A 144,179-nucleotide genomic window follows, 5' to 3' on the forward strand; every position below is an offset into this window, starting at 1 on the left:
GGCTCCAGACGTGCAGGCTCAGCGGCCATGGCTCACGGGCCTAGCCGCTCCGTGACATGTGGGATCTTCCCGGACCGGGGCATGAACCTGTGTCCCCTGCATCGGCAGGCGGACTCTCAACCACTGTGCCATCAGGGAAGCCCCAAAATACCTCTTTTTAGATTAAAAGATCATTCTTAGGCCTTTCTACAGCCATCACCCATACCAACCATTGGCAGTATTTGAGGGCTGATTCTCACAAGGAAACAAAATGTGCTGTTGTTGAGGTGTTGATGGGCTTCACTGCTTCAGGAGAGTCACTGCATTGCTAAGGAGCAGGGCTGCCTGGGACCTTGGGCAATCACCCAGGTTCCCTCACCAATCACCTCAGCTTCACACTGCTTTCAGGGTACTCATGATTCAAACCCAGGAATCCACAACATTACACATGGCCTCCTGGCATGGACCTTTGAGGTCACTGCAAATGTTGTATTTCTTTGATTCAGACACAGTTCACTGTATTATGTAACATTGATTTGTGAACATCTTTTCATGAAAAAAAAATGTCGATTGTAAGAAGCATCTCAGTTTCAGGAGCATCGTGTTGTGAGGGAAGGGGGAGTTCATATTAGAATGGAAGGAACAGGAGTTAAAACTGTGAATGAAAAATAAGTTTTAAGAGCTATTTATTTTGCAGATTGATTACTAAGCTAATCATCATTAAACTAAGTGTCGGCAATCATAATTCCAGCTTGTTCCACCTCGCCTATGACTAGCTGTCAATTAAGTCAGAGTTTTGAAATGTGGGGTGCATCAGAATCACCTGGGAGCTCGCTAAAGATGAGATTCCCCATTCTCACCCGAGAGCTCTGGATTCAGAATTTGTAGGGGGTGGAGCCTAACTGGGTATATTTAACAACTGCCTCCCAACCCCCGACCCCAGGTGATACTAATTCTCTTCAAGGTTTGAGAATCAATGTCTGAAACCCAGTGTTGAGGGAAATGTGAATCTTTCTTTGGTCCACATTCCTTTTCTTATTTTATTTTATTTTGTTTTTAGTTTATTCTTTTCAAGCTGATAGTCTTCTTCCTTTGTCACTTGAATCCTCGTTTGTGGCTAGGGTCCACATGCTAGATACACGTTTCACCACGTGTATTTAAATGTGAAAAATATTTTCATACTTTTTGACTCAATAATCACACACTTCCAAGAATGTCTCCTAAGGAAATATTTGTTGACATGTATATAATATCTATTTAAAACTCCCTTCTCTCTGACTTACAGTCTTAGGAAGCCTTGCTCAGAAGTCACCCTCAGCTTAAGCTTTTTTCTGAGTTTCCTCAGACTAGTCAATGTAGCCTACATCAGAACAGCCCAAGTTCTGTTCTGTGGAAGCATTTGGTTCAGATTATGGCTCCTTGCCAACAACATCTTGTTACAATTCCATTTTTCTAAAGAAGACTCTTTACTTACTATTTGTGACCTGATTTACATATCAAACATTGACTCATCACAAATTCAGTATCACAAACCCGCTGTTACATACCACATCAGTAGTCTGAGTCAAACATTTAAGGGAGAATGCATGATGAAACATGTATATATCCGTCCATTTTGGAGTGGGATATGTCACCAGGGAGGATGCACCAATGCTAACTGCACTGTGGTAGCAACAGCATCATAAAACTGAGTGAGAGAATCTCACGGGGCATAGGGGGGCATTGTTGCTCTGCCTCAATCTAGCATTAATCCAGGATTTCCCAAAGTGTACCGTTAGATGGGACACTGACTGTTTTCTTTTTCCCCGTAGCAATGTATTTATTGTAGCGTGTACTAGAAAATGTTACTAGCATACCACAACTTTGGTTTTACTTGGATGGAGGCTAAAGTTGATAGACTTTAAGGGAAAATAATGAATTGATTTAAAGAAAAAATAAAGAAATAATATTGTAGTTGGTGTGTAGATATAGTGAAAATCGTGAGGGAAGAATGAAAATGCCTGACGTTTGGGAAGCGCTGCATTTAACAATACTGATTATACATGGAACATGGGCAGCCAGTATCACTGAGAGCACATGTCCATTTCTGGCCTTTCTGGCCTTTCTAATGCTGGACTGTACTTGCCAGGGACGTAGCACCGTGCATGGGACATAGGATTAATATGAATTAAATCACAATGCCTTGTATAAACTGTTTAACTTCCTGTATGAAAAATATACAGTTGCCCTCAAAGAAGGCCTAGGAGTACAACGCACAGGTAAACACTGTTAAGCTTTCATAGCAGAAAGAATGAAGCACTAACTTCAACCCCTCACTAGCTGTCATTCTCTGAGTAAATTATTAAACCACTTGGAGGCTAAGTTTTCTCATCTGACAAATGGAGATAATATTTAGGTAGATCATAGTTTTTTTTTTGGTTTTTTTTTTTAATTAATTTATTTTTGGCTGTGTTGGGTCTTCATTTCTGTGCGAGGGCTTTCTCTAGTTGCGGCGAGCAGGGGCCACTCTTCATCGCGGTGCGCGGGCCGGTGCGCAGCCTCTCTTGTTGCAGAGCACAGGCTCCAGACGCGCAGGCTCAGTAGTTGTGGCTCACGGGCCTAGTTGCTCCGTGGCATGTGGGATCTTCCCAGACCAGGGCTCGAACCCGTGTCCCCTGCATTGGCAGGCAGATTCTCAACCACTGGTCCACCAGGGAAGCCCCAGATCATAGTTTTTTGGATAAATGGCAAGATCTATATAAATTTCTAGACATACTGTGTGGCACATTGTAGGTACTCAATATTGTAATTGTTATGTTTTTTTAAGAGGTGTTCATTTTATCAGGTGACTATAATGTGTTAAGAAAAAGTTTGTATTTCTTTTTTTATTTTTTAATTATTTTTTTTAATTAATTAATTAATATATTTTTGGCTGCTTTGGGTCTTCGTTGCTGCATGCGGGCTTTCTCTAGTTGAGGAGAGTGGGGGGCTACTCTTCATTGCCGTGCATGGGCTTCTCATTGAGGTGGCTTCTCTTGTTGCGGAGCACGAGCTCTAGGCGCACAGGTTTCAGTAGTTGTGGCACACGGGCTCAGTAGTTGTGGCATGCGGGCTCAATAGTTGTGGCTTGCAGGCTCTAGAGCACTGGCTCAGTAGTTGTGGTGCATGGGCTTAGATGCTCTGAGACATGTGGGATCTTCCTGGACCAGGGCTTGAACCCATGTCCCCTGCATTGGCGGGCGGATTCTTAACTACCACACCACCAGGGAAGTCCCGAGTTTGTGAGTATTTCTGATAGAAAATAGTAACACACAAGCATCATTGGTAAGAGACCAACTGTAAGAAGAGGAATAAGGCAAGGGAAGATACCATGAATGGATACCTCAGCCAAAGTCCCAAGATCCCATCCTTGCCAGTGCTGACTGAAAAGAGTTGCTGGTCAGTTCTTTATTGGAATGTATTTGCTGGCCTTAGACACCATTCTGGATACTCAAGTCTTAAGGAAGATAAAAAAGAGCTAGCATCACTTTTGAGCTTTTCTTTAAATCAGTTAGCCAAGGTAATTCACTTTTGCAAGTCTTTCCTTATTAACGTATTTTAAGATTTTTCGGCCAGGGCTACCTTTTATTTGTAAAAGCTGCATGATATTTCACGGTAGAATTTTTCTCATTGATATTTAGGTTGTTGCTAGTGTTTTGCTTCTATTACAAACAATGCTATAATGACTATCCTTATACAAAGGTAATTTCACACGTGTAAGTATATGTATAGCATAAATTCCTAGAAATAGAATATCTAAATCAAATGGTGTATGCACTTTCAGTTATTAAATATGTTGTCATATTGTTCTGCAGAAAGGTGCTGGTTTACACTCCGACTGCAATATAAAAGTGTTTCCCCACATTCATGCCCAAACAGTGCATTTAAAAAATGTTTTCTTCTGATAGGTAAAAAGTGGAATTTTAAATTGCAAGTCCTTCATCACACATAGGGTTGAACTTTTGCTCTCTTTCGATGTTTTGTGTCAAACTGAATGACCAACCTCCCAACCACACACTTTATCCTGAGGTTAGAGTCAGAGCATTTCTGCCCTGGAATTGACTGTAGGTTTCCCTTAGTCCAGCACCCTCACTTTGCAGACCTGAGAGTTGAGGCCCAAAGTGAAGAGGGTTTTGCCAATGTCACGCAGTTCCTCAAACATATTCTTTACTTGCCAAGTGACCATTTACTGTCTCTGAGTTAAGTAGTCTTTGAATTCCCTTCTAGCTCCAGTAATCCGCTGCTTAAGGTGCAGAAAAGATGTCACATAAAGTGACATCTTTTAGTGAACTCACATAAAGAACTCTGAGGTTCAAACACAGCTTGAGCAAGACACGTTTTTCTGTACATTCACAATGGGCTTAACTGATGCAAAAGAAATTCCAAATAATCAAGAAATCAGAGGACAATTATCCTTTAGGGAAAAGCATATTCTCTCTTACAGCACCAATGAGCAGATTTCAAAGAGATTTCCATTCACGCGTCTTGGGTGTAGCAGATGATGAGATAAAATTATCCCAGCTGATTTGCGTGTGTTGGGTTGTTGGCCTGTACCTTGCTATTCGCACTCTGCTGTGTTGTTAGTGCTGTTTTCTCTCTCTGGTTCTATCCAATAAATGCTGCATTTTTCGGAGAAGTGAACAAACACAGCTCCAGCAGGCCTCCGACTGCCTGCACACACTGTCACACTGCAGGGCTGTTTCTTCAGAGGAGCTTCTTAACTCCACCCCAGAGCCTTTCTTCAAAGTCAGGATTGTCAGCAGTATCAAGTATTAATACAAATGGTTATTGACAGCCAAAGATGTTTAGAAGTTAAGGAAGGAAAATCTCAGCCAGGCTTCTCTATTGAGAAATGACCATGTTAGTTATCACAGAGAATCCAGTTGATTTTCCATGGAGAAGCTGATTGATTATTAATGGATAATTTAGTCCCCAGAAAGAGTAAATCCCTCCTCCCTGCTTGCCTTTCCTCTTACTTTGTTCCACCTCTAATGTTGGAGACTCTTCCTCTTGTCCTCTCTAGCACCAAGAGCCCAAGTAGGGGGAGGCAAGGAGAGAAAGGGTAAGTACAACCCCATCTCTTCTTAAGAGAAGAAAGTATGGGAGACCTGGATTTTAGTAGTAGGTCTATCGTGAACTGACTACAGAACTTAGAGCAAGTCAAAACATTTCCCTGGGTATCATCTTTATCTCTGGGGTTTTATACTACTTTGAAATTCTAGGATTGGCTTTTTTATGCCTCGTGAAGCTTCTATTTTATTGCAAATAAATTCTATCCATTTCAAATTTTGCCAAGTGCATTTGTCAGAAGTTATTCTTTTGCAAGCGACAGAAACACAAAGTGATGTAAGCAGTAAAGATGATTTATTATGTCATGTAAATGGAGAGTCTGGAGGGAGAGATATACTCAGACATGTTAGTGCTGTTTTCTCTCTCAGTGTTCTGTCTTGCTGACTCTCAGTCTTCCTCCCTCTTGACTTCTACTGCACTCTCTGTGTTAACTCTTGTGTTGGCAAGGTAGCCACTACCTGATCCAGACAAACATTCCATCAATTCAAGCAAAATAATTCCATCGAAAGTCCTGGAATTGAGTTTCACTACACAAAATTGTGTTCATCCTAGAATCACAAAATTGTGTTCATCCTAGAATCAGTTGCTGTGGTCAGTTCTGGATCATGTACCAACCTTTTGCCAGGCGAGTAGGAGAGAGGAAGAGGGGGAAAGCAGTTGACTCTACTGAAATCATATGAACTGGGAATGGAAGAGGGATATTTCCCTGAGGGAGTTTCCCTGAAGGAGTTACCAGAAGAATGCAGAGATGATGAGCAAGCAAAATGAGTGAGCAGTAGGTTTTAGAATCATTGAAGCCTAAGTTTTGCTAACAAGAAGATTCTCTCCTTACTTTTCCAGTAGACTGCTTATAATCTTTCTTGCACTAATTATGAGCATGAGGATAAAGAATTAGCATTCTCTTTATCTGTAAAATACTCTGCCTTTACCACTCAACCACAAACCAGTGTCTGATGGCAAAATGAATTAACTTATTCCTCTGTCTTTGGATCCAAGCTTTTTTCTTCAATCTAATCCCAGGATACCCTCTCCCTCCACCCAGAATCATATTCCTTCTTTATATCTTGTCCCTATCCTTAGAGATTTTTTCATTCATTACATTGGTCCTTACCACATTTTGTTCCTTCCATATTTTGTTCTTGTAAAACTGAATCCTTACTATAGCCTACAAGGTTCTACATATTCTCACTCCCAGCTATCAACTTTTTCCTCTATCACTTTAGCCACAATGGGCCCTTCATAAATGCTCTAACCAGTTGAATATGCTTAAATATCAAAGAAGCCTCCCTAAATTTTCCTTTCTGCTAGAATGAAGTAATTCATGACAGGTTCATTCTCCCACTGAAAATAACAAGAAAAGCCAAACATGTTACACAAGTAACACTTTAAAGGCATTAGAGAGCTGCAGAAGCAAGGAAGACCAGAGGGACTAAAATTCCACAGAGGTGAGAAACTTTCGGAGGTGATCTGAAGATCTGCAGTTGCTGTCTTCCCTTGGAGAGTTGCTAATTCTTGGTTCTGGCTACAGGCTAAGACCCTGCGCTTGGTCCTGATCAGAGCTTTTAGCAGTGACACAATGAGGAAACACAAACACATGGCTGAATTTCCCTCACAAGACACTTGCTAAATTCTAAAGCTGCCATTACCTCTTCAAATGTTACTTCTCCCCAGGTTTGCCTACTTTCTCCTCCTGGAGATATCATGAGATACATATTAGACTTTCTTATTCTGGTTTCCATTTGTCTTAACCTCTTGTATGTGTTTTTTGTTAATCTCTGTCTTTTTGTTCACGCTATTGAAAACTTTCTTCAGCTCTGTCTTCCAATTCACTCAATATTTCTTCATCTGTATTTAACCTGATGTTCACCACCAATTTAATTTTTAACTATATTGTTTTCTACCTACAGGTTTGAGTTATTTTTATTTATAAAAATTCAATTTTGGTTATTTTATAAATCATATTTATATGGTTATTTTCATTATCTTATAAAAATTTTTCTATTTTTATAACTAGCACTTATATTTTCAATCCCTTATTTTATTTTAAAGTATTTTTAACATACATAATTTATGTAGTATGCCTGATAATTTCAGTATTTGAATCTTTGTTAGTCTGATTTTGTTGTCTGCTCCTCCTCAGTAAACTTTCTACCTTGGAACATTATTTGGGGTAATTCTTTGAGGTCTGTGTTAAAGGTATGTTTCACAAAGTGGTTTCGAGTTTGCTTCTCTCTGCTCACTTAGAGCACTGGTTTTTCAACCAACGTGTTTTTACCTAACACAAGTAGTTAAAAACAGGTAGTATACGTTCAGCCCACACATCCCCATAAAGGATGACTTGTGGTTCCATCTCAGGAAATTGTTTTCTCCCTTCTTCACACATCATCGAGTTTGAAACAGGCATTTTGTCTTAGTGTTCTTCTGGTAGAGCAGGTTGATTTTTAGTTCTCTTTGGAAATCTTACACAGTCTCCTTCATAAAAAGTAAGGCCTTACTCGTGGCAAACGCTAGGGTTTATTTCCTGTCCCCAGTGCTCAAGAGTCATCACATTTTGGCAGATGTTCCTATCATAAAGCCATCTGTGGTATTTGTTTACATTTCTGGCATCCTATTTTTATTATGTTACTGGATGCTGCTATTGTTGTTAATCTATAAATTTTAGGTAATTTTTAAGTGAGTAAAATGTTCAAGAAAACTAGTTCACTGTATGGATGGAAATGAAATTCTCCTTAATTCCTCTTCATTACCCAAGCCCCTCAGCCCTATTCCCACCTCACTTGTCTTTCTACCCACTCTCTTTAGTCATGGTTTTATTCTTAAAAGACTCCTTCTCTAATTGTTTTTTTTTACCACTGTAGACAACTTCCCAGAATGTGTCTGTCAATTATCTTTTCGTACCCTGGAAATCTCATTACATCTATCCTTATCCATATCCAATGTGGCTAGATCCTGATTCTGTCTTGTTTAACAATTGCAATACTTTTCTTACCAAATCCATTTGTCTTACTAATACACAACTCTGCTCCTGTCATGCACCTGTTCAAACCATTAGCAAACCCTGTGACCTACTAAATAAGGCCTTTAACTGGCCCTGAATTACCTTTCCAGCTCTATTTTCTTTCAGTTTCCTTCGCCAAGAGCACAAACTTGGTGTGCCTTAGTGTTTTTCATACCCTATGTAATACTTGGGTGTGTATATACTCTCTGCTCTATTAGATGGGGGTCATAGCATGAGCAAAGGAAGGAGGGGTAAAAGAGTATAGGTTAATTACAGCAAAAGGTGGGTAGCGAATAGATCCTTTACAGCCAAATCTTAGATTACACAGATTGTGATAAATGAAGTTCGGGCCAGATAGCAAAGAGCTTTTAATGCTGAAATGTCATTATTCTGCGGACCACAGTGCACCAATGAAAGACCATATTATATATATTTTTATATCACCACTTTGCACAGCACTAGGGAGCATACATGAGTGACGTGCCCTGAAGCTGTGTAACGTGTCAGTCTCAATAACCCTCATTTCATATAGAAAAAAGTCTTAAGCATGGCTGGCATTCATTATCTGCTTACTAAATTTTGTCCATCCTCCATAGGGATTTGTCTTAACATCCATTTTGTAATTACCTAACCTTTGTTGGGACAAGAAAAGTTAAGACAGGTAACAGTCTGTATATTGGGAAGATCTCCATAGAATCTTGTTTTGTTTTTGTCTCTCCTTTAAAATGGAAGCAAATTAGCATAATATTATATTCAGATTTTAGATACTGGATCCATTGTGGCTTTAAAATATATAATATAATAGAACTATGTATTATTCTGCATAACTTTTTCAGAAAAAATGTTTTGATTTTATATAATTTATGTCTAAGTCAAGTAAGTCCTCAATTCCTATAAATCAGTATGCATTAAATGAGTATAAATGAAGAAAAAGTCCCTGAGCTTTCTCTCTCTCTCACTCTCTCTCTCTCTCCCCTTCCCCTTCCACTCCCCCTGCCCCCACAAAGATAGACCCTCCACTTCTGTAACATAAGAGAAGAAAGAAACAAGCCTTGCTTTGCAGGTCAGAAGCTAGGGAGGCGCATACATGTCTGGACACAGGCTAGGGCTGCTGCAGTTGGAAAGTGCTGTTTCCATTAGATAATGCCATAGGAAGGAATCCAGTGCATCTAGCTCTCTCTAAAGAAATACGGGAACCTGTGTAGCCAAACTGCAGACTAAGAGAAGCCATCATAAATTTCACCTGCCTCAAATCTAAGGGAAAAAAGCCTGCATCCTTGAGAGTCTTCTACCCTGTGGAGTGTTATCGAATGGGGGTCCCACTGCTCGCCACTTTCAAAATCAACTACATACTTACAAATGTCGGTAGAAAGGAAAGGTGCCTTTAATCAGAATGCCGGTAGTCTGGGGAGATGGTGGAATCAGTGTCCCCCAAAAACCCCCTCTGAAGATTCTGCTCAGCCATGAAACTTTTAAAAGGAAACAGAGAAGTAATCTCAGTTAATCACTGAGATAGGGGGTCAGAGTTGTTGCCATCCCCCGCTGAGTGCAGGCTTGTGTGCAGGCTTGTCCTCTCCTCATGATCTTCCTGTAGATGTTATCTTGTTCACACAGTTTATTCACACAGTTTGTTCAGGAGATTACTGAAGGGGAAGCTAAGGAAGAGATCTGGTCATCTGTTAATTACTTATTCTTCATTTCTAGTTCTTCAATCTATGGAAAGAACCGACAAGTTAGGCAATGTATTGTGTGATTAAAAGATCTGAAAGATGGGCTTGAGCCAGAGATGAGTAGAGTACCGGGGTGCCTGGTTAAAAGTTACAATATAGCTTTGCTAAAGTGACAGGGAAAGAGGCTTCCTGCTGAAGGCGTTTTCCTGCAAAGAGCTGCTTACAAATCCCCACTTGTCAGAACATCATTCCATTTCTATGGGATTATGGCCAAACATCTGTCTTCTGTAACTTCTTCATGCTGACATAGGGTGCCATATTCTCAGAGTGGAAGATGTGGACATGGGTCTGTCACATCTCTTTGCTGACAATTTTAATTGCCCACTTACATATACGGGTAGAGCAAGCTACAATTATTTTGATGCCCACAAAGATATAGATTATTGTGAACAATAATGTTAATCCCATTCTCTTGAGGCCAGTTCTTGGTATAGTGCTAGCCATAGATTCAGTACTGCTCTGAAGACAGAGCAGCTTATGTCATAGCTATAGCCTGGTCATCATGCAGTTAGCTTCTGCCTCTGTTGGCAGTGATAGTATCTGTAAAACAACTCAGGAGTGTGCAGCAGACACTGAGTCTATGACTCGATTGTCCTAATCATTAACTGCTCTGTTTTGTACTTGGAGGGGGCCCTGCAGGGTTCTGCTCATTTCCACGGGTGTGGAAGGAAACCTGGCAGTTGGTCCCAGTTTGCTTTTCTCTTTTATCCTCTCAACCAATATAGAGGCTTTTCTTTGTTTAAGCTGGTGTTAAAGAGCAATTAATTTAACTGGATTGGTAGCTATCTATAAACTGCCAAATTTAGTACAAAAATTACTCCATAAGAGTCCTGAGTGCTGATGTGGAAAAAAGGGAACCCTCCTACGCTGTTGGTGGGAATGTAAATTGGTGCAGCCACTATGGAGAACAGTATGGAGGTTCCTTAAAAAACTAAAATTAGAGTTACCATATGATCCTGCAATCCCACTCCTGGGCATATACCCAGGCAAAACTATAATTTGAAAAGATACATGCACCCCAATGTTCATAGCAGCATTATTTACAATAGTCAAGATATGGAAGTAAACTAAGTGTCCATCAACAGATGAATGGATAAAAAAGATGTGAGATATATATACACACACACACACACACACACATACATATATGTGTATATATAAACACACACACAATGGAATACTATGCAGCTGTAAAAAGGAGTGAAACAATGCCATTTGCAGCAACATGGATGGACCTAGAGATTATCATACTAAGTGAGGTAAGCCAGAGAAAGATAACTATCATATGATATCACTTATATGTGGAATCTAAAAAATAATAGAAATGAATTTATTTACAAAATAGAAACAGAGTTACAGATAAAGAGAAAAACTAGTGGTTACTAGCAGAGAGAGGCAGGGGGGAGGGGCAAAATAGGGGTAGGGGTTTACGAGGTAAAACTACTATGTATAACATAAATAATATATTGTATATTAGCCATTATTTTATAATAACTCTAAATGAAGTATAATCTATAAAAATATTGAATCACTATATTGTACACCTGAAACTAATATAGTTTTGTAAATCAACTATAATTAAAAAAAGCTCTGGGTGTTAATATTTATGTCTTCAGTTTGGTATGATTCTAATTTGATCATGAATACTCATCCTCAGTCTAAATTTGAGAAAGGCGAGAAAATCCTTCTGGTCCTGTATCTAGGAATGGTCATACAGTAAAACAAATTGGCTTACTTGCATGTACTTCTATTTTATTCTATGCCTTCAAGTTACTCGGCCTCCATTGTAGAACCTTAAACAAACACAACATCTGTCACAATTTGATAAGCTCTGAGCCACATATATATGCATTACTTTTGTCAAAAGGCCAAGATGACATAAAACTTAACTTCTATCCCTGTCAAAACAGTTTAGTTCTCTATGTTTTATTTTCTTTCATTTTGTTTCCATCTTTACTGTATTTTTTTCAAAGTTGAACTCTGACTCTCAACAACAAAGAAGAATGAATCTGAACAATACTAAGAGATAAGAAAACTTTGAGAAAGATGCAGTCTCAAAAGAAGATGTAACATGAAGGCACATTCAGGGAGTCAGGAGAGGCCAAATTACACACCAGACTGCAAAAGCTGCAGATGGAAATCACCAGCCGCAAAGAGGGAGTGGGAGAGAATGAAAAACAGTGGCTTTGACAAGCATAGCCTATCCATTTTCCAGACAATGATAGGATCTGCAGGAATTTTGTTGGGGTGGCTCATTTTCCTGCATGGCCTCTCCATCTCTCAGGAAGTTCTGGCCTGGGGTAATGACTACTTGTGATATAGACAGCCCGCTGAGGAGTCCTGTTTCTATTTTAGCTGCCCATAATCGAAATGTGATCCCAAAATTAGCCACGAAGGCAAGACAGGAAACACCCTAAAAGATAACAAGCTGCTGGCATCCCTCTCAAATGAACTTTATCTTCTCTAGCCAAAATAGACCACTAAAGGAATTTTTTAAACCTCAGTATTTTTCCAGTATAAGTGGTAGCAACTGTCAGCAGACAACTCCATTAAATCTAAGATGGAATGAGAGTGATCTTCTTTGACACCAAGAGAAGAGCTAAGTTCCAGTGTGGCTATTCTGATCATCAGTTTAAATATATTAATTAATTTGCCATAAAATTCTTTAATAAACCAGTTAATGGAAATGTTGTTAGAAGTAAGTATTTATTTGAGAAGGAGCGAACACCACAGATATGCTTAATGGATTTGATTTTCTACTGAAATCTGATTTGTGTGATCAGAAGTTCAACCCCCAAATTAATTATAATTCCGAGTCTTTAAACCATTTAAATCATTCTGTTAACCTGAGTTTTTACAATCCTTTGAAATTTTGACTTGACAGGACTAAGACTAAAGTGCAAAAATCTGAACTTAAAAAATTACCATAAAAATAATTTAGTTGCTTCAAAAGAATGGAAATAGGGCATCTTAATTTTTAATTCCATTTTTTGACATTTTACTCCCCCTACCACCTTGCCAGAAATAAAAGATTAATTAAGCTTTCAGTACTTCTTATTACAAAGAAATGTGTTTGCAAAATCTCTTTGTCATCCCTAAACCCACGCATCATCCACCAGTCTATTTTGTTCATTGCTTTTTAATTCTGGAAGATGAACACGGAAAATGATTTGTAATTTGTAACTTATGACATAAATAGGTGAGATTATCTCACTGACTACTTACTATGGTCTCATCAACTGTCAGATGTCTAATAGTAATAATAATGCTAAAATGTATTGAGTTTTACTAAGTGCCAATTACTCTTGTATGTATTTGCATGTATTAGCTTATTTCGTCCGTACAACAACCCTATGAGACAGAAATTAAAAGCTGGGCAGAGAGGAGTTAAGTAATGTGTCCCAGGTCACACCCTAAGTGGTTAGGGCTGATCTTTAAGCCTGGGGTCTGATTCCAGAGCTCTTGCCCTTAACCATTATGCAACATCATTTGCCTGTACTTTTTAAGATATATGAGTATGTGATGATGTTTGTAAATAGCTAACATAAAGATAGGAAAAATATATATATGACTTCTGCTGTTTTCATTAAATAAAAATTATCTACCATTTTTAGTTGTATACAAAATTGATGGTACAAATAATTAGATCATTGTACTGTTTGATAAGACAGTGAAAAAAATCCACTTTCTCTAACTTACAGAAAGAAATCATTTGTTTTCATTTTCTCACAGTTTTACAGTATTTATCATCAGCATTGGTGTTGACAGCTTTCCCTGTTACCATGGACTGTTTTGTCAATCTTATCAGTCCCCACAGACTTTTGAAAAGACAAATGTTCTAATCTAACTTGACAAAAGCAAGAAATCAGAGAGACAGAGATTGAGGGAGAGATAAGAGACACAGAGTTTGAGAGAGAAAGAGAGATCTTTGTTTTGGTTTCAGATGCTTTTCCCATAGTCCCAGGCCAAAATTACAAGTGCCATTCTCTCTTCTTGCCAATCATCAATCTATTCATTCATTTACTCTTTCTTTCATTTAAAAATGTTCATTGCATACCGTGCTGTTTTTTTTTTTTTAAAGTATTTTTTATTTATATATTTATTTTTGCTGTGTTGGGTCTTTGTTTCTGTGCGAGCGGCGAGCAGGGGCCACTCTTCATCGCGGTGCGCGGGCCTCTTACTGTCGCGGCCTCTCCCGTTCCGGAGCACAGGCTCCAGACGCGCAGGCTCAGTAGCCGTGGCTCACGGGCCCAGTTGCTCCGCGGCATGTGGGATCCTCCCAGACCAGCGCTCGAACCCGTGTTGCCTGCACTGGCAGGCAGATTCCCAACCACTGCGCCACCAGGGAAGCCCCCGTGCTGTTTTTATGCTAGTCACTGTTGGGGTTTTTCTCTTTACCTCATTATAGTGATCAAAACCCAACATTATCCATTTTCATAGGGCTTCCATTTAGTGGGGGGATAAATATTGATCAAAAAAAAAAAGCAAATATATAACGACAAGAAGCTGTGATACAATGCTATTTAGAAAAAAGTAGCTGATGCTATGAAAACATGCACTAGATGAACCTGGCCTATTCTGGAAAAGCTGGATGACTTCTGTTGTAGTTTCCTAGGGCTAACGTGATGACCACAAACTCGGTGGCAAAATGACAGAAATGTATCGTCTTATAGTTCTGGAGGCCAGAAATCTGAAATCCGGTTATTAGTAGAGTTGGCTCTTTCTGGAGGCTCTGAGGAGACCTCTTCGTGCCTCCTCTCCTAGCTTGTGGTGGTTGCTGCCAATCCCTGGTGTTCCTTAGCTTGTAGATGTGTCACACCAATCTCAGCTTCCATTGTCCAGGCCTTCTCTCCTTTGTGTTTGTGCGTTTGTGTGTAAAGTTTTCCTTTTCTTAAAAGGACACCAGTCCTTGGATTAGGGACCTAATCCAGTATGACCTCGTCTTAACGTGATTATATCTGAAATGACCCTGTTTCCTAAATAATGTCACATTCATGGTACCGGGTGTTTGGACTTGACCATGTCTTTATCAGGGAGCACAATTCAACCTACAACAACTTCCCTGAGTCAGTTACATTTGAGCTGAGATCATTAGACTCTGAAGGAAAAGAAGACCCTGCAGAGAGAGTGGGATGTGTACAGGTCCTGAGGCAGGAAGGGGCATTCTATTTGATGACTTGGAAGAAGGACACAGAAACAGTTGCATGCATAGGGAAACACAGGAGTGAAGACTCAACAATGTGCAAACCCAAGGACGTGCAGACTCAAGAGGCACAGGTGCAGCACATAGGCTCCCACTCGGTGTCCCCTCACACAGCTGTGGACAGTCACAAGCCTGGCCACCTCCGCTGTAGTTCCAGTGCTCCTTCCTCTGCATCCCAATAATCAACAGCACCTCCTGTGTCCTTGAGCAGGACGAGGGAAAAACACTCCCCTCTTCCGGGTGAGGCTGTAGGACAGAAAGTCCGTTTGGCCAAGCTTGGGTTGTGTTACATGAACACAGTGCTTGGAAGAAGACAAGTTAGGTTATATCCCAGCTTTGTAACAACTTGGGTAAGTGACTTCATGCTTTTGAGGGCCAGTTTTGTCATCCGTAAAGTGGGGATCATAGTATGTCTCAGAGTCTCATTGTGAATGTTAAATAAGATAAAGCATGTTCGAGCACTTCGTAAATTTATAAACTTGTAAAAAAAAAAAAGAAAAAAAAGAGAAAGAATGCTAGGCAGTACTGGGACCAGGGAAGATTAAAAATCTTTGGCCTTTTAAGCCCAGCACAGTACATGCAAATATCTTCCCAGTGACAGAAAAAGCAGGGCTGGGGGATGGGGAGATTTATTAATATCATTTCCCAATCTGTCTACTGTGGAGGAGGTGAGAAGGTTAATAATAACAATAACATTTAATCTGTGTACAGTGGGAAAGGTGGGAGAGTTTTTTTTTTTGTTTTATAAATTTATTTATTTATTCATTTTTGTCTGTGTTGGGTGTTCATTGCTGCACGCAGGCTTCTCATTGCAGTGGCTTCCCTTGTTGCAGAGCACGGGCTCTAGGCACGCGGGCTTCAGTAGTTGTGACGCACGGGCTCAGTAGTTGTGGCTCGCAGGCTCTAGAGCGCAGGCTCAGTAGTCAGGGCAAGTGGGCTTAGTTGCTCCGCGGCATGTGAGATATTCCCAGACCAGGGATCGAACCCGTGTCCCCTGCATTGGCAGGCAGATTCTCAACCACTGTGCCACCAAGGAAGTCCGGGAGAGTTAATATTAATCATTTTCATAACTGAGTTTATGTACCGTGGTTTATGGTTAACACTAATTTTCTCATATAAAATCTCATGCAATGTGTGTGTCTCCTAAACCCCTTTCTAAAATAAAACTCACATGTCAGGGGGATGGGAGAATCTGTAAACACAAACCTTATCTGCTAGCATGTTGGCAGGAGTGGCTTATCATGTTTACTGAGCTTGGGAAGGCTGAGTGGAGTGAGGCACTGGGCCAGAAGATGGTGACAAAGGTGGGAGAGAAAGAGGCCAGAATGAGGCTCCAGTCACCTCCACACCCCCAGGAAGATCCTGGGAGAGAGGAAAGAAACAGAAGAGATTTTTTTTTTGCCCAGGACTGACCTGTCCATTCTAAAGGTCTCAGCTTTCCCAGAGACAGATCAAAGTATGTCACTGTCAGAGTTGTCATGAAGGTGGGGCTTATCACACAGAGGATGACACAGTGTATCTTGCAGTGGCCACACTGCCACACAGCTCTGGAGAATGACCTGCAGACTGACCCACAGTTGAGAAGGGAGGAGTTGGAGGCCTGGGAGCAAATGATGTGAAGCATGTGGGAAGCTTTTTTGATCCCTTCATCCGTGTCTTTCCAAAATGTATTGTGACTTCTTATACATATATGTGCACATGGTGGTATATGTGTGTGTGTATATTAAAAATTACACTTTGTGTTTTGTTCATCATATTGCTGTTTTGATTCAGTAATATATCTTGAAGTGCAGCTAGTCTCATTGGTTCACTATATCTACTTATGTATCCTATAACTATTGTATACTAGTTTATAGACTGGACATACCACTTTATTAAGCCAGTTCCTTTCACATGGATGTTACAATGTTCCTAATTTTTCCCTATTACAGTGTTGTGCAGGTATGGGTTTGACCTTTATGAAGTCCTTCATTGTTACCTTTTAACATGCTATATAATTTATATATTTCTCTTGCTCGTTTTTTGTCTCGCTCTCCTAGAATATAAACTCCATGAGAGCAGGGATTTTTGTCTCTTCTATCTACATTCTATCCATTGGTCTTCAGCACCTAAAACCGCATCTAGCAGATATTCATTGGAAGAATGCATACGGCCACATTCTGCCTCCACATATAGCTGTGGTATATTGTCCTTTTACTAGAGTTAAGCTCTCCAAGGAGCGGGGATAGTCACCCTCATCTCTTTCATCTGCAGTGCCTGGCATAATGCCTTTCTTAGAGTGGGAGCTTAATAAATTTCAGAGAGAAACACTCTAGCGTACTGTTTAATACTTCATGCAGCCCTATGTGACTTTGCATCTCAGCTTAACAACTGATTCATTGTAATTGTGACCAAACACCAACTTAGAAAGGATTAACAGCAGCTTATATCTGGTCCCTCTTACCACCTCTACAGCTCTCACCCTGACCTAAGCCACCACCATCTCTAAGCTGGATTTTTGCAGTGGCTTCCAAGCCAGTCTCCTTACTTCCACTCTTATGAAAATTCTTCTACTCTTACCATTGCAGTCAGTGAGATGCTAAAACCCAAGTCAGATCAGGGCACCCCTCCTGTCAAACCCTCTAATGGGACCTCACTCTGAGTAAAAACCCAAGTCGATGTAAAATGGCCTTAGAAGCGCAGCACGGTCTGCACATGCTGCCTTCCCATTAATGCCTGCCCTCAACTTGGCTGCTGTCCTAGCTTGCTCACTCTCTCCAGCCTGGCTGGCTTCCTTCAGCTCCTGGAACTGGGATGTCTGTGCCCACTGCTGAGCTCTTATCCTTGCCCTGCACTCCTGGAATGCTTCCGCCCGGGCATCTGCATGGCTCACCCCTTCCAGTCTTTAGCCAACTAACACCTGCTTGGTTAGGCTTTCCGTTATCTAAAATCACAACCTACCTGGACACTTCCCATCACCTTCCATGCTTTTATTTTTCCCCATAGAACTTTGTCATAATCTAGCAGAGTACTTATTTATTTATCATGCTTATTGTGTGCCCCTCCCAACTAACATGTTACCTCCATGAGCTGGGGATTATGTCTGTCTTCATTTACTCAGTGCCAAGACCAGTGATTGGCAGCTATGAAGTGTTCAAAGAGGCATTTTAAACCCTTCACCTGCCTTAGTCCATGGAATTTTCATCACCACCCTCCAAGAGAGGCACTGAGTGATAGAGTGAAGACATGGGCTCTACAGTCAAACGGCTTGGATTAAATCTTCCCCAGTCAGTACTTACCAGCTCAGGGCTGAATGAAGGTCAATCATTAATCTTCACTAAGTCTCTGTTACCCCATCTGAATGAATACACGGGAAATATTACTAATTACTGTTTACTACTATTGGTTGTATTTTGTCAGACTGTCTGAAGGAACCAGGTCGACACTATAAGAAGTTTTTCAACCACAGCCCTAGATGCAGGCTTCCAATCCCATCTTATTTAATTACCTGTCTCATGTGATCATTTAAGACTTAATAGCTATTTTGTGTGCACTGTTTTGCAGGAGTAAAGTACTCCCTTGTCTTACCCTATTTCACACAGGAAAAATGTTAACTGCTAGGTTATAAGTGCCCTGAAGAATGGGATTTATCACTGAAATGCCCTAAGTGATACTTCAATCAGGGCTCAGCGCATTGCTGCAATAATGATACGCAGCCTTGTGTTAAATCTTTGAAACACCCTGGACAAGAAATGTGTTTGCAGCCTTATGCTTTGATTTCTATAGAGCAGGACTTATTTTTGATTCATCTGAGAATTTTAAAGCTAATAATAGATAGAAAAAAAGGAAAAAAAAAGATATTCCCTTTCTGATCCTAAAGGAGAGACAAGCGCTATGGAGTGGTTAAAATGAATGTTTTCGAATCAGGCTGACCTGATTTTAAACTTTGACAGACATATCATAGGCTGTCAAGAAACAACTGAATCAATGAATGGCTCATAGACATACAAGCTGTGTAAAGTTGGGCAGATTTAGAATTTTTAATGTCTTCTCTTGCATAATGGGAAAATGATATCTACATCAAGAACCTGTTTTAGAGAGAGACTATATGTGCAACGGTAAATACTGTGTTTGACATATAGAAAGATTTCTATAGCACTATTATTAAACAATTTTTTAGTCTACAGCTCAGCATGTGGAGCCCTCCTCCCCCAAATTTAATGTTTTACATGAGGTGTAAGAATAGAGATGCGCTTAGTATCAGATATAAAAATGAGCCCTTTCCAAATTCTCTCTTCTCCCTCCTCCACCCTCCCCCTAACTCGAGTTAATCAATAGTCTTGGTATATACATAATTCTTACGAAATCTTCTCATATAACATTTATTCACTTCTTCCTCAACCACGTGACAAATCATCTCTCATCGTTCAAGACTCTGCTCAGCCATCCCTTCTGTTAGAAGCAGCCCTAGTCCCCCCCAGGGAATTGGGTCTCCTCCTCTGTGCTCCAGTAGTGCCTGGTTTGCTTCCCTGTTACAGCACTCATTACATCTTCAAACTTGCAGTTCATTATTTACATGGCAATCCCTCCCAGTGGGGATAGCTATAAAAAGTATTCGTAAGTCATACATTTGAGACTGGACCAGATGACTTGTGTTCCTACCTCAGAGCATTAAAAATATAATGCATGTAAACAGCTTAGCCCAGTGGCTGGCAGTAGTAAATGGTCAATAATAATAATGATGATGATAATTAGCAGTAGTAGTATTCAGCTGTCACAATATGAGGTGAGTAAGTAGATGAAGTATAATAATTATCTGTACAAAAGCTATGATGATCTAGAATGTTATAGACCAGCACTCCAAGGTTTTGGAATATCAAAGATTGCTTACCATACAAAGAGGAAATAATGGATCTCAGAATCTTTCTTGTGGGTCTGTGTACAGAAAAAAAAAAAATTGAGTTTTCTTTTCCTAACAAAGTTGTTTATAGAAATAGTTTAAAATCTTAAATGAGAAATTAACACTACACTGTATTTCCTCCTCAATAAATGTCTACTGAATGAATGAATGAATGATGACTATAACTCTTCCATTGATAATATATTCCTACATTAAGATTTGCTCTCAAGCAGTGGTCCTTATTTTAAAATGCAATTGCTCCTGAGAGCCTGTCTGTAAATTTTCTGGTATCTTTATCAGAGACTTGGTTGCAGAGAAATTCAGCCTCGGTGGCTATGGGAGGTATCCGATTAAGGACAGGGTAGGACCAGAGTATAAGCTAAAATTCTCACCTTTGGTACCTCACCGCATTGCCTGAGGCTAGCACTACCATCATTGCAGCTAAGAGCTGGAAACCTAGGGATCACTTAAAATTCCTTAAAGTTTTTTTAAGTTATGAAGCCGTCTCCCCCTGCCCACCCACCCCCACCAGGATTGACCCTTAGTTGAACAAGGCTTCTGTCTCTCCTCCAGATCATCTGCTACATCAGATGTTATCAGCGACAGGGGCTCAGAGGGTGGCCCAGAAACATTCCATCTGTGTGCAGTGATCCCTTCAAGCTCTCCTTTATGCTCTGGAGCACGCTCCTTTGAGGGGTGGTGTCCCTCTGCATGTGGCAGCCTTTCTTGAAGGCTGACCTCAAACTGCTTAAGGAAAGGCAGCACAAGTGCCCATCAACTGATGAAGGGATAAATAAAATTCAGTTTCAACCATACAATGGAATATTATTCCGCAATAAAAAGAAATGAAATATTGATACATGCTGTATTATGGGTGACTCTTTTGAAGTAGAAGAAGCCAGTTAATTAAAAAAAAATCCACATATTGTATGATTCCATTTATACAAAATATGCAGAATAGACAAATCTATAGAGAGAAAAAGTAAATTAGTGATTGCCTGGGTTGGGAGAGTTTGGTGGGCAATGGGAAATGACTGCTGACAGGTATGGGTTTTCTCTTTGGCATGATGAAAAGTTCTAAAATGGATTGTGGTAACGGTCATGCAACCTTGTAAATATGCTAAAAAACTGAGTTATGAATTTTATGATATGTGAATTATACCTCAATAAAGCTGTCCAAAACGGGGAGGGGGCAGCACAAAGCAACAGAAGCATTTTAGTGAAATTATATATGAGAATCATGAGATTGTCAGGCACCCGTCACAACTGGAAAAGACTTTGGAAAGTTGCTCTCCAACAGAGGGGTATGTAGGGCCATACGTATGAACAGCTGCTTACCTCAAGGTATCTATAAATTGATTCCATCCTCAAATTCCTGTGATGCTTTTTTCTCTCCTGAACATGTCTAATTTATTAATCCTATTCTTTTTCCCAGCTTTTATGGGATGAAGTTCACAATAATTCCCAGACTAAAAATATGTGAAGTCAGGCACATATTTTATATTTTTTGGAAAGGATTATAAATTAAAATGTAAAATATGGCTGTTGCTTTGCACATTGTTGCTGCAAGCAATGACAGAGAGCTGGTACTCGTTATTTACAATGGGGCAGAAGAATGTAATGTTTAAAAGTAGGACGTGATTCCATCAAAGTCTCCGTGTAACAGAGCTGCCACCTCCTTTTTCATCCCCATGGCCATGGCCTCATTCAGGGCTGCATAATTTCTCGCCTGGACCATTGAAGCAGACTCACTAATTTCCTGCCTCCAGTCTCTCCCTCCTTAGTAACTCATCCTCCATCACACTGCTGGAGCTACCTTTCTAAAACGCAAATATGAGGCAGGCTAGCCCAGGGTACACACTTTGGGTCTCAGTTTCAAACTGCCTGGATTTGAATCTGGGCCTCACCAGCTTTCCACTCAGTCCTCTTAGGCAAGTTACTTAATCTTTCTGTGAATCATTTTATTTCCCCCCCCTATATGTTTAGTGAGCATTAGATGAGAGCAGTATTTTAATTGTTAAATCCAATGACAGGCTCATGGCAATCAGTCACTGTAAGCTTTTATTATTATTACACTTATATGCAAAGGCTGCTATGTTTCTCCATTTCTCCATAATGAAATCTAATCATTATGAATTAAATTTAATCATCGATTATTCAGGAGCCTGTGAAATCTAACCCCAGTCTCTCTTCTCCCAGTTCACAACCTTCTCTACATACATCAGTTGTGTGGCTCCATGTTTTTCTCAAGTTCCTTCCTCTGCCATTTGAGTATCTCCGGTTAGAAAAGCCCATTCTTCGTTCAAGATGACGATATGGCCAGGAAGTGACTGGGAAGCTTTTCCCAAACTGTCCTTTCCTCTGTGTTGTGACAGCACCATAGGGGTTTGAGAGAAGTTGACCAAAGTGAGACATATTTTATAGGTAAAACAAACCAGACTTCCTAGTGGACCGGATAAGGGAAATAAGGGATTAAAAAAAAAAAAAAAGGATGATTTCTAAGCTTAGATCCGGAATAACTGGGCATGTGCTGGTGCCGTTTATTGATATGGGAAAACTTGGGGAGGATAAGGTTTTTGAGGAACTAGTAAAAAAGACCTCTGTGTTAGTTAGGTTAGGTTTGAGATACCAATTGGATGTCCAAGTGGATTTGGTAAGGAAGCAGTTGAATACATGAGTCTGGGGTTTGGGGAATGGTCAGGGCTATGGATATAGCACTGAGAGTCATAACCCTGTAGGTGGGGCCAGTGGAGATAACCTGGACGAAGCCCTGGGGACCAGCAACATCTAGAGAGCAACTAGAGGAAGAGAAACCTGTTAACTGTATACATGTGAGTTTACTCACCCAGAACCTGCTTGGAGTTAAGTACTGTCTTACTTATCTTTGTGCCTAGTGGTGTTTGTCATACCAATTTTCAATAAATGCTTGTTGAATTCATTTCAATTCTAAAAGCAAAGAATGGTAACCACTTAGAAGTCTCCCAGCCATACACTTTAATGATTTCGCAACATTCACAAAACAAGCATGAAGGACAACTCCAGCATCTAGCCGAGGGTGGAATATGGTGGACAGGTCCATGACGGCTGGAGACAGGCGGATCCAACTTCCTAACCTTTTCCTATCCACTTTCCCTAGGGACACTCTCCAAAGGGCATGGCCCCAGTGCTCATGGGTAGATGGCAGAAAGTCCAGGATCCCAGCATGGTCCTCAAGGCTGAATACCAGGGGTCTTGGTAGAGCAGCAGCTGCTAGAACATATGGGTCATCAGCAGGAATTCCCCTTAGTTCTGGACTGAAGCACCTAGATGTACACAATACTCAATTTTCTGAAAGGTTGCATGGGAAACTCTCTAGTATCTTCTTTATCTAGTCATGTTTTTTTTGCATGGACTCTTAACAGTTTAGTATTCATATTTTCCTTACCTCCTTGTTCCTATGACACATTTAAGAATTTGTAAATCAAGATACATCTCTCTTTTTTCTCTCCTCTTTCTACTGTTCTGACTAGGCCTTCATCATCCTTCACCTTGGCAAGTTTAATAGCCTTCTATCTGGTCTCCCTGCCTTCATTCTCTCCCCACTCTGCCACCAGAATAACCATGCCAAAGTACTGCTGTATCAGGGCATCTACCTGCCAAGAGCTCCTACAGCTTCCTTGTTACTTACTGAAAAATAAATAAATAAATAAAAGATTCCATAATTCTAAGGATGGCATACCAGGTCTTCCAGAATCTATCATTTCCAGGCAACCTTTCTAGCATTAATGCCCACCAACCATATCCTAGGATGTAACTAATCAGGCCCCTGTTTCCCCCAAAATAGTTACTGTGCTTTCTCTTTGCTGTATCTTGGCACCTGCTGTTTCCTTCACCCAAGGTTCACCTGTTTCTCTACCTGTTACAATCCTACCCGCTCCTCAAGTTCCAGGCAATGCCACCGTCTTCAGGGAGCCCTCCTTACTCCTTACTTCTCTCTTGAGAAGTCTATATTTTTGAAACAACTAGTGTTTATTTTTTTAAGGCAGTTATCAGATAGATGATGGTGATGATGATGAAGATAGATAGATAGATAGGGATAAAGGTTTGTTGTTGCCTTGGAAAGCTAACAATTTCAATTTCAACATACTGTACTTAGCACAACATATACAAGCCTATTGACTAAATGAATGAGTGACCCAATTAACTCAGCATAGTTAATCCCCACTTCTCCCAGTTTATCCACTGTATAATTCTAGATCTTTATATATCAGATTTTCTTAAAGTTGGGTCTCTCTGTAGGGCGACCATAGGTCATCATATAGGTGACTTCCTTTCACAAATACTAATTAAGTGCCTGGTATGTCCCAGGTCTTGTGATGGACCCTGAGAAGCAAGTTGTAAATACAAACAACACATTCCTGCTCTTACAAAGCTTACAGATTATGGAGGTGACCGCACTTGAATAACAAGGGCATGTATTAACCTGGGGGTAAGGTGGGAGGCTTCGAGGAGGAACTGATATGCCAGCTGAGACCTGATGGAGTCATAAAGTTAGTCAGACTAACCTGTCTGTGTGGCAGCGTGTGAGGATGAGGATATGGGGAGGACCATGGGAGCAGGCTGGGCAGAGGATGGAGAAAAATGAAAAGTCCTTATGCGAAGAGAGGAAGAATCAGAAAAAGACATTCCTTACGGCCAGGGTATAAGTGAGTGATGTGGAGGAGGTGAGGCTAGGAGAATGGGCAGGTTCAGGCATAAGGAGCACTCTGAGGTGTGAAAGATATACTCATATATGTCTTCATAGGCCTTTGAAGGGTTTTGAGCAGGGCGTTGACATGACCAAACTCGCCCTTTAGAAAGCCGGCCCTAAATTGGTGCGCCAAGTGGACAGGAGCCCTAGGGAGGAGGCTTGTGCAGGCGGCGCAGGCCGAGTGCCTGACGGGCACGTGGCCCAGGTCTTGGTCACAGCGGTAACTGCTGTCTCTGCCTCTCCCAGGGCTTCTAGGACAGCGGCTGAGGAGACCTTCCCGAGGGGCAGCACACAGTAGCTGCTGAGCCATCGCACCCGGGAGAAGCAGCAGTAACATGGCAGCCCCTGCTTGAGAGGAATTAAACACCAACAGACTCCATTCAGAGAGGAACAATGTCCAAGAAAGGGCGAAATAAGGGCGAGAAGCCCGAGGCGCTCATTGTCGCCCTTCAAGCTGCCAACGAAGACCTCAGGACCAAGCTCACAGACATCCAGATAGAGCTGCATCAAGAGAAGTCCAAGGTGAGTGGGGCTCCCCGAGGCTGCAGCCTGGGAGGCTCTGGGCCGGCTCTGCCCGCTGGCCTGCCTCAGTGGGCCTCTGTCTGCTGGTTGCCAGAAAGGGCAACAACCCCTGGACAGAGGGAGATTCCCTGTGTGTGGCAGGAGGAAGTTGACCACAGGATACACAGAACATGAGAAAAACCTGCCCATGGGGCTGAGCTCTGCCTCCCCAGGGGGCCAGATGTAAAAATGGAGACCACACCTGCCCCCACCAACACCTCTGGACACTTCCTAGGCATATGGCCTTGGGTAGGTTCCACCCTTGCCCTCTGTAGTCATTTCCCCTGTGGCATTTCTTACATGTGTCCCTGGTGTCACTCCACTGCTCAGAACCCTGCAAAGGCTTCCTGCCTCTCAGTCAGGACTTTCCCCACCACTGCAGGACTCTCCCTCCAGCTGTCTCCCAGACCCATCTCCCACTGCTGTCCCCCAGATCACTCTGTTTCAGCCTCTTCGCTGGACCAGGAGACATATGCCCATCACATTTGGGCCTTTGCCCTTGTTCTTCCCCAGTCAGCGGCATGCTCCTTCCTCACCAACTTCAAGTGTCAGCCCTAGTACAAGCATCTGACCACAGTGTCCAAAACAGAGCACTTCCTGGGCCCACATACTCCTTAAGGCCTGCCTCTTCTTGATTCATCTCAGAGCAATTTCTATGTTTATGTATTCAACTTGTTTAGTGGTTCTCTCTCCCCAGTCAAGTGTAATCTCTATGACAACAGAGTCTCATCTTATGTCTCTATTCCTAGAGCCTAAATAAATGTCCAGAACTGAAAAGCTCAACATATATTTGTTAAATGAGTAGATGAATGACATGACCAAGAGGTGATTTCTTCGCTATACCTTAGCTTCTTCATCAGTCACATACTGTTATCCTGTAGAGCTGGGATGAGGTTTAAGTTAGACAAGTACAGAAAGGAGTCATGAGGAGTACATGAGAAAATTCACGTCAGATGCTCAGAGAGCTGCCTGGCACATAGCAAACTCTGAAAAAAAAATGCATGGTAATATCCCTTCTAAAATGCTGTATGCTTGAGTCAGTTGCTATCTAGACTTAAGAAAGTCTCTTTAATTCTCTGAATCTCATCCCTTAAATGAATATGCTAACACTTATCTTACTAGAGTGGTATGGATATCAAACAGGGTCACGGACAGAAAAGCATTTTGAAATATGTGACAGGCATAAGACATTTTTGCAAACTAGAGACAGCCATGTCAGCATAAAGTTGCCTTAAAGAGATAGAGCTTTGTGTAGTAAGGAAACGTTCTTGGTCAAGCTATAGGTCACAAACCAACAGATATCCTTATTCTTTTTAATCTACCTCTTCTTCCTTGACGTTGCTATTACATTTTAATTAGTTATTTTCACCCAAATCTATTTCTCCTGGTTTGAGCAATAATAAAGCTTGGATTGGCCAAAGCTCCTGGCCTCCTGTCTCAGCTAAGCCTTGACCTTGGATAACCAGACCCCAATGTAAAGTTTGTGAAGGATATTATAGTTTCCACGAAGCTAAAAGGACTGTGATGTCCCGAAATGAAAACAAACAAACAAAACCCAAAAACTTTTGTGTAAGAGTCAGAAAACCAGAATATTGTCTTTATCTCTCCTTGGGGACAAATTTCAGTGTTTCAGTATCTCGATCTGTAATTCAGTGACTGAATCTGTTTCTCCATATCTGTGTCCCTCAAGCATCACTGGGCATTAGAATAACCTGAGGGAACTTATTAAAAATTGAGATCCCTGGGCCCACAACCCAAGGATTGTGATAAAGTAGGTGGGTTAAGGTTCAGGACCGCAATTCCAGCAAACAGTCCAGACAGTCCCCATGGAGGTGGCTGTCTGCCTTCATGTTGACAAACACTCCACTCCACGATTCCTTCCAGGTTGACAACCTATAAACATTTCATTGGTTTTAACTTTCCCTGGGGCAACATAACATTTCAAGGGAGGCAGACTCCTTTTTTTTTTTGCGGTACGTGGGCCTCTCACTGTTGTGGCCTCTCCAGTTGCGGAGCACAGGCTCCGGACGCGCAGGCTCAGCAGCCATGGCTCATGGGCCCAGCCGCTCCGCGGCATGTGGGATCCTCCCAGACCGGGGCACGAACCCGTGTCCCCTACATCGGCAGGCGGACTCTCAACCACTGCACCACCAGGGAAGCCCGGCAGAGTCCTTTAATTGTAGTAACAACAGAATGACAAACTACCTTCACAGGAAGAAACCTATCCGTCTAAAGACCGGCAACCATAGCCTGCCGCTGATTTACAGAGAGCAAACTCATGAGATTTTAAAGAGGCAGAGGCCCGACAGACCCCACCCTGCCATTTTCCACACATTCAAGCTTTTTTTTTTTTTTTCATTCAAGCCTTTTAAAAGGAGTAACTCTTGACCACGGACAGAGCTGTTTATCCTGCCTGTTTATCCAGGGCCTGGCCCTGGCGTCTAAGCCAGCAGGTCAGGGGTAATCTCCCTTGCCTCTGACAAGAGATGAGAAGCCAGACCCTGGAATAAAAGCACTGCCCTATTGTCCCCTCTGCTGCCCCCTCCCCAGTCTCCCTCTCCGCGGCCTTTAATTACAATCCCAGCACAGGGGCCACAGCAAAGCCTCACTGCCTGTCAGCAGCATTCCCCAAAGAGCAAAGGGAATTTAGAGGACAAACAAGCCATAAAGCAGTTTTATTAAAATAAATACGATTGTGTTTCCGAAGGCCCAAGCTTTAAGAGAGAGAATATGAACAATGCCAACATGTGAATTCACATTCTCAGTTTGGCTCCAAGGCTATGATGATAAAATGACAGTTTAGCCACTGGGGAATGGACTAGTTAAAGAGCAGAAACCTTTGGAGCAATGGGGCATTACTCATTTTTCCAGAAAGACAAATCATCCCATTGACATTTGCAGAACACATTGTAGTAGAGCAGAGTCACAAATGCTAGACTTTTTTGAATGTTTACTCTCTGTCACGCACCGTAAGAACTGCATTTCCTCCTGACATAATCCCAGCTCTTTCCCTTAGCGCCTGAGTGACCCTGAGCAGGTTATGAAATCCCTCTGCATCTTCCTTCCCTCATCTGTCATATAGGATAATAGTCATGTTTACTTCCTAAGTGTGTTATTTTTTGAGGAGTTAGTGTCAAACATGTTGTGTTATAATTCAGTCATCTCACTTCATCCTCACTACCATTCTCTGAGGTGGGCATTGTTGTGATCCACATTTTACAGATGAGGAAACCGAGGCTTGGTGAGGTAAAGCAATTCACCCAGAGTCACATGCTAGTCGGTGACAGAGCTGAGTCTTTAACTCCCCTTCTCTCTCCTCCCAAGCCAATGCTCCTTTTTTGAAATATGTTTTCTCCCCAGTTTTATTGAGATATAATTGACATATCACATTGTATTTGTTTTAGGTATACAACATAATGATTTGATATATGTATAAATTGTGAAATGATTACACAATAAATCTAGTCAGTATCAGTCACCTCACATAGTTACAAAGTTTTGTTTTCTTGTGATCAGAACCTCTAAGATATACTCTCCTTGCAACCTTCAAATATTGTTAACAGGATTGTTAACTATAGTTGCCATGCTGTACATTACATCCTCAGAACTTACTTATTGTATAACTGGAAGTTTGTACCTTTTGACCCCCCTCGCCCATTTCTCCCATCTCCTACATCCTGCCTCTGGCCACAACCGCCAGTCCGTTCCCTGTATCTATGAGCTCTAATTTATTTTTTTTTTAGATTCCACACAGCATCTGTCTTTCTCTGTCTGACTTATTTCACTTGGCATAATGTTGCAAATGACAGAATTTCCTTCCTTTTTATGGCTGAATAATATTTTGTGTGTGTGTATGTGTGATATATTACATTTTATGTATCCATTTTACATCAGTGGACACTTAGGTTGTTTCCATGTCTTGCAAAGCTTATGCTTAAAATATGTGAAGGTCTGGAAAATACTGAAAAGTTTAGGCAGAGGAAGAGAGGATGTAAGAACTTTTCTTTACACTATTGTGCAAAATTTCAAATGGAGAAACAAAGTGGGAGAGGGAGTGGGAATATACCCCTATCCTTCTCCCACAGATGCCTGCATTTCCACTGCAGGGAAATGAAACAAAAATACTAGATACAGTCAACTTCTGGTGAGTAGAAATTATCTAAAAGATTCGCCAATCGCTGATAGGAATAACCATGCAGATAGGTAGGTCATTTTGACTGGATTCCAGGCATAAGGGCCAAGAGGATATAACTGTGAAGAGCCTGTGGTGGATAGGAAAGAACACAAGGCGGGGTCTTTTTCTTTAGTTAATTAATTAATTTATTATTTTCTTATTTTTTTGGCTGCGTTGGGTCTTCGTTGCTCTGCATGGGCTTTCTCTAGTTGCGGCGAGTGGGGGCTACTCTGTTGCGGTGCACAGGGTTCTCATTGCAGTGGCTTCTCTTGTTGGGGAGCATGGGCTCTAGGCACATGGGCTTCAGTAGTTGTGGTTCGTGGACTCTAGAACACAGGCTCAGTAGTTGTGGCGCACAGGCTTAGTTGCTCTGCGGCATGTGGGATCTTCCCAGACCAGGGCTCAAACCCGTGTCCCATGCATTGGCAGGCGGATTCTTAACCACCTGCGCCACCAGGGAAGCCCAGGGTGAGGTCTTTATGCTGGATGATCTTGTCATTTCTGGCCTGCACTTGTGCATCTATAAAACGAGCAGATTGTAGACAACATAAAAGAGCTAAGGTCCTTGCAAAACGGTCGGGATTAGTTAGGAAAGGAAACTGCTTTAGCTCTTCGGGACCCTTCCCTGACCACCGAGTTAGATGACACTGTTCCCCTAGTTCCATGTACTCTATCACATCACCCTGTAATACTTTAATCACCGGGCTCTGTACTGTCTGAAGTTATGTTATTCGTTTATTTGCTTGTTTATTGCCTGCTGCCCCCACCCTAATGAAATATATGCTTCTATGGGTAAGAGACCATGTCTGCTTAGGGGATCCCCTAAGTAAGGTATCCCCAGAGCTTGCAGTGCTGCCGGGCATGTAGGAGACATGTCCTACTTGTTGAATGAATTTCCATGGTTCTTTTTAAAACATTCCCAACAACCCCAAGGGATAAGTACATTATAGTATTTATTTAGGTGGGCATCCCCAAGCCTGGGTGGAGAAAGTATTTCCACCCACGTCTGTTTTTCTTAGAGCAGCACTGAGCCATTAAGCCATGGTATTTCCCTGTCTGTCTGCTTGGACACCATGATCCGCTGATCAGGGTGTGTAAGCACACCAGGGATTGCTGTGAGATGTGAAATCCACCCACCCAATCCCCCAGGGTTTGGTCTTCTCCCTCAGGGCAGCCTGCAGCTAGAGTGAACCCCACAGGCACAGAGGGGATGAAGCAGGAGCAGAGGACAGGGCTCCAAGGGTAGGGGCAGGGGGGCAACAGGCCTGGGATGCAGGCTCTGGGAGGAGTCGGCTCCAGACAGCAGTTGCCACCTTGGACAGCCCTTCAGCCTACAAAGCAGTCCTCACAGAGAGCCTGGGACAAAGGCAGCATGCGATACTATTCTGATTTCACTGAGAAAGAAAATGAGTTCTAACCATGTAACTCATTTGCTCCCAGTGACACAACTAGTAGAGCAGCCAAAATGGGAATTCCCATCTTCTCCAAGGCGGTGATCAAGGTAATGCTGTCTTATTCCACCGCACTCTGTTGCCTCCACGGCACTCTCAGAAAACCAGCCACCCTTCTCTATCCTCAGGCTAGTACTCTAGAGCTTCCAGGTTCAGGGACCACACTGGGCATCCAGTATTTCTTGCTTTCTGCAAATTTAGTTTTATTTTCAGGAAGCCTAAGTAGCTAAAAGCAAGAAATGGAAAGAGAGAAGCTTTTATTACTTCCCCAGGCTGTATAAAAAATCTCCCTTATGGGTCACGTTCCTGTGGCGGCAGCCTTTCCCTTTTCACATCTCCTGTTGGAGAGTTACTCAGTGCCCATGAAAATCCCTGCCTGCCTACCATGAGTTTAGATCTCCAGCAACATCCGATGCAGATAATCCAAGCTGAACCTTTTGCTAACTTGTCTTGTCTTGATAACCTCTCAATTCTCCTTATCTTCGACAGGCTGTCCAATGTTTAATCCTAGATTTCTAAGGTCACATTAAAGCTCAAACACCACCCTCTTTATCTTGGCAGAACTTACAGTGGCATTTTTCAAAGGCCAGAACAGGATGAAGACAGAAGAAGAAATTATAATGTGAGGCCTGGGAGGGCTAGTCATGAATTTTCTTCCTTCTGTCATAGTGGAAGCTTTCCCCAGCCGGATTAAATTTTCCTAATGATCTTTATTTATTTTATTTTATTTTTTGGAAAACACCTCTGGGGTAAAAGGGATATGGGAAGTGTACCATTCAAAGCTCTGTTCAGTGCTCACCCCCTGGCCCTGTCCCACCCCACCCCCCAGTCCTTTGTACACATAATCCAGGTATCTTCCCAGTTAAGATTAGATGCCACCAGGGAACTCAAGACATCTTGAGGAAAATGTTATCTTTGAACATCTCTTTCTATTAGGAAAATCGTTGCTATGGTCTTGATAATGTAATAATAGTAACATTTGTCTTACTACCATAATATGGGTATTTAGAATTATGTTTTTGTTGGTATTAGTATATCATTGCATGATATAATGTTAATATATGCTATAATGTTCATCAAAATTAATATCTAGTATCTACCATGTATTAATAAGTATTAACCTCCCGTGTGTTCCAGCCTTTCCAAAGGACTTTTGCTACATTATGGAAGTCAGTCCTCGCAACAATCATATGAGAAGGATATCACCAATTCTATTTTACACATGAGACTGAGGCTGAGTCAGGGGCCCCAGCTTGCCCAAGGTTTCAGAGCAAACTAGGAGACCTGGGATCTGACCTGACCTGGCTCCTGGCCCACACTGGACTCTGATCAGCCTTCTTTATGTTGTGCTTATGTAGAGCCTGTTCCCCATTTTTCTCATCAGAAATTCAGGTGCAACAAATACTAGCTACATCATAGAGCTGCCTAGGAGGTCAAATGTACTGATAGGTGTAAAGCCTTTAAAAAATCGCGTCATACATAGTAAATTAAACCCTCAATAAATGCTTACTATTTACGTGATCGAGCTGAAATTTTTCTCCATAAAACATTTCCACTAACAAAATTGATTCTCTCTCCAATTAATAAATAATTTTTTCCATTTCAAAGTATTATCATCTTCACATTTTTTCACTGTTACTCAGGGGTAGTTCTTCATCTTTTCGTATACTCATTCTCATGATTTACATTAAGATATTAAGATCTATTTCCTTAGTGGTGCAATCTAAGCTGCAAATAATTTTCAGAAAATGATTTTACTACAAAATTTCTATTGGTTCTTTTTTCCTCCCAGATGTCAGTCACATTCTTTGTGTCTCCTTCACAGTGAAACTCTTCTCCCAAGCCTAAAAAAATCATACCTAGAAATCCTGCCAAAAATGACAGTTTCCATGACAACCAAAATAAGCAGACATAAAAAATGCCAAATGTAATTCAATACCTTTGAATTTTCTTTGAGTTCTGTGGATTCCTTTTATGTGATAGACAAAAAGGCCAGTGTTAGTTTTGTCTTCATGCTGGAATATATTTCCCATATACCTGTATTTTCACTTTTTTTTTTTTCTTTTTCATTCATTTCCTCTCCAGTCTACACACAAAAGATTAGTGTTTATAAATAAATTTGAGAGAAATTACAGAATCACAAAGTGGTACAATCTAATGCAGCTGCAGAGAATTTGACAAATAATTTTAGATCAAGAGTATCTCCTCTTATATCCAATAATAATATCATTACCTTACATTTTATAGTACTTTACAGTTCAAGCTACTTTCCCATTCACTATCTAATTTAATACTAAAAATAATTCTTTTACAGGTATTTTTAAAATTGTAATCAAAGATCCTCAGAATAAAGCAACCTTCTTAGAGACAGCAGATGATGAAATCAAAATACAAACCCAGAATTCATTACCCTTTATCCATTTTTACTACAACGTTTTATTGTTTTAGGAAGAGTTGCTAAAATTCCCTTGTAACTTGTTACCTATCAGCTCTTAATGGTCATGATACTGTTCCAAATGCCTAAGGAACATAAATACGTCCTGCTGAAATTGAAGATGATCCCGTTTCCTATCACTCAAGCTAAAGTTAACTTCCCCAAGGTCCTAGATGGAAGATAAATTACAGAGTTTCTAAATCAGTGAAAAATAAGGCCTCATGTCAAAAGTGCATTATCTTAAAAGAAGAATCAGCAAACATTTTCTGTGAAGGGCAAAACAGTAAATATTTTAGGCTTTGTGGGCCAGACAGTCTCTGTGAAACTACTAAACTTCATTGTAGCGTGAAAGCAGCCATAGGCAATATGGAAATGGATGGGCCTGGTTGTGTTCCAATAAAACTTTATTAACAAAGACTGGGGGTGGGGCAGGAAAGATTTGGCCTATGAGCTGTTGTTTGCCCACTCATGGTCTAGAAGATACTTCTTCAGTTCATTGTAGAAAAATGGAAAGTTAGATTTAGGTTTTCATCACTGAAGAACAGAGAGAAACATCAAACAGAGGACAGGCAAACATTATATGTTAGGGTTTTTTTTGTTTTATACAGGGAAGTGATGGATGAGGGCTGCTCTGGGTAACAGTGCAAGCCTATGTTTGTTCTCTAAATCATTGACAGGATATATTATTCCTGCCTCTGGTTACGAGGCTAGCCAGGGAAACATATTGGCTTACATTCTTTAATTCCACACGTACTCTTTGTCTTCTTATCATGTGTTGTGCTGATAACCAATGGGTAGACAAAGATGAACAAGGCTCACTGGCAGCCTTCTAGGAGTTTCCAGTCTGAGGTGAGGTAGGAGAGGAGGTGGTGAGGACAGACAAGTATGTAAAAAAAATACAGCATAAAGAAAAATGCGGAAGAGACCAGTAAGGAGGTATTAGCAAACTGCACTGAGAAGACAAATGCAGGAAAAATAAGCTTGGTCCTGGGTGATTGGGGTGTCATGATCAGAGAGGGTGACATTTAGTTGGGTCATGAGGAATGAAAGGATCCCAAAAGGAGCTGAGGGAAGGGCAGGTCAGGAAGAAGAATCTCGGGTAGGCACACAGGTACAGCGATGTAGGGCATGTGCAGAAAATAGGATAATCCCCCGTGCCTGGAGAGGTAGAGTGAGGAGTGGAAATGGGAGCTGGAAGTCCAACCAAGTCTTCTGAGAGCTGAAGGATGCAGCTGAAGTGTTGGGATTTTATTCCCCGACAGAAAGGAGTCCTGGCACATAAATCAGATCATAACAGGACTTTACTAAGAGAATGTCAGCAGCAGTGTGAAGAAAGCTCGGTTCATTAAATGAACCTCCAAGAACTCTGGAGCAATGCTGTCCAAAAGAAATATAATATGTGCCACAAACGCAAGCCACATATGTGATTTTAAAATTTCTTATAACCACAATTTTAAAAAGTAAAACTAAACAGCATTAATTTTAATAATATACTTTATTTTACCTAATTTATCCAAAGTATTATAGTTTCAACATGTAATCAACGTAAAAATTATTAATGAGATATTAATGTTTACCTCATACTAAGTCTTCAAAATCGGGTATGTATTTTACACTTAGGGCAGGGCTCAATTCAGATTTTCAATATTGCAAGTGCTCAGTGTGGCTAGTGGCCACCGCATGGGACAGCACAGCTCTAGAACATATGAACTAAAGGGCATCCGGGAGGGGACCTGAGCCTAGGCTGGAGGCAAGACCCAAGGACAGTCATTTGGGGATGCCTGGCTGCATATTTTGCCAAGTCTCCTTGTGCCCTGAGTTCTTTTAGGATAACCTACATGGGAATAATTGCTGTGCCTTTAAAATAAAATGTTCATAAAATGCCATGTGGACTTAGAAAATCCTGTTCTAGCTAAAGGTAGGTAAACTGTTAAGGTAAGTGAAATCTCAAACACTTTACATTATAATTACAATGGTTTCAATAAGGAATTTGGATCTTAACATTTTTCAGCTGGAAGGGCTCTTAATTATTTTATGAAACGTTCTAATTTTACAAATGGCAGAGACTCAGTATCACTCACCTAGATATTACTCCTGGGGCTGCCCAGTTCTTCCCTTTTTCCAGGTTACTGTGTGGGTGTATGTGTGTGTGTGGTGTATGTGCAAACAACAGAGACAGGAACAAAGGCAGGCAGCAGAGATGAGGAGAGGGAAGGAGAACAGTACAAGAGCCTGGTGAGTCTTTTTTAAGCTACAGATGCTGGGGCCCTACCCTGATCTACTGAATCAGAGATGGACTCACAGACAAATTAAGGTAGTGCCATTGCTAATCTATGAAGAGACCTATATTATCATTAGAAATAGTACAAAACACAGGAGAATTTTTTAAACCAGAATACCTGACAGATGAAAATTTGAAAAGGAATACTTTATTAAATTCCTTGGAGTGTTGGCTTAGGTGGGAGAGAGAGGGAGATAAAAGCACGGGGTAGTGAAGGATGCAGACACCCATGTAGCAGAAATAACAACAGCCACTGAACGCCTTTAGCACAGGGCCCTGCACTGCAGGGTTTTGGGCTGGTGTGTGTGTACCTGTAATAAGTTTGGGGGTGGAACCAAGTTGCCATAGTAAGAAAGGTAAGGTTGAGGACATATCAACTGTCTTCATTTCTCACCTCCCCCTTAGCAGCAATTAGCTTCTCTTCCAAAAAAAGGGGCAGAAGAATATTTTATACTATCACTTTAGGCACCAATTTATTAGCCTGATCATAATATTGAACTATGGACCAACCTGGGTGTCCCGGTACACCCACATTTATCAGTTTGGACCTTGTTAGGGATGTGTAGTCTAGAAAGCTCTCCAGGTGATCTGTTTTGAACTCCTCACCAGGGTGAAGACTATTATAGTACCGCTTCCTAATTTTAATGTGTACACCAGTCACCTGGGGATTTGTTACACTGCAGGCTCTGATTCGTAGGTCTGGGATGGAGCCCCTGCATTTCTGACAGGCCCCTGGGTGATGGCTGTGCTGCTTGTCTGCAGACCACACAGAACAGTAAGCCCCCAGAACATCAACTATTTTTCTGAACAAAGTAATGTAAGCACCCTCGGGTATTTCCTCCTTTCCCACTGCATTCCCAGCATTAAAAGGCCTGTGGTTCCCCTCGCTCCTTCCACAGGGGGCTGGAACTTGAAAAGAGACAAGGCATTAAGAGATCTCAGGGGCCTGAGCTGCCAGTCCTGCCTAGGAGCACACCTGTTTGATGAGGCTCACCTCTTTTCATCCTTTCACCTCTCTGCCTTCAGGTATCTAAACTCGAAAGAGAGAAAACTCAAGAAGCCAAGAGGATCCGTGAGCTGGAGCAGCGCAAGCACACGGTCCTGGTGACCGAACTCAAAACCAAGCTCCACGAGGAGAAGATGAAGGAGCTGCAGGCCGTGCGGGAGAATCTCATCAAGCAGCACGAGCAGGAAATGGCCCGGACGGTGAAGGTGCGGGATGGGGAGATCCAGAGGCTCAAGTCGGCGCTGTGTGCACTCCGGGACGGCAGCAGCGACAAAGTAAGGACAGCGCTCACCATCGAGGCCCGCGAGGAGGCCCGGAAACTGTTTGATGCAGAGCGCCTTAAGCTCTTACAGGAAATTGCGGACCTGAAAACGGCCAAGAAGCAGGTGGATGAGGCGCTAAGCAATATGATCCAAGCGGATAAAATCAAGGCTGGGGACCTCAGGAGTGAGCATCAGTCCCACCAAGAAGCCATCTCCAAGATCAAGTGGGAGTCGGAGCGGGATATTCGGAGGCTGGTTAGTAACCCAGGGCAGAACCATTCTCTTTCCAGGCTTCAGAGTGCTTTGGGGTTTGCTTTTTCATGAAAGGTGTCTTTTTCATGAAAGGTGTCTTTCATGAGAGGATTGTAAACAGTACCCTCCTTCTGTCTAGTGCTATGGCCAAGATACAAGATAGGTCAATAGATAAGTAGATGCGCCCAGGCCAAAATTGGCATTGTAAAAGGTAAAAGATTTTGGAGTCACCTTTCTCATGAAAACTGGATTCTTCCAGCCCCACACGTATGGAGAGTATGGGTTTAATGACTCCTGTTTTCTTGGATGTCCATGGAAATATTCTGAATTATGAACTCTTCCAAAATCAGCATGTTTTGTAGGCTTTCCATTTATAAAATGTTTTGGGGTTTTTACTGGGGAAAGGGAAGTTTCTTTGGCTTTCAAGGTGTCTGAAAATGGCAGCCACTGGGAACATCCTCTGGGATTCACCTGTCTTCTCTCCAGGAACCGTGTCTGAAAGCAAGAAATAGAGCTATAAAACCCCTAGTCATTTTACAAAGAGATCTTCTTTCCCAGAATAAACAGGGGCCACTCAAAATAGGGGCCATTATAATTCTTAAATTGGATGTCATTCCTAAATAGCTTATTTGCTATTACAAATTTCCAAGACTTCCCTCAACCCCTACTGAGTTGAGTCTTTCTTTTTAATATGTATGACCAAAAGCCACGTCAGTCTCTCACTATGCTTAAAAGTAAAACAAACAGAATTATTGTGTGAAAGCTATAATGTTGCAGATTGGCCTTCTCTTAGAAGTGTTTATATGCATCTATATTCAGAATGTTTAGCATTAGTTATATCTTGCTTATATATTAACTATCACCTGTTCGAGTGTACTTTATGCTTCTCTAAAAATATTTTCTTAGGAAAAACTACACCTTCCTTCTTGTGTGTGCCAGGTCTAAGCATTTATATTCTAAGAATTCCAATTATGTGTCTTAGACAGTATCTCTAGGATTTCAATTTTATGTAAAAAATGGTTATCGTAGAACATTTTAGAAAACTAAACATGTGATTTTCTTTGTACTGCAATACAGTGTGACTGTAAAATGTTGCCTTTGCTACACTTTCCAAATTCTTTATCTGCAATTCATACTATCGCATTGGTTGACAATAAAGACCAAACACAGTGCAGAAATATTGGTCTCTGCCCTGCCTTTGGTTTTTAAGACAACAATGGCTGATGAAGAAAGAATCAAGACTGTGAACTCTGGAGTCAGCAGGTAGGTAAGGAAGCTTACATTAAATATTTTTGCTTGTCAATGCTTTTAATGTAAAATCTTAAATGAAAAGGAAGCTTTACATTAAATATTTTTTACATTATATTTACATTAAATATTTTTGCTTGTCAATGCTTTTAATGTGAAATCTACACATATATCTACCTGTTGGTCTGCAATTTCTTCCATGATTTCCTTTCACCAGCACATTGCAGAAGCAGACATGAAATCCCTCTTAATAACAATGTAAAATCTAATCTGTGTGAAGATTGGTTCAAAAATTGGGTACAAACAGAGAAACAGGGGAAACTTTTTCATTAATACAGATGCACTTCATTTTTTCCTTCTAATCCTGTTCTTACTGCAACACCCAGTTTTATTTTTGGAACTGGAAAGGAGAGAAATGGGAGCTATTCTGTGTAGAAAATTTTCCCAGGGAATTCTGGTATGTACCCATCTAACTAGAAATTTGGAAGATTTTCAGTATTCTGAAACCAGAGTCCATATTTATAACCAGCATGCAATAGAGACTGCTTGACACTAGGTACTGGATAGTCTACAGAAAACCACTTTGGGAAAATGCTGGAAGGATAACCTTGGCATAAGTATAGCATAGGGCCAAATAGAATGGGCTGTAGGGTCATAAGACTGTATATTAAATCAGTCTTCATCATTTATTAGCCATATGACCATGAACAAGTTCTTAACCCTTTGGGTCCTCAGTCGTCACCTGTGAAATGGTGATAACAGAACCTATATAATAGGATTGTTATAAAATTAGACAAGGTATGTAAGGCCCTGAATGCCTTGAATGTAGAAAAAGATCAATAAATTTCAGTTATAATGATGAGGCTGATTATATGGGTGTAATGGGGTGATTTCCCAGCCAGTTCAGTTATGTAGGGTACTTAAGAACCAAGTAAGAGCATGCAGATCCGGAGCTACGGTAAACTGGAAATAAACCATAGATGACAGATCTAACAAAGGAACGTACTACTTAGATAAGAGTAACACTGGACTCAAGTTTCCTGCAAGGAGATAAAATGAAGACAATGCTTTTACTCCCAAATTAACAGGACAGCGTTTGATTACTTGCCAAGTTATCAGATGATGTCACAGCACCATGGCCTCCCAAAAATGATCTAAAATTTTATCCTGTGACTTGGAGGCAGTAGCTCACAGAGAGTTACATGTGGGAAGATGTGATTGTATAATACAGTTTCTGTTCCAAATATATATAAATATGTATTTTGGTCTTAGGAACACAGCAAAGAAAGATTTATACCAAGTGATTTGTTATATATAAGGAGACATTTTTATAAAGAGGAGAACAGTATGCTATTGTTTGCATTAAATGTGTCTATTCTATTTCCATTTTTAAGATTCTCATGGAATATAATGAAATGAGAAAAAGGTTTTACCTAATGGCTATGCTTTCTTCAGAGATTGTTTATAGATATTAACTTCAATAGCCCTCACCCAGGGATGGCAAAAAGTTTTCAGTCCAGTGGAACTCTGATCAACTGGTATCAAATGCTTTTGGCCTTTAGTTGAGAAGTATTTCTGAGGCCATGCCCAGGCTTAACAAAAATGAGTGTTGGGGTCAATAAATATATCCCACAGATATAGGTGGGAAAATAGTAACTAATATTACCAGGTATTTTCTATTCCAGTTCTTGTCCCAACCATGATTTTCTGACTATAATAGTAAAATGGTTGCTAAGAACTGGCTGCTCTGAAAAATGGATAGGAATGGAAAGAACCATACAACATGAACCATGGAAGGACAAATTCACCACTTGAATGCAAACATACTGGCCATAGGAAATGATAACGCTACTGGAAATACTGTAGCTTCTTCAGTTACAAATGACCTGTTCATAGTTGTTACTGCTATTTAAACTGAACTCAAAAGTCATTCCCCCAAACAGGAGGTAACATCACACATTGTCCTGGGAAACATTGTAGTAGAATATTTAGCATCTGTCCTTATTAACACTAATGCCCTGTTTTAAAGTTAACTTTTGCTTTCCATATCCAACCAAACCAGACTGTTTCAAACAATATATTGAATCACAGCACCTACATAGGATATACTAGAGAGAAAAAATTACCCTCCTTGACACCTAATTAGTCTAGGATGGCCGTTCATTACCTATTCTTGCCTTGTCTGACTCCTGAATTCAGTATACTTGTCATATTCATGATTTTTTTTCCCTATATCAATCAGCAGAACAAAAGTTAAGCTCATACCATTGTAAAAATGCATTTCTTTGCAGCATTGTTAAATAAAATGTCATGGGTGTCATTTAATTCAGATGGATGAAATCAAAGCCAAGGACAGGATCATCTTTTCCCTGGAAAAGGAACTGGAGACCCAAACAGGCTATGTACAGAAACTCCAACTGCAGAAGGAGGCTTTGGATGAACAGCTCTTTCTGGTCAAGGAGGCTGAATGTAACATGAGCAGTCCAAAACGAGAAATTCCGGGAAGGGCAGGAGATGGCTCTGAACACTGCAGCAGTCCTGTAAGTCTATTCAAGTTGAAGTTAAAAACTCAGGAGTCATCTTTTATTTAGCGCCTAAGTTTTACTTTTCACTTAAGCTCTTTTCCTGTTTACTACAGAGCAATCAATTCCACCTCCTACTATAAAACAAGCAAGTATCTTGGGAGCAGAGTTTTCTAAACTCATAGACAACAAAGTGGTCTGTACTGCATTAGCTGATCACAAGAGAATTACATATCTTTTAAAATCCTTTATAGAATTTTTCTAGCCGTGATACCTGTCCAAACATCAGCATATTATAAGAATCATAAATTAGATGAAAATACTTTGCCTCTTGCCAAGACTGGTCATTTTCCCTTGTGTGAACAATTGAGTTGAAAATTGGTAAAAATGGTTATCATGTACAGGGGTCAAAATGTATAGCTGTGTAAAAGACTAAACCATTTATAATCGTCACCTGAAAGCTTCAAGTCTGATTGTTTGACACTTATTTTCCTGGAGTTTCCTCATTTTATATGAGAAATTATTTTCAGAAGTTTAGTGATAGAAATCAGCTTGTATATAGTTTACTTTCATATCTTATACCTTGCGAATTATTTAGCGCTAAAAAAGATGACAATGTATTTTTTAGGAACAGAGGTAGGTTCCAAAGTAGTACTTAGAACTGACTAATAAATAATTTATGAATATATGTGTATATATATATATATATATATACACATATGTCCCAGTAGGTGGCGGAAAGAATACTGAACTAGGATTCAGCAGATGTAAGTTTTAGTTCTGTCACTGACACTTAGCTGCAGTGTAGTAAAATTGTCAAGAGAATGAGCTCTAGAGTCATACCCTTTAGTTTAAATCCTGGATCTGCTGTTTGCTGTGTGACCTTAGGCAGATCCTTTGACTGCTCAGAGTTTCCTCATCTGTAAAATAGAGGCAATAGTGGTACTCCACAGAGCTGGTCTAAGGTTTAGAAGAAAAGATATGTAAATATAGAACATAGTGTCTGGCACACAGCATCCAATACATATTAGTATAGACCTTGAACAACTTACGACCTCCCTGAATCTTACCGGTTCTGCTGAATCCTTTAGGATATTGTGAATCAAGGAATAGAGTGTGTGTGAAACTCCTTTGCCAACAGTGCAGCACTATCAAAATGTAAGATGATAATGGAATTGCAAATATATATGTCCTATGGACTCTAGAGCACAGACTTAATCTATGACTGCTGCGTGTAAAGTGATTCCATGACTATTATGCCAGTGGGGAAGCCAGCTGATCTGGGCAGATTCTACCAGCGAAGTTTATCCTATAATCTACTGTCTTCTATACATGAAAGTAATGCACCAGCCTTCTGAGTCTGACCTTTTTCTCCCGGGTATGCAGGAATTTGCAAATCCCATCCCTACATCCTGCTCTATCCTCTCTTTGGCTAAGAGTAATAGCAGGACATCTGTCTAGGCTTTGGGAAGCAATGTGCAGCCATGACACAAGGGATGAACCTCATGTAACCATGAACCTCATGTAATCACAGCGTGACCTTGGTCTCACAGCTCACAGATCTCATAAACTGATCCAACCATCTACCACTTCCTTTGCCAGGAGCCAGGGCTCCAGGGAGTATCTGCCACATGGAATTCATTTACAACTTCAAACAGGCTTGATCGTAAACCCAAGCAGAGAATATTGGGGATTGGAATAGGGTAAATATTTACTCTTCTCTGAATAAGAGAACATTTTACTCTCAACTCATGAGCCAAATGAAAGGAACCAAGGCTATTACTTTTATGAGCAGTATTCTAAAATTTTGTGAAAAGTATTATTGAAGAAATAATAATTTTAATTTTCATGTGTAGGATTTGCGAAGAAATCAAAAGAGAATAGCTGAGTTGAACGCCACTATAAGAAAATTAGAAGACAGGAATACCTTGCTTGGAGATGAACGAAATGAATTGGTGAGTTCTAAGCAAATTTTTTTTATTTTATTATTTTTTAAACATTTTGTTATAGTAGTATATACGATGTTATAGAAGTATAGCACAGTAAAGAAAAGTGCACAAATAATAAAGGTATGGCTCAGTAAATATGCCCCAGTGAAGCATATTATGGGCGAAGCACCCACATAACCACTACCCAGATGAATAAGTGGAAGATTACCAGCATCTCAGGACTTCCCCTTTGTGTGACCTCTTTCAATCACCATCCTTCTAAAGTTAGCCACTATACTGAATTCTCTCACTATAGATGTCTATCGCCATTTTTAAAACGTGTTGTAGGGAATTCCCTGGCGGTCCAGTGGTTAGGGCTCGGCACTTTGATTACTGGGGCCTGGGTTCAGTCTCTGGTTGGGGAACTAAGATTCCCGCAAGCCGTGCGGCCCAACCAACAACAACAACAAAATGTGTTGTAAATGGAATCATATGATAATTACTCCTTTGTGTCGGGCTTTTTTGCTCAGCATTACATTGGTGAGGGTCATCCACTGTGTTGCATGTAGAATTCATTCATTTTCACTTTCTATCATATTCAATTATATATGATATAATTATATATTTATTGTAAAAGTATAAACAATATATGATATGTATATATATACAATTGTATGATAAATATATATATATTCATCTATTGTTAATGGACATTGATGTTGTTTCATAACAATTTATAGCTGTTAATGGTGCTGCTACATGTCCTGGTGAGAAAATGCGCTCATGTCTGGGGGGAATATACTAAGGAACAGAATTACTGGATCATAGAGTATGCATGCAGTCAGCTTCAGCAGTTGCTACCAGTTTTCCACAGTTGTCTTAATAGCCACATTTCCCCCAACAATGTATGAGATTTGTAGTTTCTCCATGTCTTTGTCAACATGCAAAGTTAATTGGTCATTTTGGTCATTTTAGTCATTTTGGTGGGTGTGAGGTATATTCTTATTGTAGGATTTTCATTTTTATTTTCCTTCTCACTAATGAGGTGGAGTAACTTTTCAAATATCTATTGGCCTTTTGGGTATCCTGTGTGATTTGCCCTTTGTCTTTTGCCCATTTCCTCTTGTGCGTTCATTTTCTTATTAGTATTAGGGATTTTTTATGTCATTTTTAGATGCTTGTGTTTAAAATATCATGCTCTGTGCCTTACATTTTACATTCTTTTTGGTGGCTCTTGGTAGAATGAAGTCATTTTCAGCCTCTAAACACGAGGGACACATTGTCTTATGTCTTCCCAGTTAAAACGCGTGCGGGAAACCGAAAAACAATGTAAACCTCTTCTGGAAAGGAACAAGTGCCTCGCCAAGAGAAACGATGAACTGGTGGTGTCTTTGCAGCGCATGGAAGAGAAACTAAAAGCCGTTACCAAGGAAAATTCAGAAATGGTGTGTACCACAGACTCTGCAAAACTGCAGCTTCTTTCCTTTTATTACTCTGTTAACCTGACTTCCTGGTCTTTCCCAGTTTATTTTTAAAATACAATGCTATTTGTGAAAGCTTAGATTTTTCCCTTATGTAAGCAAGGAACACATAAGGAAGAAATCAAGAGAAGGTTGCTGGCTTTGAATTTTGTGGGGTTTCTAAATTTTGCAGAATGATGAGAGCACTTCCAGGAATCTGTACATTCTCCAAAAGCTCCAAAATAGAGAAGTAGAGTTTCAACCTAGCTCCTCAGCCACAGAAACCTCCTTCCAAGATAAACAAGGTCCTACTGTATAGCACAGGGAACTATATTCAATATCCTGTGATATTCCAGAATGGAAAAGATAATGAAAAAGAATATATATATATGTATAACTGAGTCACTTTGCTATACAGCAGAAATTAACACAACATTGTAAATCAACTAAACGTCAATAAAACTTTTTAAAAAATTAATAAAATTAAAAAAATAGAAACCTCCTTCCAAGAATTTCACTAACGTGCACTTTGTGGAACCGTACAGTGGGTACCCCACATCTCCTAAGATCTTGCATAGTAACTGAGAACAGATGCCATCATTTTCATTATATATAGAGGTGACGTGCTAACGTACTCCTTCACAGACTTCCCGTCCTGCTGTAGAGATCTTCAGACATTCCCAATGATTTCCACCTATTACAGAAGACAAAATGTATTTGAGGGTGTTAGTTGGTGTGTGTGTGTGTATTGAAGCTGGGCCATTTTCACATTTAGCTGTAGCCTCATAAAGCTTCTACAGATATTTTATGTTAACCACTAAAGTTTGGGATTTTCAAAGTCTCCACCTGCACTTTCTTTTTTTTTTCAACCCAGAGAGAAAAAATTACATCTCATCCACCCTTGAAGAAATTAAAATCTCTGAATGACCTCGATCAAGCTAATGAAGAACAAGAGACAGAGTTTCTAAAACTTCAGGTCATTGAACAGCAGAACATTATTGATGAGCTCACAAGGGTAGGTCTTGATTAATCTATAAACTCTAAGCTGTTTCCAAGGACAAGTAGCCAAGAAATCAACATACACTAGAAGCAGTTAATAATTTTGGTAACACAAATAATAGCTGCAAAGCACATTGAAATAATTCCCAAATGCATTATAATGTGAGTAGGTGGATTGTGTGATGTATCTTATAATTGCTTTCCAGTATCAAGATTCTGAGGCTCAGAGATTAAATACTTTGCCTACAATAACAGGACCATAGGTCTCTTGTCTCCCAACACCTGATTCAGTGTCTGGCGCGTAGTGGTAGTTTAATAAATATTTGTCGAATGAACACCAATATCATAATGACATAACAGCTGAAATTCCAGTCCAGATCTTCTGACTGTGACTTCAGTACCTGCTGAAGTAGGTAAAGCAGTTGTTACTCCCATCTGCCTCTGGCTGAGGCCTGTGTTACCTACAACTTTGGGCTGAGACCTGTATACGCGTTTGGGTTTTCCTGTTTGCCTCTGTCTTTGTGATGTGAATGACATCTGTGATCACTCTTGAGGACCAAGCCAAGGCTTACAGAGGTGAACTAGTGATGGGGGAGTTTCAAGCAGTAGTCTCCAGAGTAGGGTGAGCAAGATGATTTACTGCCATTGAGGGAAGAAAAGATGATAAATTCTGCTTTATAATTATTTATGGTTCACCTTTTTAAAAGTTTCCATGTTGAGTGTATGTTATAATGCATATGCTACATTTGGAGGGTCATCTAAGTATAAATTTTAAAAGTTTTGGATATATTAAGGTTGCATGATCAAATTATTTTTACTTATAAAGGTGAAAGATCAAAAAAGTTAACACCACTGGCTTAACCAGATTATTTCTTAAACATGTGCTTAAAAGCTCTATGCCCCTCACTTCACTTCCACATCCTTAATAACTCATAAATCTCACAGATTCACTAGTCCAGGAATTTGCTTGGCTTTGAGTATCCTGAGTTTAAGCTAAAAGTTTCTTACAGAATTTTGAGGCATGTCCACCAGACTTTCAAGAAGACATAAGTGTCACTTATTCCATCCACTTTTTAAAAAAATATTTATTTATTTATTTATTTGGCTGCGTCGGGTCTTAGTTGCGGCACACGGGATTGTCGTTGCAGCGTGTGGACTTCTCTCTAGTTGTGGTGCACGGGCTCCAGAGCACGCAGGGTCAGTAGTTGTGGCTCGTGGGCTCTGTAGTTGTGGCACATGGGATTGCCCTGCAGCATGTGGGATCTTAGCTCCCAGACCAGGGATCGAATCCGTGTCCCCTGCATTGGAAGGCGGATTCTTAACCATTGGACCACCAGGGAAGTCCCTCCATCCACTTTTGAATTTGTACAGTAAGTATTGGAGTATTTAGCAGGTGGACACCAAAGTCCCAGGATATCTCCTTTCACAAAAAGAATGAATTAAGAAATCGATTGTTATTTCTAGATATTCTTTGAATTTCCCAGAACATTCTAACGAGGACCACCCCCCATCCAAAAAAAGAAAACACTAGATGATTCCAACCAAGCAGATACCCTGTCCCATTTTCAGAGGCTACAGGTGAGAACAAGGATCCAAGCATAGTCAAAAGATAGCTTTCTATGCTTTTCAAGTGATTAAGTGAAAAGAATGTTTTATTCTTTAAAATAAAATAATATTTTTTCCACACCTAAATTTAAAATAATTTGGGATCTGAGAAAATTGAAGAATTGTGCTTTGGGAGAACATGAATGACTATTTTGTTCTTGATTTCAAGTATAACACACTTGAAATCCAATTAGCAACACAGTGTACACAGTGTACTTCCTGACTGTGAGGCTGTCAGATCCACATAATCAGGAAAGGTCGTAGAATATCCTTCCTTTGAAAATACTTAAGTATCAAACCCAAAGTTGCCAAAATTTACAAAACATAATCTTATTTTAAATAGAAATATGTAATGCCTCAGGGGAAAAACAACTCTGTCTTTGGGGGAAAAAAAAAAACCCAAAACCCTACGGGGAGATATGTACCAACTCAAGATCTGAAAAGTCGTTAATCTATTTTCCAGGACCGGGAAAAGCTCATTCGTAGGAGAAAGCATAGAAGAAGTTCCAAGCCAATTAAGGTAATGAGAAAACTAGGTTATCAGGCTTTTGCCACACACAGAGCCAGAGAAGTGAGGCTTGCCAAGGAATCTTCCTGCAAAGATGTGATAAATCACATGTTCCTGAATTGCAGCAAACCCTGGGGTTTATCTGCCGGAAGAAAACCTCTTCTCTTGACAGTTCTCAGAAGTCCAAAAATGATTGCGTTGTGGATCTTAACCTGAAAGGGTTTGCTTTAATATGAGTTCCTCTTAGTGAAGAAGCCACTAGGTTTGACATAGAAAGGGTTATCTGACAAGCTGGAGAGTCACACTCCAAGAACATGAAAGAGATACTTATTATTTGATGTCTCCCCTGAATAATATTAGCATCTGGTACCCATCCTATAATTGATTAATATATTTTCATTATTCACTTGGGCAATATTATTGATAATGATACTCTCAATCCATGAATATCTGTATAGCCTCTTATAATCCACAAAGTTTTGTTATTTAATTTGTCAGTGTGTTTGATTTTTGCTTTTTACAATTGCATCATTTGATTTGGATGTGGAATTAGATGATATGAGTTGATAATCCCTTCCCATAGATGCCTGGACTTTCAGAATTCCTTAATTATATTTTAAATACTGGACAGAGTAAATGACATAAAATCATCATGGTATAAAATGTAACATAAAAGAGGATACAGTGTTTTTATGAAGAGCCCAAATATTAATGAATCTTCCTCTGAAATATCAGAAGTGAAATAACGTAGGACAAACATTTATTGGAATTATTGTGTTCATGCCTGATATGTTTATTTCATCAAAGAAGCATTAAAGGATCTATGTCTTCTCTGTTCATTTGCATGTTTGCCAGTTGACAGTGCTTTAATAATATGTTGACTTTCCCCACTGTTAGTTTTATTGGTAAATATGTACTGTCCCTCCATTAGAGGCCTGTTTTGGACCCATTTATTGGCTACGATGAGGACTCCATGGATTCAGAAACATCATCCATGGCCTCATTTAGAACAGACCGAACGCCAGCTACTCCTGATGATGACTTGGATGAAGTAAGCTTTTTCACTTCTCTCTCCTTTTGTGATATTGTCACCACATCTTTCCTTGAAGGGGGAGAAAAACCATTTCACTTCTTATCTGCTTTATGAACAGCACATAATCTCATAATAGTGACCAATTTTGAGACTGTGCTTGACTTTGTTACCTCTTAGAAATAGCTTCACCTATGTTATGTAGCCCTTGTAGAAACTTCTCTGAAGTTCAGCTCTGTAACTTGAAGACTTCTTTCAAAATAAAATTATTCTTCCAGATTCTTCATCCAGAGGAGGTGTGAACCAAAGAAGAAGCTTAGAGGAACAGCTTTTAAATAAGTCTAAGACAGTGTTTAGCCAAGTTTCTTTGTTGGCCACCTTCATCTGAACTATCTAGGGGGTTCAATTACCATGAAAGTTCCTGGACCACACAACTCCTGACTCAGGATCTTGAGGGTGGAACCCCCAAATCTGCATTTTTCACAGAACGTCTTGATGATTGTATTATGCTCTGAAGTTTGGGACCTAACGCTGTAAAACTATGTTTTTATAATTTATCTGGGGAAGAAATTGTTAGATATGAATGTATTGAAAGGAACTGAAACTAAAACTCTGATTACCATCTCCTCAAATTTGGATCCAAAATCTGGGTGTACATTTTTCTCATTTGGATCCAAAATTGTCTGTAATCCAAGCCCAAATGGGTAATAATCAGAAAGGTATAAATAAGCAAATGCTTCTCTTATTAATGAATACTTAAATATTTCTGAAATGCGCATCTGGAAAGTGTCATAGTATTTGTGCCCATACACATACTTTAAAATTAAGAATAAAATCACATAGAATCCAATATCATACAAACCTTTATTTCTCTTTAAAAAATGGACAAATGCTAATATTTCACGTTGAACACAGGACCTGAACATAATTATTTTTTGACTTTTTTTTTAACCTCAAGAGTCTAGCAGCTGAAGAATCTGAGCTACGATTCCGACAATTAACAAAAGAGTACCAGGCTCTCCAAAGAGCCTATGCCCTCTTGCAGGAGCAGACTGGAGGCATCATTGATGCTGAAAGAGAAGCCAAGGTTAGTGTACATCTGGGAGAGTGCCCTGAATAGGCTTGCGACAGTCATAGCATAAAAGTATTGCAGACATAAAAGTATCAATAGGGTAGCTTTCTCTGTACCCTTCTCTCCACTGCAGTTTTGAACTGCTTTATCTTTTATGTCAACAAACCTTGGATCTAGAGACATTAGAACCAGCTTAGAGCGATGCTTTTGTTCCTTTAAAGATAGTTGAGTACATAGTTCTTATTTTTGCTATTTGAAAACTTATATTTTCAAAGCTAAACAATGTTGAATTTTGGTAATCCATGTTTTTTAGTTTCTTGCTTAATAAAAAAGAAAACTTTTATCTTTCAAAAGCAATGGTTAGCCAGTTCTTTTTCTTAGTTAATAAGTGCACAGCATTACATTGGCAGCTTACTGAGAATTGTCACTAACAATATCTCACTTAACCCTTGTGCCAGCCCCCTAAGGTGGGTATTTTATAGAAGAGGAATTTGAGGCTCAGAGAGGTTAATTGAATTGCCCCAGATCACACAGCGAATAAATGCAAAACTGGGATTCCAAGTCATATCATACTGGGTCAGTTGTTTTTTCCATTATATTGCAACTGCCTCTCATAAGTCTGTTTTTTAAAAAAGCCACATACAGTACTAATACTTGACATTTATTGAGTCATTGCTGTGTTTTAGGCATTGTACTGAGTACTTTATATGCATTATCTCATGTAATCCTAAAACAACTCTATGAGTTAGATGCTACTATTAACTCCTTTTTACAGGAGAGGAAATAGTAGCCTAGTAGAAGTTAAATGTAGCTTAGTTAGGTTAAAACCAGGATATGTAGCTTAGATGAAAGCTAGGATATGAACCTCGTCCTTCTGAGTTCAGTCATAACCACTATGCCATAACTTCCTTATAGGTTAGTTTACTTGGGGCAAGAAAGAGTGTGACCATCCAGTGATTTTATCCTACTTCCTAATTAGAAGGTCTACAATGTACTGAGGAGTGTTGTAGGAACTACTGTTAGTTGGTTAGTGGGAAAGGATAGATATTATAGCTATATTTTTAAATGGTAGCATACATACATACATGCACATACACATACATAGAGAGCAAACATTAAAGAAAACCCACTGTGATTTGGAATAGACACGTAAGCAATCATTAGGAAGGGTGTGTGTGTATGCTTTCATGTCTGTGCACTAATACTGTAAGAGTTGTGGATTCCTTTATCAGTATTTACTACCCATTCTTAGCAGCGTAGGATTGGTCAATTGAAATAATAGCATATGCCTTGTTTTTTGGAGAGGTGACGACATAGAACCCAGTTCTCTTTAGTCTCACTCTCCCATCAAAATACAGGTTTAGCATTGTTTATGGCCATTAAAGTAAGACAACTTAACTATTCTGAGCAAAATAGTCTAAAACAAATCAAGATGTTGGGAAAAGAGTAGTAGAGTAAATTCAAAGAAAGTAGAAATGCAAAAATAGTTAGTATAGATGAAAAAGTATCAGTGAAAACAGAAGACCTAATCACTTCAAGACAAGGAAAAAAAATAGGTTATACTCAACACCCATTCAAAGTTAAAATAATTCTTTTTTTTTTTTTTTTTTTTCTGGCTGCGTTGAGTCTTCGTTGTGGTTCACGGGCTTCTCATTGTGGTGGCTTCTAGTTACAGAGCACGGGCTCTAGGCACACGGGCTTCAGTAGTTGTGACACACAGGCTTAGTTGCTCCGAGGCATGTGGGATCTTCCCAGACCAGGGATCGAACTCGTGTCACCTGCATTGGCAGGTGGATTCTTAACCACTGCGCCAACAAAGTTAAATTAATTCTTAGCAAACGAAGCTTGGAATTTTTTAACCTGATAAAGAAGCTAACACTAAATATAACACTTAACAGTCCAAAGAAATATTCTCCTCACAGCGAATAATAAGAAAAGAATACTTATCATCACTGATTTTGTTCAACTTTGTTGAACCTATCCAGATCATAAGACAAGGAAAAAAAATATGTGTATGACCAGAAAACAAAAAAAGCTATTTTTCACAAAAAGTAGGATCATATTAAGAGAGAATACAAGTGAATCTAAAAAATTACTAGACTAAATGAAGTAAGGTTGTTCCGTACAAATCAGTGTCCCAAACTGCTGATGTGCACACATGTGCGTGCACACACACACAAAACACGTGATAGATACATAGATACATACCTACATACATAGGTTTGGATTTAGATTTAAATATAGGGCACAAAGTTGGCTTCAAAAGAACAGAAGGATTTTGGGGAGGCAAAATGGGAGAAGGCTTTCCAGAAGGGGAAGTCGTTCAAATAAAGAGAGAAGCGGAGAGGTACAAGGCATATTTAGGAAACAAGGAGATCACCAGCAGGTAAGGGATGGACCTGCATTGATAGTGGTGGGAAAAGATTGGAAATATAAGAGAAGTTCTCGAATCCTAAGCTAAACAGTTTGAATTTTAACCTGATGGTAAAGGGAGCCACTGAAAATTGAACACAGAGAATTTAGGTTGTAAAAATAGATAGAAAATATTCTTTGGTGATAGAAAATTCTTTTTTTTTTTTTTCTCAATTGTTGAGTTCTAATCAAGGAACACGAGGGGAAGAAAAATGTTGAGTTGCCATTTTACGTACTGAGTTCTGGAATTTTGATTTCACTAGGCTCAAGAGCAACTCCAGGCAGAGGTGCTAAGGTATAAAGCCAAAATTGAAGATCTGGAAGCGACTCTGGCTCAGAAAGGGCAGGTAGGCATTTGGTTGCTCCCACTTCTGCAGATGCAGACAATTCAAACTGACCTTCCTGTAGATCACCCTGTGCATGGGCCCATCCAGGACACGGCTTGGCTCTCCACAGTGACCTTTCTCAAACTGTGTCAGAATGTTCAACTCTCTGTTTCTGTCCCTGGTGTTTGGTTGGCCAGAGTGTGAACCCAGCTACAACAGTGAATGAGGCTGGGCAAGAGAGAGAATGCCAGAGGAAGAGGAGCCCTGTACACATAGCCTAGAGTGGTCATGAGCTGCTAAGACCAAGACCCACCCCTCAAGCTGCATTCTTTGCCTCTATGCTACATTTATGGTTCTGCATTTTAATGTTTTCCATCCATATGTATCTAGCCTGTGTGCATTCTGACCCTTTTCACTTTTTGCCTGTGTGGTCACTTCTGAGTCCCCAGAAGGCTGGTCCTGGATTATTCAGACTTAAAAAGATAGGGGTAGTGAGTGACAATAAAAAGGGGGTTCAATTTTCCCGGCAACTTTGGCCCCAGTGTCTTGGAATAAGGAGCAGGCCGGGGTGGATGTCATTTACCAGTCGTTGGCAGGCAAACAATCCGGGTGGAGAGAAGACGGCTCTGGCAAAGTGGTTTGACGACACATGCTCTTTCATGCCACTCTGAAATGCTGACTGCGCGATATTCTTTGTCAAACAGGATTCACACTGGGTAGAAGATAAACAACTTTTCATTAAGAGAAACCAGGAGCTTTTAGAAAAGGTATGTGGGGCGCAACACCCTAGTGGGGAAGAGGAGAGAATGATGAGAGATCCAGGAGCAGCAGGGGGTCCTCTCAGGAGTGGCACAGGGGCTAGGGGACGGGGAGGCTTTTCTGGCGCTGTGCTCCCCTCTGCTGAGTGCCCAACTGCATCTCTGTCACTGCCATCACCATCAGTTGAGTGGCACGTGGTGTGCATGGCTCTGCGCTGGGCGTTGTGCCGACTTGAAAGGATGTGATCCCTGAAACCTATTGATTTGTTACCCATATATATATACTGTATATGTACTGTACGTATATATATATTTACACACCCACACATGCACACATCCTATGTGGTTGTCCATCTACAAGAGCACCCTTTGAATAGGACCTGTTATTTTGTGCAAGGACATGCTGCAACCTAGCATAGAGTGTGTTCTTACTGTTAATTTTTTGCTAATGTTCGCTGCTTGTTTGTTTATTTTTTATGAAAGAACATTTCAAAAGATACATCCAGATCACAAAAGAGCATTTCCAGGAGGTTGGAACAAATCAAGATGCAAAGGCTTGGTTTCGGCCCAACAGATAAAATTAATTTGGGTTAGCTGAACATAGACTTTTGATTAGGGGCAGTGAAATACAACAGAGATCACTTTAAGTTCAAACGTGGCTTTTCCTTTGGTATTTCCCTTTGATGATGTGAAACGATTACAAAATAATCTCATATTATTCTTGACAGAAAGAGAATATGAAAGCCCATTTGAAAAAGGGAAATAATTCTGTAGGGTGATGTAGAGTTATATAGAAATTATTTTAGGATTGTTTCTGCCAATATTCACTAGCCTTGACAAGTAATAAAAGTTAACTGCAACACCCTGGTAAGCATGAAAAGGTAAAGAAGACGCTTGTCCTCCCCTCCCTCTGGTCCTGTCTCACTTTCTACATGATGAGAGACAGAGCTGATGTATAGAAGGGGGGTGGGTGTTCCAGGATTGAGGACTGGTACTCTCAGAAAGGTTGCGGGTCCCTATAAAGAAACTTTATGGACATTAGCCCTGGTCTATGAATTGTAGCCACCTGTGAACCACTAATATTATGGCTAGTGCTAACCACCAGAGCCAGGCATCTCCCCAAATATCCCATCTCTGATGTCAATCCAAGATTCTAGGAAATAGTCAACTTCTAAAAACTTTCAAAAGTTTACTAGACCACAAAAATCTAGTGGAAAAAACTTGAGTTGGCTACATAAATTAATGTTACATAGTATCTCACTTTCCCCCATCTTTATTTTCTATAATTTTTCTATATCAGGAGACTATGAGAAAAAGATTTTAGTAGTCTCCGAGATACCCAGTAATAAGTGTTATTACACTTATTTATCATCTAAAAAATAACTCCCATTATGTCTTCTTTCTGATTTTCTTTGGTCTTGATTTCTTTGGGCCAAAAGGGGAATTTTTTGAGCTCAGGCTTCTAAGAGTAAAAGAAAACCGAAGTGACAATAAAGCTAAACATTCTACTTCAAGTGTTTATCCTTGAGAAAGTAAGATTGACCCTACATTAAAAAGCCCCTGATTTTTTTTTTCTAAATTCAAGATTTTAAACAGTTACTGTACAGAAGGCCCACCCACACAGCTAATATCGAAGGCAGCCCCAAACCTATTGCAAATCATGAAAATGTTCTGATCCCTTGTGGACATGGGCACTGTGTACAGGGCAAGGCAGGTTTGTACACAACTAACTTAATTCCATGCTTCATCAGGTTACACTAGATGTCCTACAGGAAAGCTCTATGGGAAAACAGAAGGGAGAGTTGTCACCTTGGATTAAGGAGCCAGGGGAAGGCTCTTATGGTAGGAGACATCAAGGAAGTATAGGATTTCCTCATGTAGAAAAGGGAGTGGGGGAGCCCTTTTCAGGCAGAGGTGAGCACAGACAGAGCTCCTGGAGTAACCAGAACATAGGGTAGATCTGGGTTTCTAGATTCAAGTGTATGTGATCACATGTGAGTGTGTGTGTGTGTGTGTGTGTGTGTGTGTGTGTGTGTGTGTGTAGACATGACAGTGATAACACGTAAATCTGGTGAGCAGATTATTAAGGTTTTTGAATTCCATTGAAGACTTCAGCTTTATTTTGCACGTAACTGGAATTCAACAAATTTTTGTGTAGGATCAGAGCTGTTTTAAAAAAATATTTCTTCAACAACTTGTAACTCCAGAAATAAGAGGTGTCAGTCTCCATTATTTGCACCATTAAATCTAGTTCTTTGACACTGTCCCAGACAGCAAGGGACAGATTCACTATTCATAGGGTCCCTAGACTTTATCTCAATGAATGGAGGCATCCTCCAGTATTTTCTTCTATGACCCGAAAAACTCAACCAAAGGATAACTAGAGGGAAAACCAAAGATTTAGTTTATTCACATCTACTTGGGACTTTTTTTCATGGTCTAGACAATTTATTCACCCTGTAAATGAATGCTGTCCATGCTTGCTTTGCAAAGTTGTAGATGCTTTTCGCAATGTCCACCTAACTTGAGGATTTACTTTATCAGATAGAAAAACAAGAGGCAGAAAATCACCGGCTCCAACAGGAACTGCAGGATGCCAGAGACCAGAATGAGCTGCTGGAGTTTCGAAATCTAGAGCTAGAAGTAAGGAAATGATGATAATGATAATAAAAATATTAACATGCACTGAACCCATTCTTTGTGTGAGGTACTAGCTTAAGCATTTCAGATACATACTCTCATTGGACCTCACAACCACAACCAAGATTTGATAGATGAGGCAACTGAGGTTAAATAACTTGCCCAAGTCCTGTGACTAGTACGTGGTGAAGCACTGATGCAACTCAGAATTGTCTGTTCAGATACTGTACTTTACAACACTGTTGCCTTTATGAACAAGGCTAATGAATAATTTTAAAATAATTTGAATAATATATTTCAAACTTTATCAATATTTCATTGCTTTTAAATAATCATTTCCATCCTTCATTGAATTCTGACTCAGGAAATTATTACTTCAAGAATTATATTTTAAAATGTACTATATACACAAATATTTTATTGGTAGACCCTTGAATCTGTAAGTAAACTTTTTATTCTGTAATGCATTATGCAAAAGGCTAAGAAGCAAGGTAATTTGTTTTAGGAAATACTTTGTTTAACTTGACCAAGTTTCAGAGTCTTTGTTTTTAAGTAAAACATATCAATCGAATCAGATTTTGATTGTATCATGCAGAATCCGGCATAGGGTCCGGTTGAATGTGCACGATATGTAAAGGATAAGAAAATTTCCCATTTGATTTCTTTGTTATTTCACCAACAATTTCTTCTTGAGGTTATTTTACATTAGGTTTGGATAAAGTTAGTAGTTGGTATGCTTCAGTGAAGAAGAGTTAAGTCATCTTTGGTAGCCCACAAATCTTACCAATAAAGCTTGAGTGGATTGAATATGCAGAAGACCATGAGCTGCCATAAAACTTCATGGTCAGAAGAACATTCTTTGTGATACCTGAAAGCTCTAAATATTCATGTAGTTTAAAATGGAACTCCACTTCCCACATTTCCTTGATCCAAAAATTTGCAAAACTGGCCATGGAGTGGCTGGGCCCGTGAGCCATGGCTGCTGGGCCTGCGCGTCCGGAGCCTGTGCTCCGCGGTGGGAGAGGACACAGCAGTGAGAGGCCCGCATATCGCAAAAAAAAAAAAAAAAAATTTGCAAAACTGGATGACACCATGTTAAATTCTTCTCCCACATCTCTTAGTTGACTTATCAGTTCTTTTCCATTAAATTCAAGCATGAAGATCTTGAGTTCGATTTTTTTTTTTTTTTTTTGCCAAATGGCATATTGATAAGCTGCTGAAATAGCATAGAGGCCACAGACAACTGGTTTAGTGATTAATCAGTTGTTGCTTTTTTTTTTTAATTCCCACATATTCTTCACTGTATTTCAAGGAAAGAGAGAGACGATCCCCTCCATTTAATCTGCAAATTCACCCATTCTCAGATGGTGTGAGTGCTCTACAGATCTACTGTATGAAAGAAGGTGTCAAGGTAGGCAGATGTTTCCCTGTGTATGTTGTAGACAGTAGAAAAACTGGGAATTGGAAAAGGGGAGGTTGTTTGTGACTGTTTTGTCTTTCGGTCACTGGTTGTCATTTTGATACAAACTATGTAGGAACTGAAAATAGTCACATCTATGGGAAAATCGACAGAACATACACAAAATAAATGTGTGACAGATGTATGAATGGTAACAGCAAAAAAAAAAAAAAAACAAAAAACTAGGAAGCCATGATTATTTAGAACAGTAACATAAAGAGTGATACAGAATCAAAATATTAAGATAATTACCCTTGATTATCTGGAAGAAATATTAAATAAATTCAATATTTTAAGAAACATATCTCAAGGATGCCAGATAAAAAGGTATTTGTTGAGTCCCTTTGTTGTGCTGTTCTAATTGCTATGGAATTCATCATCTTGGAATTTCAGTATGAGAAGAAACCTTGAAATCATCTTGCCCACCATCTCTTTTGATATGGGTGTTTTAGGGAGGATTTCACTTTTGGAAGGCCTTGGGGATTATAACATGTTGCTCACTTAGACAAAATATAATTTCATCTTTAGTGATATTGGAATACATTTTAAATATTAAGGTCGAGTGGAGGTGGTTCCATCTCCTGGAAAATATATTGTCCCTCAATGTAACAGAGTCACAGAGTGACTGACTATTCCAGAGGTAAGGCTAGGAAGCCTCCCGCTCTTTCTGGTCTCTCCTTACCTTCTGCATGGCCCTTCCTGTTCCCACTCTGAGCCGCCAAATATACCTGCTTTAGTTGCCTTCTCTCTACCTCTGAGATTGAGCTAGACTTCTGTATTTCTGGCAGTAAGGATCTGCTAAACTGTTATCTGAACCTGAGTAAAAGGAGAACATGGTACTAATGGGGGGGAAATTAGGTCGAAAATGTGCTTCTTTGACTTCTGTCTTAAACCACTCTCATGTTGTTTAAACTTCTGGCCTTCCTGGGCTGCGTGAAAATTTGTAAACCAAAGCAATTTTTTGATTCAACTCTAATTCAATGAGAAGCACTTTACTTTGTCTTTTCCTTAGATGTTTTATTTTTAGATAAATCACAAACAACCTAATCAGTGCATGTAGTTTATATACAAGGGAATGCTTTTAAATGGAGTTCAGCTGCTTCAAATTGACTCAGGGACTATAATAAAAATCAGCTGTTTTCCATAGGATGGAATTAATGCTAAACACCTAAAAAATAGAACTGCTCTGTAGTTTTCTATGTGGCAGTCAAAATCTCAACCAGGTCAGAATTCCATTAATTAGAATGAAATTGGTTGGTTATTTAAATTTCTTTCTTGTTACTTTTCTTAATACTTGAAATCTACCACAGTTGAAACAATTTTCAACAATTATAAGAAAAAGAGTTACTGAGCAAATCCTGAGTCCTTAGTACATCCTAGATGCTTTCATGTACAATCTCTTTATCCTCAAATCAGCCTATGAAGAAAGTATTTATTTTGCAGTTGGCGAAATTGAAAATGCACTGTTAAGTAGTTTTCCCAGGTTCACACAGCTTATATGAAGCAAAGTGGAACTGTAAAACCAGCTGTGCCTGATTGAAAACGAACCAAGGAAGAGCAGGTCTCAAAATGTCCTCTCTAACTCAGGGTTCAGGCAGGCACTGATAGAATGGTAAGCCACGACTTGAATGAATCTCCTTGATTTTGCAGGATGTGAACATCCCTGATCTCATAAAGCAGCTTGATATCTTGGGTGATAACGGGGTAAGTCATGAATTGATTAAGTACAGTAAAGATATGCATTTGCCTAAAGAGAAGCAAGAAATACTTGCCAATGCATTACGTGTAAAACAGTAGCAAGTGAAGGGAACTATACTCAGTATTTTGTAATAACCTATAAGGGAAAAGAATCTGAAAATGTAGCTATACACATATATATGCATGTATATATGTAGTTATACATATATATGTGTATAACTAAAGCACTGTGCTGTACACCTGAAACTAACACAACATTGTAAATCAACTATACTTCAATTAAATAAATAAATAGAAAAAAACAAAAAAATAATAGCAAGTGAGACAGCAGGTTCACTTAAGAATGCGGCTTCTGGAAAAGAATCAGCAATCTATCAAACCACTCAGCTAAGGGATTGTAAGGATCTCTGGAAGGTAGTGGCGGAAGTGGGAACTGGTAAGGTGCTTTTCATGCGCAGGTTTCAGGTTTGAATGCCAATGGAGTGTGCGCTGATTAAAGCTAATTACCTTCTGACTGTTGCTGGGAGGCATGGGGGGTGAAATTAATCAGTCATGCAGTTGCAAATGCTGCTAAACAGTAGGGTTGGTGGCAGCCCCATAAAAATGCGCTAGGAAACTATAATCCCTTTTCTTTCTAAAAACACCTTCCAGACAGGGTCAAGGCAGATTAATTCAGTGGGAGGACCATTCATTGAGATACTAGATGAATGATGTATGTAGGTTGAAATAGTCACACTATTTTTTTTCCCTTGAAAAATTACCAAAGGAGAGAACAAAATCGATTAAATCACATCAAACTGCTGTGAAGAGATTACTCTTTATTTCATTTCTTTAATATCTTTATTGGAGTACAATTGCTTCACAATGGTGTGTTAGTTTCTGCTGTATAACAAAGTGAATCAGCTATACATATACATATATCCCCATATCTCCTCCCTCTTGCGTCTCCCTCCCACCCTCCCTATCCCACCCCTCTAGGTGGTCACAAAGCACTGAGCTGATCTCCCTGTGCCGTGTGGCTGCTTCCCACTATCTTTATTTCATTTTGGTTTCTGCTTTTCTTATGACTATTCATGCAGTATGCTTACAGTGAAACAAAATCAAGTCAGCACTAGAGATATAAAACCATCACATTTAATGTACTTTTTACAGCTTTTGAATGAACTCTTTGTTAGGAATTATTACTAAATAGAATAGGCCGTTTGTGAATGTTCTATGCATGCGTATGTGGCAGGCAAGTTAGGCAGTATCTTCTGATAGTATAAATGTCAAAAAGTGTTTTCAGCTTATTTTCTTTCTCCCCACCCCTTCAACCCCCACCACAGAATTTAAGAAATGAAGAGCAAGTGGCTATAATTCAGGCCAGCACTGTGCTGTCCCTGGCAGAAAAGGTAATAAATCATACTAACATTCAAATCATCTCAGTGTCTGACTTAACACTTGGGGTTGAAAGACAATCTCTTTGCACATGATTTTGCATTATTGAATACCTAATAAATATTTTATTCTTCAGGGTGATATAACCCAGATAGAATGAGAACACACAAAAGAAGAGTCTACACACTGATTTAGGGTGGGTGGATAATTCTTGCTTTGAAGTCTCTTAAAAATATAATTCTGTAAAAATGCAAAACCTGGATTACATTACTTAAGCCATCCTTACCAAGCTGGGAAACCAATAAAGAAGGGTTTTGTTAAGTGGTAAACTGGAGCATGGCTCTTTCTGTGGGCTTTTCCTTGGGTGTGTACCTACCAGTTATTCCAAATGATTCTGTAACTTGTGGTGGCTCCCTGCACCTTCATTTAGAAAGCCCAACCTGGGGACTGTCAGAAGAGCAACACTGCGCGTTCTCTCACCCCCTTGTGTCTAAACCTGGTAAATGCAAGAGAGAGAAGAAAGGAAAGAGCCAAGTGAAGAAACCTGGTAACTGGCTGTATTCAGGGCACCTTGAGAATCAGCACATAGTTGACAGTCATGTGTACATGGCTGGGTAAAGTAAGAACTTATGTACTATAAGTTCCTTGAGATGCTTTCTTAATTTCTAAATGCATAAAAAAGCATGTTGTAAATTAAATGAAACCATGAGCAAGCATTCACCTTGCTCCAGTCTGAAATGAGGGAATTCTACTGGTCAAATGACCCAGTTAAGTTACTCAAACAAAACAATGACATTTAAAAAAATGGCAGAGGGAGAGGGAAGAATTGCTATGAAATAAAAAGTTACTTAAGAAATATTGAGATGGTCCTTTTTTGCATCCTGATTCAAGCAAACCAAGTGTGAAACCAAGGACATTTTGCTGACAACTGGGGAAATTTTAATATGGACCAGGTATCAGATGACAAAAGGAATTAATATTAATTTTGCAAAGTGTGGAAATGGCCTTGTGGTTATGTTATTTCTTAAAAGACCTTAAGTGTTAGGGACACATACTGAAGTATTTCATGTGAAATATCTGGGATTTGCTCTTTTAAAAACTTCCACCCTTCACAATTTAATAACAGACCTTATCACTTTCCCTTTCCTCTTGTGATCAAATTAATAGCACCACATTGTCCCTAACATAGGTCTAGAATCCAGAATTTGGCAGGAGGGCCCCCTTGGAACTGGCCCTTACCTATTTCTCCAGCACCCCACTTCCTTCCTTGGTCACCAACCAAGGTCCAGCCATGCACAGATCCTTTTGGAGCTCCAGTCTCCTCTCTCCTGTCTTCTCTCTCCTCTCGCTCTCTGTCTCTCTATCACTCTATCTCTGTCTCTGTCTCTATCTGCCTCTACATATTTTCATCCCTTGGTCCTTTACACTGTTCCTTTTGTCTAGATTTTCTCTTCTTCCCTTTCTACCTTTGTCTGGCTAAATCTTAATCATTAGACCCTCCCATACATGGGGAAGCCTTCCTATTCACCCAAGCCCAGTTAGGTCTTCTCACTCTGTGTTCCCACAGTGACCTGTGCTTCTGCTACCATGGCTTTTAGCAACGGTAATACAACCACACTTCTTTTTTTTTTTTTTTTTCTGTAGTTCACTAGACTCTACGCTCCACGAGGGCAACTCTGGAATCTGTTTTTCACTCTTTGTTTTCCTAGTTTTTCACACCAGAGCATCTCATCCAGTTGGAGTCATGAAGGGCTATGATTCTTTATTGCAAGCTTTCCCTCAAGCTTCCTACTAAAAGCAGAAAGTACCCTATAGCACGTAGGAACTGTTCTAGTAAAGCTTTGACGTATTAGTTCGTGCCTCCACTTACCTCCTTTGCAAAACAGGTGTGAGGGGTTCGGATTAAACAATCAAGGGGTGATGCCTATGCGCTTAGCACTGTGATTGAAAGTGAGGAATCAGCTGAATAAGACACAAGCTTGTCCTTAAAATGCTCATGGTCTGTGCAATTGCCTTTTGTGCAAATCTTTGCAATTCATAAGCTAAAGTCACCGCCTCCCCCCATGTTTGGGATTCACAGATAAACATTTCTACCTCCAAGTAATTGTAAATATCATCTTGAACTTCCTGAGACCACACAGTTGAATTATCTCTCTACCATCTGAGAGTGTGACCTTTAGCCCGAGGTTGAGCCTAGACAAATTTCCAACAAGGAAATCCTATTGTGACTTCGTATTAAAAATAATAAGAGCAGTGACCTTATGTGAGGACATGTTATGGGCCAGGGACTATGCTAAATACTGTCTGTGCATTATCTCATTGCTCCCCACGACCACCCTATATTCATCCACTATTTTCATTTTATCTGTGAGAAAACTGTGGCCTGGGCTATTCATTCCTCATCCTGCATCATCCATGTAGTCAGAGTCGGGAGCCAACATACAAATCTACAGCTAAAGCCCATGACCGGACTACTTCACTTCACGGTTCTCTTAAAAACATAGTGTGGGATTTCCCTGGTAGCACGGTGGTTAAGACTCCGCATTCCCAATGCAGGGGGCCAGGGTTCGATCCCTGGTCAAGGAACTAGATCCCACATGCCTGCCGCAACTAAGGAGCCCACGAGCCACAAGTAAGAAGCCCGCCTGCTGCAACTAAGACCCAGTGCAACCAAATAAGTAAATATTAAAAAAAAAAAAAAATGGTACACAAGAGAATTTGTTTCTCAATGGTAAATGGGCAGCAAGCAAGAGGAAGCATTTTAAAAAAGCTTGATGGTACACAATTGCAATGTGAGGGTGTTTACAAGAAACCCATGACTTTGGACTGAAATTTGTTTCATGAGGGAAGCCATGTGTACGTACAAGAGCTGAGAGATTAGCACCTCTCCAGTCTCCATGGCCTTTTTTCTTTCCCCATGTTCCTTACAGCCAAGGGGCTGTTGGATATGGTGGCCCCTTGTGAATACCAAGGCTTTAGTATATAGAAAAATGCTCAGTACACCACATAATTTATCACAAACAAACTAAGAAGAAATAGTTGGTAGTGAGGCAAATTTCTAACAGTGTGGAAGTACAAAAATGAATGTTAACCAGAAACAAGAATGTATTGGTTACCTAGTACGTGCAGTACACTGTCAGTAGGACCTTAGGTTTATTACATCCTTTAATCTTCACATTATTATTAATCCCATTTCACAGATAAGAAAGTTGAGGCTTAGAGAAACCAGGTAACATTTCAAGGCCACATAGCCATGAAAAGCTAGGATTGGGATCAGACCCAAGGTAGTCGGCCTCTAGGACCCACACACTTAATTATTTGCCCAGTTGCCTCCCTGAGGGATAAACTTATGGTTAACTTGATGGAGACCCATTATAACAATTTATTCTCTGAAACCATATATGTGGTAGGCTCACACTATATTATTCAAAGTCTAAATTCATTCAGGGTATTGATCTGTGCTAATATCAACACCATCTAACAGAATGATATATTCTAAGTGTTAGGAAAGATAAGTTCTTTCTGTGTGATTTAAAATTTGTCTCTCCTCAACATTTAGCTGTAATCAGTGTCATATACTGAAAAAAATGCCATTTCTGCAGTCTCACCTGGCCTTCTTTCTTTCATCATGCTCCCTCCAATCATGGAGAATTAGACATACCTTCTGCTTGGAACTTGCCCCTCACCTTTGCTTAGTCATCTCTGACTCATTCCTTACACCCAGTGCAATTGTCATTTCCAAGAAAGCCTCCCATGGTGTCCTCCAATGAGGGCAAAACATGTGTTGGTCTTATTCACCATCACAGCCCTAGTACCTAGCACATTGCCTCACACATGGTAGATATCAATGAAGGCTTTCGTTGAATGAAGAATGAATGAATGAGTGGAAATTTATAAACTTGTTTCTGAGCTAAGAGTTAAAATGTACTAAGTTTTCACTCCAATTCTTAGTCTGCTTCCTGAGCTATAAGGGGAAGAGACACTAAGCAGCTCAGGAGGCAGCACCATTTACACCATGTCAAGCAATCATGTCAAACACTTGTGTCTGGTTTACCCCTTAGTGGATCCAGCAAATTGAAGGAGCAGAGGCTGCCCTGCACCAGAAAATGATGGAATTGGAAAGTGACATGGTGAGTAAAAATGAGATGTCAGAAAACAAAAGAAAAATTGACAAGACAAATGGAAAACAACTGTTTTCTAGCAGTTTTATCTGGCACGGATGGAAGTTTGTAGCCTTGCCATTATTTTGTGTATAGACTGTGAAACAGAATGCCCAGAAGTACCCCACAATTTCAAGTTATAGCCTCCAGAAATATCATGTTGTAATTTTGTAGTATTTCCAGAACTAATGCTGAAGAAAATCCAGTTAGGTGTTTTCTTTCTTAGGCTAAATAATTTTTCCACCAAATTGACAGAAATGATGGGTGTAACTTTGGTATTAAAAATCCCCAAGCCACCTCACTCCCATTAAGATGGCTACTATCAAAAAAACCCAACAAAAATCAGAAAATAACAAGTGATGATGAAGATGTGGAGAAACTGGAACCCTGTGCAGTGTTGGTGGGAATGTAAAATGGTGCAGCTGCTATGGAAAACCGTATGGTTAGTGGTTGCTCAAAAAATTCAAAATAGAATTTCCATATGATACAGCAACACCACTTCTGGGAGTACACCCAAAATAACTGAAAGCGGGCTCTTGAAGAGAGATTTGTACACCTGTGTTCAAAGCAGCATTATTCTCTATAGCTTAAACATGGAAGCAACCCAAGTGTCTGTCAATGGATAAGCAAAATGTGGTATATCCATCTATGGAATATTATTCAGCCTCTAAAGAGTAAGGACATTATGACACATGCTATGACATGGATGAACTTTGAGGACATTATGCTAAATGAAATAAGCCAGTCACGAAAAGACAAATACTGTGTGATTCTACTAATATAGGGACCTACAGTAGTCATATTCATAGAAACAGAAAGCAAAATGCTGGTTCTCAGGAGCTAAGAGGAGGAAATGGGGAGTTACTGTTTAATAGGTACAGAGTTTCAGTTTTGCAAGATGAAAAGAGTTCTGGAGATTGGTCTCATAACACTGAATATACTTAACACTACTGAAGATAAGAAAGTTTCTGTGAAACTTGTTTCTGTGAAACTTTCTTATCTGTGAATATACTTAACACTACTTAAAAGTGGTTACGATTATAAATTTTACGTTGTGTGTAGTTTGCCACTATTAGCTTTTTTTTAAAATCCCCAGGCCTGGGAATTGGTCATTTTTAACTTACAGCAATACATAGACTTTTATAACAGTACGGTCATTACTGTTATCATTATTACTAAAAATCAGGTAGTGATTCCTATCAGGTTAGGGAATCCTATCTTAAGAACAAGTTGAATTTACATAGCGTGTGGTGACAGCTTACAAATCATTAGCTCATATTTTACACGAGACTTACATTTTACCAACAGGTTAGGCTGTAAAGTCAAAACATATAACAAGAACTGTTTATATTCAAAATACCCTTGAACTCTGTAAATGCACAAACATTAATTAAGCAATCAGCTTGTTACACTGTTCTAGGCACTGGAGCTCAGAGGTAATTAGGAAAGTCACTAGCAAAATCGCATGCAGACATATCCTCTCTCAAAAGTTGATGCAATCAAGTTTACCTTGTACTTGTGCTTGGAGCTATGTTCTATACAAAGATACATTTTTTAATGCCAATGGCAAGATGCTTACAATATGAGAGCCACACAAAAACTGAGGACAAGCAAGGGAACATCAGATTTACGTTTCCCAGCTCACTCTGGCTTTGCAGCAAGAGCAGACACTCACTCATTAAGTGGCACTGTGGGTGGAATTGCTTCCACTCTCTTTTTTTTTTCTTTCTTTTTAAAATAAAATTTATTTTAAATTGTGGTAAAAAAACATACAGCATGCAATTTGCCATCCTAAATTATTTATTTAGGACACACCAGGGTCCAAGTTCCCTGACCAGGGATCAAACCCATGCCCCCTGCAGTGAGAGCACAGAGTCCTAACCAGTGGACCACCAGGGAAGTCCCCATGACTCTTCTTAAAGCAGATGCCCACCCCCAACCCCCTGCCTCCACCACCCCTTCATAAGTCTTAGCGAGACAGGCAGATGGATAAATTGGTCAGTTAGTTGGTATGTGGATGGAGCAATATGTGTGGTTAACTTTGTGCCCACTCTCTAAATTATCTTTGTGTTTGCTAATGATACACAGATGAGTTTGAATAAATTGTTTTTTATTATACAACTTTGCTCTATTACATTTCATGACATTCTTACAAAAATATACTATCCCAGTATATTTACACAGATATATTTATTAGCATCTATAGCATTTATCTTGTCAGAAGTCTACCCTTAGGGACTTACCTGGCGGTCCAGTGGTTAAGACTCCGTGCTTCCACAGCAGGGGGCATGTGTTCGATCCCTGGTCGGGGAACTAAGATCCCACATGTCGTGCAGTGAGGCCAAAAAACAAACCAACAAACAAACAAACAAAAATCTATCCTTAATGACATACTCTTAAATTGGTATAGAAATCCTTTAAGACATTCCATGTGGATTGTTTGTTATATATTTTTTCTTCTTTCCATTGATTTGTACATTCCCTGTGTGAAACTATAAAAGTTGAACTATTTCCCTAAAAGACAAAATCTGTGACCCTACAAATACTAGTGATTTGTCTTACAGTGGAATTAGAGAAAACGCTAATCAGTACAATTTATATGTCACTTTCTCATTAACTAAGCTGACTCTATCTATTAATGTCACCCTTTTTTCTAGGAACAATTCTGCAAAATCAAAGGCTATCTGGAAGAAGAACTAGACTACAGGAAACAAGCTCTCGACCAAGCATATATGGTAGGTACAACAAGCATTGGAGACACTCCAAGTGTTTACAATTACATGCTCTGGAGTAAAGCATCCTGTGTAATTTGTCATGTCATGTATTTGAATAGACCACAACGTGCAGCTCATTTATTCAGAGGTTTCCAGTTCTCATTCTAGAACAAATATATCTCTAGTTCTTTGCTGTTACAATACTCTTATAATAGTTAATAAATATTTCATTATACTTGATTTTTTAAAAAATTGAATTGTGTTGTTAAATAATATTTAAATGAACAACAGATTGGATGGCAATGTAGATTAAAGAGAAATTTTATTAAATCAAATCTGATTGTTGGGGAGCCTAGTCTAGGGATAGAATAATGATGTATTTAATGTGATACATATTTTTAATTCATTTATTTCTGACAACAACCCTAAGAGGTATAGGGAATATTATTATTTATATATTACATATGAGAAAATGAAGGCTTAGAGAGAGAAAGAACTTGGCCCAACTTGGTACACAAGTAGGTAGTGTTTAGATCTGACTCCAGACATTGTGGCCTTAACTACCATCATCCAGCCACAGTAAGAATATACAGGTATGTATAAAATGGATAACTAATAGGAACCTGCTGTATAAAAAAATAAATAAAATTTAAAAATTAAAAAAATATATATATGGGGAAATGGGCTGTGCCTTTTTCTCTCCTCCAGAAGATTGTGCTGAAGGAGGAGCACATTTGATCCACTCCCCTGAACCAAATTCATAAAGCATCATTCCTAATATTGGACTACAGCTTGCACTTCTTCTCTCCGTTTGGACACCACCCTGCCCCCCACCGTAATACACTGTAATGACTCAAGAGAAAAAGAGGAACATTTTGAGGAGTTGCTAGTAGAGGTTTTTATAATGCTTTCCTGGAAGCAGCCTGAGTCACTTTTGGGAAAAGAGTGAAGCACTTAGCCCCTGCTTATATCAAAGATGAATTAGTACTCCCCACCCAAGATGAATAAGAGATTCTGAGCACTGACGGGGAAAGGAGAGGATGAGTATTGGCCGCTGATTAGAGAATAAAGAAGGAGGTAATTTTTCCCTCCCTTCCTATCCTTTTAGCCTTGCCTTCTCTACCTACACACAGTAAGATTAAACTGCATGTGTGTGTGTTCCAGGACTGAAGACTCATTCAGATAATTATTAATATATTTAACTTTTAAGAGATGAGACCTGCTTAGTCCAGGACAGGAGCTTGGAGAACATCCCTCACCAGGGCGTGTCCTTTCACCTATGTCAGAGTCACAGGGGATAAGATGATAGATTTTGGAAACTGTATCTGAAGCATGTGAAAGAAAAGAAAACTGGGATATAAGAAGCAGTAGACTCTTCATCTAAAAAAGAAAAGCCTCAAGGAAGCATTTTATAGCTAGAGCAACTATAAATCTCAGAGTATTAAAAAACAGACCAACTCCAAAGACTCTAGGCTATATTTCTCAATTGTTATTTTTATAAGAAAAAAATGGAGACTATAAAGCCATCTTCAGAGGTGTGTCATGTGGAAGAGAGGTGGCATTGTGTGTGTGAAATACCTCCAATTTCAAGTATTTTACTCCAACTTGGACCACTTTTCAATGCTTATTCATAAAAATATGGCCACCACGATAGATGTCTTTAAATATCTGTCAAATGAAAGAGAGAACAAACTTATTTTCAGCTACATTTGAGAATAGAAGGATATACAGTTATTATAACAAAGTAAGGACTTGCTAAAAATGAAAAGTATGTGACATGGACAGGATCCCAAGAAAAAGAACAAACTCTCTATCATCGGAGTAGTTCACGTATTGGCAAGATGATCCTTATGGCATCTTATAAAGGGGATCATCAAAAGGATATTTAAGCTGGAGAAGCTTGCTTTTTTTTTTAATTATTTATTTTTGGCTGAGTTGGGTCTTCATTGCTGCACGCGGGCTTTCCCTAGTTGTGGCGAGTGGGGGGCTACTCTTCGTTGCGGTTCGCAGGCTTCTTTTTTTATATATAAATTTATTTTATTTACTTATTTTTGGCTGTGTTGGGTCTACATTGCTGCGTGCGGGCTTTCTCTAGTTGTGGCGAGCAGGGGCTATTCTTCGTTGCGGTGCGCGGGCTTCTCATTGCGGTGGCTTCTCTTGTTGTGGACCACAGGCTCTAGGCAAGCAGGCTTCAGTAGTTGTGGCACACAGGCTCAGTAGTTGTGGCTCGTGGGCTCTAGAGCACAGGCTCAGTAGATGTGGCGCATGGGCTTAATTGCTCTGTGGCATGTGGGACCTTCCCAGACCAGGGCTCGAACCCGTGTCCCCTGCACTGGCAGGCAGATTCTTAACCACTGTGCCACCAGGGAAGTCCCAGTGTGTGGGCTTCTCATGGCAGTGGCTTCTCTTGTTGCGGAGCACAGGCTCTGGGAGTGCAGGCTTCAGTAGCTGTGGTGCACAGGGTCAGTAGTTGTGGTGCGCAGGCTCCAGAGCGCAGGCTCAGTAGCTGTGGCGCACGGGCTTAGTTGCTCTTCAGCATGTGGGATCTTCCCAGACCAGGGATCAAACCCTTGTCCCCTGCACTGACAGACAGATTCTTAACCACTGCACCATCAGGATAGTCCCTAAGCTGGATAAGCTTTGAAATTTATTTTGTTGCTAAGATCCTGTGAGACTAAAATAATACATCCTTCCACATGTACACACATGTGTACATTCACACACCACACGTAAGATGCTAAATTCCAAGGTTTTCTAATTCTATTTGCCAGAGAATCCAGGAACTAGAAGCGACTTTGTACAATGCTCTGCAGCAAGAAACTGTTATCAAGTTTGGTGAATTATTAACTGAAAAACAGCAAGAGGAGCTGAGGACAGCAGTGGAAAAGTTACGGCGGCAGATGCTGAGGAAGAGCAGAGAGTACGACTGTCAGATTCTACAGGAGAGAATGGAGCTCTTACAGCAAGCCCATCAGGTGAGGATGTAGTCACTACATCTGTGTTGGGTGGTACTAAGAAAATGGGACCAAGTGCTCAGTACATAGTGTTGAGTATGAGTATGGAGAAGCCTGGGAGCTAGAAGCTATTTTCAAAGAGTAAAATAAGTAACTGTTGTTTTCCACCTACACTCAGAAACAGGACCATGGTTTTATAATGAATTAATCTGAAGAGAATTGGTACTTCAGAAGCACTGTGTCATGCTACTGTGTTTGCGACTACTTTGTCATGAAACACCCCTTGAATCTCATGGAGCCTGATTATGTCCCTTATGCTGGGAAGGGACTCTCTGGGACTCAGTCCAGGACACAGATAATGCTTCCCCGCTGTTACTCATCCCAGTCCATAACCTAGCCTGATCAAATAATCCGAAGAGGGTAAAAGGGAACAAGGACGTTTCTCTTTATTCCCAGAATAAACAGCACCAGCAACAATGCATGGAAGCTGCCTCTTACTTACTGGCATGTGCTATAGGTCAGGAACTAAACTAAGGGCTCTACTTCCATTGTTTCATTTAATCTTGGCAATAGCCCACTACTGTAAGTATCCTTATTATCCCAGCTTAAGAGATCATGATACTGAAGAAAAGAGTGCTTAGGTGATTGGCCCAAGATGATAGATAGTAAGCAACAGAGCCAGAATTACACCCCAGATCGGCCTGACTCCAAGGCCAGTGCACATAAACATTGCACTGTGCTGTCTTCTACAGCTTGAATCATCTATAATTTATATGATTTATCTAGACCGGCAAGGCTCAAAATAAACACCCAATATTAACTTATAGCCAAAATTCTTAATTCCAACTATTTGTTCATGTCACAGATTGACAGGCAAAGACTAGGGTCCTGGTCAAAAAGCAGATTCTGAAATAATTCCAGAATTGAAAGTTCCAAACTAGGGTATTCGGTACTCATAAGCTGAAATAAGCAACTGGTGCGAAATCCAGATGGGCTCTACGGGAGGTAAGAATCATGTGGTCATTAGAGATCAAGGTGAGTAGAAAAGGAACAGGGGTGATTTTTTGTGGATCTTTACAGGCTAACAAATTACCCGAGTTAACAGGGAACTCTGAAGCCATTTTGTCCCAGAGATGATAAACACATGCATGTTTGTTTCACTGGTTCTTGAGATTCCATCATAAAGGTTTGGATTTTGACTCTGAAGAGAGTTTTAAAGCTTTCAATAATAGACTGTGCGGTATCATTGCATTAATGCAGGCATTCTTCCCTTCTATAAGGGAATGAACATGTCCTCTGCATAAATTTCTCAGGCTGCAATAGCATTTAATTAATTTCAGCAAAGAAGGAAGTGTGTCATAGAAGCGCAGAAGTGTTTATTTTTAAGATGGACAAATAGTTATCTAAATTTTTTTGTGATTAAAGCCTTGTCAATGCTTTTGTGTCTCTTCAGTCAGCTAAGGTACTTCACTCCCAAAAGAGATGGTCCTGTTTGTTTTGTTTTAAGTTACCCAGTCTGAACTGTTAAGTACATTATATTTCTAAGCCTGAGAGAGTTTCATTGACATTTTCTGTCTCCCAACCAGATGTTCATTAGAATATGCCTTTCCAGTTATTTCTTACTTTCCTTTCAATCAGTAGCTTTGATTTGAGAGAATTATTCCAGAAAGCATTGGCCAGGATTTGTCATATATAAGTTTATAATGCAGTCTAAATTCTAGAGCATATCACTAACCACTTATTAGACATTTCTGTTTGAATGTTTTAGAGTGAACTCAAATGAAACATACCTAAATACACATTCTTATCCTTACTTCTCCCTTCTCTCCCCATCTGCCTGTCTTGGTTAGTAGAACTACCACATGTCAAAGCACTCAAGCTGAAAACCCTGGGGTCTCCCCTGTCCTTCTCCCCTTTTCTGATGTCATATTCTTCCTCAAAAGCCTCCATGATCCCAATTTCCAGTTGAGTCTAGTCGTGCTATCTCCAGGTCCTTCAGTAGCTGGCTACTCCTCCCCTAAAACCCAGATTTGAGACAATCTTCATAGCTTACCTTCCTCTCTGTTCATGCAGAACTCTTCCCGTACCCCTTAGGCCATGATTTCCCACCTCCAAGCCTTTGTTTTCCTGATTGCTCACCCCAAAATGTCTTTCAGAGCCTGCTGCACTTATCCAAATCTTCTCATTTTTCAGTTTAGATCCAGCTCTTCAGAACGCTCTCCCTGATGAACACAATGAACTACATACTACTGAAAAAATCGACATTCCATACCCTTTTCATACACTCATTCAGAACCATTTATTGAGGGCCTGCTTGTGCTGAGTGCTGGGAATGTGATGGTGGAGAAAGACATAAAGGTCATTGTTCTCATGTATCCTACCGATGAAGAGGGAGAAAGCAACAGCGCAAATGAGCAATAGCCAGGGCAATTTCAGAGAGCGGCAATAAGTGCTCTGAAGATGTGTGCATGTGTGTGAGAGAGAGGGGGGGAGGGGGGGGAGGGAAAGGGAGAGAGTGAGAGTGAGTTTGGGAGTAGGATTAGCCACTCTAAACTGGCTGATCAGAGCAGGCCTCTCTGAAAATGTCGAAATCCCAAGAAATCAGCCACGCAAAGATTTTGGCGAGGTGTCCCAGAAGTTAGGGTCAGCAGGGGCTAAGTCTCCATCATGGGGATGTTTGGAATATTTAAGGAGCAGAGAGAAGGCCAGTATGGCAGGGGCACATGGAGCCAAGGGAAGGTGGTTATGAGATGAATCTGGAGAGGTGAGACAGGCCAAGGTCATGCTGGGCCTTGAAGGAGTTTGCGTTTTATTCTGAGAGCAACTTGGCTAACTGTCCCTCTCCCTCTTCCTCACCCCCTTAAAACTCAAGGACTGCCGTGATCATTTCACATTCTAAGAGTTCACACTGGCTGCTCTAGGTGGATATAGGATGCACAAGATTAGAAGCAGGAAGAGCCGGCAGTAACCTCTCACACAGTCATGATGGGGGACTTGGTGTACTTAGCAGCAGTAGAGACCAAAAGTCGTAGAAAAGGGATCTATTTTGGACTCCATAGAGTTTACTGTGAGACTGGATGGCAGGCTGGCAAGCAGATGGGACGGAAAAAGACGTAAAGCCCGCAGCACACAGTGTAGCTTACCTAACTCATTGAATAAATATGTATACACAGCTTCTTTGTGCTAAACACTGTACTGGGTGTTAGAGGTTGGCGATGAAGTTGTGCATAGTTTCGCCATTGTTTACTTTTTCTGCTTAATCTGTTTTTCCCTGTGTTTTACATTTTTTCTCCCCATCTGGATGTGATAGTTCTTTGAGATCAGGAACTAATTGACGCCTTGCCTGTATTCTCCATCACATCCAGCACAGTCCTGAACGTGTGAGAAGGTGCCCAACAAGCACAGGCTTGGTGGCTGCATAGATGCCGTAGTAATCTCATGATTTTATTGGTGTAGTGCTTGCCTCTACATCCAGCAGACATAAGAAGGAAGTTCTTGCACACTCAAGGTAGAAATAGCTAGCAAATTTATCCTTTCACTGTGTAGCTTTGGAGCATAAGCCGCACTATGGAAATACAAGCACACACATCACACACATTTATCATTCACTGTCACACACATCAGCATTCATTGTCACATAATTTCATGGTCCTTCTGACAAAACACACCCTCCTCTCCTGCACAGACCTCACCCTCTTTCCTTTAAAGCAGGATTTCCCAGTCTCTGCACTACTGACATTTGGGGCCTGATGATTCTTTATGGGGGGGGGGGGGAGGTGGAGACTGATCTGTGTGCTGCAGGATGTTTAGCAGCATCTTTGGCCTCTACCCCTTAGGTGCTAGTTGCACCCCTTCCCCCAGCTGTGACCAGTGATCACATGTGATTCAAAACTGTCCAGAAATTAGATAGTGGTGATGGTTGCACAACTTTGTGAATATACTAAAACCACTGAATATTACACTTTAAAATAAATTAACTAACTTTTTTAAATGTCCAGACATTGCCAGATGTCATCTGGGGTGCAAACTCACCCCCAGTTGAGAACCACTTTAGAGAGAGGAAGATATGATTTCCAAGTTCAACTGTTCTTTGTTCTAGCTTCCCTTTTGTCTCCCCACATTGCATTGTAAAACCTCTCCTTCTATATTATCACGTTGTTTAGCTTCCACTGTTTTCTTCTTAAACTCCAGTTCTCCATTTTCTAATTATTCCCAAAAGAGGCATTAAATTACAAGCTTGCCCTGTGTAACCCTGGACCATGAACATACAAGGCCTTTAGATTGCCAGAAGGAAATTTGAAGACTCTTTTCACTTATAAATTAGTCTATGTAATGTCAATTTCAAATCTGTGCTATTTAAATTACTGGAATTTTGTTATAGTTTACAGGTAATTTCAAAGACAGTTCTGGAACTTTTTTGTCTTCAGGATTACTTGTGTTATTCTTGTTATGTTTGGGGTTTTTTTTCCCCTAGTTTATCAGTTCCTTCTTTTGAATTTTTTTGAAGTGGATTCGCTACCTTGTTTTGTGAAAATTGGTCAGTCCTGTTTCGTGAGGAAATTCCACCCTGAAACAGATTTGAAATAAGGTTGGGGAAAAAAAAAGGTAGAACAGAAACCGATGGGATAGTTGCATTTGTGTGAGCCAGTTTTAGCCATTTTTTAATGAGGTAATGAACAACCAAAAACCTTAATCAAATGGTTTACAACAAAATTTGTTTCTTGCTCTCTAGTTCTGGGACATACAGCTGTCTCTACAAGGATGAGGCTTTCCCACATCTCACTCCCACTCACGTTCCACTGGCCAAAACAGGTCTCCTGACCAAGCCCAAGGACAGTGGGGTGAGAATCATGCCTCTCTCACAGGGAAGGGGTCTTCAGGGATAGATTGACCCAGAAGAGAAAGGGATGGCAAATATTTTTAAAATATAATCAGTGAAAATGATTTTCACTGTGAGTACGGGTAATTTTTGAAAAATGCAATAACCCACTGGGTATAGAAAAACGTATATGTGACATTTCCAGATGTTATGTTTTTATAGAAAGTTCTGTGTTTTAGGTTGGTGAATGATCTTCTTGTTTAACTTAACAGACTGAAAAGCTTCTTTTTCCCATCCCTTTCTTTTTCAGAGAATTCGTGACTTAGAAGATAAAACAGACATCCAGAAAAGACAGATAAAGGACTTAGAAGAAAAGGTACATGTGAAGTTCAATATGTATTTCAATCTTTATTTTTTAGATCAGACAATAATATTGTTTTCACTCACCGTGTTTTCTTTCTTCTCAGCTATTGTGTATCTTGTGTAGGCAGGTATAGTTACAGCAAACGTAAACTCTGCCTGTAGTCAGGCACCAGGATTCTAGCAAAGCTTCTGCCTTCAGTTACATTTTTGCCTTTTGTGTTGATTCCTGTCCTTTTCTATCAGTGTTTTCTTTCCTCAGTTTTCCCTTTCCCATCTTCACTTCTTTGCCAAAAGTTTCTTCTGAGTTTTGTTACTCTACGTTCCTCTTCCTTTTTAAAATCTTTTTAGTCCCTTTTTAAAAAAGTCTTTCCCATTATTCATAAAAAGCCCTTCCTCCTTGTGCTGCAATTTCACCTCAATAATACATTCAGAAATTTAGATTGACACATGAAAACTATGCCCTCATGTCACTTCCCCAGTGGTCTGAGAGAGGAACTGCTTCTTCCAAGTCAGCCAACACTTTTGGCAGGGGTGGGGGTGAGGTAAAGAGGGCATTTGGAATTGTGTGTGTTCTGGGAGAAGGGAGAGGGCTAGCGCAGGGATGCTCCTTAGCTGCAGTGAGTTCAACAGTCTTGCATAACAAAGAATTATCCTGCCTGCGATGCCAGGGGCACCCTGCCAAGGAACACAGCAGGGATGGCAAGAGGTGTTCTATGGAGTTCCAGTCTCATTGACTGGAAGTAGCAGCCTGAATCCCTGTGTTGCGAAAAAGCATGGTTGTTTTGCAGTATCTCATGGTCACCCAAGAAGCAAATAGCAAACCACCTGCCATTTCTGAGATAGTGATTAGAATTTGGTTCATTCCAAATGGCTTTTATCGTTGCCCTTATGTGAGCTCAAAGGCCACTGGTAGGGTCCAGTAGCCAAACAATCAGCCACCTAGATTCTTATGTAGTCTGGGTCTTCATGTACTTATTTGAGCTTGGGTAAGTGACTTTACCCACTGTGTCTAAGCCATATCTATTCAATAGGGATGGTAACACTCACCCTCACCTCCTCTCATGGGTTCCATGAGGAAAAAAATGAGGTCACTTACATGAAAATTAGGAAATACTAAAAAAGTATAAGTCAAATTAAAGTATATTTTTTAAAATTTCCAAATGTAAAGTTACATATCTTATACAAAATTTTAAATTTGAATTTTCCTCTTTTCCAAACTGTGCTATTTAGTTCTTCAGGGTAAGAGTGTAGTAAACGAAAAGCTGCATCTAATTTCCCAGTGTTTGGCAGAAAGACCCATAGAAAGCAGGGGTTGTCCACAGTTTCCCTGGCTGTCAAAGGACACACCTGCTATCTTCCATTTTCCACGTATTTAAATGGCTACCCTTGGTCCTAGTCAGTCTCTCTGCTAATTTGTAAACAGTCCTGGGGTGGCTCAAGGAGGAAGCTGCCAGCTCTTCCCCAGAAACTTCGTTCAGTTCAGTCCCCACTTAACTGAGGAAAAACAAATAAAGGAATTTTCTAACATCTAGTCAGGTCACCACCCTAGCCAAATTAAATGTGAACTTTTCATTTTACAGGCCTGAACTTCCTAAATATTTATGATAATAGGTTAATGTACTTAACAGAAAATGACGATTATTTAGCTATCAAAGCAGCATATTCCATATGTAGTACTAAACTAAGCCACTTCAAAAACAATCCAGTTGGTTTTTGATTAGAGGTTAGAATGACAGATGAGGTTTATAAAGTACCTTCTATTCACTTGACCTCAATTCTACTCATCCACAAGCATAGTGAAAAGGCTAAAGATCACTTATGTCAGGGATAGTCTTCATTCTTTCCCCTGGAGTACTTGAACACCTTCTCAGGGTACATACAGTATTCCTTCTTTGTTCCTAATTCCCATGCACACAGTGAGTATAAATCAGGTGATAAAAACAAACAGAGCAAAATTGCTTCCCACGTGCCGCTCTTCACCATCCAAGGCACTTCCACATTCATCATCTCATTTGATGATGAATTAGCATCATCCATTATAATTATTATTATAATAAATAATAATTATTATAATTAATTATAATTATCCTGAGAAACGTACCACAGATATTATGTTCCCCTTTTATACAGATAATAAAACAAAGGCTCAGAGACATTAAACAACTTTCCCCAAATCATATAACCAGTCTATGGCAAATCAAGACCAGAGGTCAGGTATCCGACCCTAAGTGCCACAGCCTGCCTACCACATAGCATGGAATTTAGACTCTCATTGTAAATCAAGTGATGGGCGTCCCCTCATGCCCAGAGAGGTAGCTCTGACACCTGACCTTCTCATGGGAATAGTGGAAGCCTTCCATTCCTCTCCTCCATCCACTCCTGTTCCATGTGCCATCCTATTACTATCCATCTTCAAGGAATGGGAAAAAAAAAAGGACAGAGTTTCTGCTTTTCATAGTACTAGACCAGTCACTAATACATGGCTCTTCACACCATGTCTATAACTTGTTCATGCAATTTTGCCACAGGGAAGCAAGAGCCTTATAAGTATGGCATTAAAGGAAATATGCAAATAATATGCCCAATATGAGACTGCCATACAGGACCCTATTCAAAAATGTCATGACCAACAGAAGGCTCCTGAAGTGTGATAACAAGGCAAAAGACTTCATGACTCTGTAAATCACCGAGGAAATCAGTATTCGAAAAAACTGATCTGACCTATGACATTTTATAATTAGTATACAGTTGGTTTTCTACCAGTGCTACACAAGCATGTTTTCCATCCAAGTATCTGCTTCTCCGGTGAAGGTTCTTGGTGAAGAGAGAAATATCGGACTCCATTTAACTTCTGTGAGTCAAATAAGGAGAAATCTATCTCAGAAGCGTGACAGCCTGGAACGGCAGCGTCCATTCACTGTGTGTAGTTACCTCTGATGAATAAACATAGTTCATACCAGTAGGAGGACCACATATCCTCACTCAACCAGGACAGACCCAGGTTATACCTGTTGCCCTGACGTAATTACTAATACAATTCCATTTCCCTCTGAGGAGTGCCCCACTGTGGATAAGTGATCATATGTTTACCCTACAGATTAATACCTTAGTCCTAAAACCTAACACGTTAATCAAATAACGATAGCATTGAGTGATTGTGTACACTTTGATCATTTTTAATTTTTTAAATTACCCTCTCACACATTAAAAATAGAGACAATAACATGTAATAGAGTAGGACTTGGAAGGTCTAACCTCTAGGCTTCACTATACCATCAGATTATAGGCAATTAGACTATTGATTAACTGCTCTGTGCTTATTTTTCTTACTTATAAAATTAGGAGCTTAGGCCGATGACCTGTTAAGACCCTCTCAGAGTTCTAAAATGTATCAGTCGATGTTAGTTGAACACCAGTTATTCATTGCGTTGCTTTACCAGTGGATAAATAACAGGTATGGTTTTTTGAAATAAAAGGTGTTTGGTGTATATATGAGAAATGGTCAGATTTGAGCAAAGTGGAAAAGCTGAGGTTTTGTACGACCTGAATGGCAGTACAGAAATTCAGATTTACATAATCTTCTTCTTTTTCTTCTGCAGTTTCTGTTTCTATTCTTGTTCTTCTCTCTTGCCTTTATTCTATGGCCTTGATGTCAAGGTGCCTCTTACAGGTAAGATTCCATTTAATTCTCAAAATGTGCTTCTAAGAGGTATTTGATAAGAAGGATGCTGCATATAGTTACTATGCCCATGTTTTTTTTAAAAAAATACACTGGGTATTTAAATGCCATAAACTGAGAAATAGATCCAATCCATTTGGGTGATTATTAAAGAAATGAAGCGACCATGAAGCATGATGGAAATCAAGAACTTTTTTCTAGCTAACTGTCTTGCTTTGGGAAGTCATCATGTCTGTGGATCTGTGAATTCTCATTGTAGCCCCTCATTACACTGAAAGAGTCGTTTCTGTATCTGCAAAGTAAAAAAAAAATGAGTATGTTTTTAGTCTCTCTTCCAGGTTGAAAATTCTGCTTCTGTAAATCTAACAAGTTAAAAATGACTGATTTTTTTAACCCTTTCTCCCAGTCCCTCTTCATCAGGACTCAGGAAAAAAGACTGTTTAGGGAAATTGGATCTTGTTTTAAAATAAGATAGTTTTCAATGTCAATTTAGAAAAAAATGAAGACTCACTATTATTATATTATCAAGTCAATTTCTTATGAATACAAGTATAAATCATCTTAGACAGTGATTCCCAATGCTATTAAAAATACAGATTCCAAAGCCTTACCTCCGATTTAATGAAGCAGATTACTAGACGTGGGGATGAGACAGAGGGTGAGAGAGGTGGAGAGTAAAGATTGATCTATATTTTTAACAAGCATACCAGGTGATTCTGATGTCTGCCCAGGTACAGAAACCACAAACCTTAACACCATTATTTAAAAATAAACAAGGGCTAGCTTCTATTCTAAATCTGTTTACCATGGTGTGTGTCCACTTTGGTTATCCTATTAAGTTATATTATGCAGGGATCTTTCGTGGACCTCACGTTACTTAACATTTTCTATAACAAGTTGAAAAATGGAAGAGAGACACTTTCTCTCTCTGTGGGTATCAACTCTGTTACCTGGATGTGAAACAGAAAAGCAAAAGTACTTTAACATGACCTGATACAAGGAAAGAGTGAAGCAGATATCCCCAGAAAGTTGTATCCTCATATACCCAACTCCCTGGCTTTATTCCTTCCTCCAAAAGATTTTCTTTTCAGACTGAAAATTATCCTCTGTCTGACAAGAAGGGTGGTAACCTTGCAGCACATAAAGAAGAGGACTTAGTTTCTTAAACTGAATGAGAATATCTAAAGAGAAATAGGTGAGATTCTCTAGGAAAGGATCAAAATGGCCAGAGCATGAGAAAACAAACAGCCCTCCCATCCCCCAAATAACAGTCAATCAATCAATCAATCAATGAGGCAAATAAAGTTCATTGAGACACAAGTACTACATGGTAGCGTAGGGAAGAAAAATCAAACTTATACATAAATACTAGCTAGGAAATGAGTAGGCTTGAACATTAATATCAATAATGACTAACAATTACATGCTAGGTGCTGTTCTAAGCAATAGATACATTAATCCTCACAAAACCCCCTAGAAAGTAGGTGTTGCTTTTATTTCTTTTTTTAAAAGTTGGAGAAACTACAGCATGTGATTCTCCCAAGACCATATAGCTACAGTGGGCAGGACTAGGATTTGTACCCAGACAGGCTCACGCCAGAGTCCACTTTTAACACCATTCTGCCTCACAGATGAAAGAGGGCCTTTCTCTCACATTTTGAGCATTATTTACATTCATATATATCAGCAATCACAGGGGTCCTGTCTACAATCTGTGTACTACTACATAGCTCTTGGGTTTTGAAATTGCAATGTGCTCATCTCCATACCTTTTCCAATTGTTTGTAACTCCTCGAGGGATATACAAAATTTGATTTGCTTTTCCTCCAGAGGCGTGCGTGGTTGACACTTAGGAATGGTCAAATGAAAAAATGCAATTATAATTAATAATAATAATATAGCAAATTAATGTGGCAGTGAATCTGGGTAGTAAAAATATGTAGAGGAAAAAGGCTGAGTAGAGTGTACAGCTTTGAAGTTAACTCTAGTGTTAAGTTTGAATCCTGCCATATACTAGCTATGTCATGGTAGGTTTAGACCAAGATTAGGTTTCCTATTCCATAAAATGGTTATAATTATATTAACTCCAGCATGGCATTATGTTGAAAGAATTAAATAAGATTATACATATAAAGGATTTGCCACATTGACTGGCACATGGTTCAGTAATCAGCAACTCTTAGCTATTATAAAAAAGAAAAAAAAAGTTGGCTGTCACATTTACTGAGTTTGCAAATATACAAGTTTGAAAATAAAACCTCTAAGTACTGCCGAGTAGTTTACTACCTAAACCAAAAGGAGTAGTTACCTTTTCATCTCTTCTTTTCCGAGAATAATCTGGATTTCAATAATACAAGGGAATAAAACATTACTGGAAAGTGATTAATGCTACTTATATGTCCAAAGCAGGCAAGAGAGAGGTAGGAGGAAGTAAGGAAGAAAAGTGCTTTCTTATTGGCGGGTAGTAAGAGCATGCTGCAAATAACCACAAAAATATTTTTCCTACTAAATTAAAGATTTATATTCTGCTCTAAACCTAAGACTAACTTAAATTGTATATAAAGATAGCCTCCTTAAAATGAAATGACTTATGCTTCTTTCCTTGTAGCAATTACCTAAGTCATTCTTGTCAGTGATGAACTGGAAGCTGCTGAAGGCTCCTAACTCCTTACTGCTTTCAGTGGTTGCTGACTAAATAACTCCGTTCACGCGTCATCGTGGGACTTTTACCTTAAGTAGGGGAACCCCACGTAGTTTCAGGAGATACCATCTGCTCATGCATTCATTTTTTTCCTTCCAGTTTTATTGTGATATTATTGACATACAACACTGTATAGGTTGAAGGTACACAGCATAATGATTTGACTTACATATATCGTGAAATGATTATCACAGTAAATTTAGTGAGCATCTACAGAATTAAAGAAATAGAAAAAAATTTTTTTCTTGTGATGAGAACTCTTAGAATTTACTCTCAACAACTTTTATATATAATATACAATCACATTAATTATATTTATCATGTTGTACATAATATCCCTAGAACTTATTTATCTTATAACTGGAAGTTTGTACCTTTTGATTGTGCATCCAGTACCTCTTCCCCCTACCCCTCGCCCCTAGTAATCACAAATCTGATCCCTTTTTCTATGAGTTTCTTTGCTTGTTTTTGAAGTATAATTGACCTATAACATTATGTTAGTTCCTGTTACACAACATAGTGATTCGATATTTCTGTACATTTCAAAATGACCATCACAATAAGTCTAGTTACAAGCTGCCATACAAAGATACTACAACTTATTGACTATATTCCCCACATTGTACATTTCATACCCAAGGCTCGTTTATGTTGCAACTGGAAGTTTGTACCTCTTAATCTCCTTCATGTATTTCTTTCCTCCATGTATTCTGTATTTTTATTCTAATAAATAGTGTACCACTAATTCTTCCATGTTAGACACTTACACAGGAAGGCAAAGGAAACAAGAAAATGAGAGGACTGCAGAAATAGCTATCACCAGGTTAGTTGTTACATCCAGGTTACAATGACCATTGAAAATCCTCCTCTTCTGAGGAGGGATGGATTAGTGAAGAACAAAACAGAACCAGCTTTGTTCATTTTGAAGTTGGGAAGACCAGACAGAGAACAGGTGAGCGTGATTCTTCATCCACATATTCTAGTTCATTTTTAATGATACTTCTCTGGTGTCAACCATGAATTTTTGAACTTGATAGCTCAATATTTTCGCTTCCTGTCTAGTAACATAAACCATGTTAAAAGGCACATAATATTGCGTTGTTGTTCTGATCCCAAAAAAACTTAACAATAAATGCTGTATTACAAAAACAGCCACAGCTGATTAGTTACAAATTCTCCATTAAAATATACGAATGTTTATTTCTTATTACATTTACATTTTTTTCAATCCCTCTTCCCACTAATGCCTATAGGTAACATGTGGAAAACAAATGGCAATTGACCAATATCTACAATATACGTTGTTTAAAATCGGAGAATTTTGCTCCTTGTTCTTTTATATTGGTAAAAGAAGTCCATTTGATGCAGCATTATATGCTAGCTAATCAGCCCTTCCTTTATGTGAACATATCCATTAGCCTTTATCTAGTCGTATTAAAATTGTTTCCCTATCCGTCTCACACATTAGACTGTTAGTATAGCATAGGGTAGGGCCTATGCTGTATTCATCTTTGTATCTTCAGTGTCTACAACAGTGCCTTATATTTACTTAGGTGCTGAATAAATTTTAAATTGACAGATGGACTGAAGGGCAGATGTATGAATGAATAACTAGCTGGGTAAATGAAGGTGAAAGCAGATTTGTGACCTGTTAGATCAGGGCCCTGGATAGCATAGTAATGTAACACCAAGATAACTATCCAGTTTGTTCTTTATATGTCGTTTGGAGAATAACTTAAAGAATGAGTGAACAGAGGAAAGAATACATAAATATATTCTCCCCCAGCTCCGCAGGGGTGATATCTTACTTATTGGAGTCAGTGCTTCTCCTCAGACACTCTCATAACTCACTCTTCATACAGCAGCCCGAATGAGTTTTAGGAAACACCAATCTAATCATGCCCCCTTCCTGGGAAAACATCACCATTAGGATCAAATCACGGTTCCTTAATGTGGCCAAAAAAGCCCTGTCTGATCTAACTACAGACTAACTGAGGCCTTGTGTTGTTGCAGGATTTCCCTTGATGAACTATACTCCCTTCCACCTACCACAGAGGTCTGCCCATTCAGCCCTTGTGTGCAGAGTAGAGTCAGTTCTCTATGTCCACAGGTTCCGCATTCTTGGATTAAACCAACTGTGGATGGAAAATACTCGGAAAAAAAAATTCCAGAAAGTTCCAAAAAAGCAAAACTTGAGTTTGCTGCATGCAGGCAACTATTTACATAGCATTTCCATTGTATTAGGTATTGTAAGTAATCTCGAGGTGATTTAGAGTATATGGGAGAATGTGCATAGGTTATATGCAAATACCACACCACTTTATATAAGGGACTTGAGCATCCTTGGATTTTGGTGGGAGGTCCTGGAACCAATCCCTCATGGACACGGAGGAACAACTATACTTTCTGTGCTGCTTTATCTAGTGAACACCTTCTCACTCATCCTTCAGATCTCAGCTCACTTGTGATTCCCTCAGGGAAGTCTTCCTAGATTTCACTCCCAGTCAAACGTTATATGCATTTGGAGTTTTGGGTTTTGTTTTGTTTTGTTTTTTAATTACTGCCTCTCGCCTTCCTTGCATATAAAGTTCATGAGGGCAAAGACCATAGATGTTTTCTTTACTCTTGTATCTCAAATACCTAGACAGTGTCTAGCACATAGCTGACAATCAATAAATGCATTTTTAATGATAGTAATGATACTATAATAAGGAAGAGGACATCCTGTTTTGCAGTTGAAAAAGTACATTTCATGTCCATTATTTTATGTAATACTTACAACAGTTCTGGAAAATAGATACTATTATACCCCTCCAAACATTAATTTCCTAACTAAAAATTAGCAAGTAATAGCATCTACTATTTTTCTGAGAATTAAGTAATATTATATAAGTAAAGTAACCAATATAGTACCTAGCCCATAGAAAGGATCATTAAAAGCCAAGTTCCTAGGACACACCAAGCGTTCTGTTTTAGATCATGCATTCTGAGACGTGCTTCCCTCTACCTGGACCACATTTCCAACAGCACCATCAACTAGTTAATGTCCATTTGTCCTTCCCATCTCATTGTAAAATTACGGACTCAGGGAAGCCTTCCTTGATCCTCTAGCTTCAGTTAAGTTTCATTCAATATTTTTATCTTCTTTACTAGGATTCTCAAGGACCAATTATCTAACAATCCTCCATACCAGTTTCCTCATCTATAAAATGGAAGTAAGAATAACAGCTACCATTTATTGAATACTGTACGATAAGTTGTATATAAGGGTTGATAGATTGAAAAGTATTGGGAATGGCCCTTAGGGTCCCGGATGGTACAGTATAACTGGTTAGATGGTGGTACCCTTTACCATGAAAAGCATATGTGGAAGTCAGGAATAGGGCGTGATTGCTGTTCATGAGTTTTGGCTATTTGTCATAACCAGAGAACAGGAGTTAGCTACAGTTTGTTAATCAATGCACCTCTAAGTACGTGGTCCATAAAGGATCTGAACCAACTTCTAACAGTTAGAAGACTCTAAAGAACAGTGAACATAAGTAGCCTATCAATTGATCTCGGCACATATTTGCTAAGTTTCTCCTGTGAACCGAGCAATGCAGCAGGTACTTGGATACTGGAGTCAGAGGTCAGAAATGACATCACTGTATTCATCAACTTAGAGTCTGGTGGCATGTCATAAACTCTCAGAAGGGATGACTGCAGTCACTGTTTTACAGAGGAGGAAACTAAAGCTCAGCGCTGTAGAGCAATACATTCAAAAGAATCCCTGAGGTTTTGTAATATCCAGAAGGGCCTTCTGAATCAAAGATGGATTTGTATTTTATACAGTTTTAGTTATAGCATACTGACCTTTAGGTCATTGAAAATGGGTCATGTGTGGTGACGCATTGGATACTACTTCAGTTATTCATAATGCCAGTTTGAATAAACCTGGCTTTGCTGTAGAAATCATAGTTCCTTTTATAGATACTCAATTTGCAGAAATTTAACATTCTGGGAGACTGCCTATAAATCCATTTGTTTTTTAAAACCAACATGGTTTTACTCAAATGATGGGCTTTACTTCAGTTGTGACGGGGAGAAATGGTGCGTATGTGCTTTGAAACAGAATTTAGGATTTATCTCTGAGGTTATATATATAAATTGAAAATTTGCAAGTAGAAGACTTTTATGTTACATATTTATTTTATATATAAAAACACACTGGGTGTGTGTGTGTGTATGTATATACATATATATTTATAGAGAGAGCGTGCACACGCACACAGACACACACACACCTTAAAGCATCTTTTATACACATTCAGATTAGTTCTCTTCTTTACCAGGGATTATGGGAATCTTATAGCTGTAACGAGTTGTTTGGGGCTCTCATCTCAGTGGGATGTAAGTCTGAGTGCAACCTATTTTTTTTTAAATAAATTTATTTATTTATTTTTGGCTGCGTTGGGTCTTCGTTGCTGCGTGTGGGCTTTCTCTAGTTGCGGTGAGCGGGGGCTACTCTTCGTTGCGGTGCACGGGCTTCTCACTACGGTGGCTTCTCTTCGTTGCGAAGCACGGGCCCTAGGCTCGTGGGCTTCAGTAGTTGCAGCACATGGGCTCAGTAGTTGTGGCTCGCACCCTCTAGAGCTCAGGCTCAGTAGTTGTGGCGCACGGGCTTAGTTGCTCCGCGGCATGTGGGATCTTCCCGGACCAGGGCTCAAACCCGTGTCCCCTGCATCGGCAGGCGGATTCTTAACCACTGCGCCACCAGGGAAGCCCTGCAATCTATTTTTATCAAACCAAGGCTTTCACTTATTTCCCTCTCTCATCCTTTAATTAAATCTTAGGTTGGTTCCCCAGTTTGTTTTCCCCAGTCATTTCCAGTTCTTGAAAGTCTAGCCTAATTTAAAAATTCAGCTTCAGTCTCTGCTTCATCTCATTTCTTCCCTTATCCCCATGGTGAAGGAGGTGCACGAGCTGGCTCTAAGAGGTCTCTTCCTCTGCCCTCTGCAAGGTTCAGCTCTTCTGGAGGGCAGGGAAGAGGAAGAGGGAAAATGATCCATGCCTCTCAACCCATGGGCAGTGGTTATGGCCCCCTCCCTGGTGGTTGAAGCTGTTTTTCTGGCTATTACTGACCAGTTCTTGTTGTATTTTCTATGAGAGGTGATGGGGCCATTTGGAGGGTCATATGTGTGAATTCTTTAGAAGCCCATTGCACTATCCCCTGCCTGGCTGGGGCCCAAGCCCTTCCACTGAGACTCTGGATCTCATCATTGGTGGTACTGGCCTCAGCTTCTTGTTGGGAAGGAAGTTACTGCCCCGTCTCGCCTTGCCATTCCTCTCCAGTTCTCTGCCTAGATAGACAAAGGAGGATGAGCATTGCCCTGTGTTTGAGCAATAGAATGCAAGTCTCCTTTGTGCCAGCACCACCTTTTAGCACCCTCCCCTGCCTCCCACAGTGTACTTTCATCCCAACCACTGCAGTTCCTTCCCACTGGTTCTCTTCTGTGACTCGGTCACTCTTTCATCTCAGTCTAATCTAGTCTTTGGAAGTAGACAAAGTGGCTCTGCAAATACAAGTTCGAAATATTTCGAACTTGCACCTGTGGCACCTATGGCAGGAATTTCTTTGGCAAATCTCTAATTTGCCTCTGTATGGTGGACTGGAAGCATCCTTAAGGTACTACATGCCCCCTTTTCCACCACTTTGGATCTTGGTCACTATTTCTGGAGTGCCAGTAAAATCCTGCTACAGAATTAGTACCTTTACCTTATAGACAGGGAAATTAAGGCTTGGAGAATTTAAATGACTTTTCCATGGAAATCCCATTTTCTCCAACCATGCCATTCACATTCTAAAGGCCATGTCCTTAGGCAGCACATGGTAACATGTGCTCTGTGCCATTTTCTGGCTTTTATTGGAATAGCATATTATGTCCTAAACTTCTACCCAAGCAAAAACCCAGACACATGGACTTAAAGAGGAACAGAGCTAGGAGACTTGACTGGCATAGCCCAGGGAAATACCTTTTCAGAGATACTCTGAGACCAAACAGGAAATCTGTGTGGCAAAATTCCCAAGGAATCCTCAGGTCAGGGCCTTGGGGTAGAGACCATCTGCCATTAAATACAATTGTTGTGACATAAAAGTAAGTCACTGTAAAACATAGATAGACCGGCTTTTAAAATAGTATCTTATGCTACTGACAAGGGCTTAATTTCCAAAATATACATACAGCTCATACAACTCAACAACAACAAAAAAAGCGACCCAATCAAAAAAACGGGCAGAAGGCCTAAATAGACATTTCTCCTTTCTCCAAAGAAGACATACAGATGGCCAATAGGCACATGAAAAGATGCTCATCATCGCTAATTATTAGAGAAATGAAAATCAAAACTACAATGAGGTGTCACCTCACACCAGTAAGAATGGCCATCATTAAAATGTCTACAAATAACAAATGCTGGAAAGGGTGTGGAGAAAAAGGACTCCTCTTACACTATTAGTGGGAATTTAAATTGGTACAACCACTAGGGAAAACAGTATGAAAGTTCCTCAAAAAAATAAAAATAGAGTTGCTGTATGATCCAGCAAATTCAAAAATATAAATGCATCCCTATGTTCATAGCAGTACTATTTACAATAGCCAAGACATGGAAGCAACCTAAATGTCCATTGTCAAATGAATGGATAAAGAAGATGTGGTGTGTGTGTGTATATATATATATATATATATATATATATATATACACACACACACACACAATGGAATATTACTCAGCCATCAAAGAAGAATGAAATAATGCCATTTGCAGCAACATGGATGGACCTAGAGATTATCATACTGAGCAAAGTAAGTCAGAAAGAGAAAGACAAATACCATATGGTATCACTTATACTTGGAATCTAAACATATCTATGAAACAAAAACGGACTCACAGATATAGAGAACAGACTTGTGTTTGCCAAGGGGGAGGGGTTTAAGGGAGGAAATGAATGTGAGTTTGGGATTATCAGAGGCAAACTATTATATACAGGATGGATAAACAACAAGGTCCTACTGTATAGCACAGTGAACAGTATTTAATATCTGTGACAAACCATATGGAAAAGAATATGAAAAAGAATATATATATATGTGTGTGTATATATATATATATCTGAGTCACTTTGCTGTACAGAAGAAATTAGCACATTGTAAATCAACTATACTTCAATAAAATTTTTTAAAATACAATAAAATGAAAATAATATTTTAATTGAGCTTCTCAAGGCATTGGCTTAGAAGGTCCCAGAGAAGAAGGCAATAATGATAACAGCTAATATTTCAGGCCACTTATATGAGACAAGAACTGTTAATTGCTTTACATGCCTTACGTTGCAGTAACCCTTGAAATAGATACTTCTGTTCTCTCATTTTAAATTAAAGAAATTAAGCTTAGAGATTTTCTTTATATAACATGCACAAGATCATGCAGTTCCAAGAGGTGGTAAAAAATAAAAGATGGTTTTTTCTTTTAAAAAAAGAGTTTGTGCTTTTATTCTGTTTCAGCTATTGACAGAAGTGATGATTAAAGAATTTCTCCGTCTGTTTTACAGAGTAACCGAAAACACGGATAAGACCGCAGAAAAGCAGATACTTCTAAACCTTCAAAGATGGCAGAAATGTTTACAGCAGTGAAAGGGAGATCAAAAGCTTAGAACTATAATGTAGCCAGGACTACAACTGTGTATTTTAAAGCCATTATTCAAGGTTTCTTACTTGACAGTTCCTACATGACCCTGTTGAAAATCTACAATATATGCTGCATTTAATGAAACATGTATAGGTCAAACCAGAAGGAAAGAACTATAAACATAGATTGCGAGAAGAAAACAATTCAGCAATGGAAACAGTTTCAGCAGATCAAGCAAAGATGTGTCTTGGGCATGGAACCAAAGTTACAAAGAAACATTCTACCCCTGCTGTGCAGGGGATGTCATTTTAATGTAACACTACACCCCATGGAATCACTAGTCCTGAAATAAACATCATTTTAAAAAATCAAACAAAAAAATAAGGGTGGGTGGGGATTTAAGCACGAGGAATACCCATGAGGAGCTATTTACAATAAAATATTTCATTTGAAAAGTCTGGTTTCTTACTACAGGGATTTGCTTTTCTGTCTTTATTATTGTTTAAAACTCAGGAACTGAGACATCTGCAATTTGAGTGAGAAGAAAAGCAGTGTCTGGTTTGTTTTTCTGCAAACGGTGGAGCTTGTGGAATGCATTCCACACATGACAGATGAGAAGTGGATCACAGTGACCCCGACTAAACTGGCAACCAAAGTGAAAGACCCAGGCGAATGCAACATACGAAATAACAGCAGATGTTGATGCTTCCTTGGCCTTCTGTCACATCTGTGGTCCTCCACGAGCAACAAACTGATCTCATTCATATTGAAAATTAAGAAGATGATGCTCTAAATCACAAGCTCCCTGACTTAGTTCTGTTTAGAATGTCAGCGACTATAGGGCCAGAGGCACCTCTGAATACTTCCATTTCCAAAATACTGGTCTTCAAATGGCTGCTTAAAATTGCCTGCAAATAACATGTTATGTGATTTGATACAAATAGAGGCGATAAGTAAACTTCTACCAACAGTTGAATTTACCACAGAGATGTGACTATTAAATGAAATTATGATTATTTTTAGAAGTATCCTGATATGCTTAGAGCATTCTGACCTCTTGTCATTTAGACTGATAACGTTTTTCTTTTTCCCCAGAGATCTGACAGCAACAAGGTAGCTCTACTTTTTTATATAAAAGTAACATTGTGTTACTGATAAGGTCATTTTCTACCAGAGACGATTAGAAGACTGGTACTTTCCTAGGTTATGTAATACTGAGTCTTGGATTCAGCTCTGAGAGCAAATAAATGTTCCTGAAAAACTAATTTTAGCCTCATTTACTGTAGATAAAAAAACAGCCTCAATTTTTCAAATTGTCGGCGTTTTATTTACAGGGCTAGCATTCCCATGCATTAAGAATGTGTGTAGGGAACCAGAAACTCTTTCTGTGAAATGCTACACAAATTCTTCCATACATGGGTTCAATATCTTATTCTTCAGTTTTAGCACTGGCATTTTCAAAGCCAGAACAATAACTGAAGAATGTACAAGAAAAGCTACAATGCGGGAATCCCACTTTTTGTTCTTATATTTACTGCTGACCCAGGTATCTTTGGCCCAGTCACTTAACCTCTCTGTGCCTCAGCTTCCTCGTCTGCAAAATGAGGTTAAAATGCTTTTTCATAAAGGTTTTTTGTTTGTTTGTTTTTTCTTTTTTGAGGTTTTTTTGCAATTCTGGAACAAGAGGTGCTTAAAGTAGCACAAAGTGCTTTGTAATTATAATGACTGCTATATTTGACTTTCTTGTGTTGTTGAGAAAGAGTCCCCTGTGTAGTAAAATAGTGCTTCAGTTTGGTTCAATCTAAGCACGGTAGCACTGAAGCTTTCCCATCAATTACTAGCAATAAAGATTGAGTGATCCAGAACCAGGATCCCTAATCACCTATAGTAAATAGATCATTCTCATGCTATTGAACAAGTTAGAAGAATGTGTGATTTCAATGATAAGCATTTTCTAGCTCTCCTTACTGTATATGCATGCCATAATACAAAACTCCACTTTTATCATAGGAGAGCCAGCCAGGAAATTAAGGTTTGAAGTGAACTGAGAATATCACATAATTAGTCTAATTATCCCTTTCATTTGGAGGGGGAGGTCTTGTGAGATGTCATACTGGGAATATACAATATAACTATCCTTCTGCTGGATTCTTTGTTCAACTGGGTACGTTCAATATTAAGTATGAATAGTACATGCATTGTGCAGGCAATATGAAAAAGGGTGCTACTACAGTTTGTGACCCAACACTTTCAAATCTCAGTCAGAACATATGGAAGAGGATAAATTACTCTCCCATATCTTAGACGACTTTTCCATTGGCCATTCCAGCGTGCATCTGAGCAAATTCATACCCCATCTGCTCCACCAAACCTACTTTCTTCCTCTTCATCTTGCTTTCCCCACCAAGAAACTTGTAGGCTAAATTTTATATCCAAGCACTGACTGGGGTTTGAACAATCAGAAATATTTATTAAAATAATGTAGTTTAATCATGTACCTTATCTGCTATAAATCTGATTGTATCACATACACACAAAATCATACAAGAGCGATGCCCATGAGAATGGCCATCTAAGCAGCTTTAGATGTGTTTACGGAAAAGGCAAAAAAAAAAAAAACAAGGAGGGGGATTTAGCTTAAGATCCAAGAGAATAGCAAATTTCTCTAAGATTTTAAGGTAAAAGGTGGTATTTTTACCGTACCTTACTCATGATCCTCAAAATTAACATATCTTGGGGTAGGGCTAACTATTTTGATAGGCACATTCTCTGTTATCCATTTCCACAATTATAGAAAGCATCAGCAAAATTGTACATGTGTGTTCCAGTCACTCATGGGTCCACAGAAATGGATCATATCTAAATGAATGCTTCCCTTGCATACTATGTTCAGCAAGCGTAAAAAGTGTCTCAATAATGGAGAGGTTTATTGTGACTCCACTTCTTACAGAGATCAAATGATCCCCACTTGGGTCTTTAATATCTGCTTTAATTTCTACATCTTAACTATCCGGACATATTTGGCCAGTGGGTTAGCAGCAATCAGAACAGCATTCTTCAGAGTTCATTTTACTTAATTTTTCTTAACAAAGTCTTCATCTCTTGGAAAATAAACTTAACTGAAGATATTAAAAAGATAGTTTGAGATAAAACGGAAGTCCCAATTTAGCACGGCTATTGAGGACAGGAAAAGTTTCATGAGAAAGGAAAAAGAAATAGAAGACTGTATTTGACTATAAAACTAGAAAGCATCTATTACTAAATTGTCTAACTTTTTTTAATGACCACCCAAGTTTTGTTTTAGGTAACACTAGAATTTGCTAAAAATAACTATCAAATCCCTTTTAACTTACATCATATAAATGAAATTTTTGCCAATAGCAAGGTTTTTAGGGGTGGAAGAATAAATTTTGCTTTGATTTTTTTTTTCCATTTGTTAAAAAAACTGCTCACGTAGGTGGCATGGTTCTTCTAAAGGACAGAGATGATGTAGAAGGCTCATGGGTCATCACTGGAGTAGAATGAGGACATACGCTTTCCACTAGTAATAGAAGAAATAAAGTTTTGCCAAACAAATTTTTGCTACAGTATTTGAACTTACTGTTGTGGTTTTCCATATAAAATAAATCTCTGGCAAATTTGTTCCTTTTTGCCTATTTATTGTCAACTTTTTCTGTAAACCCATTGTATAATTCATGTGTTCAATGTCTTTGATGTAATTCATAAGTTCATTGTTTTAAAATGAAGCATGTCTTTTTAACCTGCCTAGGTTTTCATGGAAACTGTAAAAATAGTATTCATCTGTTTTGTGTTGATGCTAAGTAACTGGATCATATGTGTTATATTACATCAAAATAGATGGGCAGCATAGACATTTTATTTTTTAAATATTTAATTGCATTTTTGATCTGTCAAAGAATGGTACAGTATATATATGTATACATATACATATATACATGAATGTGTATGTATATATTTATCTGCTATATTGAAAAAGTTCGATATTACTTGAGAGATAGTCATCAAAGCAAATCTTAGATGACTGTTTATGTCATGAGTTAATGCTTCCAGGGTGGACCCAAGCCTCTCCTTAAGTAGACTTCTACTTTCTAAAGGGAAAAGAGTAGGTCAAAAGGTCTTGAGGGCCAAAGGCTTCCATTCTGTTCAACTGCCTTGTCATTTCTATATAATATATTGTCCTGAGCCTGAACCTCAGGTATTGTGGCAGGAGGATTCAGACATAACAGAAGTTGGAGTTGATCCTCTGTGATCCCATTTCAGTACCAGGCAGAGCAGATTCACGTTCCTTTGCTGCCTTTAGTTTGGCAGTTTAGTTCTTTCTAAATAAATCTTCTATCGTTAAGAGTACAAGACCAATGTTTAATCATAATCACTAAAGATATACTTCAAGGGGCAATGTGGCAAAAATAAAAGGACTATAATTTGCTATATTCAACCTAGTATATGAAACTCAGAGGTACAGGTGGTTGATTGGGTGAAGTTCCCTGTTTTTATCTTTGTGTTTGTGCATTGAGGTCTTTGAACCCATGCTTATATTTCCATCCTTGTGATATCAAAGTTCTGTAGGGTGGGAGTGCTGTAGATAAACAACTTGGAGTCCAACTTTGCCTACAGTCAAGCCTCTACAAACTTCCTATACTGTGGATGATGCAGTTTCCCAAAAGCAGCTCCCCAGCATCCCTTGATAACAGCAGTCACTTATATTTGATGGATAAGTCACAAAATGTGCCTATTTCCCCCCATTAACCACAATAACTTCCCACAATGAGGCAGATCAAAATCCAAACACTTTTCTAAATATGTGATGTAGATATATACACATATACATTCTGTATATAGTATGATGGTTGTGAGTGCTTACTAAATGTGTACTTCTGTCCTAGGACTGAGGAACTGGGAAGGGGTTTTCTGATGCTGCTGGGTAACTCATGTTTTTGTTTAGCATCTGGTATCTGTGCTCTACCCCTGCTTGCCTGTCTCTTCTCTCTTTCCTCTACCTTCTGTCCATTACTACTATTCCCTGGTTTTGACTGAGGCAAGGAACTACTCATTGGTTTTCCAATTACCCAAGCCCATAAACTAGCCTTCTGGTGACGCTAGTGGTTTTTCTGGAAAGAGCAACAGAGTCCAGCACAATCTACAGTATTAATATTAGCCCAAAGTCACATATTTTTATCATCTAAAAATCTCATTCCGTAAAGGGTTTATGCCTGCTTGAACCTCCACGATACAGTTCTGCGGGGACTCAAGTACAAAGCCCGTGCATGGGAATACGTAATTCCCCAGATGTCTACTGTTTTAATGCAGCCAGGGGGTCAATTTCTCAGAGTTCTCATTCAATCAACTGCTTCAGTTGGGGTTCTTTCTCTCCATCTCATTAGCATGACTCCATATATTGCTTCAGTGCTTGTTTATCAATGGAAGAAAAATATAAATTCACTGAGTTTCACCAGAATGATCCTCTGAAGTACACCAAACATGTACATGTACTGTATGTTATTACCGTAGAGATTGGAATCAACTTACTGTATGTAAAGTTTTATGAATGGTTATTTTATAATTTATGTATTTAATACAGGAATCAATGAGCTCTGGTGTTTTAGTTTATATAAAAATAAAACAAACTGCATTTTTAAAAACTTTATCTTGCATTGTCCATAGGTTTTTGTTTTGTTTTAACTCTTAATCTACTTTAGAAAAGCAGGGTGAGGGAAATCAGGGTTATCCGTATAATGTTGGGGAACAAACTCTACATCAAAGATGGTAAATAGGTTTCTTCTCATCTACCCACTCTGAATTTTTTATTGTACCTGCCAGGGGCACTATGGTGAGGAGTCCAAGGCACAATTTTCACTCATGAGGAGGGAACTATGGTCATTAGCACGCCTGCTCTGAATATAGTTTGGGGAAGAATCTTGCCAGCTATTTGCCATTCTTATTCTAGCTATTCCTTTATCCACCTACCTTTTTTCTCTACCTTGTAGACCCACTAGATGTAACAAGTTAACAAGCGTCTGTTACATGACCATCAATATGTGTCCATCCCAATGGCCTGGTATGAATGGGTCGACCCTCAAAGAGCTTACAGTTTATGTGGGAAACGACCCATGTATACGTGAAACAAATAAAGAACCAATATGGCACAATGTGAGGCATAATTTTATAGGTCACTATTGAGAACAATTAAAAATAATATTAGTCTTTGGGGGTGGGCTTGAAAAATCCATGCTAAGAATGGTTCTTAAGTTGCAACCTCTTACCTTTAGCAAAAAGTGTCACTCATCAAGTTAAAGTTCTGTTACCCGTTTATAGGAACCATCTCCTGTGTCACGTCAGATCCCTAAAACAGAGAATAAGACATAACCCCAGCCCTCAAGACATCATGACTACGTTATCTGATGAAGACTTACAATTGCCTGAGTCTCTATGAGAAAGGTACCAAGCATATCAGCATGCCATGAAATAGGCAGTTATTGTTATGGATTCTGTCTAATGTTATAAATGAAAAGTTTTGATGAACTCCAGTTCTGGTATATAACTCAAATATGCTAATCATGTCAACAGCTCAACTGACTTCTTCTAGCTCCAAAACAAAGTACCCTGGTGTCTTTTGGAGATATTAATGGGGGCATACTTCCTACCATAGCAAGTAATACATATGTACCAATATTAATGGAACACACTTCCTACCATAGTGCCAGTGGGACAGGTAAACATCCACTAGGTTCATACAAAGCCCACACAAAGGGACTCCTCCTATGGGCTCATGATACAGCTCTGCCTCTGACCTACAGGTGAGCAGCTTTCATAGGGGTGCAGATGTGTAGTCAAGTGCTTACCTACCCCATGGGTAAAGTATGTGTCCAGTGGCTGATAAAGAATGCTTACTTTATTTAAGCTACTTTGTATTTACATACGAAATGTCAAAGTGAATGATGAAGGCTTTTTTTGCTCACTGAAAATGCTCCAAATAAAAATGTGTTTAACAAATACATTTTTGCATGCAGCTGCACTTATAAATGTGAAAACATTGGTTTTGATCAATAGGCTCTATAACAAAGAGGCATTGGGAATCTGTGCCTGTATTCCTGTAAAAATATTGAGAACAAGGGCCACTACATCTATATCACCTTCATGAAGCTCCATATGACACTCTTTTTTAGAATTTAGAAGAAGGAGAAAACAAAACAACAGCCACTTCAAGAACTAGATTCTTCTTCCTTTATAATAAGAAATAAATAATTTATTATGTAAATTATTTTGCCCTGACTGCCTAGAAATGCATGAACAAATCTAAAATTTAATTATGGAATCTTGTCAATTATTTCTATTTTCTTTTTACTTTATTGATTTCACTCTTTTGCCTTTAATTTACTTTAGTTTCGCCTTTAATTTACATCACCTCAGATGTATTTTTGTACAGCCACAGGGTATAAATTCAATATTTTTTAAGTGCACATTAAATATTCTTAGAGCTACTATAGGAAAGTATCAATATGTAGAAAAATATTCAAAATATGGAAGTAAAGCAAAATGATGAATATTTGTCTTTCTCATTTCATTTCAGAGTGGTTTCTAATATGTCAATTGAAAAGTCTTTTGACTCTGGGGAAATGCAGCAATTGATGAGAACCCCGTTGTTTTACAGCCCTGTAAAGCTAGAAGCTAACTTGCAGAAAGTTGATAAGGTGGGACTTTTTTCTTTTTTCTGCAGGATAAAAAAAAGAAAAACTCAAAGATGAGGCGTTTGTCCTATATGCAAATTAACCACTTTGGTTTCTAGCATACTGCCTTCTTTCACCGTACTTTGCCTCATTCTTCAAATCTTTCTTGAATCAGGTCAGTTATTCTACTGGTTTCTTTATTTAATGGAGTACATAAAACTTGGACACATGCTCATTAATTTTTATGAGAATGACATTTTTAACAATTTGAAAAGAGTGCTTTTTCAAGAGGCATTCTAAGGGATATAAGACAAGATATGTTCCTTGCTCTCAATGAACTTCTGGTAAGACAAGGCACTTAAGTCCCCAAAACAATGAAATAGAAATCAATACAGGAGCGTTAAAAGCCACCATCTGCTAAGTATCCTGAGTTAATCTTTGAATCCAGACCTGTTCCCTCTCCTAGTTGCCCCAAGTCGGTGAGAGCTGTTAGACAGAATTAGGATAGATTCATGGGCTCAGTTCTCTCCTGCTTTTCCCTCACCCTCCACATCCAGTCCTTCACAAGTTCTACTGATTTTACTTCTCCCACCTGTCTTCTATTCTCCATCACTTCTATTAAGAGCTTCTCGCCTGAACCCTTGCAGCAGCTTAGTTAAATTAACTGCTTCCACTTGTGTCCTCTTTATTTTTACCCTACGTGTTGTTTCCAGCTTGATTTAATGTGCAAATCATAGCAGCTTGTTCTCATCTTTAAAATTACTCCTTGCTTTCCCATGCCTACCTGGGGTTGACTCTCAAACGCTTATGGAACTAAACATGGGATTTGGGGCTGGGGTAAGACACTGCAGCCAACACAAGCCTGTTATTTTGTCTAACCTAGCTATAGGAAATAAGGCTCAGACTCTCAGCGTGGCCATTTATGTCCTGGATACCTCTTCTAAAACTTGAATATTCAGCTTAGCCATCGTCTTCCTCAAGAGTTGGACACAATATCCTTTGTTCTCCCAAAGCATTCTGTGTGTACTCATCTTGTCATTTACCAGGTAATTAAAATTATTTGTTCTGTTCATCCCCACTTGTACCCCCAATTAAATCTGAGTTATTTGAGAGCAGAGAATATGTGTTTTTCAGTTTTCAATCTTCAGCAACTAATACATTTCCTAATACGTAGCACAGTCTCTGTGGAGGGAGTCCTTTTTCCATGTTTTTATTGAAGTAGACTTGATTTACAATGTTTCAGGTGTTCAACAGAGCTATTCAATATTTTTATAGATCATACTCCATTTAAAGTTATTAGAAAATATTGGCTATATTCCCTGTGCTGTACTTACATCCTTGTATCTTATTTATTTTATACCTAGTAATTTGTACCTCTAATCCCTTTCCCCTTTCTTGCCCCTCACCCATCCCTCTCCCCTCTTCTCACCACTAGCTCGTTCTCCATATCTGTGAGGCTGCTTCTGTTTTGTTATATTCATTTGTTTATTTTTTAGAGAAGTATCACTTCTCATTTGGATGATAAAAGAAGGCTCCATGAATGTGGAAATAGGTAAACTGGGTCATTGTTTGGAAATTTATTTTATTGTTGTTTCTGGGGTTTTGTTGGTTGGTTTTGTTATTATATAAGGGTTTTGCTATTTCTTCCTGTTGTTACCTTATTTTATATTTTGAACAATAATTTTGGTCCATAGACCAAAAGCTCTTCAGAAAACAGGCAAAAAGACTAACACGTTCCCCACTCACTTCCCTTATCCTTCCGGTTGAAGTTCTCTATTCCCCTGTATTCTACCCTCTGACCACAGGAGGGGAGCATTTGTCTAGAAGTCCAGGAAAAAGTGTCAGCTCAAAGAAAATCCGAAGTTGATTTTATGGGGCATTTTGTGTCTCTTGATTTTGTGTTTCTTTTCCGCACGTCCATATGAAAGCAATAATCTAAATATAAACACTGTCTTGTCCACTTTTCTGGCATGGTTTTTCACCATCTTGGTTTTTTCAGTCTCTCCTTACTTCAGGGAAGCTGGGTTGTTGTCTTTACCCAGGCTGCAAATTCATTTGCAAACACAAAGGCTCAGGGAAACTTAGAGACCAATTACAGCCTCAAAATATTCCAGACTCACTAAGATGCCAGACAAAAAGGGTCAAGGCAGTCCATCAGATTCACTCCCTAATTCTCCCCCTCCAAAGCAAGTCCTTCCCAGAGAACAGACAAGGGAAGGTATGTTATTGTGTCTAGAGTTTCTCTGTGTGAATGTACTTGAATTCTTTTAAATGGCAGTGTTATGTTTTAAATATCTTTGCCAAAACATATTATGTTTCCTAAAGGAATTTTTAAAGAAAAAATAGTGATTCATCCTTAAAAAATATTTACCTCCCAAGAAGCACAAGAATGAAAAAAAGCAATAATTTCTGATTGTTTGTACAAAACATTGACTAGATAAGCTTTTATTCTATTAGTCTACCATTCTTAACCGTAAATGACATTTTATATATCACTCTGTAACTGACAAAGGATCCCTGCTTCTTAGTGCTGGCATCTCCCCAGTTATATAGGGGCTGCTGTGGGAAAGATCACACAAGCCAGGTACTTCCATTTTATTTTAATTACTGATGGACATAAAGCAGAATCCCAATTATGTTGGTCTTTTCTCTTTCTGGCCTATTTTTCTTTCTACTCTGTTATGAGAGGGAATATGTGTTTGGAAGACAGACTGGGTCCCATCCCTAGCTTTGCCATAGGTGTGTGTCACTGAGTTACTGAAACATTTGAAGCCTTCCTTTCCTTTTTTGTAAAATGGGATAACTAAGATAATTTCCCTTGTTAGGCTGTTGTGAGAGTTAAATGAGATATGTAGCAGGGTTAGTACCAAAAGTTTTAATGTGTGTCTGAGATATAAGGACTCGATCAACAGTAGGCTTCATAAGTCACATTTTAATTATTTGTAAAGTCTTCAGTTCACTTATAAGTATAAAAGGATATAGTATAGAAGATCAATATAAAACCATAAACTATGAAAGAATAGTATATGCATCCTAGCCCAGACATTCCTGCCTTCACAATCCTTCCTGACTCCTGGCACTCTCTAACAAAGCCAAGCAATGTGTATTCTGCCAGAGCATTGCAATATTACGTGAATACGCAGGCATTTATGTAGAGGACTAAGCAAAAATCTTACTCCTCAGGCTAGGGTTAATAGGCAGCAGAGGAGGAGCAAACAAGGGGCGGTGCAAACAAATCCTGGGCAAAATGCCAACATCAGGCATTACCGGGAAGCCTATGCAATAACCCTTGCAGTACCCCCTTGGCACCACAGGGGTCGCTATAAGGAACCGCTGTGGTCTGGGGTACCTCTGACTCAGACTACTGACAGTGAAGTTTTCATTTGAGCATTAACTATTTAATTTTTCATTTGTGTACATCACAACGAGAGTCATTTTTTTAAGACCCAGAAGAGACAAACATTTACTCATTCGTTGATTCCTTAGTTTATTTCTTCAGTTTTCAACAAATTTTTATTGAACAGCTACCATGTCTCACTCATGCCTGTGTATGAAGGAGAATTACTGGTGTGTAAGTGACTTGACTTTTGGCAGAACTAATGAAGAGCAGAGCCAAAATGTGGGTCAGATGATCCGACTCCAAGTTTAGTCAACTTTCCACTTAATTCATGTAATTAATGCATTGTATGATACATTATATAATCCTATATATTATGATACATAATTATATTAATATAATTATCAATATAGCTAACATATAATTAATTATATATTAAGTGAATAACAACATAACAATTGCTGAGCCCCTACCAAGTGTCAGAATTTTTTAATACATTGTTTTCATAGGCTGTATGGCTTCCAGAGTGGTCTTTTGAATCCCAGTCCTGTTCCCCATTTGCTCTATGACCTTAATCAAGTTAATGAATGTCTCCGAGGCTCAATTTTCCCATCCATAAAATGGAACTAATATAACGCACCTGGCGGGGTTATGGTAAGGATTAAATTTAAATAAAGTAAAATGAAACAGTATAAAAACAGACATAAAATGCATGGTACAGGATAGGGTTCCAGTTCTTACCATTTGTGTTTTAAACAACTTTGCATTTACTAATGAGGAAACCAACACATAAAAGTTTGGTAACTTGCCCAAGTTTATTCAGCTAGTAAGTGGCCGAGCTAGGATTTGAACTCAGCTCTCACTTGAAAGCTTGTACTCTTTCCGCTCTACTGTGTTGCCAGTGTGCTTTTTTTGTCTCCAGTTAGTGGGTCATTGAGGTGAGAGAACATTTAATACTTCCCCACAGCGCCTGGGGAAGTATACATATAATAGTCGACACAAGTCTGTTAAGTGAGCAACATACTTAGACAAGGGGAGAAGACAGAATAGCAAAGTTTTGTTTTTGTTTCTACTCTTTTTCTGTCTACAAGTAATGTACTAAGGGTACCAGGAAACACAGCACACCTGTTGACTAACGATGAAAGGATACGGCCCTTCACTATATGAAAGCTTATGAATCCACTGTGATCTGCAAAGAATCCCTTTGCCTTTTGACCCCTTTTCAACTGGAAAGCAAGGTTCTCTTCCCATTTCCCATCCTCTGCCTCAACAGAAGGGACCACTGACTTCCCGCAGCCTACAGAGAAAAAGATGGGACCGGGGGAGCCAAGGCAGGGCTGACCCTGAGTGTGGATGACTCAACACTGCCTGCTTGGGGGGAATGGAGAGGGCACTCAAGACCCCATTGCTCCTTCTACTGCCTCTCTCTCTCACACACCCAAACATTCTCTTGGAGTTAAAAACGAATACATATTCCAGAAAGTCCCTGGGCAAAATGAAAGTGAGTTACCAAGAAAGGCCGTAATGAAGGTATTAGAATCCATTAACAGAAAATTCTTTTTTTTTTTTTTTTTAGACTATCTAGCTGCCTAGTCTACAGCCCTGAGGAAAAAAGCATCATGAATGATAAGGAAACATCCTGCTGGGGAATAAGGTTTTACCGAGACCGAGTTGAGGAGACGTATATGGGGAAATTGGATCAGCCGAGACAAGCTGTCAGTGGCCAGGCAAACAGCGATGTGCTGGTCAGCGGCTCAAGCAAGAGAGGGCGAGCCTTGGTTTATACGCTTGGCAGATTTCTCTGAGGTAAATGCTTCCACCATGGCTGATTTCAAGCTACCAATGACAAAATTCCTGAATATTTAACAACTGGCCTTCAGGACTGTTATAAGCTCAAGCACATCCTGACCAGTCATTTTGAAAGGATGAGGTAACTTCCTGCCAATTGGTTACCATATGAACAATAATGTGCCTTTTTAAAGTAGGTATGTGTTTATCCCTTTAAAGTGTAGTGTGCTCTACACCCCACCCTACCACTATAATAGCAGTGCTCACTGAGGGGTAAATAGAGTTAAGATGGGGTGTCACCACAAATCAGTGCCTGTCAAAACTGGTGAAATCGGAATCAAGTCTGTAGTTTGTATTGTTCCAAAGTCAATTTCCTGGCTTTGCCATTGTACTATAGTCATAAGTTGTTGCCATAGGGAGAAGCTACATGGGACTCCTATTTTCCTAACTTTGTGTTTACAATTATTTTAAAATAAAAAGTTAGGGGGAAAACCCTCTCAAAATATAGGAAAATATAAAGGTGACAGTAAAATTTCCCCCGAAATTATACCATACAGAATTAATCATCAGCATCGTTAGGTGACCATCATCTTAGACATTTTTCTTTGTAAATATTCAGGTGGAAGGAGAGGGGTTAAGGCTACTTTTAGGGAAATGGAGTTCTATAGTAGATCCTATTTTTAAATACAAAATAATTTAACTGTATTTGAATGTAACAAAAGAACCTGATATTAAATTGTAAGAATCAGTGAATTTCAAATACGTTTGCTGTGACCATGCGTGCATGCACGCACGCACGCACACACACACACACACACACATACACACACACAATGGAGTATCAGGTTTCTTAAGTGACCAGACAAAAGTCTGTGGGACCATTTCTTTGGCCCTAAAATTAAGGCTCTGAAAATTATAAGTTGAGTTCATCTATTTCCTGTTACCAAAGATCATACCACTAAGAAAGAAAGCCTTGAGAGAGCCAGCCCACTAAGGTTTCAGAAAAGAATGCAAAAACAATGAGCATTAACATTTCAAAACATCTTACAGCCTTGAACCACAACTGTGCATTCTGAATTTGACTCCCTGCTTTGTTTCATAGCTAAAGCTTTTGACCTTACTGTCCTCTTTTATATCTCTTAAGGCCACTGATACAGTAGTACAATATTAATGAAAAATAACAAAAAAAAATTAATATTGATATTTTGTCAAAGAGTTCACTGGTGTGTACTTCAATGAAATAATAAAAGCCATCTTACAGGTACAGCAAACTTTACAGTTTTTAAAGCTCTGCACAATTTTTACCTCCTTTGAATGTCATAGCAACTCTGTGCAAGAGTCCAGGCTGGTATTTTATCCCCATTTTACAAGTGGTGACAGTGAGGCTCACAGCAGGTGAGCAACTTGCCTACGTCATAGGGAGTAGGTAGAAGGGGCCATGGGGTTTTACAGATTCCTGGGCTTTTTCCCTTTCTATCACATGTTAATAGAAGCTTAGTATCATGTTAGGACCTTTAAAACCCCCAAATAGTAAATGTAATTTAATACAGCTTGTAATACACTCAGGAAATTAAAGCATACAAGAAAATTGAAATCTTCTCTACTCCCCTAAAGAAAAATATGTCAAACCTACTAAGAGGTTAGTAGGATTTTTTAAAATCATATTAGCGGATTATCCCATCTTACAAAGCAGGATCCAAGGGAATAGAACACAGGACAGATAAGGTTTTATTGTGGATAGAGAAAATAATAAGGGATAATATTTTTAATATGCCATGGCAGTGCTACATATTTATCTGTATTACCTCGTGCTCAAACAATCCACTGATGTAGACATAATTGTTATCCCAAATTTGCAAAAGAAGAAACTGAAGTTGGAAGAGATGAAACAGGTAGGAAGCAACAAAGGATCTGGGATTGGATCCCATGTTTATCTGATGCAAAATCTTGCATTTTTAGCCAGAGTGAGGCCATACTATACTGTGGAGACTAGAGGGAGGCCAAACAATCAAAACCCAAGACTAATTAAAGGTACAGCTGAAAAAACCGAAAAAGTAAAGTTGATCTTTGGGATTGTCATGTATTCTTGGCCCCCTTCTCCCCATAGTTATCCAAAGCCACTGGGTATTTCCTCTCATCCAGATCTAACGTTACTCTCTAAAAAGTATCTGGATCTCATTTAACATAAGGGACAAGTGACTCTTCACAGTTTTAAACTCCTTGCTCCTGAAGCTTTAGATCAAGCATTAATTAATTCTTTGGAAGCTAAATTGCTTAGTTCTCAGGAATTGGAGTTTGAGGATAGAAAAAAAAAAATTCTCAAAAGTGTGACATGTAGTCAGTTGATTAGTTGATTCTGATTGAAATGTCAAGACAGGGAATTCCCTGGTGGTCCAGTGGTTAGGACTCTGTGCTTTCAGTGCCAAGGGCCCTGATTTGATCCCTGGTCAGGGAACTAAGATCCCACAAGCAGCAGGGCCAAAAAAAAAAACGAAAGAAAGAAAAAAGAATGCCAAGACAATTAAATGGAGGAGAAATAGTCTTTTTAACAAATGGTGCTGGGACAACTGGTCTCTACATGTAAAAGAATGAATTTGGATTCCTACCTCACACCATATACAAAAATTAACTCAAAATGTATCATAGTCCTAAATGTAAGAGCTAAAAGTATAAAACTCTTAAAGGCGTAAATCTTCATGCTCTTGGATAAGGCAATGTTTTCTTAGATATGACACCAAAAGCATGAGCAACAAAAGAAAAAGTAGTGAAACTGGACATGATCAAAATTAAAAACTTTTGTGCTTCAAAAAACAGTCTCAAGTAAAAAGATGACCCCCAGAGTAAGAGAAAATTCAGAAAATCTTATAGCTGTTAAGGGACATGTGTCTAAAATATATAACCACATCTTCAAACTCAGTAGTAAAAAGCAAATAGCCAATTAAAAAGTGGCCAAAGTATCAAAATTGTTCACTCAAGGAAATATACAAATGGCTAATAAAGACATGAAAAAATGCTTACCATCATTAGACTTCAGGGAAATGCAAATCACAATGATATATCACAGTAGGATGACACTAATCAAAAAGAAATATAATGATCACTTTAGGCAAGGAAGAAATTGTAACCCTTATAAACTGCTGGTGGGAATGTAAAGTGGTGCAACCATTTCGGAAAACAGATTGCAGTTGCTCGAATGGTTAAATATCCAGTTACCACATGATCTAGAGATTCTACCCCTTGGTGTATACCCAAGAGAACTGATAACATGTCCACCAAAAACTTGCGTGTAAATGTTCATAGCAGCATTATTAATAATGGCCCAAAAGTCCAACAACCCAAATATCCATCTACTGATAAATTAATAAATAAAACGTGGCATAACCATACATTGGAGCATGATTTGGCAATAATGATGTACTAATATATGCTACAACATGGATGGACCTTGAAAACGTTGTGCTAAGTGAAAGATGCCGGTCACAAAGGACCACATATTATATGATTCCATTTATATAAAAAGTCCAGAATAGGCAAATCTATTGAGATGGTAAATAGATTAGTAGTGTCCTAGCGCTGGGGGGAGGTGGAAGGTTTGAAGGTAATGGCTAAGGGATAAGGAGTCTCTTTGGGGGGTGAAAAAAATATTCTAAAATTGTTGTGGGGATGGATACAGTACTCTGTGAATAAATTAACAGCCATTGAATTGTACCCTTTAAAAGTGTGAATTATATGGTATGTGAATTATATTCCAATAAGGCTGTTTAAATATAGCAATGCAACTGATGGGATTACAAATCAAGACTATGATAAGATGTCACTGCAAACCTATTAAAACAGATACAATAAAAAATAGTGACAATACCAAATCCTGGCAAGGTTGTGGAGAAACTGGATCTCTCAGCTATTGCTGGTAGGAATGTAGAGTAGTACAGTCACTTGGAAAATAATTTGCCACTTTCTTAAAAGAAATCTATACATTCACGTACCATACAACCTAGCAACCACATTCCTGGGCGTTTACTCCAGAGCAATGAAAACTTATATCCAAATGAATTCCGTACATTATTGTTCATAGCAGTTTTGTTTGTAATTTCAAAAAACTGAAATAACAAAATGTCCATTCAAAAGGACAATTTGCTTAAAAAATTTACGGTACAACCATACCATAGAATACTACTCAGCAATAAAAGGTAATGAACTACTGATACACGCAACTTGGGTGGATCTCAAGTTCATTACATTGAGTGAGAAGAACCAATCTTATGAGGTCCCCTATGTGATTCCATTTATACAACATTCTCATAATGTCAAAATTATAGAGATGGAGAACAAATTACTGGGTTGCCAGGGGTTAGGGATGGTGGAGGCAAGGGGATGGGTGTGGCTATAAAGAGGTAGCATGGGGAAGACCTTAGTGGTGATATAATAGTTCTTTATCTTGAGTCAGGGAGTGGTTACACTAACCTGTAAATGTAACAAAATGACATAGACCTATGCATACCTTGTACCAATATTAGTTTCCTGGTTTTGATATAGCACTGTTGTTAGCTAAGAGATAATCACTGAAGAAAACTGGGGAAAGTGTACACAGGAACCTCTCTATACTATCTTTGCCACTTCCTGTAGATCTATAATTATTTCAAAATAAGTTAAATGTATGTATGTTCCTATCTACCTATCTATCACAATATAAATACACTGCCATAAATATATATATTTATCTATGACAATTCAGTTGGCAGACACTCAGTAACTATTAACTGAGCTATTTCTTGAGGAGATATGTATAAATGTACAGGAAATGCAAGAAAATTTATTAAAGTTAAGCACACTACTCCTCACTCCTCTCAGACGACACCCAAGATAAAAACCAAGAGAAATGAGTCATCCTCTGGAGAAGGATGTGCCTTATCTACACTGAAAATGTGTGCAAATAAATGATAAATAAACATGCCACACTCCCTAAATTTTTCCCGTTCTAAATATACATTATAATAGTGGATTTTAGTTTCTCAAGCTGTCTAAGTCATGGCTGTGATCCCCCAGTCTGGAGGAAATGCTGTGCTTGCAAGAGCTATGACTTCATTTCCTTCCAGAGCAAGTTCCCCCCTTTCAGGTTCTTGCACATGTGAAATTCCCTCGTCTTTCACTCCATGGGGCAGCTGGTTCCCAGCCTTGGAGTAAATTCAAACATTGTGGTTCAGAACATGCCAGCAGCTGCCAGAAGGATCCTAATCTTTCAGTTCCTGGGCCATTGGGGAAAGGGTTTTTGGCCAAGGTAATCAGAGACTGACTCCACTTAATACAAACCAGACAGCCAGGGTGGAGGGCTTCCCCTCGGGAGCCTGGCTCAGCTTCTCATCCATACAGACTCCTTTCGCAAGGTCTCAGCTGCATGAACCTCATCCCTCACTGATCATGTCCCTCCCCAGCAGGAGTGGAACAAAGGTCTGTGAACTCGGTGGCCACACACAAACTTGTACTCCATCTCTTAGGCTGCCGCGGCCCACCAGGCCAGGATGGACTCAACAAGGATGCCCTCACCACACTGGAACCCACCTCCAATGATCTTTGTATCTCTAATTACAATTCCTCAAGCCTGCTACCCAACTCCCAAACTTCCTGCTATTCTTCACGTTGTTATATGTATTTTCTTACCTCCTACCACCCATATCAAAGTCCAATTACTATGGTTAGCATTATTATTGACAGTCACCATTTCAAAAAAGCTTATTATGTTCTAGGATTTTGTTTACAGTATTTAATTTAGTCATGACAACAACCATCAATGTTAGACAATTACTTTCTTAATTTTCCAAACAAGTAAAAACAATATCTGCAACAACTGAGGTCTGCATATTTCCAAGTCCTTGCTTATAATGTTGCCACCATAGGTCTGCCTGTGATACAGAAGGACCTGTCTTTCCATGGTCCATGCTGTGACCTTCGGAATGTGAGACACCTGAGCTTGAACCCTGTTAGATGACTCTTGATCAGTGGCCCTTGTACAGCACATAGGCGTCTGAGCCCATTTCCTCATCTGTGAAAATTGAAGATGAAAATAATGCCTGCCTCACTAAACTGTTGAATGAATTAAATGAGATAATAATGTATGTAAACTACTCAGCCTGATACCTGACAAAAAATGGACACCAGTGAATGTCTCTCAAGTGAATTAGGAAATGAGCCTATAGCAATTAACATGAATAGGGGAGAAAAGAGACAGAAAATGCCAGTGACTCACAGGACTCAAAGTCATATTTGGCTTTGTGACACTGGCCAGACACATTTGGATAAGGGAGTCCCATGGCTCTCTCCCAATTCTATTGCCTGTTGCTGTCTGTAGAAGTTCAGTGCTAATCAGGCCACACCATGCTCTTGGGAGCAATTCACTTTGGTTCTATAGGCACCAATGACATCTCTAAGGCAGCTGTTCAAAAACACTTTTTTAAAAAAAAATTTATTTATTTATTTTTGGCTGCATTGGGTCTTCACTGCTGCACGCGGGCTTTCTCTAGTTGTGGCGAGCAGGGTCTACTCTTCATTGCGGTACGTGGGCTTCTCATGGCAGTGGCCTGTCTTGCTGTGGAGCATGGGCTCTAGGTGTGTGGGCTTCAGTAGTTGTGGCATGTGGGCTCAGTAGTTGTCGCTCGTGGGCTCTAGAGCACAGGCTCAGTAGTTGTGGCGCACAGGCTTAGTTGCTCTGCGGCATGTGGGATCTTCCCGGACCAGGGCTTGAACCCATGTCCCCTGCATTGGCAGGCGGATTCTCTCTCTCTCTTTTTTTTTAATCATCAAAATAACCTATCAGGGTTTATTAGAAAACACACCAGATAAGGCAGGGTTCTTCAATGCAACCACGGGAGGAGTCACAATAATTTAAAAAGAAACCCTTCTATGCTAAACTGACAACACTGCCACCCGCCCGAGTGAAGACAGAGCTCAACCTGGGGGCAAGTATCCTACCCACAGGCTGGACCGGGACCGGGCCCACCCGGAGTCTCCTTGCAGAAGACCTCGGCCATCTCACTTCTTGTTCTTGTCCTGCTGGTCAGCCAGGATTTTGGCTGAGGACTTGGCATCGTAGAAGAGCTCACTGATCTTCTTGATGTGCTCCTTCTCAGTGCCGTCCTTCCCGTTGATCTTGGCCAGCAGGTTGGCCACCGTGTACCTCAGAGTGGTCTTGGTACCAATCTCCCGCAGGTGGTTCAGCGCCTTCTCACTCATGTTGATTCCCTCTGTCTGAGCTCGGGTTTTAATGATCTGTTTCAACTCCTGCAGGGTGTCCAGCATGGTCTGGATGATCATCACTCGGTCCAGAAGGTCGAGAGGGATGCCGTGAGGAGAGGGGATGTCCTCCGTGCCCCTGATGACACAGTTGCCTCGGTTGGACGCAAAGATGACAGTGGGGGCGATGGAAGACTCCAGCGCCTGGTGCAGGTAGGTGAAGCACTCGATGTCCAGCATGTGGACCTCATCAACGAACAGAACCCCCAGAACCAGCTCTGCCACGCCCTGGTTGGATGTACTTGTTCACCACCTTGTTAATCTCCCCTCAGAGTTTGTCTGTGATCTCCATCTTCTTTGGCTTCATGAGCTGGCCCATCAGGGACAGGATGTCGTGTCCCCACTGGGGCCATGCGTTGGCCACGTCCAAGTCATGCAAGGTCACGTCTTGGATGATTTCCTTCTTGTTGTGCACATCTCCCTTGGGCAAGGGGACGTACTCTTCAGCTTCAAGGTCAAATTCTGTGGCGCAGGTGTCACACCTGCCCTGCCTCTTCACGGCCCCACTGTTGGCTTCGATGTAAATCACATCTCCAGCTTTTACTCGCTCTTTCTGCAAACTTTCAGAAACGCTGGGGTCCCGTTTCAACTGCTTGGTCCCCTTGGCTGTCTTGAGCCCTATGATTATGTGGCTGTTGGTCTTGCCCTAGCCCTCCATGGGGTTCTCCGTCTCACATGGGGTGAGCTCTGTGACCTCGCCTTCATATACCTACTTGGTCTCCTTTAGCCGCAACCCAATAGCCCCGTGGAAGTTCTCCATCAGCACTTCTGTCTCCTTGATCTCCGTGGAGTAAACTTCACTCCCCACCATCCGGCAGAAGGGGACCTTACTACCCAGTTCCTGAGCAATAGCCAGAGCTAGACCTGTCTTGCCAGTTCCAGGAGGCCCTGCCAACAAGACAGCACTTCCAGCCATTTTCTTGCTTTTGATTAATTCCACTATCACACTACGTGCCTTGCGTGCGTTCTCCTGGCCCGCGAGCTCTGAGGCCACCGCCTTGACCAGGCCTCTCTCGACCAGCTCCAGCCCCTTCACGTGGCTGTGGGAGGTGATGCGCTGTGTCTTGGTGGTGCTGTTCACCTTCTCAATCTTCATCCTGTGCACCTGGAGCCTGAGCGCCCGCTGAGCCCTGGCAGCCCGCAGGTGGATTCTTAACCACTGCGCCACCAGAAAAGCCTCCAAAACACTTTTTTTTGAAACGGAAGTATATAATGATTTATAATGTGTTAGTTTCTGTTATACAGCAAAGTGATTCGTTTTATATATATATATAAACCAAATATATATATATATATATTCTTTTTCATATTCTTTTCTGTTATAGTTATCACAGGATACTGAATATAGTTCCCTGTGCTATATAGTAGGACCTTGTTGTTTATCCATTCTATGTTAAAATAATTTTCATCTGCTAATCCCAAACTCCAATCCCTCCCTCCCCCACCCCCCCTTGGCAACAACAAGTCTGTTCTCTATGTCTGAGACTGTTTCATAGATAAGTTCATTTGTGTCATATTTTAGATTCCATATATAAGTGATATCATATGGTATTTGTCTTTCTGTTTCTGATTTACCTCACTTAGTATGATAATCTTTAGGTACATCCATGTTGCTACAAATGGCATTATTTCATTCTTTCTTATGGATGAGTAGTATTCTATTGTATATATGCACCACATCTTCTTTATCCATTCATCTGTCGATGGACATTTAGGTTGTTCTCAAGTCTTGGCTATTGTGAATAGTGCTACTATGAACATAGGGGGTTTATATATCTTTTTAAATTATAGTTTTGTCCAGATATATGCCCAGCAGTGGGATTGCTGGATCATATGGCAACTCTCTTCTTAGTTTTCTGAGGAACCTCCATACTTTCTCCATAGTGGCTGCACCAACTTATATTCCCACCCACAGTATAGGAGTGTTCCTTTTTCTCCACAGCCTTTCCAGCATTTGCTATTTGTAGACTTTTTAATGCTGGACATTCTGACCAGTGTGAGGTGACACCTCACTGTAGTTTTTTTTTTCCTCACTGTAGTTTTGATTTGCATTTCTCTAATGATTAGTGATGTTGAGCATCTCTTCTTGTGACTTTTGGCCTTCTCTATGTCTTCTTTGGAGAAACATCTATTTAGGTCTTCTGCCCATGTTTTGATTGGGTTGTTTGTTTTTCTGTTGTTGAGTTGTAAGAGCTGTTTGTATATGTTGGAAATTAAGCCTTTGTCGGTCACATCATTTGCAAATATTTTCTCCCAGTCCTTAGGTTGTCTTTTTGTTTTGTTTATGGTTTCCTTTGCTGTGCAAAAACTTATGTTTTGATCAGGTCCCATTTGTTTATTTTTGCTTTTATTTCTATTGCCTTGGGAGACTGACCTAAGAAAACATTGGTATGATTTATGTCAGAGATTATGATTTATGTTTTGCCTATGTTCTCTTCTAGGAGTTTTATGGTGTTCCAGTCTTATATTTAAGCCATTTTGAATTTATTTTTTTTATGGCATGAGGGTGTGTTCTAACTTCATTGATTTACATGCAGCTGTCCAGCTTTCACAATACCACTCTTTGAAGAGACTCTCCTTTCTCTATTGTATATTCTTGCCTCCTGACTATAGGTGTGTGGGTTTATTTCTGGCTTTCTATTCTGTTCCATTGATCTATACATCTGTTTTTGTGCCAATACCATACTGGTTTTTTTGTTTGTTTGTTTGTTTGTTTTTATTTAACATTTTTATTGGAGTATAATTGCTTTACAATTGTGTGTTAGTTTCTGCTTTATAACAAAGTGAATCAGCTATACATATACATATATCCCCATATCTCCTCCCTCTTGAGTCTTCCTTCCAGCCTCCCTATCCTACCCTGCTAGGTGGTCACAAAGCACCCAGCTGATATCCCTGTGCTATGCAGGTGCTTCCCACTAGCTATCTATTTTACATTTGGTAGTGTATATATGTCCATGCCACTCTCTCACTTCATCCCAGCTTACCCTTCCCCCTCCCCGTGTCCTCAAGTCCATTCTCTACGTCTGTGTCTTTATTCCTTACCATACTGTTTTGATTACTGTAGCTTTGTAGTATTGTCTGAAGTCTGGGAGGGTTATACCTCCAGCTTTGTTCTTTTTCCTCAGGGTTGCTTTGGCAATTCTGGGTCATTTATGCTTCGATATAAATTTTATGATTATTTTTTCTAGTTCTGTGAAAACTGTCATGGGTAGCTTGATAGGGATCAAATCTGTAGATTGCTTTGGGTAATATGGCCATTTTAACAATATTAATTCTTCCAATCCAAGAGCATGTGATATCTTTCCATTTATCTGAATCATCTTCAGGGAGTTCCCTGGTGGTCCAGTGGAATCATCTTCAATTTCCTTTATCAATGTTTTATAGTTCTCAGCATATATCTTTCACCTCCTTGATCAGATTTATTCCTCAGTATTTTTTATATGATTTTAAAAGAGTTTTTTTTTTTTTACTTTCCTTTTCTGATATTTCAGAAATGCAACAGATTTCTGTATGTTCATCTTGTATCCTGCTACCTTGCTCAATTTGTTTATCAGTTCTAGTAGTTTTTGTGTGGAGTCTTTAGAGTTTTCCATATATAGTATCATGTCATCTGCATATAATGACAATTTTACCTCTTCCAAATTAGATACCTTTTATTTCTTTTTTTGTATGATGGCTGTGGCTAGGACTTCCAATACTATGTTGCATGGAAGTGGTAAGAGTGGGCATCCTTGTCTTGTTCCAGATTTTAGTGGGAAGGTTTTCAGCTTTTTGCCATTGACAAAAACACTGTTTTTGAGAAGGACTCACCCAAAAATGTTATATCTGAAGATCCCTCTCTCTCTCTCTCTCTCTACTGCTAGACAGAGGAATAACTCCATACAAAGGCAAAATTCATGGGAACACTGACTCATATCTGTGTTGAGCCCAGTGTCTCTATATCATCAGCTCATCAATTCTGAGACTTTGAGATTTTACCTACTAGTAAAATAGGAGGGAAATAGGGAGAAACCTCAAAAAGGTATTTTGTAAAATAAAGAAGATTTTAAAGCAAAAGCATAGAAAGAACTTATCTCCGTTTTTTTTATTGTTTGTTTTTTTGTTTTTGTTTTTGTTTTTGCGGTACACGGGCCTCTCACTGTTGTGGCCTCTCCCGTTGCAGAGCACAGGCTCCGGACGTGCAGGCTCAGCAGCCATGGCTCACGGGCCCAGCCGCTCCGCGGCATGTGGGATCTTCCCGGACTGGGGCACGAACCAGTGTCACCTGCATTGGCAGGCAGACTCTCAACCACTGTGCCACCAGGGAAGCCCCTATCTCCATTTTTAAAAATTGTATAAAATTTGATTAACACTCATCACAGTGATCTTTTTTTTCTTATTCTACTATATACCCATGAAAACTTTGTTATGGAACTAACCTCAATATATGGACAGGTATTTAGGAATGACTGCAGTATATTATTTGTTTCATAAAAAATCCAGAAACACGGGCTTCCCTGGTGGCACAGTGGTTGAGAGTCCGCCTGCCAATGCAGGGGACACTGGTTCGTGCCCCAGTCCGGGAAGATCCCACATGCCGCGGAGCGGCTGGGCCCATGAGCCATGGCCTCTGAGCCTGTGCGACCGGAGCCTGTGCTCCGCAACGAGAGAGGCCACAACAGTGAGAGGCCCTAGTACCACAGAAAAAAAAAAAAAAAAATCCAGAAACACTGTTACTATTCTCAGTTTACATTGGACGAAACTAAAGATACTTAGGGTAAAGAGATTTTTCAAAGACACAGTGCATTAGACTGAGTGGGTGGACTCAGACCCAAAAAGCTCAGAATTAGGAAGTTCTCATGATGCAGTGCCAGCAACCTATGAAATGCTAAGTAATTCACAAAAGCTTAGTCACAGCAAATTTTAGGCTACAGTTATGTAGCTGTAAATATATAAAAGAAAATTGAAATTTTCATCAATTATCTTTAGTTTTTCCACTCCCCAAAAAACAAATTATATATCTAGATAATCTAAAAATAGGGTTACTGATTCAATATAAGAATAATATCGTCTATATATTGCATATATATATATATTCTCAAATTAAGAGAACACAGCTTCATCATTCTCTCTTTCTCTGTCTTCCTCCCCTGCCTCTCCTCTTTTCCAACATCTAACACATAGTCCCCTACATTCTCAGTGCTACCTAATGTCTTGACCTTTCATATACTCTGTACACTACAGTAGGAAAGTGTTGGGGTGAGTAAAGTTTTTATAAGTTTGTATATGGTTTTAGAAACAATTTGATAATGATAACATCTTGGAAACTCAGCTAATTAAAAGCCACTCAAACTCTGATGCCAGGTCCCCATATCACGATAAAGTATTTCCTCCTGAGGTAAGGCTGCCTGGCTCAATCTGCTAGGACTTCTCAGCTCCTGAGTCTTTAGAATTACTGCCCTTTAGAGCCACTATTTTAGAGCAATGCCTAGTGTCACCATAACTGTTGCATTTTTTGGAGGACTAGATGCCCTGCATGCAAACACTTGAGCTGACCGCACACATCTGAGTGAGCCAGCTTATAACCAACTCCACGCTTGGGAATAATCAGCGGAGCTCCCAAACCAAGTCCCATGGACCTCCATTCTTCAGGGTGTCATTATGTGCGCCTTTCTGCTCCCTCACTCCAAACAACAGCAGGTGCAATAGAAACAACAATGCTTCATATTCATATTTATTTAGTTAATGCTGAATTATGTTATTTTCATATAGGCCTGCTCAGAAACTGTATGCTAATATTCATGATGAGTTTCCAAATACACTGAGTTTGTCAAATATATTAAACTAAAGTACCCATTTTTATAGGATTCAAGGAGGTAACTTAAAAAAAAAAATTCCTGCACTATTATTTGTGGAAATGTGTCTTGGGAAATTATGTTCAAGCATCAATGTGTTAAAACCAGAGTAGTTTACTTGAAACTTTTCAGATGTGTAAAATATTTCCCTAACTTTATACCCTAGAGTGAAAAGATAAATTGCAGATGCTTTTATTCTCCAGAATTCATGACTCCCTGGACTTGGGCCTGAAACATTCTATAATTTTTCTCCTTTCCAGGACCCAAGGCCACCTCCCTCCATAAATCTATCCTCAGCTATAATTATAAAAGCAAGAGTTTAATAAAAGCACGAAGTGTTCCAATAACCATGCTGCATGCAATATTTCACTTAAACCTCTGGTTAATGCTGTGAAATACCTATAATTATTGTTCCCATTTACATATGAGGGATCTAAGTCTTGCTAGGTTAAAGCACTTTTGAGATCACTTGTATAATTCTTGGAACTGAGGCATACTGTCTGTAGAGCCAGCATCTTTCAACACCTATTCTTTCTCTGCTGCGTTAAGTCCTAGTGCCTATACTGATTCTTTATTATATTTGACCTTGTAAAAAGCTGCACATGACTCACACACTTCTGCGGCCCCCGGTGCCTTAACAGTGTTTCATCAGCCCTTTTGTATTTAAATAGAGATAGAAAATAGCCAAAAGGATCAAGACATCTGCAGAGGGGCAAAGGGGACTGACTGGCTCTCCTTTCCCAGACAAAGGCTTTGTCCATCCTAGTCCTTTGTGAGCTGCTCCACACTTGAGGGATCCTCAGGGAACACAAAAGACTTGGGAAAAGGGAAGAGCAGTCCAGCTGACTGATAAAAAGCCTTCTCTGTGTCGTGTCCTTCTAACTTGGACCCCAGTGAATACCATTTGTTTAAATAATGATGAGCACATAATAGATATGATGAGGTTGCCAAGAGCCCATCCATTCAGCCTCTATTTGGCTAAGGGAAAAACAAAAAAAAGAAAAAGAAAGAAAAAAACCCACCCTGATATGGTTAGGACATGATTCATTGGGCTCAGATTTTGCCAAACTGAAGTTTGAACTGGAATCCCAAGATCTATCAGTTCTAAGGAATAAAGAAGTTGGCAGATGAACAGGACCTGCCTCCACCCTCAAAACAAAAGTGGCAGGAGACAACTGGTAACTACTTAGGAATAACTGTCAGAGCAGCAGACCTCAGTGGTACTCCCTGTTACTGCCTGAGTTGTGTAATGGGGGATGGGTTTTAGATGGCAGAAGTATACAGGGGAAAGATACTGACCTTTGGTGTCACTGGATTGAAGGTTGGAGGCCTAGCTCTTTCTTGCTCAGATTATGTGCTCTTGATCAAGTTAACATTACTTCTCTGAGACTTGGTTTCCTTCACTGGAAAAAGTGGAGAAAATATAGCCAACAACTTTTATGAAAATTCAATAATTTAGTATGCCTATAGTCGAAATAGAAAAATTTTGTTCCTCATTGAAAGCAGAACGCCCACCACTGAAACCATGGATGATGCATTAACCTCTTCCCATCTCTACTCTCACCCAAGAGCCCTAAACTCTCCTCCCTGTTTTAGCCACATTTCACATAAAATTTTAAAAAGGAGCATGTAGTGCTTAAAATCCAGTATAGTAGTTAAAAAAAAAAAATAGAGATGCTGGTGAAGCCATTATGTTTCGACGTATCCATGAGGCTTAGTCATCTCCAGGGAAGAAAATGGGAGATTGTTATAACTAACTCATCATGCAACAAGATTCACAGCTATCCCTTTTGTACCCTGAAGCCTGACATTCTAACTTAACAGAGGCATCAGCACACCTCCCTGGGCTCCAGCAGAGGGAATTCAGAACTGCCCATTGAGGAACGGCCGCTGAATATTGTTCTTGCAGGTGGAGACTGTTGTGATCCAGACTTCTCTGGCAGGAATGCTGCAGCCCAACTAGCATAACTTGTATCTCATGGTGTTGCCAATTTTATTTCCCTTTATCCAATTCTCTGTGTAAGCAAGGGGAGGTACCAGATGGTAGTAATACATTTGCCCATTGATTGGAATCCTACACACCAAGAAACCTTACTATCTACATAGTAAGTGTTACCAAACTCAGGTCCTCCAAGAGGCAGTTGTTTGTAGAAAGGGAAGTTGCTTTTAATCAGAATGCCAGCAATCTGGGGAGCTGGACTCAGTGTCTCCCAAAAACCACTTTCCAAGATTCTATTCGGCCATGAAGGTTTTTAAAGGGAAAAAGAAAAGTAATCTCAATTAATCATTGAGATTGGGGGTCAGAATTGTCACCATCCCCCACTGCATGCAGGCTTGTTGACTTGTGATCTTTCTTTAGATGCTATCTTGTTCACACAGTTTGTTCGCAAGATCACTGAAAGGGAAGCTAGAGAAGAGATCTGGTCAGCTGTTAATTACTTATTCTTCATTTCTACTTCTTTGATCTATGGAAAGAACCAACAGGTTAGGCAAGATATTGTGTGATCAAAAGATATGAAAGGTGTGCTAGGGTGGGAGATGAGTAGAACATGCAGGACCCTTGATTTAAAAGTTAGTTACTATGTAGCTTTGCTTAAATTGACAAGAAAAGGGGTTTCCTGCTGAGGGCAATTTCTTGCAAAGAGTTGCTTACAAACGTACTCAATAAATGGAACCGACTTTATAATTTAAGACAAGACCAGTGGGGTGAGAACGTTCTTTCCAAGATAGGAAGAATTTAAAACCAGGTACAGATCATCATCAAGGCAAGTCCCAGATATTATCCTCACAATTCCCAGAAATATCATCTAATCTCCATCAATTTTGCCCAGACTTTCATTTTCTTTAAACTCAGTCTCTTTAAGCTGGTGCCTGATTAACTTGTTATTCTTCAAAATATCTTCTTTGTCAACTTTTCCCCCATAGTTCCTGTAGGGGAGGAAAAATAATTTCCCCCCTACTCTTCTAGGCTCTTGGCTGAGAACCCCACGTAATAAGAGACAAATTAACAGGAGAAAAACAAAAGTTTAATAATATGTATACCTCCTATATATGTGGCAGATACCCAGGAAAACTGAGTACCTCCCCAAATGGCCCAAGTCACCACCTTAAATACCTTCAGCTAACGACAAAAGAAAGATGTGTTGGGCGGGGAGGAGGGCACCTATGGAAGTTTTACAGGCAAAGTGCAGTAAACAAGGATTTAAGTCCATGCCTTCTCCATTGGTAAGAGTTTCTAGAGATTTGGCCATCCTCCTCTTCCTGGTAGAGACACCCTTACAAATAGAGATTTCCCTTATAAATATAAGTATAAAGGGTAACTTCTGCTTGTTTTCAGAGATTCTCCTGTGTCTGCAGCTTTTCAAAACTAATCAACCCCAAATAACCTATATGCCAAAGAGGAGTATTTTTTTAAATAAAGATTATTTTATTTATATTTTATTTTATTTTACTTAAAATTTTTTTTTAATTTATTTACTTTTGGCTGCATTGGTCTTCATTGCTGCACACGGGCTTTCTCTAGTTGCGGCGAGCAGGGGCTACTCTTTGTTGCGGTGCGCGGGCTTCTCATTGCTGTGGCTTCTCTTGCTACGGAGCACGGGCTGTAGGCGCACTGGCTTCAGTAGTTGTGGCACCTAGGCTCAGTAGTTGTGGTGCACGGGCTTAGTTGCTCCACAGCATGTGGGATCTTCCCAGACCAGGGCTCAAACCCACGTGCCCTGAATTGGCATGCGGATTCTTAACCACTGCACCACCAAGGAAGCCCCCAAAGAGAAGTATTTTGAGGTGGTATGTTTTTTTTTCCCTTCACTCCATTCTCTTTCCACTGGTGCATTACCTCCCTTCTATATAAGTGGACTCTATTTATATCAGAAGTATACCCAAATTATTCTAAAAATGATTTGAGTAATCTCATATGTATTTATGTCAACCATAACCCCCAGCCAACTGACACACATACACATACAAAAAATTATTATGTAAAATCAAGAGTCTGAGGTTTAAAAAAATGACCAGGTCACAGCAAAGAAACCAGACATCCTCTACCCCTCCCCCACTGCTGTGGGTTTGCAGAGAAGGATTTGCAATCCTCACACTAAGAAGCTGGAGGGCATGCTAGGCTCCATGGGAATAAACAAGAAAATAGCAACCAAGTGAATTAGACATAACTACCTAAATAATTCAAGTGAAGGACAGCATTTGCTCAGTAAGTACCTGAACATTTAAGCCTTGGAAATTTTATCTTGGCCTGATTTGGTCAATTAATGAAACTATTTTAGTTTACTCTTTTTCTTTGTCTAACTGTAACTACCTATCCCCAAGCTAAACACACCCAGGGTGGTATTTCAAGATAACCTAATTCCCCAATTCTGATCTCAGTGTGAGGCCTTTCAGAACTCAATCAGTGGGGTCCACAATCAAACAGCACTTAAGAATCTGCTCTTTCAGTTTTCATACAGAGAACTTCCTGGGACACAGGCAGGTGCCCGGCTGACTCAGCCTGACATCTACACCTACCATGGCCCCCACCCCACTGGACCACCAACCCTTCAAGGGCCTCCCAGTAAAGGTGGAACAAGTCATTTTTCCCAGTATAGTCATGGCTCCCTCTGCCCCTAACCTGGTAAGGGAAGCAACAAAGAGTGATTAAGGGTTTGTCCTTGTTGAAAAAGTTATTATCAAGTATTACAAGATGATATAGCTGGCAAGTTCCTCAGCTGAAAAGAGAAACACAAAAGTCTAATTCTATACTCTGTTTTTAAATGCCAGTTTAAAAAAAAAAAATTCAAATGATAATGATTATGCAAGAAAAACACAAGGCCCCACCAGACTCCCAGAAATGCATATGAAGATACAAACTAAAGAAGCCAAGAACTTCCTAAGGAAAGATCTGTGAATGGGGTCCAGAGGGAGGGTCTTGGAGGGAAAAGAAGTTAAAGCCAGCAGACTAGGTGATGCTGAAAACTCAGCCTCTGTGCCCTGGTGCCAAATCGAATCTCAGAGACAGAGTTTTGGGTGAAGCAGAAAAGAACAGCTTTATTGCTTTGCCAGGCAAAGAGGGACACAGTGGGCTCGTGCCCCCAAAAGCTGTGTGTCCCAACCGGGAGGATTTGGCGAGGAGTTTTACAGCAAAGCTTCAAGGGCAGGGTTGCTGATAAGGATCAGGGTGTGCGCAGGGCCTGCGCTCCTTTAATCTGGTCTCAGGTGGTCTCCTGATGAGCTGCTCCGGTTATAAACTGTGATCTTTGGAATGAAGAATGCTAACCTCTTTCATCAGTTGGCGGTTTTAGTTCTGTAAAGAGCTCAAAGATATTTTTATGAGTATCCCTTGAGGTGGAATCTGTCCCCATCCCTGGCAGGACCCCCAGGGTGGGGGGGGTGCACAATGCATATACACAACTGTGTACATACTGTTTCCACAACAGAACTTTGGGTACACAAAGCATATACACAATAGTGGACATACAATGTTTCTACAAAGGAACTTTGGGTACACATTGCATACACACAACTGTGTACATCGTATGTGTCCACAAAAAAACTTTGGATACACAATGCACATACACAATAGTGGACATACTATGTGTCCACAGAGGAACTATGGGTACACAATGCATATACATAACTGTGGCTGGACCCCAGCAGGGTGCCCGGGCCCCCACTCAGGGAACTTTGTGTACATTATGTATATACACAACTGTGTATGTAATATGTGCTCCTCCCTTTTCTTTGCATTTCCTCCTTTCCCTGATTAGCAACTGTTGGAATCTGCCCTTTGGGATTCAGGGAAGGTCATGGAGGCTGGAGTCTATTCCCTACAAACAAGAAATAGGGGACAGAAAGGCTCCCATCCCCAGGAGCCCCACAATGTACAGCTCGGTTTCATAGGGAGGCCATGGAAAAGGAGATTTGGGAAAAAGAAAGAACATGGTCTGGCACCAGGACAGAAAACACAGAAAAAGAACAAAAACAGGAAAAGTGGATTTTATGAAATCTGGACATATATTTGAGATGTTAGTGTATTTGCAAAAGAAATGATTCAATCTTACAGCTGCTGATGGGTGAGCAGAGATGGCTAGGCGATCCAATCTCATTTGAGTGGTAGATCCTTTTTTCCTGAATACTTTGAAAAGGCAAAACGGGATCAATTTATCTCTCTAAATTCATTGCCATTTAATGAACATTCTTTTCTATTTTGACAGCAGATTTTTTTTTTTTTGGTGCAGTGGGAGGGGGGACTAGGGGACATGAGTGAAGAGTTCTGCTTTTCCCCTTAACTAACTGTTCTGTGATGATCTGATTCCAATTCAGCTATACTTCCATATAACCATACATATATAACTATTCCACAAACTGTAAATACATACTTTGTGTTAAGCATCTTCAGATTTTTATGATCTCTTCTTTATATAAAAGAACTAAAGTTAAGAGGTTTAGAAACTTATCCAGAATCCATGCCAAGATTTGAAGACACGTTTTTGGCTCCTAGATCGAAGTTCTTTCCACCACACCTGTGTAGATCTCAGACCAGCCATATCAGCATCACCACTGGGGAGGGCATTCATTTCTAGCTACGGCATTCATTACTCTGGATATGAAATAGCTGAGAAAATTTCTGTATGAAATTTGAAAAATCTATGCCGTTAAAACACCATATGGGATGAAAGAGTAAGCGGCAAAGCACTGTGTATAGAATAATTGCATTTTAAAATAAATTTTATATAAATAGGCATGTATATCTATGCAGAGAATAATGACTGGAAAGATTTAGATGAAAATGTTCTCTCTGGGGTTGGAATTATGGGCAATTTTTTTCTTTTTTTAAGTTTTCTTTAAGAAACACCTATTAAATTTTAAAAGTTAGTTTTTGGTAATCTTCTCTGAATCTAGATATCTAAGGGAAGAGAAAAGTAAGGCACAGAAAAACTATACGTTGGCATAAAAGAGCCCCATAGCCTGTCACTACTGAAGTTTTCTGGGGGTAAACCCACCAAGCCCAGAGGCTCTCAAGCATTCTCACCTAATTTAAGTTAAATTAAATTAAATTAAATTAATTTAATCGTACAATTTAATGCAGCCCCTCCACTCCCTGCCAAAGGGGCTCACTCTTCTGGCCCCCAGGGGGCAGCCCTGTGTAGGTTTACAAGCGCTTTCTTTCCCCTCCCCCATCCCCCCCTTACCCCCCCTCAGTGTGACTAATCAGGCGTCCTGTTAGCCGTAACTCATCTAAAACCAGGGTATGACGGATTCTGGGTGCATTAACAACAACAACAACAAATACTGCAGGCACAAAGAGATAATATTTTATAAATAGAGGCAAAATCCCCAAAGAAACAGAAAAAACAGAACACGAACCACCCGCATTGCTCAGCCCTAGCACCAAAGAATCTCTAGCTACAATGGTATCTTGTTTGTGGGGGGTCGGGGAAGGTGGGAAGCACAAATACAACAGAGACACCGGATGCAGGTCAGATTGCTTAAGGAAAGGTCGAGTTGTGCTGTCGAGCTGTTTAACCTTGGGCAAGTCCCTGAATTCCTGTTCCTCTATTTCATACCATTGTCAGTTTCCCATTCCCCAGCTTTGAGGATTGAAGGAGTGCTTTGATAACTGTCAAGTTTACAAATATGAGAGTTTCCCTGCTGTGCTGGTCTAAGGAAAACCACACTCCTGTGTGTCTCCTCTCCTCTCAATCCCCTTCTACAACGCTATTTCCCTTCTGACACCAGACCTGTGAGTTTTCCATACGTCAAGCAATTCTGCAACACCACCTGGGTGTCCTACAATTTAATTCAGTTCTGACGCTATCTACCTGGAGAGAGCTCAGATCCCACAGGTTAAGGGCTCCGTCACACAAGACAGCCCTCCCCCTCCCCCTACTGCCAATGGGAATCTCATGTCCCTGGTTTCCGCCTGTTCTGACCTAGGGGCTGTGAATCTCACATTCCTATGATGCCCTCCTTGGTTTCAATTTATTTGCTAGAGCAGCTCATGGAACTCAGGAAAGCATTCACTTACTAGACTACTAGTTTTTTATAAAAGGATATAACTCAGGATCAGCCAGATGGAAGAGATAGATGCACAAGGTAAGTTGTATGGAAAGGGCCATGGAGCTTCCATGCATTTTCTAGACACACCAACTCTCTCACCACCTCCAAGTGTTCACCAACCCAGAAGCTCATCAGATCTTGCTGTTCTAGAATTTTTATAGAGCTTTAGTCTCCAGCACCCCTCCCCTTCCCAGAGGTCAATGGGTAGGACCAAAAGTTCCAACCCTTTAATACATGGCCTTCCGTGTCTGGTCTTAAGCCTTTTTTTTTTTTTTAATATTTATTTATTTATTTGGCTGTGGCGGGTCTTAGTCGCCGCAGCTGGATCTTTACTTGTGGCATATGGGATCTAGTTCTCTGACCAGGGAATTGAACCCAGGCCCCCTGCATTGGGAGCACGGAGTCTTAACCACTGGATCACCAACCCTTTAATTACTTGATCTTTTTTGGTGACCAGCCCCATCCTGTGGTTTCGTTGGGACCTCACTCTAAAACACCTCATTAGCATAAACTCAGGTGTGATTGAAAGAGCCTGTCATGAATAACAAAAGATAATCTTATCACTTAGGAAATTATAATGGTTTTGGGAGCTTTGTGCCAGGAACCCAGGACAAAGAGTAAATATATTTCTTATTATACCACAAAATTTGCCCCACTAGATCCATTCTATGCCCTTCTCTGGGCTAGTCTGTGCCTTGAGATGCTGATGTCTTTGGACTGTATTGTCCAGACTCCCTTGGCTTCTGTTGGGTTTGACCCATCAGAAGGAACAATAAGAGATTAGAGAAAGGAGGTGATAGCGGCAGAGGTGAGGGTGTTTACTCCTTCACTCCCACTCCCTTCTTACCAGACACCTATGTTACCTTAAAGAGTCCTCAGGAGCATAGGGGCCATCATCTCTACTATGCACTGCTGAAGGCTGGAAGGCATTTTTGAGATTTTGGAGGGGTTTTGTGCTAACCATTGAGTGGTAAGTCTTCATATTCACCTTCAAAAAGTGACAGGACAGACATCATCTCATGGACCTTATGTTGTAGTGTAGAAGACACTCATTAACAAATTTTTACCCAAATAATGGTTTAAATTACATCCGTGACAAATGTTATGAATGAAAGTTGGAGGGTGAGAGTGTAGATATATCAAGGGACAGTGCCCAGTCTAAAGTGTCAGGGGAATCCTCCCTAAAGAAGGGATATTGGAGTTGAGACTTAATACTCTTGAAGGAGACTGCTTTGCCCCACTTTGCCCTTCACCAAGCCAGTGATCAGATTGGACTTCTCCACCAAGCGTATCGGACAGTTGGCACTATGCAAACTGTGCAACAACTCCCCAGTGTCTTGTTCTAGCACTTGGGCAGGAATGAACTTTAAAATGAGTACATTTTTTTTTTATTATTGAGGTATAGTTGATGAACAATATTATATAACTTTCAGGTGTACAATATATTGATTCACAATTTTTAAAGGTTCTATTTCATTTACAGTATTATAAAATATTGACTATGTTCCCTGTGTTGTACATATTATATATCATTGTAGCTTATTTATTTTATACTTAGTAGTTTACACCTCTTAATCCCCCATCGCTCTATTGCCCCTCCCCCCTTCCCACTTGACACTGGTTACCACTAGTTTGTTCTTTACATCTGTGAGTCTGTTTCTGTTTTGTTATATTCACTCATTTGTTTTACTTTTTAGATTTCACATATATGTGATATCATACAGTATTGGTCTCTCTCTGTCTGACTTATTTCACCTAGCATAATGCCCTCCAAGTCCATTCATGTTGTTGCAAATGGCAAAATTTCATTCTGTATTATGGCTGAGTATTATTCCATTGAGTGTGTGTGTGTGTGTGTGTGTGTGTGTGTGTGTGTGTGTACCACATCTTATTTGTTCATGCATCTGTTGATAAAAGAGCACTTTAAAATTATCAATACATTCCTTTGCACTCTTGTTACCTATGGGCATTCTACTTCTTGCCATGCATATACTTTAAAGATGCTCATTTTAAGGCCCCTCGTGCTAGATTGTAAAAGAGGATGGTCAGATAGAAGTCTTATTATTGTGATTTGCAGCATTTTTCTTTACTATTGGAAAATTAACCTGGAGCAGATGGCAAGGGTGAATATATTTGTTTAATTTATCTTAAAAATGGTTCTGGGTTATGCTGAATAAATATATTAGCCTTTGACTCTCAGGATAGTTTCGTCAGATTTTAAGTGTGTATACATCAGATTGATTCAGAATCTCGTTCTAGCACGTGCTGTGGCTATTGTGATTTTACAAAGTCATCACAGACTGGGAGAAAGGGAGCTTTCACTCTGTTAAATACAGGGTTGTCAAAGCTATGAGCTTGAAACTTAATTTTGCACTGGACTTTGAACCATTCTTGAAATCCTCTAATGTTTGAGCAAAAGAAAAGTTTATTCATGTAAAACTGTCCAGTCCCGGCTATTTCAGAATGGCAGCAGGCTTTCTTGTTATTGCTCAAATCACATCACACATAACGCCGTAATAATCTGTGGGCCGCCACACCAGTGAAGCCCCAGCTTCCTCATCTATGAGATTAGGATAATACTAATATTTTCTATGATTGCTAGGAGGCTTAAGTGAGATATTATTAAAAAATCTGCAATGCTCAGAGTTTAGAATTTGGAATGATGAAAGGTCCCTTTTTGTTTTTTACTGCTCTCATCAAAAACTCCAGTTAGAGAACACAACCTTACTATGACACTGAGAAAAGTGAAAAATTCAGTGGTTTTATCCTAAACAACAACAGAAAGAATGTGTTTCTAATTAAGGAAAAAAATACCTTGACCACCAGCTTCCAAACGTCAACTTCCTGAAAGAAAGTGGAAAAATCCAAATCTAAATTAAAATCTGCAGCTTCTCCAATTCCCATGCTCAGGGCCATATCAGCTAATACTCTGGGAGGAAGTCATTTCCATCCACCAATGAAACTAGCTTCCCTTTGCAAATCCCCTTTTATAGGCAGAATTCCTTTTCTATTTCCTTGTGGTTTTATTTCACTCTGTGGGCTGTTTGCAATATTCTCGTTTGAGGGAGTGAAAGGGAGAGAGGGGGCAAGATGCAGGGTGAGTTCCTCCAAATGTCAGGCTGGGTAGTGCCAAGACAGCTGGGCCTGAAACCCTGCACCCAAGGAGGGGCACTGTTGTGGCTGGAAAGGATGTGAACTCAGCCTCATCTGGTTTCTTTTAATGCTCGCAGCAAAGGGCCTGAGTTATTGCATTCTTTCTTGATGTCTTACATAAAATCAGATTATTAAGTGCAGAGACAGTCAACTGTTCTCTGTCCTCCTGGCTAGCGTTTTAGCATCACCATAGCAACATCAATAAACAGAGAAGTAAATTAACCTCTGAAGAAGAAGGTCACTGGTTTTACTGTCCAAATGGCTTTTACTTTCCTTGCTTAAATACACACACGCACACGCACACACACACACTCACACTTATGCACACTATTGTTGTGGTTGTTTTTCTGGTTAAATTTATGAGCTATTTGACCCAATGGTGACAAGACAAAGAACGCAGCTTGGTTCCTATCACCCTTTTGTTTAAAAAACCTTCAATTATTCCCCATTGCCTACAGAATTAAGTCTGATTCCTTTGCACAGTGTTCACCATCTTGATCTGTTTCAAAGCCACATCTCCATCATTTATTCATCAGTGGCCCTCTTAAAGCATTCAAGGAGGAGAAAGGCCTCATTTCCTTATAAGCCTCTTGCCTGACTTGGCACTTCTGTCCATGCCTCCAGCTATCACCTCAGTACAACCAAGGCAATCTTCAAGCCCACCTCCAACACTGAATCTTAAACTTCCCCTCCTCTCTGTTTCTACTGCCACCAGCCTGGACCAAACCATCCCCAAGTCCAACCTGGGTGACGTCTGCAGGAGCCTCAGCACTGGACTGAGCCCTTCTGCTCCTGTCCTGCGTGGTCTGTTTTTGACACAGCAGTCAGAATGAGCTTTTAACACATAAATTGTATTAGTTCATTCTCCTGCTTAAAACCCTCCCATGACGTTCCTGGCACAAAAATTAACTCCAGAGGCCTTACTGGGTGGGATCCCCACTGGGTCCTGTGTGACCTGGCCTGTGCCCATCCGTCTGACTTCATTGCATAGCCTTCTTCCATCCCTGGCACTTCCTCTCCAGAATCACTGCCTTTATTTCCATTCCTTAAATGCGCAAGCCCTTTCCCTGCATCTGGCCTTTGCATTTTCTTAGTCTAGAACAGTTTCCTGTGATAGTTATGGGGTTGACCCCTTCTTATCACTGTTCAGGTCTCCACTTAAATGTGGTCTCCTTAGAGAATTTTGTGATCACCCTATCCACAGTCATACCCCTCCAATCCCAGCTCGACGCTCTATCAAATTGTCATATTTTGTTTCCTTGATAGCGCTTACCACTATCTTATGTTATCTTGCTTATTAATTTGATAAATTAATTTATAAATCTTGTGTCTTTCTTTTAGAGTATAAGTAGGGCAGGGACTATTTTTGTTTGCTCACCACAGAATCCCTAGCTCCTAGTAAAGTCTCTGGCACACAAAAGGCCATCAATAAATATTTTTTTAATGAATCAATGTATAAACCTCATTTTTCAAGACTCAGTTTACATGTGACCTTTCTTGAAGCCTTTGTTACCCATTACTAGAAACCTCCTCTCCCTCCCATATGTATCTCCTACACGACATTGATCACTTTCTTCCTTTTTAAAAGTGTATATATATGTATTTATCTATATATTCTGTTCAATTCTCTTCCATTGTACATTGTTACAAGATATTGAACATAGTTCCCTGTGCTATACAGTTAGTCCTTGTTGTTCATCTATTTTATATATAGTATTATGTATATGTTAATCCCAAACTCCTAATTTATACTTCCCCCACCCCTTCCCCTTTGGTAAACATTCTAAAAAAATACTATTTTTTTAGATTCCACCTATAAGTGTTATCGTATTATATTTGTTATCATATTATATTTGTCTTTCTCTGTCTGACTCAGTATGATAATCTCTAGGTCTGCCTATGTTGCTGCAAATGGCAATATTTCATTCTTTTTTATGGCTGAGTAATACTCTATTGTATATATGTACCACATCTTCTTTATCTATTCATCTGTTGATAGACACTTAGGTTGCTTCCATGTCTTGACTATTGTAAACAGTGCTGCTGTGAACCAAGTCTCTGTCATTTATGGCAGTAATCTCCATAATATACCTTTATACTGGGTTTCTATCCTTCCTTGTGTCAATCTTCCTTTTCCCTCACTCCTGATTCCTGAGATCACTTGCCAAATAAACTATCTGTAAATAAGTTCTTGCCACAGGCTCTGCTTAAAAGGACCTCAAAATAAAACATTAACTTTTCCTTTAAGAACTTCCTTTGCTTTCAACATTGGTGTTGAAAAAACTGGTTATACACATATAAAACAATGAAGTTGGTCCCTTACCTTACATCATACAAAAATTAACTCAAAATGGATCAAAATCCTGAAAGTAAGAGCTAAAACTATAACACTCTTAGAAGAAAACACAGGGGGAAAGCTTTACGACTTTGGCTCTGGCAAGGATTTCTTAGATATAGTACCAAAGACACAGGCAATGAAAGAAAAAAATAGATCAATTGGACAGCACAAAAATTTTAAACTTTTGTACATTGAAGGAGTCTATTAACATAGTAAAAAGGCAACCCATGGAATTGGAGAAAATATTTGCAAATCATATATCTGATAAGGGTTTAATATCCAGAATATATCAATAACTCCTACAACTCAGCAACAACAAAAAACAAACAATGCAATTTAAAAATGGGCAAAGGACTTGAATAGCCATTTCTCCAAAGAAGATACATGAAGGGCTTTTGTATATCTTTTAAGCACATGAAAAGATGATCAACATCACTAATCATTAGGGAAATGCAAATCAAAGCCATAATGAGATATCACTTTACACCCATTAGGATGGCTACTATCAAAAAAAAAAAAAAACAGAATATAACAAGTGTTAGCAAGGATGCAGAGAAATTGGAACCTTGTGAATTGCTGTTAGGAATGAAAAATGGTGTGGCCTTTATGGAAATCAGTACGGCAGTTTCTCAAAAAACTACACATAGAAGTACCATATAATCCAGCCATTGCACTTATGGGTATCTACCCAAAAGGACTGAAAGCAGTATCTCAAACAGATATTTGTATGCCCATGTTCATAACAGCATTATTCACAATAGCCAAAAGATGAAAGCAACCCAAGTGTCTACTGACAGATGATTGAATAAACAAAATGTGGTATATACATGCAATGGAATATTATCCAACCTTAAAAAGGAGAGGAATTCTAGCACATGCTACAACATGGATGAATTTTGAAGACGTTATGCTAAGTGAAATAAGCCAATCACAAAAGAACAAATACTGTCTGATTCCACTTATAAGACGTACCTAGAGTAGTCGAATTCATAGAGACAGAAAATAGAATGGTGGTTGCCAAGGGCTGGAGTAGGGATGGAAGTTATAGTTTAATGGGTACAGAGTCTTAGTTTGGGAAGATGAAAAATCCTGGAGCTGAATGGTCATGATTGAGCAACAATGTGAATGTACTTAATGCAACTGAACTGTATACGTAAAAATGGTTAAAATGGTAAAATAAAAACAAAATGAGAAAAAACAAAACAAAACAAAATAAAGCCCTTTGCTGCAAATTATAGAGACAGACAGTAGATTATTGGTTGTCTAAGGCTTCAGGGGATTGGGGAAAATAAGGAGTAAGTACTAATGAGTAAAAGGTTTCTTTGGGGGGTTATAAAAAATGTTCTAAAATTTATTGTGCTATTGGTTGCACAATTCTGTGAAATACTAAAAACTATTGGATTGTATATTTGAAATGGGTGAACTATGTGATATATGCATTATATGTCAATAGGTTGTTATATTTTAAAAAAAGAAACATCTTTTGCCATTGGACAGTCCCTCTACTTAGGCATCTAATAACAATCTTGGCTGTCCATCACATTCCTTCTCATTATATCCAGAAATTCATATTTCTTTCTTCTTCTCTATCAAAATTAACTATGCCCCATTTCCTTTTCATCCTGCTATCTAAAAACTAATATGATATACGTCTATGTTTTTTAAAAGGCCTAGTGAGTTCCTATGAATAAACACATTTGATAAAGAGCCTCTGAGACTTCAAAGATTGAATTAATGTGGAAAGTCCAGGAAACCTGGCAGACCTAGGGGATGTATTAAAAGAGGTGTCACAGCAAGTGCACTAAAAGCTGCCTGTGATCCCTTCTCTTTTTGCTGCCAAGAGAGAAACTATCAGTCACAGTGCTAAGCTTTCATTTTCCAGAAAGGAAAAAGAGAGAAAATGGAGCAGAATGTCCCAGCAGCCTGAGTCACTGGACATCAGCATTACAGTAGTATTCTGGATTACTGTTGGTTCCCCGAAAGATAAAATCCTGGGATTCATTGAAGAGCAATCTGGGTTCTAGGGCAGCCTGTTCTATGTCAAAGATAAGCCAGGTACTAGTTAAAGTGGTAAGGACAGATTTTAGTCAGTAATATCCTACTGCAGTAGGAAAAGAGTCCAGTGTGAACAGAACTCAACTTTGATTTGTACAAAGGAGACTGGGTGTTCTAAAGGGAGAATGAGGGAAAAGGGAGGATGGTGAGCAGAGGCTCAGTAGAACCAAGGAAGTGAAAAATTACCAAAACTGGGAAGGTGGGGTTGGTCCATGTGAATCCCACCTGGTTTGTTAATTGATGCCATGTATGGAAGTTGGGCTCTTCCCCTCCCACAGGGGCTGAGAGGCAGGGGACCCCATCTTCAGGTGTTGGTGGAACAAACAGTAAATTCTTTTGGCAGCCATAAGTTTTCTCAGGCTGTCCCTTTAAAGGGACTAGTGTCATTCGAAGGGTGAGGCATTGAGCTGGTAGAAATGATGTTAGCATTTTGTTTTTGTTTCTTCTTTTTATTTATTTATTTATTTTACATCTTTATTGGAATATAATTGCTTTACACTGTTGTGTTAATTTCTGCTGTACAACAAAGTGAATCGGCTATATGTATACGTATATCACTGTATCCCCTCCCTCTTGAGCCTGCCTCCCACTCTCCTTATCCCACCCCTCTTTGTCTTCACAAACCAATGAGTTGATCTCCCTGTGCTATGCGGCTGCTTCCCACTAGCCATCCATTTTACGCTTGGTGCTGTATATATGTCAATACTACTCTCTCATTTCTTCCCAGCTTCCCCTTCCCTGCTGTGTCCTCAAGTCCGTTCTCTACATCTGCATCTTTATTCCTGCCCTGCCACTAGGTTCATCAGTACCACTTTTATAAGATTGCATATATATGTGTTAGCATAGAGTATTTGTTTTTCTCTTTCTGACTTACTTCACTCTGTATGACACTCTCTAGGTCCATCCACCTCATTACAAATAACTCAAGTTTGTTCCTTTTTATGGATGAGTAATATTCCATTGTATATATGTGCCACATCTTCTTTATCCATTCTTCCGTTGATGGACATTTAGGTTACCTCCATGTCCTGGCTATTGTAAATAGTGCTGCAGTGAACATTATGGTATATGTATCTTTTTTTTTAACATCTTTATTGGAACATAATTGCTTTACAATGTTGTGTTAGTTTCTGCTTTATAACAAGGTGAATCCGTTATACATATACATATGCCCCCATATCTCTTTCCTCTTGTGTCTCCCTCCCTCCCACCCTCCCTATCCCACCCCTCTAGGTGGTCAGAAAGCACTGAGCTGATCTCCCTGTGCGATGCGGCTGCTTCCCACTAGCTATCTATTTTATATTTGGTAGTGTATATATGTCCATGACACTCTCTCACTTCGTCCCAGCTTACCCTTCCCCTCTCCCTGTGTTCTCAAGTCCATTCTCTACGTCTGCATCTTTTTTTTTTTTTTTTTTTTTGTGGTATGCAGGCCTCTCACTGTTGTGGTCTCTCCTGTTGTGGAGCACAGGCTCTGGAGGCGCAGGCTCAGTGGCCATGGCTCATGGGCCCAGCCACTCCGCAGCATGTGGGATCTTCCTGGACCGGGACACGAACCCGCGTCCCCTGCATTGGCAGGCGGACTCTCAACCACTGCGCTACCAGGGAAGTCCCTACATCTGCATCTTTATTCCTGTCTTCCCCAGGCTCTTCAGAACCATTTCTTTTTTTAGATTCCGTATATATGTGTTAGCATACAGTATTTGTTTTTCTCTTTCTGACTTACTTCCCTCTGTATGACAGACTCTAGGTCCACCCACCTCACTGCAAATAACTCAATTTTGTTCCTTTTTATGGCTGAGTAATATTCCATTGTATATATGTGCCACATCTTCTTTATCCATTCATCTGTTGATGGATGCTTAGGTTGCTTCCATGTCCTGGCTATTGTAAACAGAGCTGCAATGAACATTGTGGTTCATGACTATTTTGAATTATGGTTTTCTAAGGGTATATGCCCAGTAGTGGCATTGCTGGGTCATATGGTAGTTCTATTCTTAGGTGTTTTTTTTTTTGGCTGCGTTGGGTCTTCATTGCTGCATGTGGCCTTTTTTTTGGTTGAGGCGAGCGGGGGCTACTCTTCATTGTGGTGCGCAAGCTTCTCATTGTGGTGGCTTCTCTTGTTGCAGAGCATGGGCTCTAGGTGTGTAGGCTTCAGTAGTTGTGGCACGTGGGCTCAGTAGTTGTGGCTCACGGCTCTAGAGCACAGGCTCAGTAGTTGTGCCACACAGGCTTAGTTGCTCTGCAGTGTGTGGGATCTTTGTGGAGCAGGACTTGAACCCGTGTCCCCTGCATTGGCAGGCAGATTCTTAACCACTGCGCCACCAGGTAAGCCCTATATTTAGTTTTTTAAGAAACTTCCATACTGTTCTCGATAGTGGCTGTATCAATTTACATTCCCACCAATAGTGCAGGAGGGCTCCCTTTTCTCCACACCCTCTCCAGCATTTATTGTTTCTAGATCTTTTTTATGATGCCTATTCTGACCAGTGTGAGGTAATAGCTCATTGTGGTTTTGACTGGCATTTCTCTAATGATTAGTGATGTTGAGCATCTTTTCATGTGTTTGTTGGCCACCTGTACATCTTCTTTAGAGAAATGTCTATTTAGGTCTTCCACCCATTTTTTGTTTGGGTTGTTTGTTTTTTTGATATTGAGCTGCATGAACTGCTTATATATTTTGGAGATTAATCCTTTGTTGATTTGTTTGCAACTATTTTCTACCATTCTGAGGGTTGTTTTTTCATCTTGTTTATGGTTTCCTTGCTGTGAAAATTCTTCTAAGTTTCATTAGGTCCCACTTGTTTATTTTTGTTTTGATTTCCATTTCTCTATGAGGTGGGTCAAAAAGGATCTTTTTCCTCTAAGAGTTTTATAGTGTTTGGCCTTACATTTAGGTCTTTAATCCATTTTGAGTTTATTTTTGTGTGTGGTCTTAGGAAGTGTTATAATTTCATTCTCAAACATGTAGCTGTCCAGTTTTCTCAGCACCACTTATTGAAGAGTTTGTCTTTTCCCCATTGTATATTCTTGCCTCCTTTGTCAAAGATAAGGTGACCGTAGGTGCATGGGTTTATCTCTGGGCTTTCTATCCTGTTCCATTGATCTATATTTCTGTTTTTGTGCCATTACCATACTGTCTTGATTACTGGAGCTTTGTAGTATAGTCTGAAGTCAGGGAGCCTGATTCCTCCAGCTCCGTTTTTCTTTCTCAAGCTTGCTTTGGGTCTTCGGGTCTTTTGTGTTTCCATAGAAATTGTAAAATTTTTTTTTTTTTTTTTTTTTGCAGTACGCTGGCCTCTCACTGTTGTGGCTTCTCCCATTGTGGAACACAGGCTCCGGACGCACAGGCTCAGCGGCTATGGCTCACAGGCCCAGCTGCTCTGCGACATGTGTAATCTTCCCGGACTGGGGCATGAACCCGTGTCCCCTGCATCGGCAGGTGGACTCTCAACCACTGTGCCACCAGGGATGCCCACAAATTGTAAAATTTTTTGTTCTAGTTCTGTGAAAAATGCCATTGGTAATTTGATAGGGATTGCATTGAATCTGTAGATTGCTTTGGGTCATATAGTCATTTTAACAATATCGATTCTTCCAATCCAAGAACGTGGTATGTCTCTCCATCTGTTTGTATTGTCTTTGATTTCTTTCATCAGTGTCTTATAATTTTCTGCATACAGGTCTTTTGCCTCCTTAGGTAGGTTTATTCCTAGGTATTTTATTCTTTTTGTTGCAATGATAAATGGGAGTGTTTCCTTAATTTCCCTTTCTGATTTTTTGTTGTTAGTGTATAGGAATGCAAGAGATTTCTGTGCATTAATATTGTATCCTGCTACTTTACGAAATTAATTGATTAGCTCTAGTAGTTTTCTGGTGTTAGCATTTTGTTCATGTCTTTATAGGCCAAGTTTGAGACCTAGTCAAGAAGAGATCTCAGAGGGCCTGGCTGGAGCTTGGTCAGGGAGAGAATCTTTGTCATCTATCACTTACGAGCTGAGTGATCCTGGGTGAGTCACATATCATCTCTGATCTCTAGTTTTTAAGATCAAAATCAAATATTTCTAGGCCCAGTACGTTTACCAACACCCTACCCCTACCATAGTTTCTTATTGTTCTGAAAGGAAGGGGAATTGGATTTGAATCTCATTTCAGTACTTACTAGCTTTATAACTTGAACAAGTCATGTAGTCACAGTGTTGACACCCTTAAAATGATGACAAATAACCTTTACAAAGACTGGAATCTCTGGCTCCTGCTTCATTTCATTTCCTTGAATATTCCAAAGGTGTATAACATGGTATTGATACTTGGGGCTTTCACTATTTTGTGTGGTTAAGTGAGAAAATTTTAAGTACTCCCACGTCCTTTGGTAGAGGACCTGTTAAGTAAACCACACATTCAAACAATGGAATCCTAAGCAAAAATTTAAAAATAGGTCTTTATAATAGACTTAGAATAAAGGCCAAGAAATACAAAGTAGAAAACAATGAAGTTATAGAATAGGATTATTAATTAGATCTTAATTTAATTGTTATTAAATAAAAAAATATAATTAGGTATTATATGAATATGTACATGTACATATTTATTTATATAGGAATAAAAGCTTGGTTGAATATACACCAAGCACTAATATATGTGGATTGTAGACTACTGTGTGTGTATTATATGTGTGTGTATAGGTGTTGGGGAGCAAGTGATGAATTAAATTTAAGGTTAGAACACATCAATGAGGATACCACTTTTCCCCTTATAAAACAGCCAATACTGTGCTAACCATTTTAGCCTTCAATAACTTATTTAATCATCCAAACAATCTGTAAGGTGATTATTATTAATATGATTATTACTATTCCCATTTTAAAGATTAGAAAAGTGAGGCACTGAAAGATTAAGTAACTTGCTTGATATCACACTACTGTAAAGTGCCAAAGTCGAGAGTCTACCGTGGCACTGACTTCAAATTTTTCCTCTTTAACCAATATTTAGCTTCCTAGCTAATTGCTTTGAGAGTAAATAAATAAATAAATAAATGCTTATCAGCAGAGTAATCTCTAATTCCAAGATGTTTGTTCTGTCCTTATCAAAAGATACCAACTACAGATTTCTCCATTTACTATAGGGAAATATTTCCAGTATAGAGTGTATATAGGTGCAGGAGCACCTGCCCATATTATTTTAATACCCATCAGTAATATTTGTTCTTACCAACATGTAGTTTAAAATCTTCAAACTATCCCTTTGTTTTCCATACCTTTACAAATAGTCAACAAATTGAGTGATGCGGAGATCCTATATCTAAAAGTCAGAAAAGTGTTGCTCCCCACTTCTGCTTATTGCCCCTGCCCTCTAATAATCTGAGGGAGAGTGAATGTCTGTAGATAAATACCTGTAGATACAGCCATAAGGCAGAGAACCCATTGTTGGAGAGCAAAAATGGGAATGAAAAAGAAAAAATTTTCAACTGCTTAAAGACAAAAAAAAAGTAGTTTAACTGGAATAAAATTTGTCAGTTATCCAGCATCCTCCAAGTAGAAATAGTTTTAAAAAATGATAGTAAAATGTCAACTCCCTTTGGGCCAAATCCAGTCAACTTTCTCAGCAAAGAGCATGGAGTTGGCCATAGAAGGGAAAGAGGGAGTGGGGGATCAAACATAACCCCCTGTCTCCCCACCCCTGCCACACACACACGGTATTTAGTCATTACATAAAATGAACAAGGAAGCTCAGATTCTTGTCTAGAGTCCCTTATTGCATGACATCCACCTGTTTGAAATTCCCATTTCCCCCATTTGTGAAATCACATCCTACCTACTTCATCTCTCACAGGCAACAATTGGAAAGTATGGATCCTTTGTTGAGTGCTTTGAACACAAAGGATTTGTAAATAGAGGTATGATAAAGGCAAAGTAATACCCGGGGCCAGTGATGCAGGTAGACTGCTCTTCTTTTTCCCTTTTTCCTCTTTCTGGTCCATATGAACCTTGACCTCCTGCTTCCCACCCTTCCCTGGTCCCATTGCATCTGAAGCCACCCAAAACCTATTTCATAAGCACATTCCCTGTTCTATGTTTAATCAGACAGGTTTCCTAACATTTCAAAATGACAGAAACTACTTTTGCTTCCATCATTTAAACTACTTTTTGTTTCCATCATTTTGATGTAGGGGAGGTGGCCCATTTCATAGCAGAAGAGAATAGAGTTCCATCCTGCCCAGGGGCAGAGACTGCTAGCCAGTCTTCAGAACCGTATTCTCTTCATGGGTCTGCAGCTAGAAAATGTTTTCCTGGCTGCCTTGTGGTTAGGTGTGATTGGTCATAAAAATCTCCCAGCTCTCATCCTCTTTGTTCTTTCTCTTCCCCTGACTTGATGCTAAAAAAGGACAGCATTCCTAAAACAAAATGTCATTGTTTTAGGTTATATTGTGGTAAGCCCACAGCATTAACTTCTCTTGTATTCAAGCCATTATGCATTTGCGGTTTCTTTGTTGTAGCAGCTCTTTTCACCTAATACAAGCTTTCATCCACTTAAAGAAAGACTGGTATGAAGAGGCCATGGTTAAGAATTTGATCAGGTTAATAGAAGACTACAGTGTCAGCAAAACACCATGATCATCCATTTTGGTTGGGAAAATAAAGGCCCCAAGAGATAGACTGAAAGACCAAGAAATCAGATCAGAAGAACTAAATAATTCTATATCTAAAAGAAGATTTTTTAAAGTTTTCTAGAGTAACCCTAGAATGGTGTAAAAGCTAAGAAAGGCACATATGGGGTTTGAATATATAGACTGGAGATACGAAAGGAATATACTGAAGAGAGGATGAAATGGAACCACAAAATGGTGGCAGCGTGAGGATCTGCAGAGAAATTGGCCAGTGACCATTGCCAGTGGTCTGACCGGCAGTAGGATTTTAGGAACATGAAAACCTTACATTGAATTTTATATCGTTAGCTTTGTTATGTGACATAACTCTCTTTAACTAATATAGTACATTTCCTTGTACTGGTATATTTTAAGAAAATCAAGAAAAATATGCTGTAGGTACATCTGCGTCACACCCAGCCTACAGCAGAATAAGATAGATAGAAAGGTAAGAGTGACAGTAAAAACTCATCAGAAGCCAGCAATATAAAAAAGAAATGAATAGAAAAAAATGTAAGCCTCCAAGAACTTTTGAGGTTAATGAGAGGAGTCTGGATTTTCTACTATCTATGGAGAAATAGTAATGCAAATTATTCTTTAACACTGGCTCTGAAGTTGGACTGCCTATGATTTAACCCAAGTCTTACTAGTTACTAACTGTGCATCTTTGGACAAGTTAATTTATCTCTCTGGGCCCCAGTTCTGGGCCCTCTAAAAAGAGGATAATACTAGAACCTATCGCCTAGTGGTGTTATGAGGAATAAATAAATTAAATGATGTTAATAGGAATAAATGAATAGTGTCTGGCATATAGTAAGCCTTCAAGATATTTTAACTATTATTGTTATCATTATTTTTACTATAACATCTGGAAGATAAGGTAGAGGGGTCAGGAATTGGTGAATACCAAAGCTTTTAGAGTATGTAGTTTTAAGAAGTGAATTATGACAAAGTGACATTTATGTCCAACTATTATACATGAATGTAAAATTAGTTGACAAAGAAAAGAATGACTGCCTAAATAAACATTATTAAAATAAGGTTATTTCATGCCAAAATGGCTAATATTAAAAAGATTGACCATTCTCAAATTCAAACTGGAATTATTACATAGTGCCAGTAGGAATAAAAATGATTATAACCTCAGTGGAAAATGGTTTAGCATTATCTATTAATATTAAACATACACAAACCTATGGCCCAGCAATTCACTCCTAGATGTATTCCCAGTAGAAATCCATGTGTGCGGTCACTAAAAACTCTATAGAAAGATGTTTATCTCAGCATTATTCTTGATATCCTCAAACTGGAAACAACCTCAATGTCTATCAAGAGTAGAATGGACAAATAAATAAATTCATACCATGGAATACTACATAGCAATAATAATGATAAATGCATCCCTGCTACATACAAAAACATGGGCAAATCTCACAAAAATAATATTGAGAGAAAAAAGTCAGACACAAAGGATTAGGTACTTTGAATGCACAAATGAATGAATGGTTTGAAATTAATGGTTCATTTATATGCAATGAATACATAGAGTTATGAATAAACAGTGTAATGAATATATAATGAACCTACAGTGTTGAATACTATATAGTGAGATGAATGTATAGTGTTAAATGTCAGGGTAGTAAGGACCTTGAAGAGGTAGGGGTAATAATTGGGAAGGGGCACAAGCAGGATTTTTAGTAATGTTCTAGTTTTTTCCTTGGGAAGGGGCTATTCAGGTATGTTCACTTTGCCATAATTCTTCAAACTACATGCTTATGATTCATGCCCTGTTACACTTCAGTGAGAAGTTTTTTAGAAAGAGGACCCTTGATAAGGTTGGATTCAGGCTTAGCCCCCACTAGATCCAAGGTGACACTTGCTCTCTACTCCCAGGATCACAAACTTTCAGTCTCCATCACTGTTCATAGAAAAGACTCTGGCCTTACCACAATATAACCTAAAAACAATGATATTTCTTAAAGGAACTAAGCAGTAAATCACATATTGCTGTCAGTTTCCCACAAGCCAGTAATTCCATTCAGAGCTGTTCAAAGGCTTAGAAAAATGAAAAAAGTTCTTCCATTTCCACAAATCTATTTGTGTTACCATTTTCATTGCTCTGCACAGCAGGAATTTTCTTTCTTCCTTCCTTCCTTCCTCCCTCCCTCCCTCCCTCCCTCTCTCTCTCTCCTTTCTTTCTTTCTTTCTCTCTCTCTTTCTTTCTTTTTCTTTCTTTCTCCTTCCTTCCTTCCTTCTTTCAATTAGCTATTTGAGATCCAATTTGAAATGCATTTGAATGGATTCTTACCAAAAAATAGTGATATGTGTATTTTTCTGTAAAAAAATTTTCAAATTCATTCACCCAATCATTTCTATATTTGGTGATGTCATTTTGCCACCCAAAATATTTCATCATAAATTTAATAATCAGAACTCACAATAAAAATAACCCCTCATTTTCATCACTACTTACACTTGTAGTTGTACATTTACTTGGCTTCTTTAATTTCTGTCTCACACACAAGACCATAAGCTTCATTAGGGCAGGGAATAAATCTTTGTTGGTTCTTTTGTTATATATCCAGTTCCTAGAAGATATACAAATAAAATAAATGACTAAATACTGTTGTGAGTTACCAATGTCAATATGTTTCCAAACATCTTTAACGAAGCAGCAACAAATCTTATGCAGATCCCTGATACATCAAGTATATAAAAGTGGAGTTACAATGCAGGATTGTCTTCCAGTGTCTCTATACAATCCTAAGGAGACTCACAGCAGACTATGAAGACAATGTGACTACCTAGATAGATAATTATATAGTTCTCTGTACCGGGTAAAACTGTTCATATATTCAGCTAGCAGGAAATCTTCTGGATGCATCTAGCAGACCTGCAATAATAGGAGCAAAGCAAAGCAGAAGTTGGACCACTGTGAAACCATCATCTTCAACCTCCTTGGTCTACCCAACTCTCTTATTTTGTGTGGACCCTCCCTTAACATTTTTCAGCAAGTTGTTCAAACCTGTGAAGTTGTCAAGTAGAAGAGTAAAAATATGTCTTTACTGACCAATTACTCTGCGCTTGTGCTGTGCTAAGTGCTTTGCAAACATTATTTTATGTAATCCTAATTATTACGGTTTGTAGCTGAAAGAAGTTGAGTGTAGAAGAGACTTAAAAACTGAAGATAGGGAATTCCCTGGCAGTCCAGTGGTTAGGACTCTGCACTTTCACAGCCCGGCACCCGGGTTCAATCCTTGTCCAGGAACTAAGATCTCGCAAGCCATGTGGCCAAAAATTAAAATAATTTAATTTAATTTAATTTAATTTTAATTTTAAAAACTGGACACGGGATTTAAATCATTGGTTCACTCATTGATTCAATAAATAGGTTCTTTTGAGTGCCTGCCTTCTTAGGCCTAACCCCTATTTACACCTAAATAACTTTACTATACCACCACCAGCCAAGTGCCTTGTGTCCATCTGTCACGGCAAGATACCCCACTATACCCCTAAATCCATTTATTCTTTTTCCTTTTAACTACTAGCGAGAAGTCCTTTAGCATACTATTTTAAAAAAATTATTATTATTACTCTGAGAGAGAGCCAGTATCAGTCAGAGGAAGATGTCTTTGCCTTGCATGCTGTGCATACTAATTCTACTCCTAGGACTATAAAGGAGCTGGCACCATTCTCCCAGGATACAGCAAGAATTATGCACCCTGACCATGGCCTTGACCAGGAAGCTTGAAGGAGCAGAGACTGGGCAATGGACAGAACCATGCAAGAGAAATCGAACACGGTGGACTCCCAAGCATCCATCTGTGATTAACTCTATGGGAACCAAAAAGTGATTCAGGGAGAAATTTAGAGACTATTTTCCATCTTATCATCTACACTCCACATGTGCTCATCATCAGTTTATAGTCCAGATGTTCCTTTTCTGATCTTAGGTTTTACTTACACTCCTATTCAGGACACCATTTTCATCTGAAGATGCCTGAGTCCTTTTCCCTAGAATCAGATGGAAAAAACAAGACAACATAAAATGAAGAGGTTGTACCATCCAATTTTGCAAGAAACAATTTAGAAGCGTCCTCCAAACCAGGGTTTCTTTCCTTATTGGGCCATAAGGTAAGTTAATTAGGAAGTATGACATTTCTATTATTTTGTTCTTTGACTCAGAGTAATTCACAGATATACACAGGGTTGACTCAGATTTGACTTTGGGACGTACACGATGTAGCGGGGTAAAATCAGCCCAGAGAGATAATTTCAAGGCTTCTGAACAACATGTCAGAAATAGTGACCTGAATAGGCATACTGGCTTCTCTAGGAAATGTAGCTCCAACCTCAAGGGAATTAGGTGACTTCTAAGAGGTGAGAATATGTAAGAGACTCACATTAGTTCCCAATAAACTTCTGAGTCTACAGAGGGATATCAGTGGTCGTGTGTGAGTGTGTTTATCCTTGTGGTTTGCATAAGCTGTCCAATGTAAAATGCATACATTTTCTGATTTTTTGTATGTAATATTTCATTTGCAAGAAGTTACTGAACTGAATATTGTAAGATATTTACTCAGAATTACTAGAAGTGTTAATGTACTGTGTAGAACATCAATATAAAAAGCATGCAAGATAACTTCACTGGAAAAGTAGTTATTTCCATCTACGCTATCCTATGTGAATTCATTCATTCATTTATTAACTTAATACATTCAACAAATATTTACTGGGTCCCCGTACATGTGCCCAACACTGTAAAAGGCACGGGGGTTATAATAATAATTTTTAAACAGAACAAAACATTTACCTTCCAGGGGAAGACATAAACAAAATAAATAAGTATATTAAATTGCATGATCATCAGCTAACTCTATTTTTAGTTTCTTAAGTAACTACCATACAGTTCTCCATAGTGGTTGTACCAATTTACATTCCCACCAACAGTGTAGGAGGGTTCCTTTTTCTCCAGCACCCTCTCCAGCATTTATTATTTGTAGACTTTTTGATGACGGCCATTCTGACCGATGTGAGGTGCTACATCATTGTAGCTTTGATTTGCATTTCTCTAATAATTAGTGATGTTGAGCACTTTTTAATGTGCCTATTGGCCATCTGTTTCTCTCCTTTGGAGAAATATCTACATAGATATTCTGCCCGTTTTTTACTGGGTTGTTTGTTCTTTTGTTATTGAGCTGTATGAGCTGTTTGTATATTTTGGTGATTCATACCTTGTCAGTTTCTTCCTTTGCAAATATTTTATCCCATTCTATAAGTTGTCTTTTTGTTTTGTTTATGGTTTCCTTTGCTGTGCAAAAGCTTTTAAGTTTCATTAGGTCCCATTTGTTTATTTTTGTTTTTATTTCCATTTCTTTTGTTTTTATTTCCATTTCTCCAGGAGGTGGGTCAAAAAGGATCTTGCTGTGATTTATGTCATAGAGTGTTCTGCCTATGTTTTCCTCTAAGAGTTTTATAGTGTCTGGCCTTACATTTAGGTCTTTAATCCATTTTGAGTTTGTTTTTGTGTATGGTGTTAGGAAGTGTTATAATTTCATTCTCATACATGTAGCTGTCCAGTTTTCCCAACACCACTTATAGAAGAGTTTGTCATTTCTCCATTGTATATTCTTTTTTTTTTTTGTGGTACGTGAGCGTCTCACTGTTGTGGCCTCTCCCGTTGTGGAGCACAGGCTCCGGACGCGCAAGCTCAGTGGCCATGGCTCACAGGCCTAGCCACTCCACGGCATGTGAGATCTTCCCAGACCAGGGCACGAGCCCGTGTCCCCTGCATCAGCAGGTGGACTCTCAATTACTGCACCACCAGGGAAGCCCCCACGTTGTATATTCTTGCCTCCTTTGTCAAAGATAAGGTGACCATAGGTGTGTGGGTTTGTCTGTGGGCTTTCTATCCTGTTCCATTGGTCTATATTTCTGTTTTTGTGCCAGTACCATACTGTCTTGATTACTGTAGCTTTGTAGTATAGTCTGAAGTCAGGGAGCCTGATTCCTCCAGCTCCATTTCTCTTTCTCAGTATTGGTTTGGCTATTTGGGGTCTTTTGTGTTTCCATACACATTGTGAAATTTTTTGTTCTAGTTCTCTGAAAAATGCCATTGGTAGTTTGACAGGGATTGCATTGAATCTATAGATTGCTTTGGGTAGTATAGTCATTTTCACAATGTTGATTCTTCCAATCCAAGAACATGGTATATCTCTCCATCTGTTGGTATCATCTTTAATTTCTTTCATCAGTGTCTTATAGTTTTCTGTATACAGGTCTTTTGTCTCCTTAGGTAGGTTTATTCCTAGGTATTTTATTCTTTTTGATGCTCTGGTAAATGGAACTGTTTCCTTAATTTCTCTTTCTGATCTTTTGGTGTTAGTGTATAGAAATGCAACAAGTTTCTTTGTATTAATTTTGTATCCTGCAATTGACCAAATCCATTGATCAGCTCTAGTAGTCTTCTGGTAGCATCTTTAGGATTTTCCATGTATAGTATCATGTCATCTGCAAACAGTGACAGTTTTACTTCTTCTTTTCCAATTTGGATTCCTTTTATTTCTTTTTCTTCTCTGATTGCTGTGGCTAGTACTTCCAAAACTATGTTGAATATAAGTAGCAAGAGTGGGCATCCTTGTCTTGTTTTTTTTTTTTGGCTGCACTGGGTCTTTGCTGCTGTGCATGGACTTTCTTGCTTTCTCTAGTTGCAGCGAGCTGGGGGCTACTCTTTGTTGCGATGTGCATGCTTCTCAATGCAGTGGCTTCTCTTATTGCAGAGCATGGGCTCTAGGTGTGCAGACTTCAGTAGTTGCAGCATGTGGGCTCAGTAGTTGTGGCTCGTGGGCTCTAGAGCACAGGCTCAGTAGTTGTGGCTCA

General features: G+C 39.5%; 1 protein-coding gene and 1 pseudogene across 5 annotated transcripts; one reads left to right on the plus strand and one right to left on the minus strand.

Moving 5' to 3' along the window:
- Positions 1-24,999: 24,999 nt before the first annotated feature.
- JAKMIP2 (janus kinase and microtubule interacting protein 2) lies at positions 25,000-89,399 on the plus strand (the record flags this gene model as incomplete). Of its 4 annotated transcripts, none has more annotated exons than XM_082836028.1 (20): positions 25,000-25,128; positions 36,534-37,031; positions 40,607-40,816; positions 42,655-42,753; positions 44,025-44,171; positions 45,061-45,201; positions 47,254-47,310; positions 48,230-48,349; positions 49,287-49,415; positions 52,076-52,159; positions 52,843-52,905; positions 55,441-55,539; positions 56,849-56,947; positions 58,646-58,699; positions 60,019-60,084; positions 64,132-64,200; positions 66,888-66,965; positions 69,716-69,919; positions 75,028-75,113; positions 89,078-89,399. In XM_082836028.1, 20 exons carry the CDS (start codon positions 25,000-25,002, stop codon positions 89,148-89,150), a joined length of 2,505 nt encoding a protein of 834 aa, XP_082692154.1. The 4 variants fall into 4 exon arrangements, with proteins under 4 accessions (XP_082692154.1, XP_082692156.1, XP_082692155.1 ...); XM_082836030.1 differs by having other exon boundaries at positions 75,028-75,093; positions 89,049-89,165; XM_082836029.1 differs by lacking the exon at positions 89,078-89,399 and adding an exon at positions 78,680-78,730 and having other exon boundaries at positions 75,028-75,093.
- Positions 89,400-108,961: 19,562 nt separating this feature from the next.
- On the minus strand, positions 108,962-110,318 carry LOC309959134 (ruvB-like 1; annotated as a pseudogene). Its single transcript has one exon. The product of its transcript is annotated as a ruvB-like 1 (transcript).
- Positions 110,319-144,179: the final 33,861 nt, after the last annotated feature.

Source organism: Leucopleurus acutus (genome assembly GCF_964270905.1).
Source record: "Leucopleurus acutus genome assembly, chromosome: 3".
In the NCBI taxonomy this organism is placed as follows: domain Eukaryota; kingdom Metazoa; phylum Chordata; class Mammalia; order Artiodactyla; family Delphinidae; genus Leucopleurus; species Leucopleurus acutus.